Here is a 144,179-nt window from a genome sequence, read left to right as displayed (position 1 = left end):
CCGACGTGAACTGGGTAGTGTTGTCGCTGACCAGACAATCCACAACCCCAAAACGAGCAAACAACTCTAATAAAAAATTTGTCGTCGTTGCTGTAGTCGTTTTTTGCATCTCAGGACCTCTGGCCATTTCGAGTAGCTGTCTACTACTATCAGGTAGTAAAAATCCTCAACTGGTTCCGCGTAGTCAATGTAGATCCTCGACCACTGTTGTTCAGTTTTAGGCCAAGTTTTAGGTGTTATAGGTGGTGCTTTGACAGTCAAAGCACAGCCTTTGCGCGTATTAAGCATGTTGGTAATGTCTTGGTCCATCGATGGCCAGTAAATGAAACTTCTCATCAGGCTTTTCATCCGGTTTATTTCTAGATGCCCCATGTGAAAATCATTGAGAATCCTTTTTGAAGGGTTTAGGGGATGACAACCCTTTCACCGTATAACAGCATTTCGTCGCAAACAGAAAAAAATGTCTTAAACGGTATTATCCAGTGTTAACTTCTGCTTAGTGGTTTGGATGAAATTGTCATTCACGGATTCTGCCTTAATTTCCTGAAGTGTTACCGGCAGTTCACGGATAATATTATTAATCATGGTTTTCAATTAACTATTAATACATAGTGCTGCGATTGTTGAGTCTTTGAGAGGTTCGATTTGCATGTACCAGTTGTTTTGAGGAGAGAAATTGTCTGCATGTGCCAGTTATTTGGAGGAAAGAAATTATAAAATTATAATTTAGTAGAATAGTTCCCCATCTTAATAGTCGGTAGGGCTTTTGGTCGGTTTGTAGATAAAAATATCTTCCGTTCCAGATTTGAACTTTTATCATTGCGTAGCTGTTGCTTGATGTAATGCCATACGTTTTCGATAGGATTGAGGTCTGGAGATTGTGTAGGTCAATCCAAACACGGAATATCATGCCCTTCAAGGAACCTCTTGACATTGCCAGCTGTGTTAATAGGAGCATTATCATGTATGAAGATGTGATTATCATCAAAATTCAGGCCAAAATAGGGTAGAAAATGCTCAGTCAACATATTAATTCGACCTTGCAAGGGACCTATAGGCCCTGGACCATTGGCATTAGTAATGCCTCACACCAAAACTGAACCTCTATCACATCGCAGCGTTGAAATTGTGCACCTAAGGTTAAATTATCCGTCCTTCCTTTGATGAATGTACTTCCTACCATCAGTTCCTAACCTATTGAATTTGCTTTTGTCTCTAAAAACCACTTTCAACCAATATGAAGAGTCATGATCTTCATTGCATTTGACAAAGTCATGACGGCACTTTCTGTTATTTACAGAAATCATTGACTTGCGTCTTGCTACACGACTTCGCAAATTAAATTCCTTCAATCTGTTCTTAACTGTAGAAAAAGAGCACTTTTTAAAAAGATTACACTGTTGTTGGATTTTGGGGTCCGTTTCAAATCTGTTTCTGAGGCTGTGAATCTTGATCGCATTGTCTTCCCTGTAAGAAGTAACTCTAGCGCGACCAGATTTATGAGCATCACGAACTCTGCCAATGTTTCGGTGCTTTTGCTCAGTCATTCGTACCGTTTTCTCGTCACATTTCAATCTGCGGCCGATTTCTCGATTGGATAAACCAGAAAGGTGGAGATCCTGATGATCACTAAGAGAAAGTCGCGTCATATGGACTAAATGCTACGTTGTATAATTTGGAAGAACAACGGTTACGATTATAGATACTTTGCTGACTTTGGAACTCCCTTCTAGGATTTTGCTTTCCCAACTGTACTGACATGCAGAAGTTCAAGTGTAATATGATCAGACATTTTGCTGCTCCTCTCCCTTCATAATATTACTGCAACTTATATCCCTGATAGTAGCCCCCTACTTCAAAGTGGCACTGTGCCTTGTTTGGGGTGAAAATTGAAAAAAAGAAAAAAAAAAAAAGAAATAATAGGTGAATATTTTACATTGGTTTTAAGTTCATTTGTTGCTGCGGAGTTTCTTTTTGCCTTCTCGATTTGAAGTTATTTTTTTAAATTGGCGTGAACACTAGGATATTTCAATTAAAAGTCAAATATGAACAGGTAAAATTATAGAGGAATAAAAAGCGATTCAAATGAGGTAAAGGTTGTTTAAACAGTTACATTCAATTTAGCTTAAATTTCCGGTTTTAAAAAAAATAATAAGTGCGGAAATATATATATATATATATATATATATATATATATATATATATATAACAGAGCATGTATAAAAGGATAAATGTATAGTTACATTCCAAGATCCAAATATTTACTTTAATGCAAAACAGTTTCTCCAGCAAGTTAAAAGTACATTTTTTACAGATCTGTTTCGTTATGCAGAAACAAACGTTTATTATTATGTCAATACCGTTTTTGTTTTTTTTGTGTGTATATATTTCTCAGAAAAATTAGAAATTCTTTGCTTAGATAGAAAAATGACAATAATATGATGCAAGAAGAAAAAAGTTCATAGAAGACTTCATATAGTGTGTTTTGTTCCAGCAGCCATCTTTGCTCATATTGTTGAATCTTCAATGAAACAAAAAAAGATTAGTATACAAAGAGTGAAATATAATTGAGAAAAAAAACAACAACATATTTTACCAAAAACAACACAAATATACACACACAAACACATATATATTCTAGAAAATTCAATTTGAATTCGAATATTTTTTAAACCTGTTTATAATCTTATTTTATTTCTTATTTTTCTTATTTTTATTCTTACTAATTTGCATAATAGTGTTATTATGGCGGGAATCTGTACAGAGAGTGTTTGATGCATGAAAGTCCTATATATTGTTGTTACTGAGTTTTATTTTATAAAATTATGATCTTATAACTTTATCAGTTTTGAAGTAGACATTGAAAAATAGCTATTTTTCTATTTTTCTTAGAATAAAATTAATAGGTTTAATAAACACCAATCAAAATTTCCTACCATCGGTCTAAATCTAAATTTACTTATAAGAACCAAATTAAAGATGGTAATAAATTAAATGTGTTATAGATGTTACCATAAACTTGCTTATAATATTAACTCAGTAATACAGGGTGTTCCAAAAGTCGGGCACATTTCAAGTCCTCATATCTGCTTAATTATGAGTGGAAGTAAGATAAAAGTGGTGCCATTTTAAAGCTAAATGCATTAAGTTTTTTGTAATTTTGCTATTCATTTTTTTTTCATTTCTTTTTAGATCCAGTAATGGCGTTCACTGAACCAGAAAAAGGCGTTTTTTATGTGTTTGCAAGAACTGAATCATAGACATTTGATCAACGTGCATCTCGAAAAAAAAAAAAAAAAAAAAAAGATCCCACACTCGCCGATATTTTTGTGATGATTTGTGAAAGAACTAGACTATGTGCCTCTCATTCCAAGAGACGTGGATGAGCTGAAGACCCGAATAACAGAAGCTGTTGCAACCATTGACAACGCAATGCTTGGACGCGTTTGGCAAGAATTGAACTATCGGTTTGATGTGTGTCGTGTGATTAATGGTGTTCACATTGAACATCTTTGAACATTCCATGAAGAACTGGAGATTACAAGCTTTCTGACTGTCCCAGATGCGTTAGTATATATCCTTAATAGTTCGTGAGATGCTCAATGTCAAAATGTGCCCAAGACTTTTGGAACACCCTGTATAAATGCGGGTGTTATGAGTAAATGAATATGCGTACACTATTGCATATGTCTATGTAAATATTTAATATATAGAAGAATGTATGTTGTGCACTTTTAGCATACGAGGAGAACCGTTTGGAAGACGCTCCCTCCGCCCATAAAATTGCTTGAAGTGCATTTCGGCACGATAGTAGATTTATCTTGATTTTTCGTTTCTAATTTTAGTCTTATTTCTGCCTTAAAGATGTCAAACTCATGACCTATGCTCTATAACATTACTCTCTCGGAAAGCTAATGATTTTTTTTATATATAAAAATTTATAAACTCATAAACAAACAAAAGAAAAACCATTAATTTGTTTATTTTCTCTGTATATAAACGCCAATGTTTTTGCGTTATAGAAATCGTTATATTAACAGTTCAAACATTCAAATACGTTTTAACAATGATGCCATGTTTTCACAGCATCTAAAGACATCATTGAATTTTTTCTTCAGTTTTATTTGGGGTCACTAAGGTCAACTATCGGCTAGATCCACAAAATGACTAAAATATATTATAACGAAAGACAGTAAATTTCATTTTCAAAACAGGCTTTCTTCATTTGTTAAAACAAAAATAAAATTAGTCAAACAATATCTGAGTAAAGAATGTATTAAAAATATTTAAACACTTGAATAAGTTCTATTTGTATTTTAAAGATTCAAAATAATGAAATAAAAACGAATTATTCGTAAAATCTATTTATTTCAGGGAAAACAAACGAATAGTTTGATTGATAAATTGTTCAAATTTTTGACAAGAAGTCTATTTAAGATAAAAAAAATAAAAAATAAACTAATAAGTTGATAAAATAACAGAGAACACCATCTCTGGAACGGATAAAAACACAAAAATATTGAAAATTTTAAATATAACGAAATTATTTGCTGTTCATGAAAATTAAATTTTCTTTAAAACAAAAGCTCCAGCTAAGTTCTTTCTTTTAATATTGTTTGAACTTATACTAGAAAATAATTTTAATTTTTTTTCCAGATAAATATGACATTATCTATAAAATCGGCTTTCATTCGAACGAGGTCTGTGATTGTATCAAGTGGAGACAAAAATCCATCACGGTATTTCAAATTTCAATGATCTGCTCTCTGTTCATATTTTTACTTGCTGAATCAAAAAAATTCTATGTAACTGTTTTGGGGACTCACACATGCACAAAAGATGAACACTTCCGAACTGTATAAATTAACTGAGAGTTACGACTCTCGGGGTGGTCAGTTTCGTCGTGACTGTACTAACTACAACGGTTGCTCTTTGTATATGCTATCGAAACCAGGCCGCCAGAGTCTGTAGCCTTAGTTCTATCACAGATCTAATACCCGCTAATATTAAGTGCATAAGCTTTTTTTGTAGATTCATTTATTTGTTAATAATTTTGCTTGCGATGCATTTGAATGGACAGCACTCTACCTAAATGCTGATCGGGAGTAATTTTTTCTCACCGAATTGATCTCTCTCTCTCTCTCTCTCTCTCTCTCTCTCTCTCTCTCTCTATATATATATATATATATATATATATATATATATATATATATATATATGAATTTCAATAATTTGGAACTTATGGGAGTATTTTAAGAATGTTTACATCAGTTTTTTTTCTCTCGTCCATGCTATATATATATATATATATATATATATATATATATATATATATATATATATATATATATATATATATATATATACTAGCATGGGTACCCCGGCGTTGCCTGGGTTGACATGAAGTTCCGTTTGAAACACGTATGCTATACTAATGATTTTCATCATGGGTAACGTGGATACCTCCACAACAATTTCAAAAATAAAAGAACGGATAAAAACATGTAAATGTAATCGCCCCCCCCCAAAAAAAAAGAAGTATCTGATACCCTCTCCACCAGATATTTCGGCAGAAGGGATCACTGTCCTAAGAAAACTCACGATTTTGTGAAACTAAAAAAATAACGTTTATAAACATTAATGCGTGCATTTAGTTTTTATTTTGGTAAATGTGTAGTTTAGCGGCGTAAATTATTTGCCAACCAAAAAAAAAAATATATAAAAACTATTTATTTTTATATAAAACACATTGTTAGACAGAAAGGCTGGAATAAAACCAGAAAAAAATTTCAATTTTATTATTTTTTTATCATTTATTCGAGGCCGCTATATTGCTTTTAAAATTTGGCCTTTCTAAGGTTTGGCAAATTGGCCTTTTTAAGCTCTTTCATGAACTATGTTTTTGGTCGCCATATGTTTTTTTTTGTAATGAAAGAGCGTAAAAAGGCTAAATTTGGCCTTAAAAGCCAATCTGCCAAACCTAAAAAAGGCCAAATTTTAAACGTGTAAAGCGCGCACATTTAGTCTAATAAAAAAATGATAAAAAAACATAAAAATGATTTTTTTTGTTCTATTTCAGCCTTTGGGTCTAATAATGTTTTATATAAAAATAAATAGTTTTTATAATTTTTTTGTCTGTCAAATAATTTACGCCGCTAAACTACACATTTACCTCTATTTTATAAGGACACTTTTTTTACTGGCTTTTTTTTTTTGTAAATAAAGGAAATTTTATATTTTCTTTTTTTAGGGGGGGGGGCTTTTCATGAATAGCATCTTAGGGGCAAATAACTCTAAAAAAAAGTTTTAAAAAAAGGTCGCTGTTGGAAATATTAATTAAAAAAAAATTAATTAAATATATTATTAATATAATTGTTGTTTAAAATTTATTAAATAACAATTTTAAATAGAATACTTAAAATAATTGTCTCGCTAAAAATATTAACTAAGATACCGCTATTTAGTAAAATCAATTTTTCTTAATGTCATATGCAAATAAGGTGATCTCTTAATTGTATATTTTTCCAAGTATCATACTATATATAGAAATAAATGAAAGATTAAAGTAAGACACGTTTTGTATATATTAATCAAATTGTGAACAAACAGACAGGATTACGAATATATATATACGAATTTCTGAACAACTAAGTTGTTGTGGCGAACCTCAAACCTTGAAATCGACGGGGCTATCAACCTGTATAATATCATCTAATATATTTATATGTAATTAAACTACTTGGGACTGTGATTACATATGGGTAAATACTATGAAGGGTTCATTTAGATAGCTCAGTAGTGCAATACGAAAGCTATAAATATTTTTCTTTAAAGATTAATAGGATAGATACACAAGTATTTACTTGTGTAACGTGTTATCTTCAAAGAATATATATATATATATATATATATATATATATATATATATATATCGTTTTCGCTTTCTCCTTAGTTAATTTTTTATTTTCTGTCAAAAAACGAGCGCAACCGTCTGACCTAATTACTTAAATTAATTAAGGCCACCTTTGATTGTGTCTAGTAGCTGCTGATTAAACCACCTTCCCCCTCTGTGAGAATGGAGAATTTATTATTTTGGAATTAAGAAATGGAAAGATCATGCTATGTCTATGAGTATATGATCCAGTTTATAAGGGTAAAATACAAAATCTGTTGAAAGTGCTTGAGTCCTCCTGGTGATTAGCGGGCGGTAGGAGGGCTGATTATTTAGAGGGAATAATAGAAACTACTTCCTCTAAAGATGGTTTCGATTGTGATGGTGTTGCTCATAGGATGAAATGTAGGATCTTATTATAACGACTAAATGTGTCTAAAATGACGTTCTAAAGTTACATAAGATAGTGACTAATAATAAATTTGTATATGGCATCTGTTGTTGCAAACCTACGTTACTTTGGTCTAGAGTGGAATTTCTGCAATCAAAATATTAGATAGGAGAAAATTCGGCTGGTTAGTTCAGACAGATTCGTCAATATCTCCTCGTTATCGAAAGTTTCGAAAAACAAAAAAGATAAATAAATAAAAACAAAAACAACCTGTCAAACACCAGTTGAACTTGACCGGTGCTTACTCTTTTGTGTTCTCCTATAAAAAATATCCTGACTTAAAAGAAAACTATCTGTTGCTAGTATTTGGTTTTGGAGTAATTATTGACTTTGTTTTCATTTAAAAAGAAATTGTATTTTTGTTTGTTGTTTAGGTGGATTGCCTTGCAGGTAGATTTGCTCGACAAAAGTGCTTATATTCCACGGCGTTAGTGGGGGGGGCATACCTATGTGCGTAAATGGGCAAAATAGTTTGTGTGTGTGTGTGTGTGTGTGTGTGTGTGTGTGTGTGTGTGTGTGTGTGTGTGTTACAATGATAGAAGTCATGTTAGATGTTGAAGTATTCTTGTCGAATACAAGGCCAGATGGCCCAGCGTGTTTTTAGTTCGCAACGTAAGAGAAAAACTTGGGAATTGAAAGCACAGTAGAGGGAGCCTTCCTTTTTTTGCTGTAGGAGCAGCTGTTGTTGTTGCTGCTGCTGCTTGCTTGTTTATTTGTTTTGTTGGGCATCATTCATGATGATGATGATGATGATGATGATGATGATGATGATGACGACTTTGTTGACATTCATTTAATTCTTTCTAGAAAGATTTTGGGCACTTACGATAGGGACCACGTGACAGTTGCCAACGTTCCCAAGTGAAAGTGTTGTTGTTGTCGTTGTTGTTGTTATTATTATTATTATTATTATTATTATTATTATTATTATTATTGTTATCATTAAATTTCAGTTTCATTAACTAAGTATACCAGTTGAAGATACGTCTTCGAAGATAAATCCGACAAAAGCTGCGCCGTTGTGGTCTCTTCTAGCTCTGTTCTATTGAGCTGCGGATGATTCTATTGTGTCTCAGGAGGTCCATCGGTTACAGTCAGATAACGTACTTTCTAACTTCCGGCATGACTGCTACCGGAAGCGGTGACAAGGCAAATCAGTTCCTTCACTTTTATTGTTCTTCAGTATTTCTATTGTGAATCGATTTATAGAAATAAAATATGAGAAAAGGACATTATTGAAAAATATACAATGAAAATTAACAAAATTATACAAAGAAAAGTAACGCAGTTAGTCTTTATTTGCACTTTTAATAACAAAAATAAAAATAAAAGTTTTTATTTTATTTAAAAATTCTATTAGAAATATGTTTATGAAATTATACAGATACGTTTTATTTAAATTTTAAAAATACAAGTTTCTTATTTGGATTTATATAATAAATATATGGTTATGGACGTATTAAAATAAAATTATTGAAATCAAAATAACAAAATTTAAGACTTCATAAAAACATATCCAATGCACAATATTCCCAAAATAGTTTTTAAATTTTTTTTAAAGTGTTTTCAATAATTCCCTTTTTATACAAAAAAAAAAGAACGCAAAAAGTGTTTACAATAATTTAAAAATAAAAATAAAATTTATTTTCATAATTCTTAATTAAAATAAGGTAGAACATCTTTTCGATGATTATTAAATAATAAAAAAGAATGTTCAGACAAACGTAATAAAACAAAGAGTAAATGCACAGAGGAGATAGAGGTGGAAGAAAAAAGAAAAGGAACTGATTTGCCTTGTTACCGTTTCCGGTAGCAGTCACGCCGGAAGTTCGGAACTACGTTAGCAAACTCTAACCGGGCCATCCTCCCGGGATTTACTCTCTCTTTGAAAAAACGGTTAATTTATTGCTAATGGCTTGACGCGTCCCCCATGGGGAATGCTGACGGGGCTGCTCGGACATTTTTGTAAACTAGAGCACGCTTGTCCTAGTGCCCTTACTTTTCAAACTGACACTTGATCTTGTGTTTAAACTCATGGAGAGGAAATAAATAAAATACTATATTTCAGGGAGACATTCGAATCTGTTTTGACCCATTGGAAATAAATAGCTACCTTGTTGAGGAAGCGCCTTGCTTTGACAAGCTCCTAAGACTGAGTTTTACTCTAGATCTGAAACAGATCTAGATCACATCAAATTTGTTACTACGTCACACCTGACGTGATGTTATGCCTGTATAAGAGTCAGATACGTCACAAGATGAAGTACTGTTACCAAATCTCGGGAGGCACATTCAGAGTACTCTTTCTTGCCTTGACATAATACAAAATAGACTTCGAAATATTTTGTGTGTGTGTGTGTGTGTGTGTGTGTGTGTGTGTGGAGGGAGAGGTAATCTCTTCTCTTTCCCATAGCCCTTTCTCACAGAAGAGACGTTGCTAGTCTTTCTCTACTCTATCCTTATTTCCATGGTATGTAGATGCTCGACGGAGCCCCAATCTTGTTTCCTTGATAAAACATCCACAACACAAACTTGTCTAGCTATATCCACTGAAAACTAGTTCCCTTGTACCGCTCATAATGACGGCATATTTTTTTCATTACTTCTTTTTATTGCACCATTAAGTCCCACGCAGTGCTCGTTAAATGTTAAGATTAAATAATTGTATTAAGAAATCATACGATGTCAATCTTGGACAAACAGAAAAGTAAATAAAAACTGATTATTAAAGAACAACTTCTTACAAAAAATAAATACCTGCAACTTTTATAAGTTTTTCATGTTTCTGACCTTTGCAGTCGATTTTGTTAAAACGTCGTGCAAGCTGTTTGTACTGGTCAGTCTCAAGGTCGTTAAAACTCGGTGATGTAACGGGAACCAGTGTGTTAATATGATTATGTCGTATGTTGACATATAGTAGTAGTGTTATGACTGACATAATTTCGTTTTGCCAGTATCTCATTTGTGTCTGTGTTTGTGGAGTTGTTTAAATAGACAACATTGACACGTGTTCGGCTTCCGAGGAGATTCTTTCTCATTGATTGAAGTCCACTGTCAGCAATCAATCAAGATTCAATATTTTGATCAAATTGACTAATTAGTGTTAATTAGTTCGGGCAATTAATACTGAATATTTTATAGAAATCATTTCTCTGTTGGTTGTTTTTGTGGTTATTACTACTATTGTTAGATATTGAACAGGAAACACCAAAAGGGTTGATGATTATTATGATTATTCAAGCCAAAAAGTGTTGTCAGCTAAAATATCTTTTAGAATATTAAAAAAATTTAGAATAAATATTTATTTACATTAATTTCGGAATTCTAACTTAAAAAATGTTATCATAACAAGTTAATTGACAACTTAGAAATAATGACATGTAAAAACATCAGGTGATTATCCTAGTGGCATATACTAATGGCGTCATTTAGAGGAGGATATGGGCTTTTTGAGATACATGGAAATTAGAGAAAACAGTTAGCCAGAGTCGGGAGAAAAAGAGTGAGGGTCGACAGATCGGGATGGCTTTGAGTAGAGGATATCCGAAATGACGATAGTCAGAACATAATCAGTGTGCAACTTTCCAAGAAGGAAAGAAAATGTTCTAGAATAAAAAGTTGCAGGAACCCCCCCCCCCGAGGCTATGTCGTTCTTGAGGAGACTTTTTATTGCAGCTTTCCATCAAGACAAGACCAAAATGGAGCAGATATGTTCCTGATGGGCCACATGTTGAAACGTTAAATAAACGTTATTCGTCTTTTGTTTTGTAAAAGTATATATGTATATTATGCTCCATTATTAACTATATCTAAATGTACATACACACACAACGAACTTTAAATAGACGATCACACATATATACACACGTCATATAGATGATTGCGAATTACAGTTTTACACACACACACACACACACACACACACACACACACACACACACACACACACAGTTATATATATACACTTGCATACTCTCAATACTAGACGATAATAGAAACTCATAAATATATACACGATTTACATCCCCTCATGTTATACATACTCCCGCAACATTACACTATTGCTGCCAAAGGGGTGTTTAAAGATTTAAGAGAAATAGAGATAAATAAAGACCTGTCCAGAGATAGCCTGGAAATTCGATTTCTATCAGCTGGCCAACACGTGAAACAAACGTTAGACGAAATATGATAATAGAAAGAATGGAGGAGAGTGGTTGGGTTAATAGATGCACAACAGTGTGTAACGTGACCGTTACGTCGCAAATGGACAAACAAAACAAAAATAGAAATAAATATCCATATTATAATATTTCTTTTTTTAACACAAGCATTTGCTATTGTTACTTTCTGGCAGTGCTTAAAAGTCTCTCTTCATCGTCTATCTTGTTCAGGTTCCACTTTTCCTCTCCTACCCCAAGCCGGCTGCAGCCAGCCATTAGTCTTTCCTTTACACATCAATTTCCTTCGACGTCGACTTTCTTCATCTCCTTTTTTTCCTTCTTTTTCTCGCGCACACTTCCTAATTTGCATATGGAGTATTTCGACTACTGCTGCTAATCTCTTCACATGCTGGCCATCCTTTGATGTTGCTGCTATTTTTCATTGCGCTTATACGCACTCTGTTACGTTGAGGTAGTAGGGTCAGTTGGTAGAGGAAGACCAAGGAAACATTGGAGAAAGTGATAAGGATAGATTTGAGAGTAAGAGGGATAAATAATTACCTGTGCAGAGATAGTTTAGTTTAGAAGTCAATTTCTAAAACTATTCAACAGATGCCAGCATACAAAACAAACATTACATCGCATATGATTAAGAAAGAACGGATGAGAATGGTTGGGTTGGTAAATGTAGAACTGTTCAGGTAGCATGGTCAGTTGGCAGAAGAAGGAAAAGAAGAAAGAGATGATGATGATGATGATGATGATTTTTTTTCTGGTGAACAGAGATCATGGATCTTAGCCATGAACAGGGGTCTGGTGATACCCTGATGATGCTCTGGGCAAACTTCTTGATTGTACCAATTGAAGTATTAGTCCTAGTACTGAAAATGTTTTCTGAGAAAGGTAAGTACTTTGAATATAATTGTTAAGTTCACTTACCACCCTAAATTAAAAATACCCGAGGATATTGCCCCCTCTGCACTCAGTGACTATGACCCTGTTATAGCGACTGTGATGAACACTGATTCAATGTTTAATATGTTGAAATTTATGAGAAACTTTTAGGTCAGGTATCTTAACGATGGTGAAAACAGTTTGACATTGAGCATCACAGCTGAAGTAGCATGCAGATTTCCATGTATCAGCCTGTAGCCAGTTTGTGTTATCCAGAATGTCGTTTCAGATAATCTCAGTACAACATTGCAACGACTGGTTTTATCAGGACAGGGACTTTTAAGCATGTGTTAACGTGGGAGGAGAAAAAGCATGTATCAACACAGCAGAGTTTTTATTTTTAACTACGTGGTGGACGACAGGAACTTTTAAACAAAATGCAGGGCTCATTTAGGTTACAAAGTTTTATTTTTTGTTTATTTGTGAAACATTTATATATTAACGTCGAGTCCGTGTTTACATATAACTATCATATTACATATAGTTTATTTGGTGCTGTGATGACCAGGTCTTTTGCAAAGAAAAAAGTGTCCAAAATGATTGAAAACAAAATCACCATGGGAGAGAATGCCATCGCAAAGAAAAGAAGAAACAACAAACCAAGCTGAGAAGAACGATAAACTGAAGACGAAGAAGAAGACGAAGAAGAAGAAGAAGAAGAAGAAGAAGAAAAAAAATTGCTTATGTCTATGAGTAATATCTTCATGTTTTCTTTTCTGCTTCACTTGCAAGAAAAGTGCCGACCCTCCCTGTAAAAGGGGTTACGTTGAGACCTTAATTCACCGCCAATATTACCTTTTAATGCTAAACACAAAAGTTCTAGTACGAATTGGTTATGCAATATCAATAGGGGAAATAGTTTCATGCGCATTTGATCATCAAGTAAATTATTCGGTTTTGAATAGGACTTTAGAATTGGATATATTTATATTCTTATAAATTTTTATTTGCACTATTCAAATGACATTGAACTCCCAGCTGAGAATACTAAATATCTCCATTTTTTTTTTAATTTTACAGATTACTAAAGTTTAAAAAAAAAAAAATCAAAGAAACGTCCAATTCTTAGTACGGATTATGCTGAGTAACTTTCTAAGTTTTTAAACATTGTTTGTTGCTTTTAATTTTCAATATTTTGTTACTTGGAATCTCATAAATCTATTACGAAACCCTAAAATATCAATCTTTAAAGTCATCTTTTATTTTAAAACTAATGGCAAGAAAAATTGCTTGGTGGTCAAGTAAGACACTTGATGTTACCTGAACATTATTCTTTAATCCTAAAACTAAAACTATTTATGAGCATAAGACGTAGCAGTTGCACTGTCGCTGTAGTAGAAAGATAAGCATTTAAAGTACTAACAATCCTCAGATACAGAAATACGATCTGAATAACAACAAATTTATTCGTAGACAGTAGAAACGTTGCTGAGAGAATTCGGAAAATAAATCAGATTTCCCGGTGATTAGATTGACAGTTATATGAGAGATGAAGGGGACATGAAAGTTAGTTACAGGGGTTCTAAGGGCTCGGTTTATAAAGGAAGTAGCTTAGTGGAAAGTTCAACAGAAATTAGTAGTAGTTAGTGAATAAATGGAGTGCTCACGTTGGATGGGAGGACTGCCGAAGATAAATGATAAAGTCTAACCCCAGTACTGTTGGTGTTACTGTAATGTGACAAAACAGGACAATACAATAATTTTGCATGATATGTTGATATCCAATTAAGCGGGGGTACGGATAATACATCTAGACTTTTAGTTTAGGTCTCAAATAATCTCGCCACAAGGAGCTGAGCAGCTAAGGGACAAATGTGTCGTAGGACTAATCAAGAGGTTGTGCTAACTAGTTTGGTCAAGAATTTCGAAGAGAAAGTTTTAACCAAAGGAAAACTAATTTAACAGGTAGTGTGAAAATCTATCAAACGAGCACAAGGAAAGAAATATTAATTATATGACTTATATAAGTAAGAAGGATCAAAAGGTGTGGAAGAAAATGGGACAAGAATGCACAAGAAAAGAACATATGAACGAAAAAGTAACAAGAGAGTCTAGAACACAACCAACAGGACAGCATCTGTTAGGAAGACGGTCAGTATAAGCGATAAACAACTGACTTTATTGGTAAGAATACCTTGTTTAAGTTTAGGGGAATTACCGATGCGAAACCACCCAACATTAAAGACTATTCAACGGAACTTGAATTTGGTCTTCTCTTAATTTAACTGTCAAATTCTTTTTTTCATTAACATTCAAAATTAACTTTAATCTTGAACAACCAAGCTGAAACCTTCCGGCTCTGATTCAGTGTAATTTCTTAAGGCACAGAAACTACCTTCTCGCTATTTAAACAGTTAACTGAGTTTTCCCCTTTGAACGAATTAAAACATTGTCTTTATATATTTAGAAAAATACATTGGAATTCGTTTTTTACAAAAAAAAAAAAAAATGATAAATAAATAAAAAAGAATTCTGATGAAGAAAAAATGGTGTAACGAAAAAGTCAAATAAACTATACAAACTATACATGCACGTGGCCAGGACAGAGATTTATAAGCACGTGTTGATGCAGGAGGAGAAAAAGCATGTGTTGATATGGCAGTTTATTTTTAACTATGTAGTAGACGACAGGTACTTTTAAACAAGATGCAGGCCTGATTTATCCCTCTGAACTTTTAACAAGATTTTCGGAAGACCGTATACGATGGAACAAATTATAGATTATAGGTACAAACTAAAAAAATTGTTAATTGGCGCCGAATGGAAACGTTGGAATACAACAATATTGTCGTTGGTTTGGGAAATACGTGTCAAGCAGCTTGGTGTAGAAACGACCGGTAATAAATACATTTTCTTTCAACTGCAAAAAAAACTTATGTAAAAATTCTTTCTTCTGTTTCTTTGCAAAACCCTACATACAAAGTACGGAAGATTATTTGGAATTGTTAGACAGGCTGTATAACATTACAATGAGTATAAGAAGGAGGTTGAAACTCTTCATAAAAATGAAGATGCCTTCGAATATTGAAAAAGGTTTTAGCAATAGTTATTAAGATATCGATTAATGAATATTCTATATGACATAATCATATTGACACACCTGTTCTTGTCAGATCACCGAAATTAAGCAATATTGAACCTGGTAAGTACTAAAATGAGTGGCCACTTCAGAATTCCAGGTCTTGTATATGCTTTCTACTTATTTCGGCATTATTTCCAGTCATCTAGCACTTCTTATCATTGGACCCAAGCATTGCCGATTCAGGTTGGTTGGTTGGTTGGTTGTTTTTGTTTTACGGCATATCAACCCTTTTCGGGTTATTTAATGCCGAATCCAAAGATTTTGAAGAAATTTTTTTTAATAGAATATATTTGTTGTTTTCAAGTCGGTTTCTATTTAACCCATAGTAGGGACCCTAACAGGTACTACCACTCCGGGTCAGAGTGGACCTGGGAGCAATGGTAATTAAAGGGTGGCTCCACACTCCCCAAAGCCCACAAGCTGGGGCCTCACCACTGGATATAGTTTAAGGTCATATCCAGGACCGCCGATTCAGGAGAGGTGTGGTTAGGATTGTGCAACCCTTGCCTCACAATTACATGTGCAGCTACCCTTACAGAGGGTATCCATTGTCTTTCGAAACTGAACAGAGGAATTGAATAGATATTTTGAAAATTTCAGTTTCTGTGATGTATTTTAATGGGGTTATATTAATATTTAATTATATTTCATGAGGTTTATTTAATGGGTATAAATTGGGCAGAAGTTCTCATTTGAAAATTCAAATATTTCAGATTCGAATTGAATTTGATCTATAGTTCAATTTAGCAAGTTCTCGTTAATTTTAACTTTTTTTTTTGGTGGGGGAGGGGTCTTAAGTTTAAGCCTTAAGTTTTAGAGATTTTCTAGCATCAAAGTCAGGTATTTTAAAATCGAAATTGGATTAAGGATTCTAGGCATAAGATTTAGTATTATTATATTTTTATTTTGATAATTGTTAGGAACATAAATGTGAAAAACTGTTCTGTTTGGGACATTAGTTTAATCTGCCTTGAGATGGATATTCTGCAAGTCCATATATAAATATATATATGTAAATAATCACGCAATTCTTGACCACATAGAACGAGTAATCATTTTTTCATATTTCCAAAATCGCTGTTAATTAAAGATAATTATTTGCAGAATAATAAGAGAAGGAGGAAATCTAAGCTATTCATGTTGTTCTGAAATAAATATATTAAGTAAATAACTAAATACCCCACGCCTCCAAAATCAACAGAGAATAGGCCTTTCCTGTAATGATCTGATCCCTGTTTATTTTGTGGTGGGAGTTAAATTCTGTGCAGTTCTAGGATGTCCACCCTTCTCTCTTTCAAAAGGGGGTAGTTTATTGCTAATCGCCTTAGGCGCCCTTATCGAGGAATGCCGACGGGGCTACCCAGGTATTTGTTGTAAGTCAAAGTGCCCCTCCTCCTCTGTGGCGCTGACTTCTCAATCCCACTTTCCGACCCTAGTGTCCAAGTTCTTGCAGTGAGAGAGAACTAAAATTTTTGTAGGAGTCACAAATAAAATAAAAATTGATTTTCTCTTGCGATTCAATGCGATTCGGCCACACACAGACCAATGAGCTGGTAGAACGCATTGATTCCATCCGTTTCCCAATGAACTTCTTTAGCCTATTTGATAATCACGGTCAGCCAGCAGAGAGAACCCGGAAACCAACAAAGACAGACCTCTCTCTCTCTCTCTCTCTCTCTCTCTCTCTCTCTCTCTCTCTCTCTCTGGTCCTCTTCCACTAGACATTCTAGCATAGACTATTTTCGCTGGAGATAACCGCTGGCCGACCTGGGACACTCCAAAGAACTGCTTCAACTTTTAACCATCGAAATAAAACTTTCGTGGTTTTGTTTTAAAATAGGGTTTTCCGTATTATGTGTTCGACAATTAATAAATCATTTTATAAGAGTGAAAACCACGCATTCTCTAAAAATTAGCTGATCAATAACATTTCCTGGTCAGAAGTGGGTGATTATTTTACGTTGTATTTATATAGTAAAGTGAAACCCCAGTTTAAATTCTAAAATATTTTATTAATTTGTTTTCTAATTTTTCAAATTCTTATTTACTTTCCTCCGCACGAAGGCAGAGTTAGAAACAAGGCCGATTTGTAATGTAAATAAAACCCCGCTCTCCAAAAATCGGTACTCTATATTGGGGAAAAATGGCCCCAGTCTAGAAAAATTTCTCCTACACTGATCGAACGAAGACAGAAAAGATGAAGTGCAATGTAAGAACAGAACACTTTGCTTCTAACCAAAAGATCAACACTAAACTATTTACGTAGTTGTTTTTATTAATACATAATACATTATTAATACATTGTGGATGATTACTTCACGTAATATTTATATGGTAACATGAACCCCCATTTTAAGGTCTAAATTGAAGCAATGCTATTGTTCAATCGTCATTGGAAATGCCGTATCGTACGATCAGGAAGAATTCGTTGTAATAAACGTAGAATCACGCAAGGTAAAAAGGAACAAAGAAAGTGGGCGGAGCTTAACAAAGCTTCCATTCAACACTTTTAGATCGTACGATGGCGACGACTTCAGAAGCGCAGAAAAAATGATTCACGTTTTAGTTGGCGAAGTCTTTCTCTCTCTCTCTCTCTCTCTCTCTCTCTCTCTCTCTCTCTCTTTAATGGAAAATTAAAAACCTATACTTGTTGTATTTAGCTGATATTGACCGGGTGGAATGCACATATTGCCCGCCGGTTTTGAGAGAAAAAAAAAAAAAAATTCAAAATAAAATTTGATTATTTTAAAATAAGCATTTAAAAATATTTTGGTCTATTTTCTATTTATTTAACTTTATTTAAATAAATATTCTACTAACAGTGAATATCAAACTAATAATTCTTTCTATTTATCAAAGTTACGTATAGGTAAGAAAACACACACACACACACACACACACACACACACACACACACTGAGATAACGGTATCTTGTTTTAAAGTTCTAGATGTACCTATCCGGCGTTGCCTGGGAATATTTTTACTTTCATTTTTGTCTCGCTAATTGACCACCCCTGCTGTTTTTAATACAGATCGAGGATACGTCATCGCCAATCAGTTCGCCGGTAATTTTGTTGCTATCGGGATAAAGTATGGTTGTATTCAGTTCTAGAAGGTCCAACCTCCAGATGGAGTTATTTTATAGTTAATCAACACGAAGCATCCCTACTGGGGAATGCCGACGGAGCTGCTCAGGTATATTTTATAGGCCATAGTGAGCTTCTCCAAAGTGCGCTGGATTTCCAAAAATTTCACCTGACATTGTGTCTCACCTTCTGCAGATGAAGTAAATAAATTGGAAACCCGGAACCACCAAAGAAAGGTTAAACAAAATAAACAAATGAATAAATAAAATAAAATGCACAAATTGGGAACGATTTTAAAATGAATAAAGTGACAATAAGAGAAAAATAAAATCTAAGCCTGTCATGTAGTTCTGAAAAAAAAAAAAAATAGATGTTAAAAATAAATGAATAATTATCATTTTTATTTAAAAAGAAAATTGCACGTTATTGTTAAAATATTTTGAAAAAAAATCGCGCGCATAGAAAATTAAAACAAAAAAGTTTATAAAAATGCTTAATTTTGATTGAAAATAAAAATTTTAGAAAAATAAATTAAAACTTGTCTCTATTTATCTGCTAAAATAAAGTTGTGTTTTCCTATTAATGAACATTTCTAGATCGATTATTCACGAAAACGAGAAAATGATCTGATGATGTATTCGTGTCTCATGGTAAAAAAACAAAACAAAACAAAACAAAAGAAATAAAAACAAAAACAAACTCATTCCTAAATGTGGCCTGATCTCATTAATATTAATGAGATTCACCCCCTCCTTCCTAGTTAAACTCATCGGTTGCCAGCACCCTCCCTCTCCCCGCTCTTTCTAAATATCTACCGGCTTGTGGAAAAACGCATTTTCTCTACTATTTCTTTACCTAATACAAGACTAAACACACACACACACACACACACACACACACACACACACACACACACACACACACTAGTAAAGTATAAAAATATATTTATTTAGCAATCAAGCTACACAGAGGCGTCCGCGTTTCATCCTTGTAGGGAATCGTCATGTTACCTGCCTTGCCTTGATGATTCCTTACGGAGATGAGACGCGAACGCCTCTGTGTAGCTTAATTGCTATAAATATACTTTCATACCTTACTAAAATTTCAGGTGATATTATGGTGCCCGGAAAACTCGTCCCCGGGAAACTCGTCTCCGGAAAACCCGTACCCGGAAAACTCGTACCCGGAAAACTGATCCCTTTTTGCTAGGTAGGAAAACTGGTCCCTTATTGAATAAATAAGGGACCAATTTTCCTACCTAGCAAAAAGGGGCGAGGTTTCTGGGTACGAGTTTTCCTAAAATCGATATTATACATTAGTTTGATTAGCCATATATATCTTCGGTTAACACTACTAAAACATCGATTGAAGAATCGGTTATGTTCGGTATCTTTAACCTTGCGGACTGAGTGTCAATTGTTTCCCTGATACCGAAAGTATCAATGGATGATCAAAATAATGTATAGTACTAATTGAAAAAGAATGCATATGTGTTCTTGTACAAATAATTGCGCACTCTATTCTACTATGACACTAAATCGCACACAAACGCATGCACACATAAAAGTAAACTTGAAAAAATAGATTTTTTTCAGAGAGAAAGCCAACCTATCTAGATAGACGAAGCTCTACTCGATTAAGAGGAGCAATTTATAAGAAAAGACAGAGAAATACGTTAGAACTTTTTATTACATTATCATGTCCATAAGGTTGAGGGTGATTACAATCTTCTTCAACCTTATATGACATGATAATGTAATAAAGTTCGGAGGTAGCTTTAATCTTTATCTCCCCTTCTTTTCTTTTATATATATATTAGTGGTCTGGCAAGGCCACAGGGGAGACAACCGAAGCAGCCAAACTGAAGCTGGTGTGCCAGGACACTATGTATACAAATGTATGTAAATTTGGGCATATTTTATTGGTTTGAAAATATAGGCTCTTTTTTTCCCAATTGTCATAAAATTGTAACTATATAATCTTCAAAAAGCCTGGGAATTTTCATGTAATTTTGTCCCAGAGAAACAAAAATATGAACATTTCATATATTCAATTTGGCTACTAGTATAGATAGATCCATATATATATTTCTCCAAAACCTCTGGCCTTGATGAAGGGGAAACTAAAACTTGCTGCTACCGTTTCAAATGATCGGAAATAACAGCAAAGGGAGACTTGGTTCCAAATAATTTCTCATGTGTTATATCTTTCTTCTTTTGAAAATACGGTACGATTATGAATATCTCCAGTATCAAATAATCCTTATACACTGTGAAATTTACTTTATGTATAAAAACCAAAAAGGAGGGATATACCATATGAGAAAGTCTCCCCTTGCTGTCATTTCAGATCATTTGAAACCTTGCTCTCATTTCAGATCATTTACTCCTGCAAGTTTAAGTCTTCCCTGTATCAAGGCCAGAGGTTTGGAGAGGAAATAGAGGATATTTTGTAATTCATATGCAAAATTAGGAAAACAAATGACTGATTGAAACATTTTATGGCTGTAAAAAAGTGCCAAAAATAGGATCTGGATGGTAGATGATCCTCTTAATGTGCGACCTTAAAGCCAAATGTCACATAGCCCACTACACAATTCAGGTCATTACCTTTCCAACGAGCCGTCATTTGTTAAATTCTGATCAATAGTCGTTGAGATTTGGAACTTATAAAATTGCCAAAATAGGTGATAAGCCTGATGAATCCTAGCGTGGATGAAACGCGGAATATTCTGTGTAGCTTAATTGCCATATATATTTTATAACTTACTATATATATATATATATATATATATATATATATTAGCAGGGCGCCCAGTCGTAAAATACGCATAAATACGATATTTTCATTAATGCAGATCTTTTATTTATTATTATATTATATTAGACCTAATATATAGAAATGATTTAAAAAGTTTTAAAAAAATGACTCGTGTGCCACCACCGAGAATCGAAACCAAAACATTTAACTTACGATTTATTTTTGCCTCTGCTGTTAATGCAGCAAGGCTAAAAGTTAAAACATTAACCAATAGTTATTACGTTATGCATGCATATTTCTAATGATGGCGTTCGACCTTTACCTGGCAAATTTCATTTTTTTTAATTTTCACACTTTTGTACTGATTTTCCTGGGCTAAAACCCAAATATAAAATTTTGCATGTGTTCAAATACCTTATATATGAAGTTTCATGTTTCTAGACCAAAAACTCTAAGAGTAGTTTGGTAGGTAAAATTTTTTAAACAAAGATATATACGTATACATAAATATATATTGAAAGAGTTTTGTGATTTTTCATTAATATAATTACACGTAATAGTTAACTAAAGATGAGCATCCCATAAGAAAACCGAAAAAATTAATAGGGAATTAATTAAAATGATGTTTAAAAGAATATGCAAATTAGCTAAATCGTTTGCTAGTGAATGCAATTCCACAACCCATATATAATAAGGTTAAAAGAAAATGAAAAACGGCTTCTTGGGCCTTCAGGCCAAGATCTAGTTATTTGTTTTCTTAGTTTTGCATATGAATTACAAAATATCTGATATTTCCTAAAAGTTCTGGCCTTAATGGAGAGGAGACTAAAACTTGCTGCTATGGTTTCAAATGATCTGAAATAACAGCAAGGGAAGACTTGATTCCAAATATTTCTCATATGTTACATCCCCCCTTCTTTGGTTTTCTAGACATAAAGTAAATTTCACAATGTATAAGGATTAATTGATACTATAGATATCCATAATCGTACCCTATTTCCAAAAGAGGGGAGATATAACAAATGAGAAATATTTGGAATCAAGTCTCTCCTTGCTGTTACTTAAAATCATTTGAAACCATAGCAGCAAGTTTTAGTTCTCCATCAAGGCCAGAAGTTTTGGGGGAAATATATATATATATATATATATATATATATATATATATATATATATATATATATATATATATATATATAAATAACTACTTAATTTACTCACATAAAATTAATATACGAAAGTATAAATTTATACATAAACTTTAAGTATTTACTTCAAAAGTGCTCAATATGTAGGTAGAGCTAGTTAGTAATTTGTAAAATATATATGGCAATTAAGCTACACTGAATATTTCGCATTTCATCCACTCTAGGACTCTTCAGGCTTATGCGCATAAGCCTGAAGAGTCCTAGAGTGGATGAAACGCGGAATATTCAGTGTAGCTTAATCGACATATATATTTTATAAATTACTATATATATATATATATATATATATATATATATATATATATATATATATATATATATATATATATAATCGTTTTATAGTTTGGTTTCTTAGATGTAAATTCAATGAAACACGCATGATTATTAAAGAATGCTCAATGGAGGACAGAGAAGGTATATAGTCTGTTTATTATACAAACATTATTGGTTACACATGTGCATACATGCTTCGGTGGAATCCCTATTTAAAGAGACCCACCTCGTCAGACCAAATAAGTTTCCTCCTTTCGTCTGACGAAGTGGAAGTGGGTCTCTTTAAATAGGGACCGAAACATATGCATATATGTAACCTATAATGTTTGTATAGTAATGTGATTGATAATTTAAAATTTAAAAAACAAATTATAATCAAATTAAAAATCAGTTTCACAAGAAGGAACAACAACAAAATCAATTATCTGTACGATCGTTTCGGAAAACCGTGTTTTTATTGTGGTAGACATCAAGTTACGGACAATAATTATTACATATAGTTTTTTAATAAACAAGGTCTCCTCATCAGCAAATTTTAACGGGTTTTTATTAAATCTAAAAGACACCATAAATAAACCTAGCATTAAAAGTAATGCAGATGTATCTTTTAGTTTTTCGCCTTTTGAAATCAGGAACTATGGTTAAAATACTCATATGTGATGTTTGCTATAGCTTTTCACCTTATTGAATATATATATATATATATATATATATATATATATATATATATATATATATATATATATATATATTACTGTCACTGGATTTTTTTATCTTCCACCAGACTATCCATTCATGTGTAATCACCTTTTTCTTTACCATATTCCCTCTGCTTAACTTATTTTGTTTTCAAGTAAGATCTTTGAATTACTTGTTCTTCATTGAGATTTTTTTTTTTTTTAGGCGATGACGTGTGGGTGTTACTACAACTCATTAGCAGAAAAAAATGTTTATAATTTAATTTGGTTTTTAGTTTCCTATAAAAATTTAACATAAAATAATCCCCCTTTTTCGGATCATTCTAAATTTTAGGGCAGTTAACAAAAATGTTTACATCTAATTCTAAGTCATAATGGCACTTAATCGTTTTAAAAAGTAAACCCTTTATAAAAAGACAGAGAATTTATCTCCCATAGCAAAAAAAGAAATGCTAGAATGTCTCGGAACCGAGTTAAATTAATATTGATATTGATTCCCAACTCGAAATTCTGAAAAGATTTTTTTCCTTCGTTCCAATTAGTTTTTCAGGGTGTTTATATGTAATTGCCTGAAAAGGTAGAATCTCGTAAAGGTAGTTTCACATTTTATATGAAAATGCTGCTGCTGCGGCTGATTTGATAATACTAATGATGCTGACTATTTATCATCTAATTTATTTAAAAACTAACAATAATAACTAATTAATATTAGTTAAATTTTAAAATGTGACGTCAATATTACAAAAAATAATCTTAGATTAGAGGATTTTACTACTACGACTACTACTACTTGTTGAGTATTATTTTCTCTTGATAATTATAAATAACAAAGTCATGTGACCAAATAACAAATGATAAATAAACAAATTTTTTTAGATGATAATGAATAATATAAAAGAGAGAAGATTTTTACTTCTGCTTAAATATTTGAAACGAGTTGGCATACATGAAGCCGAAGAGTCGACGAGAGAGATTAACGTACACGAACTACAAAAAATACTACGACTACCGTAAATTACTACTTATACTATATTAAATAGTTGTATCATCACCGGTACTCTTTTCTTTAATACCTCTACGACTATTACTGCTAGTATCACTCTTCCCACTCAACTACTACTATTATTACAACTACTATAGCTACTCATCTGGTGATAACTCTTATTCTTACTACTACTACTACTACTACTACTGCTACTCAATCGCTGCTGCTGTTAATTAGAGAGCATTTAGTTCTTTCAGGAATTCTGTTTTGCGGCAGATTGCGCTTTTTTCGGCTTCTCCGTGTCACCGGTTAAAGACACCGAAATAAAAAGAAGCGAAAAACAGCGAAATAAGTATCCATCTGCCATAAAACAAGGAATATACTAATATATATATTTATGATTCTATATAAAAAAAATCATCAGATATTAGGACGTTAACTTGTACATTTCAGTTTTTAAGTTAAAAAAACACATTTTTTTGTGAAAAAAAAAGGGGGAAAGTCCTTCCTTGATTTTTATGATTTTACACGAACCACACGAGCCAAATATCTGCATCATTTTTCATTTACCGAGGATAGAAAAAGGCGGATTTATCACACGTGAATGATCGACATCACACTCACATAAACGCACACACACACATACACATACACATAAATATATACATATACAACCCACTCGCGTACACACATACAAGCACACACATGAATCTCCCCAAAACGATACTGTAGTCATCATTGACTACTTCTAAAAAAAAAAAAAAGAAAAAAAAAGTAGATATATTTATGCTTTTTTATTTAATTTATTGATATTATGTGTTGTGCTCCCATCTAAGGAAAAAAAAAAATAATAATAATAAAGTAAAAAAAAAAAAAAAATTAAAAAGGAGGTTTCTGGGGTTTTAAGACCCCATCCAAATTAAATTGGGTGCATATAACCCTTTTTTAGTTGACAGAAAAAAAAACCATCTCAGTTTGATCCCAGCTTTAAAAAAAAAGAAGCAATCATGACTTGTTGGAAATTATTACTTACATTTGTGTTGTTTAACTGCTGCCACACTCTTGTAAAAGCAGGTAAGTCAGACCATTTTTTCATTTCATACATACATACATACATACATACATACATACATACATACATATGTATATATATATAATATAGTATGAATATGTATATATAATATATATATATATATATATAAGTACATATCCATTTCATAGTATATATGTATGTGTGTATACCTATTAATATGTAAAAATGTATTAATACGTATACACATGTATGCGATATTTGTATTAGATATTCATTTTTTGTTTCAGTATTTACTTTAACGGTTCTCAATTCATGAGTAGAGCTTTGTGTAATATGAAACTGTACATATGGCAGTAAACCAGACGAATTTCTCTATACTTGTTTTGTTCATGTATACACACACACACACACACACACACACACACACACACACACACACACACACACACACATATATGAAATAATTTCATTGAAATTTTATTGCCATGTTATTTCATTTTATTGACTTAGATTGTTTTATTTTTCATGTAATAATAATTTTTTTTTAAATGTTAACATTTTATTGGTTTAAAATTTAAAAAATATTTTTTTTATTTGTTTTAATTCAATACAATCGTATTTTATGTTTTTTATTTTATTTTATATTTTAGAATTTGAATTCGAAATTTCTGAAATCTTATTTAAATTTTTGTATATAACTAAAACTTATAAAAATAAAACAAAAATAAAATTTCAGAATTTCGATTCTTAAAATAAAAATTGTCTTTTAAATGTCATTTTCAATTATAAGTAAATTTACATCTTTTTTATTTCATCTGTAATTTGTTTTATTTTATACTAATTATAAAAACAATCTTTTATTCATGAAAAAAAAATCATTTCATTCATTTATTTAAAGCATTAAAACCTTGTATTCCTTTTAAAAAATCTATTGAAATTAACAATTAAAAACTAAACCTCAACTTAACAAACCTTTCTTCCTCAGTTATAAATATTTATCATTAACAGCCGATTGCAGTTTCATTATCTATCATTAATCTATTAAAATTTAATTTTGTCTTTGAAATATTTTTGCATGATTTTTTAATCATATAATGTTCCCCAATATTGTATCAATAGCCTGCTGTGATGAAGAAACAGTCGACCCTCCATATGTGTGTATGTATGTATGTATATATATATATATATATATATATATATATATATATATATATATATATATATATATATAAGTGCTGTCTGTGATAGTGAAACTAGATAATAAATTGGAATTCAATAATTAAACTATGAACAGTTTTGTTAAAATTGTTTCAAAACACATTTGTTGCGTATAAAATGTATGTATAATTTGATTTACTATTGAGTGGTGCTTTTTATGTAATGTGCGTAATTGTATAATGTGTGTTTTTTTGTGTGTAAAATGTGCGCTTTTTATGTAAAATGCAAACGCTATCACGCTTTTTGTGTAGTATGTGACGTTCTTCACATTTATGTATGCGTATTATATATATATATATATATACACACACACATATATATATATATATATATATATATATATATATATATATATATATATATATAATTAACGGTTGAATTTTAAGTTTCCATATGTATGTATTATTTCATTTATGTACCACATCCATGCTACAACTCTATTAAGGGTTTCTTCACTAGTTCGGCACAAGCTCACATTAAAGGGTTGTTTTCATAAGGAAGGTAACGGTGACTATTGAGCAATTAATCCCAATGGATTAATAGGATTACATCTCCCTTTTATTAGGCAAAAATCCATTGCTCTTATCTTATAGTATGGCACAAGGCCAAAAATATGTGCTCTCCAATCCACTAAGAGAACTCAATCCATACACGCTAATAAATTAACTGATTTTACCTTAGTATGGCATAAGGTTAATATTGTAGGGAGCACTAATAAAAGGGTCAAAGTTAAATGAACTAATTTATTTGTCAGTCTGGGTTGTCATAATCCATCGTCTAGGTTGTCACATTTTAGGGTAACTGGAATTTTCCCCACATTCAAAACCGATCTTGTGTTTGATTTTGCCTTCGTTGGGGCAGATTGGAGAAATTTCGGATATTTAGTTGTGGAATATCTTTTTGTTTTTTAAGTGACATGAATTTGAAAGATTTCGATCAAATTATGTATTTTATACCAGAATTGTCTATGTTTTCTGCTTGATTTCCCCCAGGGAGGCATTTTCCCAGGCATTATTCCCCTCCCCACCGGGGAATTAATGTTGAGTACATTTTGCAACCATCTTAAAAGAGAGGGAGGACGTGTTAAACGACCTCGTGTCTCATCCGGTCTTCTTGATAAAAGGAAAAGGTTTACCTTTTTATAGATGCGTGATATTCTTAGTAACTGTAAGTTTGTTCAATTAATAAAAAAACCGACCCCTCAATTCCGTCAATATTTTCACAAAATTCTTATTAAAAATTGATATTATTTCGTTGTTATATCGTACTACTAACCAGACGTTAGATAGAAAATGATGGGGGGGGGGGGTCTGAACGAACATATTTGTTTCTTCCCCTTTTTTTTTCGACCCTTTTATGAACCAAGAAAAAACTGGATGCCCCCTCCCTTCTTTTGTGTTCGCCATCGGACCACCAATAATGAAAAAAAAAAAAAAAAAAAAAAAAAACAATACAAAAATAAAAACCCTTTTCCTCGATCTTAAAAAGCGAAATGATGCCACATGCGTGTTGCTGGTGATTTTAATACACGAGATATGAAAACGTTGGACAAGTTTTTGAAATGAAATTTGAAACCTAGATTTTTTTTTAGATAAAAAAACAAATTTTAATGTCATGTTTTATTTATTTTTTAGCAAAAGGGGTCACACGCCCCTTAAAATGATAAAGAACTACTCGATAATTTTTTAAGTGGTAATCGCAAATAGACACGTTAGTCATTCTCTGTATTCACTGACGCATTCGATGTTCTTCCAACCATGACAATATCGTGTAATCCTGCCAGTGTGTGTGTCTGTATGTGTGTGTTTATATATATATATATATATATATATATATATATATATATATATATATATATATATGTGTGTGTGTGTGTGTGTGTGTATATATATGGTAAAACTGGTAATTAGTAAAAACCTGAGTGCTCAATACTATTGCAGAGCAAATATGTGTTTTATTTTTTTATTATTTATTTTTTTTATTACCGTTTTATCTGTTTGGTTACAACCATTTCTGTAAGGTCTGACGAGGCTGTTAGATCGTAAACACGGTCCAACATCCGAAACATATGTAACCAAACAGATAAAACGGTAATAAAAAAATAAAACATATAATGATTAAATTTTTAAATGCATGGTGGATTTGGTGATCATTACTCTCAGTTGAATTACCCCCTCCCACCACCACAAAAATAGAAAAATTAGATTCTCCAGTTTTTTTAGGCGATTACGTGTGAACATCCTGAAAAACTTGTCGGAAAGAAGAAAACAACAAAATGATAATTTAGAATTTTGAGTGGCGAATCAGTTTTGTATATAAATATACCGGAAAATGATCCTTTATTTGCCGACCATTATAACTTTTTAGTGCAACTTGACTTCGCCTAAAAACAGTTGAATCTTATTTTTTATTTTATTAAAATAAAATAAAAAATAAGATTCAATTTTTTTTAGGCGAAGAATCTTAAACTACAATAATATAAAAAGGGATAATATTTTTAATTTTAAGTTTGCGGATTGGTTGTTAATTAAAAATGGTTTCTATTTCCATTTTAATTTAATAAAAAAAATGTAGGCGGAGCTTAAAAAAGGCAGCCTCATTTAAATATTTTTTTAATGTAGAAATAAATGTTTAAATAAAGAAAAAATATAGATCATCAATCGTTGATAAAAATGTTTAGAAAATGATTATGAACAGAAACTGTTTTAATTATTCATTTTCATTTTGTTAAATTATCTTAATTTTTAAACGGATAATGACTCGTATAGCCGGTTTAACCCAAACCCTTAATTTAAACGTTCTACTTTTGAAGGGAGAGTACACCACACCGGTTATAACGATGAACGTAGCTAAACTAGGAAATAAATATTTTTGAGTTTCCTTTTTCTCGCTTAACGTGAAAATTAACAATATATTTTTTTAAGAAAAAGAAAATCATCAATACGCAAAAAAAGAAACAAATAAACAAACAAAAACTAACAGAAAACGATGCGGCCTCTATTCCGAAGCTCGTCAAAATATGATACTGATGCAAAAATACCTCAAATATTTGTTTTTATTTTCTGGATTGTCACATATCGAAACATTACGAAAATTCAACGAGTAGAACAACTGATATTGTGCTTGTGCGTTTAGTAAAAAAACAAAACAAAGGTACTTGTAATCAAGACATTAAAAAATCAAAACATCGAAAAATTGTACGTATTTGTTATGGAACGAAAAAAAATTTTCACTTTAATTCCATCAAGTAATTTCTTTTTTATTTACAGCGAAAAAACAATTTATGATACCGAGCAAAAGGTTCGATTTTTAGGAAGAAAAGCTAGTATCAAAGATGGGGAGGGAGTGTCGGCGCTTTGGAGTTATCTCCCCGTGGCATGTTTAACAAACTCCATAATGGTTGACTTCAAGGCGCTCTCATAAGAACGTGTTTTTCCGCTGTAAAAAAAAAAAAAAAAAAAAAAAATACTCGATTAAATGAACATTTTTTTCGGGGATCTTCAGTCCAAAACGGATATGTACAATATAACCTTTTTTTCGATATTTTCATTTTTGAATGTCTACATTAAACTACAAGTACCAAAACCCTAACCCTAACTCTAACCTTTCGCTGTCGACTAAACATGTTAGACGCCATTACGATGTAATGTAAAATATGCTTTCTGAGTTATGTACCCTGTACCGGCAGTCTTCAGTCTACTGTAAAAACAACTACAAAAAATGTAATTTCCCCAATTTTCGGTTAAAATTACTTTTCAATATAAATAACTTTCTACTCGATGAATTTTTGTAATTTTTGGATTTTCGACAGGACAAGTAATATTGATTTTGCTTAAAAGGGCATATTTAAAAATCCATTTGTCGCCTCTCTTGAAACAAGTACCATATTTTTTTAAAAGGCAAGAATAAAAATAAAATTAAAATATTAAATAAGTTATTTCTTAAATAAAAATGTAAATCAAAATAAAATGTGTTTTTTGTAGATTTTAAATAAATAAAATGATTGGTAACCTTTTACGACGTGCCCCAGCGTATTATAAACACCCCTACCTCCCCAAGTTAAGAACGGCTTTCGGAGTAACCCCCTCCCCCCTCCAACCTCGAAAGCCGTTCTTAACATGGAGAGTTGAGGGGAGTAATTCCAAAAGCCGTTCTTAACATGGGGTGGTTGGGGGGTGTTGATAGTACGACAGGTTGTAAAAAATACCAAATTATTAATTTGTTTATTTAATTTTGTCAAATGCTTTTAAGGCGTGTCAACAATGTGAGAAAAAAAAAAAAAGCCATGAATTGTTTACTCCTACACAGTCGAAAGTGGGGTGATCAGGCCATAATTTATTATTAGATAAGAATAGCCCAGGCCGGCGGTTTGCCTGACTTGTAGGCCTCCTTCAACCGAATACTAGGGAGGGGTATGCTTTCTGTTCGATCCCAGGAGGTTGAGCTTTCAAGCATTACTTCCTTCTTCAAGAGTAGGATTGGTTTATTGCCGGTTACCTTACGCGCCATTACTGGGGAATGCCAATGACTTGTAGGCCTTCGTTCGATTACTAGGGTACGGTTCTGTTCGGTCCTAGGAGGTTATGCCTATTTGGGGAAGGGTAGGTGTATTGCCCGTTATATTAGGCGCCCTTACTAGGTAATAATCCCGGAAACTCTTGAAACCATTTAGTGTTACCCGAGGATGGAGGGGGGGGGGGGGACTAAATTCTCCACATTATTACAACTCATTTTCTTCATTATGTATTGGAGGAATTGAATTCACACGTGTTTTTTTTTTTTTCACATTAATTCATTAAAAATGCATACATAAAAAAATATATGCCGTATTTTTGTTTGGTGTTTTGGTTAAAGTGCAGTATCTGTTCTGACAGTACACTTAATTTTTTCTGTCCTCGGTCAATAAATGAGAATTTTTGTCTCATTCCAGAGGGACCCTTTTTGAAGTTTTGGAAGAGCTGGATTTAAAAATCGACATTCTGTTCTCTTGAATGGGAAAGTTAAGGAAAATATAGCACTTTTATTTGTATGTACTTTTTTTTTTTTTTAACAAGGTGGTCACCATTTATGAAGGCCCGGAAGCCACTCGGGGTAAGGGTTATTGTAAGTATAGTACGTTAGTGTGGATATTTAGAGTGTCTACTTATGGGGGCGGTTCGTCAGGAATTTGTTTACGTTGGACTTGAAGATATCCAAATTGTAGTCAGGAGGGAAGCAAGCAGACGGAACAGAGTTCCGCGGGCATTATCTCATTCTGCACTAGTGCAGTTTAACATCCGTACAATGTAAAAGTTAACAAAACTTCCCTCCTGTTAAGAATTGCTTTCTAAAGTTGCTTATGAATGTACGTTAACTGGAAAAGTGCCGAAAATTCCGTTTTTTGCCTTGTCGCTTGACGTACCCTAGTCCATAAGGGAGCGCCGAAGGAGCAGATATTTTTCCTCCTATTCAAAGTGTCCATTCGGAAATATGGGGAGCTGGATTTTCTCTAGATTTAAAAGCCGTCATTGCATATAACATTGCCCTCGTGAGGAGAGGAGACAACTAGGGATGGACAACCTGACATGACCTCTTGTAATGTGTCCTCAGGCGTTTTGTTGACCTTTTCGCAAGGAGCAAAGTGTAGTATCAGAACAGATACTACATTACTTGCATATTTTTCTATCCTCGTTCATTGAAAGATGAATCTTTCTAGACTGAGGGAAGTTTAATTTTTAGGTACAGTTTAATCAAGACATTAAAAAAGTGAAAATAGCGAGAAAAAATGTTATAGTGTACGTATCCGAAAAAAAAAAAAAAAAGAATTCACTTGATTTGATTAAGTAATTTTTTTTTTTACGGCGAAAACACAATTTGTTATGATATCGAGCAAAAGGTAGTCATGTTTCGATTTAAACTGTGTCGGCGCTTTAAACTGAGTTATCTCCATGTGGCGTGTTCAAAAAATTCAAAAATATCTACCCTTCATTGCGCTCTCATAAAAACGTGTTTTTTCGCTGTAAAAAAAAAAAAAAATCAAATTAATGAACTTTTTTTTCGGAGATCTTCAGTCCAAAACGGATACGTACAATATAACCTTTGGTACTGGTCGCGGTAAGAGTTCCCTGCTGAACACCCTCCAAAAACAATGATGTCTCCCGTTTCTCGCGCAGCCGCAAAGGACATGTTTTAGTTGCCATAGTAACAACACTTTTTATCGACATTGTTTTACTGTTTAAAGACATTACTACACATTTATTAATAATATCTCACTTTTAATCACTTTTATCGACTTTTTAAAACTTTTTTTTTTACTCTTTTTAAATGACAACGTTAATGTTTATGAATATTGAAATAAAACATTACTACACATTTATTAATATCTTTTTTTTTCTTTACTGTTTATGTGTCAATTTTATCGACTTTTTCTTTTCTTATATTGAATATTGAAATAGAAGACATTACTACACATTTATTAATATCTTTTTTTTTTTTTTACTGTTTTACTGTTTGTGTCACTTTTATCGACTTTTTCTTTTATGAAACTTATCTTGAAATTTACTTACCACAAAATGATGATAGAATAATAAATGATGATAGAACAAAATGATGATAGAATAATAAATTTACTTACGTTTAATCAATGTTATTTTCTTTTTTAAATAGCATTTTCTTTTTAAATGACGTTTTTATTGTTTATGAACATTAAACTTTAAGCTTAGAAATACGATTTAAAATATAGCGCGGATCATAAGTGCACTAGCACCCATTTTCTTATTAATAAATGTTTAGTAATTATTTTTCTTTTAATATTCATAAACAGTAAAAACGTCGTCATTTAAAAAGAAAATGCTATTTAAAAAAGAAAATAACATTGATTAAACGTAAGTAAATTTATTATTCTATCATCATTTTGTGGTAAGTAAATTTCAAGAACCGCCGACAAGTTTTGTGGTAAGTAAATTTCAAGAACCGCCGATAAGTTTCATAAAAGAAAAAGTCGATAAAAGTGACACAAACAGTAAAACAGTAAAAAAAAAAAAAAAAAAAGCTATTATTAATAAATGTGTAGTAATGTCTTCTATTTCAATATTCAATATAAGAAAAGAAAAAGTCAATAAAATTGACACATAAACAGTAAAAAAAAAAAGTCGATAAAATTGACACATAAACAGTAAAGAAAAAAAAGATATTGTGTAGTAATGTTTTATTTCAATATTCATAAACATTAACGTTGTCATTTAAAAAGAGTAAAAAAAAAAGTTTTAAAAAGTCGATAAAAGTGATTAAAAGTGAGATATTATTAATAAATGTGTAGTAATGTCTTTAAACAGTAAAACAATGTCGATAAAAAGTGTTGTTACTATGGCAACTAAAACATGTCCTTTGCGGCTGCGCGAGAAACGGGAGACATCATTGTTTTTGGAGGGTGTTCAGCAGGGAACTCTTACCGCGACCAAGTACCTAACCTTTTTTTCGCCATTTTCATTTTTGAATGTCTTGATCAAACTGTACAAGTACCAATTTTTGCTCCAATCAAGAGTTCATCCTTATGGGAAGCTTGGTTTTCCCCACATTAAAAAACTTAAATTGTGTTCATTTTACGCTGGGGCAGGCCATAAAAATATACCCCTGTTTGTTTATAGTGCGCATACAAACATGGAGGCCAGTGAATTTCTGTGCATAATACAGGTCTTTATATCTCGAAAACTACTTGTCACTGCAAAATTTAAATGAGGTTTTCTTATTCAGCATAGTCGAAAACCTTCAAAAGTCACCATTTAAAGAAAAATGTGGAGGTGAACATAATGTAAAAAAATACCCTTTAATCTAGTGCGACATGAGTTTCTAATTTTTCCGAATTTTCCAAAATCACTAAAAATCACGATTGGCGGCCATATTTTTTTAAAAATATAATGTAGGGGAAAAAATGGTTGTCCGCTAGACACGCTTGTACATCGTAAAATTTGGACATTTGAAAAATGATTTTGAAGCTTTTAAATGGCCTGGAAGAATTTAATTTCTGACTTCAAATGAGTATTGTAGTTAATTTGTGGTTTTAGTTTATAAGGAAAACCACCTTTCTAAAGCTCGTATTTTTATCAATGAACCACTGAGATAAGAAGGCGGGGGAGAAGGAATCCATTAAAAATGATCACGCGAGGCGACATTGATTTTGTGAATCAATATTACAATGTCGAAGGAAAGAAAAAAAAAGGAATCGCTTCTTTGCTCTATAGTCTCTATTTACTTCCGCACGAGTCAGGCACAAAGTCGGTTTTTAATATGGCGAAAATTCAGCTCCCCCAAAAGGGTAACTCTGAATTAGGACAAGAGTATTTTTTTAAATGCCTTTGTCTTCTGCACTGACCGAAGACAGAAAGGTAGTATCAAAACATTTTTGGATTATTTATTTCTTAAGGTATAAAAATACAATGTTACAAATTAGGCACAGGGTCATTAAATGTGAGAAGAAAATGAGCATCGTTGGTTCTACTCTTAGCTAGAAAATCATTGCTTTCGTTAAGGCTATGCTACTTAAAATATACCCAAATGTATTGAAAATTTGATCTTAGCCAAATGTCATCATCCGCAGGACTTAAATCGGTGTGTATATTTTTTTAGCTTTAACTCATTTTACCAAACTTAACGTATTTAACAGAGAACTCGCCGCCGTTTGTCTTTTTTGAACACTGTATGATTTTCGAACCGATTAAACGTTTTAAAGTGAGTACAAACCACTAGAAAAATTTACAGATAGGTAGAAGAGTAACTTATCTCGCCTTATTTTGGCCACTTTTTCGTACGGTCTGCGTAATACAAACCCGTATAATTTTGGAGTCTTTGGTATGAATCTAGTGAGGATTGAACTCTGGTCTTCCGGACCATAAGCGAACCGGGCCGGGTCACTATCTGTTTTTTTTTTTTTTTTTTTTTTTTTTGTCTAATTTTTACTAGTAGACATTCCTTTTCGTCATGACTTAGTTGTGTATGTAATCTAACAACGCAGAAATTATTTTAACAAGTTCTGTGCAATTCCTATTAATATTTAATTACAAATCCACAATAGGAATTTTGCATAAAAAGTACAGAATAGAAAAAAATGTAAACGCATAATTTATATCAAAGAATGAAAGTCAATCAGCCAAATTTTAACGTTTTTAACACTTTATAACATTTCACAGTTATTATTATTTTTTTTTTCATGGAAATCGTTTCAGGCAAGGTATGAAACCATTTGATGTAAGGGGATAACAAGAACGAAAGCTGATTATCGCAAAGACATGAGATGCTTATTGGCCTTAGTCTTTAATAGACTAAGGCTATAGGTAGGAGGAAAACAGTCAGCAGGAAGAGAGTTCCACAATCCTGTCGTTATAGGAAAAAGCTGCTGGAATAGGAAGTTTTATTACAATGAGATATCAAAACAATGAATTGATGAAGACCACTAGACCAACAAGTCAAACGAGCTGGAACAAAGGAAGCGAGGAACAGATCAGTCAATTCTAAAGAACACATGCCATGATAATATTTATAGAAAAGACTGAGAAAAGCAACATCACGTCGACTTTCAGTGGTAGCCAATAAATATAAACATGACGACCATACATAATAGAAATGCAATGGGGTCGAAAAGTATGAATAAAAAATTGGGACCAATTAGATATGTAGTAGTTAAACATGGTAAGCATCTGTTTGTTATTGAGAACAACGAAAATGAAAAGTCGAAGCTTAAAAGTTAAGGGTTTGCATCTTTATATGATGTCGGGTCAAAATTTCCCTCTGCTCTCCGCTCGGCTTATTGCGACTATTAGAAATTTTTGTCTTAACCCTCTCTTCTCTTTGAGTGCACACCCACACCGTGTGTGTGTGTGTGTGTGTGTGCGTGTGTGTGGTTTTATTTTTACTTTTGGTCACTTCAAACAAGGCATATATGGTACTGGATCTTAAGGGTTACTGTGATCGGGGCCAGTTTTATAGAGAGACAACCTGAGTGGGGAGTTGAGCAGCAAGATGTTTGTTCACATCTACCTGTTTTATGTTTTATCTATTTTTTTTTCAATCTTATCTTTTTATTTTGCCGGGGATGGGGCATCCTACAATATGCTAGACATTCACCCACTATTTTAGAGAGATCTTTTTAGAATTGTGACTGTTCCGTTGTTTGGGTCTCTCTTGCACTTGTTTCACCGTGTATATTCGCTAGATTGAAATTCTTTTTTTATGATTGTTGGAATAATTAAGATCTTCCTAAGATTCCAGTTTCGTTTCATTTTGGTATTTCGTTTTCTTCTCCCTCTCATTTCTGTTTAGGTCAGCATCATAAGGGACACTGACTTCAACTAAGGTTGCTACTTTCTCCTTGTTCCATATAACTATTTCAGGTTTAACGTTTTCTAGGTGCGTATCTGTAGGGATTGCTAAGTCATAGTTAATACAGCGTATATTTGCAACAGTTCTTTGTGTGTAGGTGTGTCTATTTTTACCGAAAGAGATTTGTTGCGAGGTTATATAAAACATGTTCACGACTTAGCAATAAAGAAAACCATTATACCAGTATGTCTAAACGGCTCACTATAGATTCGAGAACCATTCCCCCTTCCGGGTGGTATTGTAGCCACACGCACTTTATTCATTTTAGGAAATTCATTTCCGTCATTGGGAAAATTCGCCACTTAAAAATGTTTTTTTTAAATAAATAAATAAATAAATAAAAATACGTTACATAAAAAATAAATGACGTCATGCAAACAAGAGAGACGTGTCATTTGATGGACATTTTTTCTTTTTTTGAGTGGCTTCCAAATAAATCTACGTCATCTTTCACTACGTAAATATGCGAATGTTTGTAATTGTATCTATAGATAGATAGATAGATAGATAGATAGATAGATAGATAGAACGGCAAAAAGAAGGGGCGGCGCCGCGGCGGAGATCTACACCCTGTGGGAACTTGAAAAGCCAAACGATAAAAATGCAGTAGATTTATCACTTCATGACTCGTAAACCAAATCTAAACAGCAAATAATTTATACCAAACGCATGAGAATAAAATTTTCTACCTTACTAGCCAAGTTTTAACGTTTATAAGAAATGCGTTTTACTTCATACATTGTCGCAGTTTTTCGTCTATAAAATCTCTTCTCGACACTCGGCCAAGAATTGCAGGCATGTCAATTACGGTTCCGTTCCGGCATAGAAGAATTAGACTCTCAGGCTTTACCTTGTCTATTAAAAAGGCTTAGTTTATTATTAAGCACATGTGGCTTTGTTACTGAGAAATGCAAACGAGACAGCTTAGGCATTTTTGTAGGCCAAAATGCATTTATGTTAGTGCGCTGGTTCTGAAAACCATATCTGACTTTGTACATAACCTCCTGGAAAAGAGGTAAATAACATATTATGGTCTCCATTAAATGTCGACTGGAGATAAAACAAATTTTTATATCATCGTTAAAACTTGATTAATTAGATAGAGAATTTCATTGTAATACGTTTGATATAAATTATGTGTGATTTGTTTTGGAGAGGTACAAGTTATCGAATATTAACTATTCTGGTCTTCATACCAGTCAAAGCCTTTTTTTAGTGTCGACTAAGCTTCAATCTCTGGTTCTTCCTTGTAAAATATTTACAGCAATAACTCGTCTTTCTACGACAAGTAAAAAAAAACTTTCTTTCTTTTTCTTTCGTACTCTTTACACCAAACGGAATTTTCATGAATAGTTTCTTCCCAAGAACTTCACATCTGTGGAACACATTACGATGATTGGATCATTCTACTGCTCCAGAATGTACTTGAATCAAGATGCAATCTTCTATCTAGAAGCCAGATGCGTCCAAAGATTGAATACTGTTACCACATCTGGGAAGGTACCAATTGAAACACTCTTTCTTACACTAACAGATTATAAAATCCACTTCACAATCTAGTGGGATGATCTTTTCTTTTCCTTATGCTATCTTTCTCACGGAAGAGACGTTACTAGTCTTTCTCTTCTCAATCGTTTTCTTCATGCTAGATGTTCAACGAAACTACAATTTCTGGTTCAGCTCTCATCTGCAGAACATAACAGAAAAGCTTGTCTAGCTACAGCCACTGTTAAGAGCTTTCCATTTTTTTCTCTGTGTATCTCAATACAAACGAAACTTCCATAAACATGGCTTCTTTCCAAGAACTCCTCATCTGTAGAATACATTGCCACAGGAATGCTTATCTGTTGATTACAACAGTCATGTTCAAGTTCAATTTCAACGAATATGTGTTGAGCCATCTTAAATAACCAAACCATGGCGTTTTCATCCATTGTTTGCAACCCTCTCATCGTATTGTTCATCACTCTGATTGACGACATTTTCCAATCTCTGGCAACTTCATGTCGACATGTTACGTAAGCAGCAGAAGATACAGTAGCAATTATCCAATCAGCTGTCAAAAGCCGAAAGTGTAAAATCCATTAAATCTAGAAAAAATTAAAACTGAGAATGATTTTCAACATGCTATGTCAACATGAAATTCCCTCCTCTCCCTACGTTACGAATGATTTTCTAAATAGGGGAGCGTTTTCAAATTAATCATTTGGCAGTCTTGTCTTTAGCGGCGGCTTAAGGTAACTTGTCACCAGATGCCGAAACGAAGTTACCGGAAATTGGATCATAAACAGAATGTGTCCAATTCATAATCTCATTAACCCTTATCCAGGAGTGGCTTTTTGATCTTGATAAAGTGGTGATTCCTTAGTATAAAGATATACTTTATTTAAATAAAAATGGAATGAAATATCTTTTTTATCTTCCCTTTCAACTAATATATTTTCTATTAAACTTAAAATAAGTTTTCAATATTTTTTGGTACACATTTTTCATCTCTGACGAATTAAAAAAAATCAAACAAAAAACAACAAAAAACGGGTTGGAAAATGCATTTAAAAAATCTTTTCTTTTTTTTTTTTTTTTGTACAGACGTTTTAATGTGTTTGAATTGTGGGAAAATGTTCGTCTGCATGGTGTCAAATAAAATCCTGGCAGAATGAGAGAGAGGAGGAGATGGGATGAAGGTTGAACTGCTCATGTGCTTCAGTGCACTGCAGCTGGTTTTCTATCACCCCCTCCTATCTATGTCTGGCATAAAAATATCAAAAGTTTTGGGCCACGGTGCCAGTAGTGACGCTATAAGTACCCATGATCCTAACTCTCAGCCTCACCCCTACCCCTGGGAAACTTACTATTTACAAACGAGCCAACGTGTTGATTCTCTTCCTATGCTTTCCACGAGGGCAGTTTGACACCAGATCGGTTTTTATTGTAGGGGAAAATCGGGTTATCAAAAGTTTAACTGTCTAGATTGAAACAAAAGTAAAAGTTACCTCAATCTAGATGGACTTCTTCTCTAACCGAGAATAGTAAAAGGGTGAATTAAAACAGATACTACACGGTGTCCTAGCTAAAAAAAAGTATTAAAAAATCAAGAGAATTATCCAATTTTAATTGAATTTTCAGAATTTGTTCAATGAATTTTGTATTTTAGAATAACTTAAATATTAACTTTAGGACAAGATTAAACCATACAATGCGACACGATTTCAAAACATCTCACTCCAAAAAATTATTACATTCATTTTTTACAAGAAATATGTTTATTTGAATTAATTAAATAGAGATTTTGTTTTATATTATTGTAGAGAATCAATTGTCATCATCCTAGGCATTACCTCTAATGCACTATATGCAAACAAGATTATACAAGGTATTGTTCAGGCAGAAGCAGTTGTCATCATCCCAGGCATTACCGCTAATGCATCATATGCAAACAAGATTATAGAGGGTATTGTTCAGGCAGAAGCAGTTGTCATCATCCCGGGCATTACCTTTAATGCACCATATGCAAACAAGACTATATAGGGTATTTTTCAGGGAGAAGCAATTGTCACCCAGGCATTACATCTAATACACCATATGAAAACAAGATTATATAGGGTATTGTTCAGGAAGAAACAATTGTCATTATCCCAGGCATTACCTCTAATGCACCATATGCAAACAAGACTACATATTGCATTTTTCAGGCAGGAGCAATTGTTATTATCCCAGGCATTACCTCTAATACACCATATGAAAACAAGATTATATAGGGTATTGTTCAGGAAGAAACAATTGTCATTATTCCAGGCATTACCTCTAATACACCATATGGAACAAGACTAAAGAGGATATGGTTTAGGCAGAAGCAATTGTCATCATCCCGGGCATTACCTCTAATTCACCATATGCAAGCAAAACTATGAAGGGTATTGTTCAGGCAGAAGCAATATTCATTATCCCAGGCATTTCCCGTAGGGTTATTCGCTTTTGTTATCCAAATCGTTTTTGACTAATTGTTATAACTACAATTATGAAATGTCCCTTGGGGAAAGCATACTAATTGGCAGAAGCTTTTCAAATTCCAAGTTTTAATTCCTTTTTATAAGACATTCATAGCAAGTATTTGTCTTTTTCATTTGGAAAAATTTACATTGACTGAAATTCTATGCAAGGGCCTCCACTAATCCACTGGTGGAGCACAAAATTGCTTTTCTGGTGATTACAACTTGGTCATCTTCAAATCCAAAGTCAACTGCCCCATAACTATTATCACAGAAAAAAATAACAAAAAAAAAAAAAAAATCATAAAGATAAGGATCCTCTGAAAAAAAAGTAGCCTAGAACTTTAAAATAATTTAATTTAAAAATCTAGCGAGTAAATAGTTTTGGTTGGGACTTGGAACACAAATTCACCTCCCCCACCTACCTTAAGTTTATTTTTTAACATGCCTCCTCTCTATCTTAAAAAAAACAGATTTATTTATTAACAACTAGCCTGGCGTTGCCCGGGTGTTTGGAGGTGTGTGTTGAGCAAAAAAAAGAAAAGTGGTAGTATGCAGGCAGGCTCGAACCTGTACTGCAAAGGAGGAAAAGAACGTGAAAAACAAAAACAAAAAAACGTGACGTCTTTGTTATTGCATCCATCACCAAACCGGAAATGATGTGATTATGGCTAAACGATCGAAAAGAGGGGATGACTTTCGAAAATATTGGCGAAAAAACCGACCCTACCCTGTAGAAAAGTGCCCAGTTGAGGTTGAAGGAATTAATGCTGTTAGCCAATTTTTCGATATTTGTCATCTGAAGGGTCAAGTTTCCAAACGAAACTGATTTTGTGAAAATCCATCGCCTCTGTCGAAAGTTTTAGGCATACATAGATACATACATACATACATACATACATACATACATACATACATACATTTAAACAGACAGGTGAGATTTATATTATAGATGTTAGTTTTTGATTGTTAATATTATGATTATATTAGGTTTTAGGTATCTGTTAACTATTTTACAAAACGCAAGAATCCCATCGGACACAACATGCATATATTACACTCCACCCACCCCAAAAGAAAGAGGTAATGCCTGGTAGGATATGACAACAAAATAGATACTACACTACCACCCCTAAATTAAGCATTGAAAGATAGTTTGTTAGTCTAGTAAATCGAATTGAGTATTTTATTGGTTTTCAGATTATTTTATCTTCTAAGATACTGGTTTCCTTATCTAAAATGCACCAAACATTGATGCTACTGTTTTTATTTCCTTTCCCTTTGCAAAACTCAATCATGTTCTGCAAAGTCAAAAACAAAAACAATTCTCTTTACAAAATAACTAAACCAAACGCCATTATGCAAAGAATTTGAAACATTAAACATTTTCCGAAAAGGTTTGATGTGCCAAAAAATAAAACAACTAAACTGAACTAAATCAAACATCTTCTAAGAATAACACTGATCTCTTAGCTATTTTTTATTTATTTTTTATTTTTTGCTAACGATTCTCTTGATTATTTTGGTCCTGTTCTTACTGACTTTTGAAAACTGATCGCTTTCTTGACCCTGTCATCATCACTCTCAAGACGGTTGCTAGGGTTCCTTCTGATCTTAACCGGTCTAAGGCTTCTAGTATTAGTACAGTACCTGGATAGGTCAATTTCAATCTGTACCTAGTTTTTACCACTTTATAGTCAATAAAAAACAAAAATATTTGTGAAATTTCATGTATTTACATATTATTTTTATTAGCAAAAACAACAAAAAACATTAGAAATGATGTTTTTAAGTAAAAATAAATCACTTTATATAAATATCGAATACTCATTATGTCTGTGTTTTTATGAATTATCAAAAAGAACCACTTAATTTCAAAAATATGTTTACTTAATGATTTTTATGTTCCGATATCATGTTAATTTCGAATTCAGATATTGACGTCATAAAAACTACTGCCTTTGGAAAGTGTACTCTGCTTATTCCTTTTTTGTTGTTTATCTCTATCTGATCGAGCTCCTTGCCCAGACCCATGTGACTCTCTCTGTCTCTGTCTCTCCAGATTTCCCTGTCTTCCATCAGCTGCCTCAGATTTTCAGGATCACAGTTGGCATTATGTGCAATTTGCTGGATGTACATGGGTTTAGGTCGTCCTATGCTTGTGTACTCGTGCCGTGGAGTCCACAGCAATACATTTCTTACTGGCTCTTGCTTGCTCCTGGCAGTGACCGGCAAATTGTAGACATCATTCTCTGATGGTAGTAGATATGGCAGGGCTGCATTGAATAAGCTGTGGTCAGTATTGACTTCAAGGTTAACTGACAAACAGAATTAGCAGTTCTTCAGAGCAGTGATAGAGTCTGTCCTTGTTTACAACCTGGATACTCACCAAAAGATTGGAAAGAAAGCTAGACGGCACGCACACCCGTATGCTACAAACAGTGTTAAATATATTTCGGCAAGATCATCCCACGAATCAGAAACTTTATGGCAACCTACCTCTTTTTTTTTGTTAACGAGCCACACGTTTCTATTTGCATACAAAAAATACCAAAAACACCATAACTTTATTAGTATATAGATTCTCACAGGTATCTGGTACTTGTGACTAGTGTTGGGACAATTAGTCGGAATCGGGAATCAAAAAAATCGGAACTTTTAGGGATATCAAAATCAATATTGGAATCGGAAAAATTTGTACCTAATTTCCGATGCCAAAAACAATTCTTTTAATTGTTTTTTTATTTGATTTTAAAAGCAAAATCTTCCACTGCTGGTATTAATGATAAAATAATAAATATTTTATTATGCTTAAAAAATTAGATTTTAGTTTATTATTAGTTTAAAATGAACATCTATAGATCATCCTTTACAAGTGTATTTTTTATGCTTGATAAAATATCTGCACATCTAACATGTGTTTTTACAATAATTGGAGAAAAATTTAGAGATTTATAAAAAAATCAGAATGGATAATAGTATCAGAATAAGTAATAGTATCGGAATTGGGAAAAATATTGGAATCGTCCCATCTCTACTTGTGACTTTGTGCCAGACTTAAAACTAATGTGAAATCCTGATAAGTGATACTCTTTGCCTCTTAACAATGGTTTAAGTGCAATCTGAACTTGATTGGTGGCTTGATTATTTAGTCTGAGCCATAAAGCGGGAATTCCGCCTGGACAATCAAAATCATAAAATGGTATTTGAAGAATGTGTCTGACTATTTACAATATTGAAGAACTCAACCCTTCTTGAAAACCAAAAAAAAAAAAAACATTTATGAACTGGAAAGATGGAGAAAAGGAGGTGATGAAGAAACAGTTATCCTTAATGGAAACACAATCATACATTTGCATTTAATGGCATCAGTATATTTTAACGTCTCCCCCTCCCTTGTGTGTGTGTGTGAGAGAAGAGGATGAGAGAGAAAGAAAGATTATTTGATTATATTTTTGTAAAGAACTTGGCTTTGTATAAGTGTTTATAAGTAATCTTGATATGTTTTTTATGTGTTATTTTTATTTATTTTTTTTTTTTTTTACACGTGTCATCACTTATCAAGCCCTGAGGCCACTCAAGGATAAGGGTTAATAAGTTCAAGGTAGTCACTGAAACTACAGCAAAGTGATCATTACTGGTGGAAATTAAATAGAATTTGATTATTTGAGAGGGCAGCTCAACAAGAACTTGTTAACATTGGACTTGATAATCATATTGTAGTGAGCTGAAAAGCAGAGTTCCACAGGCTCGCAATTCTAGGAAAGAAACATTCTTCATGGAATTTATGTTTAGATTTAGGCGCAGATAAAGAATGGAGGCAATTTTTGGTAGTGGTTGTAGCTAAACGAGGGTTTGTGGTGAAAGTTTTGCAAGGGCAGGGGTACCATAGATTGAAGCTTAGACGACCACTTGCCATGAAAATAGTGATAGAATAGATGCAGGCTATCACAACATCTCTTCTGTCAGAAAGAGGTTGCATAGAAGAAAAGGGGTATATGGGCATTCTCATCAATTTAAAGGGTAATAAAAGTATTAAAAGTGTGAAAGATTTGTTGATCTTTATTCAATTTCAGCCAATGTTGAGTGTCCCTGCTAATATAGTGCCAAAATTATTGAGATTGTCTATTTTTCTAACAAATTGATTGATTGATTGCCTGCTCTAGTCGGGAACCCACCTCAGTGCACCGGGAAGAAGCTTCACATGCCTCTCCATAGTGATTTAATCCACAATTTCAATGATAAATGATGATAAAAGTATTGTAAGTGTGGAATATTCTTTGATTCTCATTCAATTCTGGGCAGCGTCAGGTTTCACTGTGAGAAATATATAAAGAATATATAAAAATGAATCTTCTAATAAATAAATCTCTTATGACAGACGCATCAGAATGTGATGAAATGGCTATCATTTTAAAGCTCTGTCTTTTGAATGACAAATATCGAAAAATTGGCCAAAAACATTAATTCCCTCCTCCTCAACTGGGCAGTTTTCTACAGGGAGAGGTCGCTTTTTTTGCTGACATTTTTGCAAGTCATCATCTCCATTCGATTGACTAATTTTAATTTCAATGCTTGCGACTTCTGGTTTCACCATGGACGCATATGATACATTTTTTTTACATCTTCTTTTCCTCCTTTGTGTTACGGGTACCATTTTTTTTTTTTTTTTACACCTCTCTCCACCTAGGCTGCCTACTGTTGTTTTGATGTATATTCTTTTTATATATTCCACAAATTTATTAATGCTCTGTTTGTAATATTGAACAGCCACTATTTATTCGTGTAACAGATCGCATATGAGCACGTATGAAAATATCAGCAGTAGCTGAAGGATGGATGGCAAATGATTGGATTAGCAGCAGAGCAGCGTTTGAATGTGCGTGCAAATTGGCAAGTGTGCTCAGGCTTGCATCTGAAGAAAATGAGAAAAAAGGACATCACATGGTCAGGGAGAAACAAAGTCGGCGCCGAAGGAGACGTATAAAATTCAGGGAGAAGAAAAAGTTTGGTCGAAAAAGATGGACATATAAGAAATGACTGTCTATGGCAGGCGTGTAGTGGGGCAGGAGCGAGAGACTTTTAAGGTTGTGTTGAGACGGATGAATAATGGTATAAATGCTTTCGTAAAAAAGAAACAAAAATGCCGACCCGGAATTTTATTTATTTCTTTCCAGTTTTATTTTTATGAATTACTTAAGTAAAGTTAAACGCCATGTAATGTTACATTAGGATTTTCTATCATATTTTTGGATACCATCCTTAATCAATTTTGAATGAATATATATATATATATATATATATATATATATATATATATATATATATATAAAATACAAAACAAGGCTCTATCTGCATCAGTGTGGGTATGACAATCCAATAAAGTTTGATAGTATTTGTGCTATACTGCTGGGGTGCTCTAGATTAGTACTAATGATGTGTGAAATCATGCCTGAGCCTAGTCCTCTGATAAAGGGTTTGTTAGAAGCAATGCTGCTGGCAAAGCAGCAGTTATTGTAAGAATACACTCTCTTCCTACAAACATGGAAATCACCTCTTCTAGGGCCCTCCCTCTCAGTTTAGAAGTACCCTACATCCAGTCGAAAACTTTAAACCGGCTGAGAACAGTAGTGGGGTGATCCAAATGTGCTACCACTGGATGTGGTTACAAAACTAAGCAAGCTATTTGTAAATGTGGAGAGGAGGACCAAATGATGCAACATTGCTTTTTTTCTGTCCTCTACCGCCCAACCGATGTATTTTAAAACATTTTGCAGAATACAACAATGATGCAAAGGACTGTGTAAAAAAGCTGGAACCTGTTGTATGATCATGTGCTTCAAAGACACAGAAAAAAGAAGAGAAATTTACAGAAAGGACATAAGTCATGGCTTGCCAGAGCATTATGATAAAAATCAGTCTGATAGCAATTTTGTGTAAACTTAATTCACTATTAAAATCTCATTCTGTTGTATGTTTGTATCATTTTTTTTTTGTTGCTTTATATGTTATATGATTTATGATATGTTATTTGAAAATGTTTTTATTGTGCACCTACATGAGACGCTGAATGAATTTGTATTTGTTGCCAATGCATTATCTCTACTACAGTATTATATGCATGCAAACACACACCACTGTGTCGATCAATATGTCCATAATTGATCACCTCATTAATTGCAATTTAAAATTTTCACTACACTTTATGTACAGGGTTCATTCCTAAACTAATTAACTGATCATTATGAATTTTGGAATACAGCTGCTAGGCATATGGGGTCCAAATCTGGGCCACATTTAGTTTTTTTGTTATTCGACTTATTCGGTTACTGACTTATTCGGCTACAGACATTCGCCTATAGACATATTTAGTTACAGACATACAGATGTATTCAGCTTCAACGTATTTTGTTACGGACATATTCAGTTAGTGACATATTTTGCTACAGACATATTTGATGATAGACTTATTCAGCTATGGACATATTGGTGTATATAAGTAGTTAATATTGAATATTTTTTTATGCACCTTGAGGAAAAACATTATTTTTGCAATATGGTATTAGTTAAATATAGAGGAGTGGAGTTGATTGCAATAAATCCAATTCCTGACTCCGAATTAATTTCTGCATAAATTTCTAACTCTCAACTCCAACAAATCTGACTCTGATTGACTTTGCTGTATGGTTACCTCAAAACTAATCCAATAACCGTATCCTGTTTTATTTTAAAGATGCTGCTATCATAATTTTTTTCTTTTTGCATCTGTCTTCTTGTTTGTTTGCATGTTGTTGTCGTCATGCGCATTGTTTGCATGTTGCTATGTGCATTGTCTGCATGTTGCTATTAGTGATGGGGCGATTCAGTTATTTTTCCTGATTTCAATACAATTTCAAATTCCAATTCTTTTAAATTTCTAAATATAGAATTTTTTTTAGGGGAGAGTGGATCACCACAAAAACCCATGTAATATATGCATATATTTTTGCAAGCGTAAAAATACATGTGTGGCTTAATCTATGGATTTTAGTTTTATTGGTAGTTTAAAGTCAATAAATATTTATCATTTCATTATTAATACATGGCATGTATAATTAAGTTTTAAACAAAACCAAAAAAATAAAGAAAATAATTGTTTTTAGCATTGGAAAATAGGCAGATATTTTTCCGATTCTGATACCCCAAAAAGTTCCAATTTATTTTTTATTACCGATTTTGATTCTGATTAATTGTCCCAACACTAGTTGCTATGTGCTTTGTTTGCATGCTGTGTGCATATACATACATTTCTACCAACTACCATTATGTGTGCGTAAAAAGAAAGTCATAACTCCAGAGTAACTTCCTTTCTCTTTACATCAGATTAACAACTGAATTTCTGAGGGTCCGTAGTGTGCACACTTTATTTGTGTGTACCTTGGTTGAACCTCTGCCAATAGAACTTGTGTGCAATTGGACATAAGACCAAAATAACATCTCCTTTTAGCCTTTTATACCCCATAGATGACTTTATTCGATTCCAGACTTTAAGGAGTTTTTCTTTACAGGTAAAAAATTTGCAGGCATTTTAATAAATCAAATCAGAATGGGATGGGAATATCCGACAAAATGAATTCTTTTTTTCAAAAATTGGCTAAAAAAATGGGAAACTGTTTTTGATGCACTTTTTTTTTTTTTAATGGAGTTCTTATTTACTTGCCTCCCCACGAGGGCAAAGTTAGACACTGTCGTTTTTTATGTGGGGAAAATCCAGCTCCCCAAAACGGGTCGTTCAGAATTAAGACAAAATAAAATCTGTCTCAGTCAAGTTCTCCTTCAACTGACTGAGAACAGAAAAGATGGAGTACTGTATCAGAACAGATATTTCACTTTGCTCCCTATTGAAATTTAGAATGATGGAATTTGTGGTCATAAAAAAACTTCTGCAAAACCATTTCTTGACTTCATGTTACGACCTGTGAGATGTGGTGTTGACCGATTCCGACTCACCATATATGGCAATGTTCATAGACTTGCCTACTAATCTGAAAAGTTTATCTTATATAAATAGAGATTTTGTTCGTCTGTCCGTCAGTCACAATTTAATTTTAAACAATAAATAGATTGCAGGATTTGTCTCATTTTGAAATATCAGAGATCTTAACTACTTTTAGAAAAAGAAAATATTGCATCAATAGTAAATAATAAATTCTCAATAATTAAAACGATTGCCATGATCTGAAATCTTGACATCTTCAATCTAATGTCCTACTTACTGAGAGAGACTTTTCCTTTATGGTGTGACGTCAGATATTTATAATTTACGTCATGTTTTGAAACAAGTGATAAAATAAATGAATGGATCGAGAGCAATGGAAATTATTTTAATAATCAAAAACAATTTATTTTGCCTTTAGCTATGTATTGGCACTAAAAATGTAATAGTTAATATATATACTAGAATTTGGGCCCTATGGAATTATAATTCTTTTTTTTTTTTTAAATACGAAGTTGGCCGTTTTCAGGAATGCATCCAAAACATTGCCTAATTTTTTGTCATTGTGAAAAAAGAATTTCATTTCAAAGACAAAATCCATATTTTCTCATCTAGTTGCAATTAGTTTCATTTCCAAAAATAATTCTCATATAACAAAAAATTATTTAAAAGTTCAGATTCCCAATAACGTCCGATATTTCTCTTCTTTATAACCTACATTTTATTCAGTAAAATTTAAACTAAAACTGATTCCATATTTTAGCGCGAGTTACTCAATCTCAATTTTGTGTTATTCTTAATTTAAATAATTTGGATTTTGAACTTAACTTTTAAAAAATTTAAATCTCTATTAAAAAAAGAAATCAAATAAATCCACATCAGTTTTTCTATTAATAAATCTTGTTTCTTTTTTAAAATATGAGTTTTTTTTATAATCAATCAAGTTTTATTTTATCATTCAAAATTCTTACCAAACACCAAAAATGGGAAGTCAATTGAACAAAATTTGGATGAATCTTTACAAAAATAACAAAATAATAACAAATCTCATAAAATTTTAAAATAAATTTAGAAAAAGTTTTAAAACTTGTTTGATGCTATTTTTTTTTACTAATAAATTATAAAATCCTAAAGACCACTCAGGAATAAGGGTTACTAAACCATAATATTTAGTTAGAACTAACACGGTGAAAAAAAAAAGTGTTATTGAACTTCTTTGACTGGGGCAATTTCGTTTTGGTTATTCTTTGTTTTGTATTTTTCTCCTCTTACCAATTTTGAGGTAATTTTGTATCCAATATTAATTAACTTATTCTGAACATTCATTTGAGGCAGATATTTTTAATTAGTGCTTCTATATTATACAAACGAAAAATATTAAATTAAAAAAAAAAAAATGGTACCTACATAAATTATGCCGCAAATAGTAACATATCCAAAAATTACAGAAAACAATAAGGTAGAAAAATAATTATTAATGAAAAACTGTTTTCAGTAAAGTTTATATGTGGAATCAAGTGATGTAAGCAATAGAACTTAATTATCTCCCCTGTCAACTTATCTCTTTTTAGTAAGCCTAATATAATAATTTTGCTTCCTTTCACAAATTTCTTTTGTTCATTAATATTTCTACCTTATCAGTTTTTAGTAACTTTGGGATATATTACTTTCTGAGACCTGACAATTATGTAGGTACCACTTGTTTCACTTAAAATTCAATATTTTTTCTATTTCTATAATATAGAAGCATCTTTTAATTCTTTTTCTATTAAACACCCATGCAAGAAATAAATTACTTTTCCAAACATTCATTACGCTCTCCTAACCTCATCAGCCAGAATGGCTTAGGGTTTGAGGTAAAAAAAATTATCTGCTGTAAAATACTAGAATGGCTCATGAATACAGGATCATTTTACATTAAATTTAAATGCAAAGCTCATCCACATTTTAAATTTTAAATGATAAAATACAATAATCACCTAAAGAATGTAGAATCTCATTCTTTTGGAATAAGGGGAATGATTCAGTGGAGAATATTTATCAAACAAAAAAAAAAAATTGGTTTAAAGAGATAATATAGTTTATGAAAAATAAAAGAGATTAATGTAGTTTACTTAAAGCATTGTCTAGGATGGTCCGTTAGCCATATCCGGTCTGCCAAAGTTTTTCATCCAGCCTGCAGAGCTCTTATGGAAAATGTAAAATATCAGGAATGATTTTAAAAACGAAATAAGTGAAAATAGTGTAGTGTTTTTGGTTTTGTTCAGAAAATGAATAACAAATTCTTTTGGAGAACTAGTTTCACTAAAAAGTAAAACTAATGAGTAAAATACATCCAGGTAATTTTTTTGTATTTTGGCCCGCATAGTTCTAAAAATGTTAGCAGTATGGTCTCCATTCAAAAACTTTGCAGACCTCTGGTCTAGGGTGTATATAAAAGAAATTTATAGAAGGCAATACAATGCAGAGGTGCAACATATAGATAGAAACTGAAGCAAATTAAGATATAATGGTGCAATTCACTTTTATTAATACAATATATATGTATTTTAAAAAATATTTTATATTTGCATTGCTTTCTTACGTCAGCTGAGTTAGATGGAAGTTCTGTGTTGTATAATATTTCGGGAAAATTTTTCTTCGTCAGACGTGTTTTCAACTTAGATCCAAACGCAAATAAGAACACAATAAAAGTACAAAATATAAGAAAAAAATACTTTATTAAAATAAAAGTGCATAGTTTATTCCGTTTTATTTTGATCTTATTTTTTTAAGCTTATGAAAATGAGGTAAACACCATAGGTCATAAAACATCATAGGTCATAAAAACAGTAATGAATCAAAGCAAAATTGCTCCAGTTACAAAACAACTAAAAATAATTTGTTCAATAACATTCACATTTAAATTGTTTTTATTTGCATCTAATTCACCATTAAACTTCTTTCTAAAGATTTTTAGACTTAAATATTATATATTTTACTTGGATTTTTTTTTTTAGAAATCGCTCCAGATATGTCATAAAGCTACTTGATGTAAGTAGTTTAAAAAATACTACTTCAAGATCAAAAAATAGCCAACAATAAGTGTTAGATGGATAGATTCCAATCTAAAAAAAGACAGCAAATTTTCCCCTTTTCTCAGAAACATTGCTCATGAAATATGAGGATTAAAGGATGGAATAAAGAAAGTGGGAGTTATGAGGCTGCCAAAAGTAAAATGATGATCCACTTTCTACTCTCTAAAAATTTAAAAGCAAAAAAAGCATTGTAGTTGATTTGTTCTAAACAAATGGAAAACATATTTTTGAAGGCGCCCCTGAATATCAAAGAATAAAAAACTTGACAGATTTTTTGACTTGAAGTGAAAGAATTCTATAGTTTTCATATTTAACAGATGAAACGGACACAAATGAATTAAAAATGTTTTGATTTTTTTTTTTTACGTTGATAAAATCAATTTAAAAAATTTTTTTAATTTAATTTAAATTCAATTAATTAATGTTCTTCAGCTATTTCTTTAGACAACAATGTGTAAAGTCCTTATTTATTTGCCTCCCCATCCGCCAGGGGCAAAGTTAAACACAAGGTCGATTTTTAATGTGGGGAAAATCCAGCTCTTGAAAAAGAGTCATTTTAGATTGAGACATTCTAGACTCTCACCCTCTTGGTTCAGAAGCATGCTGGCGCCAGTGGAAAACATTCAATCGCCTGAGAACAGGAATAGGGCGATGAAAAGTTGCTATAACCATATGGGGCTACAAAACTGAGCCAACCATCTATGAATGTAAAGAAGAGATCCATACGATGCAACACTACCTTGTCTTCTCTCTATTGTCCAACCAGTGCAGCTTGAAAGATTTTGCAGAATATAACAATAATGCAAAGAACTGTGTAAAAATGTGGAGAAAGTGTTGCATGACTTTATACTTCAAAGACATGCAAAGAAGATGTGGTATTGTCAGCATCATCGTTGTTGTCATAATTATCAAAATCATTGTTATCAGCATTTTTCATCATCATCACCATATAATGCAAAAGACTGCATAAAAAAGTTTAAAAGACATGCAAAGAATAGTTAAAAGTTACTGTCATTTATGGGGGGGGGGGAATTTCGACTCTACTTTTATAATTTTAAACTTTTATACTTTTATGGAAATCACTCCAGACAAGGTATAACACCACTTGACTAAAAAATACCACTTCAAGGTAAAAAACAAAACTAGCCAACAGTAAGTGTTAAATGAATAGATTCCGACCCAGAAAACAGCAATTCTTCCCTCTTTGTCAGAAACATCACTCATGGAAAGTGAGGACTAAAGGATAAAATAAGGAAAGAGATGGGAGGCTGCCAAAAGTAAACCTAAGGTTCGCTTTCTACTCTACATAAAATACCATTATCAAGCACATTATGCAAAACTTCCTGGTCTGCCCTCTACTGTCCAATCGCTGCAGTTTGGAAGATCTTGCAAAAATATAAAAAATGCAAAGGACTGCATAAAAAAACAGGAAACTGTTCTATGACATCATGGTTTCAAAGACACAGAGAAGAAAAAAGCAAAAAGGAAATTCATCTTGTAACATATAAATCTAGTATAGAAGAAAGAACTCAAATAGATTATCTGCTGGTTAAGAAAAAGGACAGAAAGCTGTTAAGTGAAAAGAACCTGTGAAGAAATTATAACACAACACAAAACTGGTTCATTACAATTTCATGCTAAAGAAAGCTCGTGAGGTAAAGAGATTTCATCCTCAGGAGAAAAGTGCAGAGGTTGAATGAAGAACATATGAATTGCAAGTGATGGAGTAGTCAGTTACCAGCTCCACTGTCAAATGGTGACAGAATGAGGAAGTTGGGAATTGTAGTATTTAGTGAATAAGGAAATGTATCTGGTGGCAAAAGATGGAAGCAATAATAAAAAAAAAAATCCTGGAAAGAGGTTGAGTTTGAGGTTTCAAGTCTCCACACACAGTTGTCTTTTAAAAATAATATAAATATAAAATCATATTAATCAATAAATATTTTATAGAAATTTAAAAAATAAGATAATTATTAAATGCTATCTGGAGTAAAAGGAGACAAAAAAAAAATGACTTGTTTGAATAGAAAGTAATGGAATACAAAATTAAAATATTTGACGGTTTAAAGTCAAAGAAGTGCAAAATCTCTTTAGCATATTTATTTATAAAAAAATTAAATTTGATATTTCGATTCATAACAAAATCTTAATCTGGAAAATGCAGTTTTTAAATTTTTTTTTTTTACTTACCAAGGCAATGTGTTTATTAATTAAAAGAGATTCTGCACTTGTTTGGCTTTAAACCGTTAAACTTTTGAATTTTGTATTCCATATCAACAGCGCTTACTATAAACGGTGGACTTTCTTAGAAAGTAATGTATTTTTAGATATTTTTTTTTACAGAAGCCAAGGGGTGGGGTGGGGGGAAATGTCAGGATTACTTCGACATTTAATGTATAAGAATATTTAGTGAGTGAGACAAAACATGTTTCCACTCTAAAAGTTTTTTCAGAAATAAGTATTTTCAGAAAGTAACGTACACTAAATAAAATATATTTCCTACCAATAACATAGTGGAAGGGAGAAAAAAATAAAATAGAGTTGTTTGAATCAAATATCGATATTTGGATCTGAATTTGAAAATCCGATCTATATATATATATATATATATATATATATATATATATATATATTATCTATTTTGAGTATTTATTTTGGCAGTGCTCAATGTGTAAGTAGAGCTGGGTGGTAAGTTTCGGAAATATGTATGGCAATTAAGCTACACAAAATTTTCCGCGTTTCATTCTCATGAGGATTCCTCAACAAATCCTGATGAGGATGAAATACAGAAAATTCTGTGTAGCTTAATTGCCATATTTTCTATACTTACTATTTACACACACACACACACACACACACACACACACACACACACGATAATATTTTAAAGTTTATTTTAATAATTTTTTTTAATTCCCCTGCTATTTTTTGATCTCTCTACGATTTTGTAAATGTATTTTCAATAACTGAAATGAGTTTTCTTTCATGCTTACAGAGTAGACATTGTCTAAAATGTGGCCAACAGATATTGTAAACAATAATTTGAAGAAAACCTTTGAAAATGATTGAAATTATTGTACATTTTTAGGTTTTATAATATAAATAACTTTTAATGTCATTTTTTTCTATATGTTATTTTTTCTGGTATCCAAATTTGATAAAATTCAACTGATTTTGAAAAATTCATCCAAGTTTTAAAGACAATTAGCATTTTTTAATTTTAAAGTCAATTAGAATTAGAACATTTTATGAGATGATAATATTTATTCAATAAATACATAAGTCAATATTAGATTTAAATTTCAAAATTCATGAAAACTTTTTCAACTACTATATTTAAAATTAGAATTATATAGATATTTTTTATAATCATAAAATATAAGTATAAATAAGTTTTTATAATCATTAAAAATACATGTAAATAAAAATATGAATAAAAATAATGTTGATAAAGAAACAAAATTTGTTGCTTGTGTAGGATAGTGATATTTTATACCAACGCATTTCATGTGAAAGCATTATTACGTACTTCATGTCAAAATTAGAATAAATTCAAAACATTAGGAAAAATGCTCCAGTAGAAAAATGATTACAAGTAAAAATATAATTTATTTAATCTATCAATTTATAGTTTTATTGTATGTTTTATGTTGAAAAGTTAGCAATATCCAGGGGAGTTAACTGCAATCAATCATTTTTATTAAATAATAACAATCTGCTATTTTTAAACACAAAATGTTGGAATGTAATTATAGATGTTTTTTTTTTAAATACATCTAGCACATCTACTGGAGCATTTTTTGTAATTTTTGTAATTTATACTAATTTCAACATGATGTGTAAGTACGCATTAATGTTTTCATCTGAAAAGCGTTGGTTTCAAACATCATTGTTCTACACAAGCACCAAATATTTTTACTTGTAGATATTATTTCAATTTTATTTTTATTTTCAATTTTATTTCATTTTTTTTTTTTATTAAAAATTTTCAAAAAGTATTCTTGAAAATATTGTAATTTTTGTAATTTTATAACAATTGAATACTCCTACCTGAACCTCTTCCCTAAAACCCATTACCTTATCCCTGCAGTGCACAACTACTGGGGTCGGTTAGTGTGAAGTGATCCTGTGTGTTTTCCTTCAATTTCCATTTGTAGCTTAACCCCTTACATTGAACAACCAGTGTATAGGTCAGAAAATGGTTATCCCCACCCCAGAAAATTGCCATCCCCACCCCAGATAAATTTACAATGATTGTCCACATCTCGTTTCTCCACCCTGTGATGATTATTCTTGGTGTTGTTTTACCCTCTGTAGGAAATCATTGTCCGAATCAGGACTTCGATTGCAAAGACGGCAAATGCATTCCCTTGGCGTGGACATGTGACAACGAACCCGACTGTCACAATGGAACTGATGAAAAAAACTGTGGTAAGTTAGCAGCCAAAAAGATAATAGTAACCAGACTTAGTGACTATTATTATTATTGGTTATTTTAAATTTTCAGGCATTTTTGTAGGCCTGATTGCACTTCCTCTTGTGCACTGGCTTTCATCCTGACCTTCCAGCACAAGGCTGGAAGGTATGGATGAAGTTTTTGTGTTTTTTTTTTTTTGTAATTTAAAATTATACTTTTTATTTAAGCTGATTTTGGATTTTTGTTTGTATTAGTGTTAAAACTATGGCAGCACAAAATGGTCACAATATTTGATGTTTAGCATAAAAGGAAAGATTAATGAAAACCCCAAATGTAAAAATAATATGTGTTTTTGTCCTGCCATAATTTTAATACAGAAACTAAAAACTGATGAAATTAAAATTTGCTAAAATTATAAAAGTATTGGGGGTGGGATGCTTATTTAAAAAATTAAAAAGACATTTTTTTCATGTTCATGCAATTGTAAATAAGCTTAGTTTCGTCACCATATTTCTTTTCTCAGGCGAATTGATTTCATCAGGATCTGATTTAACAGATAAATTATTCAGTATCACGTTACCCAGATATTAATGTTTATCTATTCATACAAATCAATGTGAAAGATTGTCTTGTATTTGCAAGGAACGTCAGTGTTATCTTATGATAAATGAAAATTAATCGTAATTGAAACAATAATTATAAGCACATGACTCTATAAATCCAGGGCCTAATTAATAAAACAACTTTCAGACAAAATTCGACTTTATTCATCAACACAGCTTCTTTCTAGGGTGGTACACTGATTCTAATGCTTTTAACAATTCTGTGCCATTTCTGTAGAACAGTTTATCTTTGACTTAAAAAGACACCCTAGTTTCCGACATCACTTCTTCATTGGAGCCAAATTTCTGAAGCTTCTTTTGAGGTCTGCAAAACGCCATTAGTCACTGGAGGCTAAATTTGAAGAATAGGGCAGGTGTGGAAGCAGTTTGAAATGTAGCCCATGTACTTCTACATGTACTTGTAATCAATTTGTGACATGGTACATTGTTGAATGAACACCTTCCTTTATTTGTGGCCATTTTAGGGGTGATTTCTTTGTTCAAATGTATCAATAATATTATATAATATTTGGTTCTTCTTTTCTCAAGATAATCAATGAATAAAACACCTTGCACATACCAAAATACAGAGGCCAAAACCTTGCTTGCTGATGTTTGCACTGTTGGTTGCTTTGGAAGACGTTTATCTGCTGCTGTCAACTCAGCTAACTATCAGTTTTACTCTGGAGTCAAGTGTTCATGCTCTATCCATATTTCATCCATTGTCACATATCCATGCACGATAACTTTTTGTTGCTTTGAAACAGCTGCAAACAACCCTGTTGTTTTTGATGTAATCCATGTAGTTTAGCCCTAGTTGCAGTCAATTTGTGACATGGTGCATTGGTGAAAGTGCATTTTTTTTCTTCTTCATTTATGGTCATTTTGGGAGTGATCATTAGAAATTATAATATTTGCCATCAGAAGGCCTATTTCACATCATATAACTAAAAATACAGTCTGAATTTGTGAAAAAATTTTTATAAACGTACCATGTCATCTTGTTGTAATGCTTCTCGAACGATTCAATATCATTTTTGTAGAATGGTTAGATCTTTGCAAACCATGCACAATGGTATCGAATTCATTTTGGTAGCATAATTAGTTACTGAATTATGACCGTTCAAAGTTTGTTGAAAAGTAGAAAATTTTCTGTCTTTTGTGTTATTGGTTCAAAAACTGATTTTCACAATGTCTATCCAAAAATACAGGCTTTGAACCAGTGAAACATCTTTGCAGATGTCATCTTGTGTTAAATAAAAATGAATCATAATTGAAGCAATAATTATTAGATCAAATCAGCTTAAAGATTGGGCAAAATCACATTACTTATAAAAAATGTACAACAATGACATGTTTATGCAAGATTCATTTAAACAGCTAACACATTGAATCTTTGTAATATGATTCACAATGTAAGAGTGATCAAGCTATCTAGCTTTATTTATCTTTAGTTGACCTTTGACAACTAAATATTTTCGTTTATTATACAAATAGAAAAGTTACTAGCCAAACCCAGGAGTGATCAAGTTATGGTTTTCTTTTAATAGTAAATCAAAAAATTAATAAGATTTACACCATAAACAAACAAAAAAAAAACATACAGAAATGCAATTTGATAATAGGGCAAAAATTTTATTCACTAAAGTAGGAGTCGGCAACATCTGGCACGCAGGCTAAATCCGGCCCTCAAGTGAATTTTGTTTGATCTGTCACATTACTTAGAGCCTGATAAAAAAAAATTTTTTTTAATATTTATTTTTATTCCTGCAGTAAAATAATTGATATTGTTTAAATATAATCATATTAAATTTAGTAGTTGACAAGTGGTCCTATTTTTTTTAAGATGAGTCTGTTTTTATATACATAGAGACACTCAGTTGAAAAACACTAAAAGTAAAAAAAATAAATTGCTTGTCACTGAAAACAATAATATAACTAGAAGTAACTTGGAAAAAAAGCATCTATTAATGACACAAGAAAAAGAATTGTACATTTTTAAAAGAAAAAAGTTAAAATTTTGTTTACATTCAAATTTTATCAAAATAACCCCTATAATAGAAGGTAGAGCTTTATAAGCATCAAAACAAAGAGTTTATCTTTTTTTATATGAAATGTCGTTGGCTAAGAACATGACAGATGTGTTAGAGAAGTGTCTCCCCCCTTCTTCCTGCATATTCTTGAATGACGAAAGTTGTTAAAAGAAGTGCAGAGTTAAGTAGAATATCCGCATCATTCATCTTGTATTTTCTCACGCATCTTGCAAAGACGAGTCAATGTGAAACATAAAATTTGGCTCATATTTGTGGTGTCAACTCAAGTGAAAGAAAGACACACGTCTTAGATTCCATCCTGGCTGATGACGCATATTTCCAGAAAGCAAAAAGACTTAAAAAGAATAGAAAATCACAATAACTTTTTCAAAATTACTGCATTCGGCATAAAATAATCTAAGAATAGTTAATATATATATAAATACCTCCGTTCAGTCTTGTAAAACCATGGATACCCACTAGAGGGTGTCTACAAGTGAAATTATTGTGGCAAGAGTTGCGCAATCTCTAACCACACCTCTCCTGAGTCAGCACTGTTTTTAATTCCAGTTGTAAGTATAAGTTGAAGATGACTGGAAACAATGCCAAGATAAGTGGAGAACACAGACAACACCTAGCGTTCCCAAATGGTTACCCATCTAGTACTGGCCAGGTTCATTGTTGCTTAACTTTGGTGATCTTGCGAGAACTGGTGTGTCAACGTGATTGTACCGTAAAACAAAATAACCAAACTAAAAACCAAATCATATTTCATGAATAAATACTTGAAGAGATATAATGAACTCTAAAGTATAAAACCTTTTCCCCAAAATACTGAATTCGGCATAAAATAACCCAAAAAGAGTTGATATGCGATAAAAAAAACAAACAAAAAACAAATCCAAGAAAGAAGTTTAAGCATAAAATATATATTAACGAAGGCTGTTTCTGACGAAATTTGAATGTTTATACTTTTAAGTCTCAATATAAAATTCAGTGTATGTTTAGAATTACAATTATTTTAAAATACCAAAAAATCTTTATGATGTACATACTCATCATGGAATGAAAATATCATATTCCAAAAATCACATGGGGTTGGCTAGTAACTTTTCTATTTGGCTAGTAAATGAAAATATTTAGTTGTCAAAGGTCAACTAAAGATAAGTTTGCCTGTAGAGCCCTGTACTGTTGTACCACTTTTCATTTGTTATTGTTGTACCATGTTATTGGTAATATAATGAGGTAATTTGCTACATTTTATAAAGAAAATCATGTAGTCCTGCCCAGACAACTGATGTGGAAACATTTTTTTCATGATGACTGAAAAATCAACACCAGCAAGGGGAATAACCTATATATATATTTTAAGAATATAGAAGAATCGTTTTTCCTACAACAAAAACATAGATTCCCAAGTTAAATAAACAGATTCTGAAGAAGATTGTAAGTTACATCAACCAAAACACGGTGAAAATAACATCCAAGATGATCATTATCAATCCTCATCTTGAAAGTTCCGAAGCATCCAAATATCTTCAATGTACACTCTTCTGTCTTATGATGCTGATCGACTTTCACAATTTGTTTCTTTGCATCTAATTTACTTACATGAAATGTGCATGTCGGAAGTAAGTAATGTATATCTTTCAAAATATTCTAACTTTTAACATCATCTGACATATGCATCAGGCCTGCTTTGTAAACTCTTGAAGTATCTCATCCGCTTGTTAAAGTTTTTGTTCTGTGTTTCTCAGATTTTATGATTGGAGCATCACAGAGAATTTTTTTTAGCGGAGATTATTATTATTATTATTATTATTATTATTATTATTATTATTATTGTTTTTATTATTATTATTGTTTTTATTATTATTGTATTATTGTTATTATTTATTATTTTAATATTGTTTTTATTATTTATTTTCAATATTATTTCATTATTGTAATTATATATTTTTAAATTATTGTTTTTAGTATTTATTACTTTACTAATATTGTATTTTTGTTATTATTTATCAATTTTCTTATTGTTATTTTATTCATTTTAATTGTTATTAATTTATTTATCTACTATTTGTTATTTATTAATTTTCATTATTAATAATTATTCTTATTATTTATTTTTATTATTTTCTCCATTATTAATCATTATTATTCATTATTATTAATTGCTATTTATTATTTTATTCTTGTTTCTTCTTCTTCTTCTTCTTCTTCTTCTTATTATTATTATTATTATTATTATTATTAGTTAATACAACAGTTTGAGTAAATTGTCTCCTCAGATCTTTTAAACAACATTCATCAGATGAATAAATTTTCATGTTGAATCAAGTTGAACAAATCAAGAAAATTGTATCTTGAGTCATCCATCAATTGTTTATGAAAGATTCAGAAAGTTTGTGCACCATGATGATTCCTCGCTCATTGTAGCCAGAAACTTAGAGGCCAGCATTTTTCTCCAGAAAAATTTTGATTGTAATATAAGACCTTCCAACTTATTGCTTAACCTCTACAGACTATGAGAGCATTTTCCATCTCTTTTCATTGTGCCATGCTATATGCACAACCAGCACCAAAATTTGGTGTTGAACAATTGCAGATATTCAACCATACAGCATTTTCTTTATTACATGGTTTTGTCATGATTTGATGTTGTAGATGGCACATCTTGATGTGTGATCCATCAAGTTTCTTAGTTTGAGCAACCTTTATGTATTATTTGGATTCTTCAGACTACTATTCTAATCCTGAGTGTTATTTCCACAACATTCCGGTTGATCTAATCTCCAACCTTCTTCAGGTGTCTCTTGTCGAATTCAAGAATCTTTTTGTCAAACTCAGGAATCTACACAGAATTTTGAACAGCATCTTTGATTTAATCCATGGGGGTAGCATGCTTTCAGCCATGACTGGGTAGAAGTCCTAAGTAATTTGCAATTGTATTTTGGGAATCGCTGACAATGAGGATTAAACTTTCAAAGTCCATAAAAGTGTATCTTTTACAACTGAATTTTACCAAGTACTCTATCCACAGCATCACGTGTCTGGTATGACTGGCAGAACGAGAATGGGAATCTGTACAGAATTTTAAAGAGGTAGTTTGCTTTTGTCCTGTCAACCATGATCAATTAAGTAAGTAATTTGTAATTATATTCTTAGTGTTTCCCATACTGAGGATTGAACTATTAATCTCCAGAAAACTGTCACTTAGAACTGATTGTTGTTTAGCACTTTAGTTTGAAATTTTGTACAGATTCCTGAGTTTCTCAAATTGATTCTTGAGTTTAACAAGACACACCTGAAGGAAGTTGAAAGTTACATCACCAAGATATTGTAAGAATATCATCCAAGATGAGAAGAATTATCCGATAAAAAGAATACAAATTATCTTTCTTTTGAAAATTTTAAAACATAATGAATGTTTGTGTATTCATTCTTTTTGCGGACTGTTATCCTCATCTTTATAATTGTTTTCACCACATCTCAGCCAACTCATCCTCTGGCTTTCTTCAGGTGATTAACCATGACAGATTAGAAATGTTAAATCTTGTAACTTATGCTCAGTAATTACTGCCTTCCATCGTTGTTGTCTCACCACGTTTTGACCAACAAATCCTCTGACCTGTTTGGGTAGTATTGAAACTGCTATCTTCAGACAATGCTCACCTGGAATCATTGAGATTCAAAGCCTCTATCCACTGAGCCACGAGTCCCGAAATACTGGGGATAAGTTACAAGACTCAGTATTCCTATTCCGTCGTGGTTAATCACCTGAAGAAGGCCAGAGGATAAATTGGCTGAAATGTGGTGAAACAACGATAACTATGAAGATGAGGATAACAGTCTGTAAAAAGAATGAATGCATAAATTATGGAGTTTCCTCTCAAAAGATTCCAAAAATAAAACACAAAAAGCAACGAATGTCGCTGACAGGAAATATAAATTGCTTCCAAAATTCTTCTATCAAAAGATTTCAGCATTAAATATTTGAAAGAAGGCACTTTACATTTCGGACCGGCATCCTTCGTGGTGTAAATAGAAAAATTTCTTTATTATCTGATTTCTTTTTTATGAACTTCGTCAGGAATTCATTGAAGTCTCATTTTGCTGTTATTTTCAACAATCACGTATACATTTACACATTATTCTGCTGATAAATGTTAATTAAAAGAAGAAGACAATCTACAAAAATCTTTTATTTGTTGTTTTTATATTTTATATTCATCAACATTTTTAATAAGCATTGCAAATCACTTTGTGTCATTGCACCAGCTGTTTACCATTGTTTCTCACTGATCACAGTTGTTAGTTTTCTCTGGAATTTCATTGCCAATAAAAGTCTTCCCAAGATTCCAGTACACTTTGTGTTTTTTCAGTAGATATCTGAATGGTGCTCTCCATCTTTGTTTTTTTCTGTCTTCCTTAACTCTTCACAACCATTTTGTGCGATGCCAACTGTGATTGGTACAACCGTTTGGGAGAAGCGACTTCTTTTCTGTATTTGAAGTAAGATTACTGTAACATTAATATCCTTTAAACAACTTTCAGATAATTGTTGAAATAGATATTTTTTTTTTACTCTTTTTCATCGTAAACAAAGCATATTGCCGCTTGAAATGTAAGGGCTAACAGGATTGTGAGGGGTTAAGAAGTGAGATGTTTGTTCACATTACATTTATATATATATATATAATTGAATTATCAATGGACAAACATTTTGTCATTTATGACTTATTAGCATAGCTGAACCTAGCGAGATTCAAAACCAGAACTCTTGTAATCAACTTTTTAATCAACTTTTCAACTTTGTTTATTGAACAGATTCAAAACCAGAACTCTTGTAATCAAACTTTGTTTATTGAGAGCAATTTATTCCAATGATTACAAGAGTTCTGGTTTTGGATCTCGCTAGGCTCAGCTATGCTAATGAGTCAGAAATAATGAAACATGTGTCTGTTGATAATTTAATTTTAAATATATATAATAATTTCTGAAAGTATATTTCAGTTAAACCACACAGAATCTTTTGCATTTCATCTCCATAGAGAATTATCAGGCTAGAATGTAGGTACATGAAATGATTTTATATATATATATATATATATATATATATATATATATATATATATATATATATATATATATATTCATGCACTAAGATGAATCCAAGGGAACAGAAACTGGCAGCATATATAAATAAGGAAACTCCAATCTGCACATGCACACAATAACATCAGCATCAGCTGATAACACAGAACATGGTTGTGATGATTCAGGGATAGTGAAAAGTCTAAGGATGAAGAGCCCTATCTAGACTTCCACTGTTAAGCCAGTTAGAATACTGGAATCTTGTGGGAGGCTTATTGTCACTCAAATTCCTGGGAAAAACGTAACCGCTGTTCGTAATAAAAACTCTAAGGTAAATAGCCATTGGGAGACTGGAAAGTAGTTTGCAACAATGATACAAAGAAGCAGAGAGTGTTGGAAATCTGAGGAGACTTTCTGTCACTCAGATTCCGGGGAATATCAATTAGTTTTGATAGCAAGCAATTACTTTTAAGGCCTTGTGTGAAAGCTCTTAGTGAGTAAATAATAACATTTGAAAGAATCATCAATAATATTTTGTAATTAGAGTTATTCGTTTTTGAATTATTTGGATTACTGTTCTCATCTTAGATGTTATTCGCATAACGTTTCAGTCAATGTAACTGTCAACCTTCTTCAGATATGCTTTGTTGAATTTAGGAATCTTTATGGAATTACGAATGAAATTCCATACAGATTCTCGAGTTTGACAATATGCACCTGAAAAAGGTCAAAAGCTACAACGACCATCAACACCCCCCCTCTCCTCTAGCTGTGCCTTAATCTAAACGCAAATTCCATGAACAAAAGCTTCTTTCCTAGAATTTCCCATCTGTGAAACTTTATTCTGCTGGCCTGCTTTCCAGCTGACTACAATATGGTCGTCTTCAAGTCCTGTGTAAACAAGTTCTTGTTGAGCCCCCTTCCCTCTTTAAATAATCCATTTCTGCCTCATTTCCACTACTAATTATGAATACACTGTTGTCTCAATGACTACTGTACACTCATTAACCCTTATGCTCAAGTGGCCTTTGGGCCTTGTATAGGTGGTGACTCCCATGTAAAAAAAAAGGTGCAACTTGATTATAGTGTGTCCTCAAAAAAATGCATTTCCAAGAAAAACATTATTACATACTTATGTGTCATGCCGAAATTAGTATAAATTTAAAAAATTACAAAAAGTGGTCGTGTAGAAAAATAATTAGAAGTGAAAACAGAATTTTTTGAAGTTGCTAAATTAACCCTTTAAAAGATGGAAATCAGGGAGAGATAACTGCATTCCACTGATGACACTTATCTTTCCGGTCAGCCATCTTGCTTCTTCTCAATAATTCTGCACACTTTATTTAAAAATTAGTTCTAGCACATCTTCTACTGGACCATGTTTCATAATTTTTGGAATTTATACTAATTTCGACATGACATGTAAGTACATAATAATGGTTTTCCCTGAAATGCCTTTGTTCGAAATTACATGATTAGGTCGGACGACACACTAAAGTAAAGTTGCACCAAAAAAAAAAAAAAACCTTATTCAAGATGAGAACAGTAGTCTGAATAATCCAAATCATTGTCATCTTAAAAATCTCAAAACAGATTATTCATTCGTCTTATTTTTTATAATTCTTGAAATGTTCTTTTGAATGTTACGGTAAGTACAATGAAGCGGAATTTCTTTAAAGGTTTATGTGCACGTGTAACTTTTGTAGAGCAAAACAGCAGGAATTAAAATACTTAAGATTTCTGAAGAATAAATTGGATCAATGAAAGGAAATAAGCAGAAATATTCAATCTGTAAATAAAAATTTGATTTTAGTAAAACGAAGAAGAAAATTAAAATGTAAATGAACTCAAGTTCTTGGAAGATAGTCCATCAGTAATATGATAAAATGAGACAAAAGTTAATATCCAACTTATATATAGAGAGAGAGACAGATATAATTTACTAGAAACTCATTAACAAACAAAACCAAACTTTTAATTTGTTTATCTTTATGCGATATAGAAATCGATATGTTAACAGAACGTTCAAATAAGTTTCAATTGGGGTCAAATTACTCATAGGCTAGTATTACATTATTAGCACTTAAAATGTAATAATTTAATGAATATTTAGAATTAAAAGAATATATTTTAATTCAATTATTTCTGCTCATTTCAAAAGATAAATAAAAAAAACTTTATTGGAACATTTTTTTGGCCAACACTTTTCATAGTAATCATTAGAAATAAGGGGTAAAATCAATTAAAAATGTGGTCAAAAGACCATAAATAACTAACAAGGTAAGTAAAATAAAAATAATATATATATATATATATATATATTGAGAGAGAGAGAGAGAGAGAGAGAGAGAGAGAGAGAGAGAGAGAGAGAGAGAGAGAGATCAATTTAGTGAACAAAATAAAATAATATACATATATATATATATATATTATTATTTATTCAAAGATAAACATTTACATTTGGTCACTACAAACAGCCATCTGTTTCAGTCAATGAGACTTCATCAGGCGACTATGAACCATCTGACTCTAAAGAAAAAAGCACTATCTAACAACCTTGTTGAGTTCATTAGTTCCTACTTTTGAATATCTCAAGCCTGGATTTGGGAGAGGAGGAAAAGAAACTGATATAAACATTCTTAAAATACTCCCATAAGTTCCAAATTATTGATGTATAGCAACCACCTCAAGAATTGTGAAATGTTTTTCGAGTGTGTTCTGTGCAAGATAGAGAAATCTTCGTCTGTGTACCCTCCAGTGAAGACTTGACACTGTAATAAATGCTCAATAATGACTGACTTATGAGCTTGTAAATGCCTGGATGGTGGCCATTTTTTGTGCCTACATATCGAAGGGGAGATGTGTAAAAAAATTCTAACTTCCAAGAACTATTAAAGCAATAAACTACCATATTATATTGAGTGGAGGAGATACCATCCTTCTGAAAGGAGGAGAAAGCACTTTTCATCGTAAACACCATTTGAACTTTAGTTGCAGAAACAATGCAAAACGACTGTAAAAATTTTGTGTGAAAACTCTGTGCTTTTAACACTAATCCGTTCAGTTATATTTTGGAGTTCAGCATCTAGTTTAGTACTAGAGCAAATCAACAAAGTCCGATGCACTAAGGTTTTGATCAAATTTATTTTTCTTATTTTAAGAGTACGAATCGTAGCTAATGTACTGATCTGTTTTCCTCTATTCACACATGACAAAACTCATATCTGATTTTTTGGCAAGAACATCTAAGAACAGTAATGAGCCATTTATCTTACCCTCTGTACTTAACATCAATGTAGGTTGAAGCAACTTTAAATGTTTTAACAGCTTCCGCACGTGATGAACATATGACAACAATGTCATCTAAATAATGGAAATAGCACACCGGTTTACGTAACCGATCAAACAGCAGTTGCACTTGAAATTCAACAAAAATATTGGCCAATATTGGATGCAAAAGACTTCCCATTGCTACCCCATCAATTTGACAATACATGTTTCCGTTAAAGCTGAATTCAACAGACAGTAGCTAAACCCATGAGCTCAAGAAATATATGGTCAGGAAATGAAGGCTTAGCTGGGGAGCTATAATAAAAACTATTGGCACAGATCCCGATAGATATCGAGATAGAGGCACATTAGTGAACAAACTAGATAACATAGCTAACCAGTATTCAAAAAACCTTTAACCTCATAAACACATTATGAATAAATTTAATAAACCAACAAGAATAAGGAATGTAGAATCCAGAGTATGTCCCCAGAACAGGTGTGAGGATCTCGGTTAACCATCTTCCCAATTCATGCTCGGTGGAACCTATCATTGAAACGATAGGTCTCATAGGAATATTTTCCTTATGGACTTGAGGTAAACCATACATCCTGAGGCGTTGGAAACCCACAGGATGAATTCGATCATAGGTTTCTTGGAAAGTCATCCTCCTTTATAAAGTTTGAGAAAACGAGATTGTAGTTTAGTTTCTGTTTTGTTGTGTCCTATCACTAACATTGTTTAAATGCTAGAATTTTGTAGTCTTGCCATCATTTTTTCGATATAATCACTGTGGTCAAGAATGACAACTCCTGAGCCTATATCTGGTTTTGTAATATAATTATCATTATTGGACTTGAAGGCTTTAATGGTTTTAAAGGTGTTGACTTGCAACACAAAGGATTTCGAGTTAATTGGGCTATTGATGAAACTGAGCAAAATCAACATGACATGCTTTTAGTGATGCTGCATCTTCAGATGAAGAAAGCATGTGTTTCTTAAGTTGTATATACATCATTTCAAATTCAGCAAACACCTTCTTCTTATTAATAAGTGAGGGAGGTATGCCAAAATCAAGGCCTTGTGAAAAGACAACTCAACCAGAAATTGGAAAAATTAGTCCCTATTTTCCAATCCCAAAAATGATTCTTTTAATTATTTTTTTTTTATTTGATTTTGTTTAAAACAAAATCTTCCACTCTGGTATTAACAATGAAAAAATAAATATTTATTTATTTTAAATTACTAGTAAAACTAAAAGCTATAAATCACCCCCACACAAGTGTGTTTTTACATTTAAGGAAATATCTGCACATTTAACATGTGTTTTATGGTAATAAGGAAAAAAATAACAGTTTTATAGTTAAATATTTAGAGATTTATAAAGAATTGGAATTGGTAATTGCATAGGAATCGGTAATTGTATTGGAATCAGGGAAAATATTGGAGTCATCCGATCACTAATTTTGGTGTCTAACAAGAAATATTTAGAAAAATTTTAAGTGTGCCTTTCACTAGTTGACCCGAATCAAACTTTTTCTTAAGAAGAAAACTCAGAAAAAAAAAGAAAAAAAAATACCTCAATGATTAATATATATACTAGTTATAGGACGATTTCAATATTTTTCTTGATTCTGATACAATTACCGATTCCGTACTAAATTCCTGATTCTGATACAATTACTGATTCCGATTTTGATTCTTTATAAATCTCTAAATATTTAACTATAAAATTGTTATTTTTCCCTGATTACTGACAAAACACATGTTAAATGTACGTATATTTCTCAAATGTAAAAATAACGCATTTGGGGAGATGATCTAACGATTTTAGTTTTACTGGTAGTTCAAAATCAATAGATATTTATTATTTTATTATTATTACCAGCAGTAGAAGATATTGTTTTAAACAAAATCAAATAATAAAAAAAGGTAATTAAAAGAATTGTTTTTGGCATCAGAAAATAGGCACATATTTTCCATACCGATTCCGATACCCTAAAAAGTTATGATTTTTCTGATTCCTGATTCTAATTCCGATTAATCATCCCAACACTAATATATATGCACAAATCAAATAAAATGAAATAACTAATATTATAGATGAAAAAAAGAAAAGATTCTCAAATTCTGTAAGAAAATATAATATATAATATAAGATGCTATATGTTGTTGGAAATACCAAAAATAATGCTTGATCCGAGCCAAACTTTCTATTAAGAAGAAAACTTAGAAATAAAAAATACCTCAGTTATTAATATATATATGTACACAAATCGAATAGAATGAAATGACAAACATTTAAAAAAAATTTTATTCCATTTTCACTCCAGACAAGTAGGGGACTACTATCGGGGATATAAGTTGCAGGGATACTATGTAGGGAGTTGAGCAGTAAGATGTCTGTTCACATTACACTTCTACATGTCAGTACAGTTGGGAAAACAGGAACCTGGAAGGGAGTTCCAAAGTCTAGTTCTTGGGAAGAAACTATTGGAGTAGAAGGCCTTTTTACATCTAGGGATCTCCACTGTGCAGGGGTGGGATTTTACTGATTGACGGTTTGTTGGGGGTATTTATGTCGAGGGGGTACAAGGGCTTGTTCATCAGAGAATCCACCATTAAAATACTTGTAGAATAGGCAGAGGGATGCAACATTTCGTCAATGGAACAGAGGTTGAAGCATGGATGACAGTTCAGGACCTACCAGGTTGGTAACTCTCTTTTAAACTCTGTCCAGAAGCGAGAGAACAGTACCAGATACACCAGCTCAAATGTGACAACAATACTCCATACATGGGCGAATGGTTGTCTTGTAGAAGTACAGGATAATTTCAGGCGTAAATCACTTTCTAGCACAGAGAGCCCAACCCTGGCAATGTTCTCATTGTATCTGTTCCAACTCATGTATCCTGTGAATGTTACGCCGGGGAGTTTGAAAGAAGTGCTTTCAGGTAATGTATCTTTAGCCATAGCTATTGGTGACTGAGATTTCTTGTAATTATTGAAGAAAACAAGCTTAGTCTTGACAGCATTGAATGTGACCATCCATTTTTGTCCCCATTCCACTACAGATTATAGATCTTTCTCTAGTGTTTCTGCTATTTCCTTACATATGTGTTTATTTGATATCCCCTCGTACCTGTTATAGAGCGTGGTGTCATCAGCAAATATACCCATCTCATAGACAATTTTATCAAAGAGGTCATTTATCAATATTAAGAATAATAAAGATCCAAGGCTAGACCCCTGAGGTACACCCACATTTTTAGATATACGACCGTCGAGGACAACCTGGATTCTTCTCTTATTTAAGAAGGATTTAATTATGTTAAGTATTTGTCCAGTGATACCGTATGATCTGATTTTCCTGAGAAGACCATCATGCCATACCCTGTCAAAAGCCTTAGATATATCTAGGCCTACTGCTCTACCTTCCCCTGCTTTATAGACGAAAAAGAAATTGTCAAAACCTGTAACCAAAAACAAAAACTTCTGCACTCTTAGCATATGAGAAAAAAAAAAACGTTTGGAAACCACTCCTTTCTCACATAAAACTGCTTGAAGTGCATTCAGCATGCTAGTAGATTTCTTTCTTTTTTTTTTCTTTTCTAATTTTATTATTTCTGCACCAGAAATGTCAAACGCATGACATATGACCTGTGACATGACTCTGTCGGAAAACTAACGATTTTATATATAAAAATTAGAAACTCACAAGCAAACTTTGGATTTGTTTATCTTATATATAAATAAATTTCAATGTTTGTGTGTGTGCTATAAAAATCGATATATTAGCAGGTTGAACAATCAAATACCTTTTAATGAGGATTGCACTTTTCAAGGAGTCTAAAAACATCACTGAAAGTTTTTTCCACCTCGAGTCACTAGCAGCAATTATCAGTTTGGTTGGTAAAATTACTGAAATATATTAGAACGTAAAGAAACACAATTCATTTTTTTAAATATTTTTTTTTGTTTAATAAAATTAAGAAAAAGAGCATCTCAATGATGAATGTATTAAACAAAAAAGGTTTAATCGTTTAAATAATTATTTTTATTGGTATTTTCAAGATTCAAAATAATTCACTAAAAACGCAATTAGTTTTGAGTATTTTAATGCCATTTTACATCATCGTCAACAAGTATTTTTTTTTAAGCAAACATCACCATGCTAACATTTTTTTTGGTGTTCTTCATTATTAGAAGGAAATTCGAAAATCAAAAGATTAAATTTCAAGTAAAACCAATGATATTCACTTTATTGTCATATCACAGTAATGAACATATCCAAAAATTACAAACAAACAATAAGGTAGAAAATTTAATTATTAATAAAAATAATCTTCGAAAACAATTAGTGAAAATTGAATTATTGACATAAGATTTCCAAAAATATTTAACTCTCTTTTTTTTTCAAGCAAAACTCAATTTTTGCGACACCTAGATGCCGAAAAACCTTCTACTTATATAGTTTCTTTGCTCAAACTGCTGGACTTTGGAATTCCGTCTTGGTTCCTTGCTTCCCTGACTGTACAGACATGCAGAAGTTCAAGTGTAATGTGAACAGACATCTTGTTGCACAACTCTCTGCAAATTTTGTCCCAAATCGTAGCCCCCTACACCTAAGTGTCACTGTACCTTGTTTGGGGTGAAAAAGCAATAAAAAAAGATGTGGGCTTAGCTGAGGGAAATCGGTGCAAAAATATGAAAATTAAAAAAAATGGAATTTGCCAGGTGAAGATCGAACAACAGCATTACGAATATGCATACGTAACGTAATAGCTATTGGTTCATGTTTTAATTTTTAGCCCTGCAGCAAACATGTCTTCATAGGTCAGGCATTAACGTCAAAGGAAAAAGTAAATCAGAAGCTAAACGTTTTGGTCTCGATTCTCGGTGGTAATGCACAAGTCATTTATTTTTTGTTATTTTTTCTTTTTTACTTTTTAAATCATTACTATATATTGGGTCTAATATAATATAATAATAAATACGAAATCTGCATTAATCCAAATATCATATTTAGATGTATTTTACAACCAGGCAATGCCGGCATGGTCTGCTAGTATATATATAAAATAGATTCTTAGCCAATACATTAAACACATTTTGATTATGTTTTTGATGATGATGTAGATAGTTGTGTACCATGCCCTCACCCTCCTCAAAAATATTATCTAGGGCTGTCATTAGTTTCATTTCTGGTACTAGAAATGTGTGTGTGAGAGAGAGAGAGAGAGAGAGAGAGAGAGAAGTCGGGGTGAGGAATTAGTCAAAATGTTACTTATCTGTACAGTCTACAAGATTGTTAAGGAGTGCTGATCCTTTTGAGGCACCTACCTACCTACCTACCTATTGCTATAGTTAAGAGCAAACCCCAAGGTGTGGCCTGTGTGTGTATAAATATATGAATGGTTCTCTACATTTTGACGTATTGTGAAAGGGAGAAAGGTAATTCAAGTTAATACTAGCTTCTCTCAATTACGTTAGTAGATTTGGTGTTGCCCGGTGCCCCTTCCTCTCTCTTTTCATATCCTCAATAAGTTTACTTTTTGGGCCTCCCTCCCGTATGCAAATTTAGCAAAAGAAAGAAAAATAATCAACAGCTGACTAATTGTTTCACTTAGTTTCACTGTTGTTTTTCGGACAACTATCAGAGGAATGTAAGGAAACTCGTGCAAGTGTATAATTCAACCTAATTAAAAAACAAAAAATACAGAGAAATCTTTATGATGTACGTATCCGTCACGGAACAAAATTCTCATATTCCCAAACTCATATAAACTGATTAAATAGTTTTTTTTTAACTAAGAAAATAAAATTTTATTAGGAAGCAAGAAGATTGTGTTTTGATCCACCATATTTAAGAAATAGTTACCTCTCCTGTAACAACCTCTTCAGAAATAAGAGATCAAAATCAATCTTGTAATCGCTACGATTAATTGCTAAAAATCGTTAAAAATATGATTTTCTATATAAAATAAAACTACTTGATCAATTTACATGATTTTTGGAATATGATTTTCATTCCGTGATGAGTACATACGTCACTTTCTGTATTTTTAATTAGGTTTAATTCTAGATTTGCATCAGAAAAGTTTTACGTTAGAATTTAATTATCTACCGACCTGTATACTTTTAACGTGCCAAAACTGAATTCTGCAGACAATGTACCGATATAATAATAAGGGGTTTCAATAATGTCTACCATAAAAGACCTTGCACCAACTTTGGTAATGGCTTGTTCGCTCCAACCCTCAACACATGCGCCAGGGGACACAAACTAAAGATCTAGATCCAACATCATCCTGGCTCTCATGGCCAGCAGAGTTACTCTTGTTCGGAACGGGCTAAGTTCTCACTTGCCCCCTCAGTAAATGCCTTCAAGTTACGCCTGGCTGCAGAATTGAAGCACCACCAAGACCTATATGACTATGAATTTTCTTACAGAGCCAGTGGCCGTACCCTCAAATATTTTTTATGCACATTAACTAGTAATACTTGACTCTCTTTGACAGAAAAGGATCAAAATCTTGACATATGGTCTTAATACCCTAGTTGAGTAACCAATGATCTATATATAAAATTAATAAGATGAAAATATTTGAATTTTCACATAGGAGGTTGTGCCCATGCTCCAAAAGAAACTAAAATTTGGAGAATATCAATTGATGTCATATGTATTGTTAAAATTTGACAAAAATCAGAGGTATTTGAATTATCACAAATGCTTCACTACCTACGCCTAACGGCTGTGTTTGCAAATTCATAATGATCGGTTAATTAGTTTAGGAGTGAATTCTGTACATCTAAATATATGAACATAAATAAACCTTTGATTAAATAAAGCTAACCGCTATTTGCAATCTGATTGGGACACGGGTAATTCACTGCCCGCTCTTATACAGCACATGGTATTCTTAAGTGGTCACTCATCTGGTACTGACCAGGCTCAACTTTTACCTTAACTTCGAAGATATAACAAAATTATGCTGTAATTATATTTAGTAGTAAACAAAGCGTTTAAGTTCAATTTTACAATAGAGGCGCCGATGGTAAATCTAGTTTTTATTTCGAACAGTTAAATTAATATTAAATTATATTTTTAGTCCTGAAATAAAGTGGTAATCGTTTTTCTTTTTTTTTTTTTTTTTTTTTTTTGTGTGTGTGTGTGTGTGTGTGTGTGTGTGTGTGTGTGTGTGTTTAAGTTTTATAGTTCTTGGTACGACAGAGGCAGCATTCAAAGTCGCGATTTTTTTTTGTGTTTATGAAACAACACTTGATTGCAATTAAAGTAGATAGTTTTAAAGGTTTTCCAGTGATAAAAACCGGAACCGTACCCCCACCCCCTTTTTTTGCTTCTCTATGTAATTTAAAATGTAAATATTTTAAAAAAGAAAAATAATTATCTATTCAAAGAAAAAAGAAAAAGAATTAGTTAGGGTCTTTTTATTTCATTTTTATCTCCCCCCCCCTTTTACTATGAATTAAAATAAAAATTTCTTTTACCAAATTATTATCTAAAAATATATATTCCTAGAAAGTTAAAATTTATTATAATGATATCGTTTGGTCAATAATTAAAACAAATTGTGTTTTAAAGTAATATTTTTAGCTTATAAATTTATTTGAAGTGAAAAGCTTTGAAAAGCTAAATCTTTTTTTAGTACATGAGGGTATACTAAGAATTTTAAAGCCAGTTAAACCAGTTGGTAAAATTTGGCAGTTATGACGGAAGCCAACCGCTTCAATATACCTCGTTTTAAATACGTAGTTCAGTAGAAAGAGACGTTTATAACGCCATCTTTTAAAAGTGAATGATTTTAAACATAATTATAGGCGAGTCGGTCGATTTAGATAAAGTTGGGCCAGAAGATTCGAAAGAATGTGGGAAGAAAAGGGGTCCATTTTGCCCCCGTCATTTGCGGATGGCGTGTTTAAAATTCGGTCACTGCAGACGATTTTTGATTGGCCGAAAATATGAGCTGAGTAAATCAACCAATCAGATGCGCCGACTTATTTGTCATCCGTGAACTACAACTGCTGCTTTTTTCTTGCTTATGTCTGTTGTTGTTGTTATTGGCTTTCCTTTTCTCGGCATTCTTTAGATTGCTTCATTATCATCATCATCATCGTCATCATCTTCATAAGCATTCTGTTGCTAAGACTGCACCAAAAACCGGCTTTAACAAATTTATATTTTTATTCTTATTATTATTTAGGGAATGACAAGGCAACAATTCAATATTGAAATATCTCTACAAAATCCTCCCCGGTCATTTTTAACATGAAGTTATTATAATATAACATGAAGTTATTATTTCTCGTATATGCGCGTGCCTTGTCTCCCCTACGTGACTTACATATTTTCTTTTAAAATTTGCTATTAATCGGATATTTATCGTAATAAAAAAACCAAAAAACATTAATGAAATAAAATAAAACAAATGTTTTAAAATCCTATTTTTTTAAATTTCAAAATAAAATCCACCAGAATATATTTAGGTTCCTTCGTAGAAAGTCAGCCATATGAAATTTTGTGCATACTGCATAGACCGCTTTTTTTTTTTTTTTTTTTTTTTTTTTAATTTTGATCAGTTCATATGCGTGTCACGTTGGAACAGTGGTAACGTCACCAGCTTTGAATGCTACAGTTTTGCTTTCGGTTTCGATTCTAGCTGATGATACCCAATTTTTTTTTTTTTTTTTTACTTTGAAATCACAACTCTATAATAATATATACGAAATCTGAACAAATTAAAATATCGTATTTAAGCGTGTTTTACGACCGGGCAATCTATCTATCTATCTCTATCTATAAAAGTGAACGTGTCTGTGTGTGTACATTTTCCAACGCAATAACTCTGTCAATTTTCAGTCTACAGACTCGAAATTTGATATACAGGGTAGTCAGATTTGGGAAAATCTTTGTAATCGGTTTTCGCCCAGAAATTCGACTGATAAGGGGTCAAAGTTCAACGATTTGACCTTTGAGAACTCTACCAAACTCCTCCGCCAATTTTGGGTCTAAACACTTGGAATTTTATATATAGGTTCCTTGGACATGGATCTAACTTAATAACTTGATTTGAGCTCAAAACAATAAACGTTAAGGGGTCATAATAGGGATCAAAGTTAAAAAAAAATTGACCTCTGCGGTCTCTACCAAATTACTCAGACAATTTCTGGTCTAAACATTTGAAATTTTCCATAAAGTGTATTCAGAGATAGGGCAAGCTTTTTAATCGATTTGGGTCGAAAATTTTTAGTTACCAATATATAAATATATGTATGTATGTATGCATGTCTGCCTAAAACTTTCAACAGAGGCGACGGATTTTACCAAGATTAGTATCATTTTGAAGTTCGACCTTTCAGACGACAAATATCGAAAAATTGGCTAAAAACATTAACATCTTCACCTTCAACTGGGCACTTTTTTACACGGGGGGGGGGTCGCTTTTTTTGCTGATATTTTTGAAAGTCATCCCCTCCTTTCGGTTGTCTAGCCTTAATTTAAACATAAGTCACTTTCAGTTTGGCAATGGTCGTAACAACAAAGATGTCAAGTTTTCCCCCCATTCTTTTTCTCCTTTGAGGTTTGAGCCTGCCTTCCTACTACCACTTTTTTTTTTTTTTTTTTGCTCAACATGCACATCCAAACACTCGGGCAACGCCGGGCTGAAATGCTAGTATATGTATAAAAGTGAACGTGTCTGTGTGTGTACATTTTCCTACGCAGTAACTCTGTCAATTTTCAGTCTACAGACTCGAAATTTGATATACAGGGTAGTGAGATTTGGGAAAATCTTTGTAATCCGTTTTCGGACAGAAATTTTGCTGTTAAGTGGTCAAAGTTCAACGATTTGACCTTTGAGAACTCTACCAAACTCCTCTGCCAATTTTGGGTCTAAACACTTGAAATTTTAGATATAGGTTCCTTGGACATGGATCTAACTTAATAATTTGATTTGAGCCAAAAACAATAAATGTTAAGGAGTCATGCTAGGGATCGAACTTAAAAAATTTTACTTTTTTTATTTATTTTTTTTTATTTTGCTCAACATACCCCTCCAAATACCCGGGCAACGCTGGGCTGAAATGCTAGTAAATAAAACAATTTCAGCGCGTTAACAGCATATAGGTCGACAGATAATTAAATTCTACTGTGTTTGGTATAAATTATTTGTCTTTCTTTTTATTCTTTTCTCGACTCCTAACTATTCTGCAACTTCATAATGTTAGCTTTTAATTTCTCATGACAAGTGAAGGAATTGCTAGCCTTATTATCAGTTGCATTTATTTTAGTAGCACCAAATGACACTGCATAGCGTAACGTAAGTAGGTACTTAGGTAGTTATAATGATATCACTACGCCTACTATTGTTTAATTAGTAATCTGTATAAATAAAACAATAGATGTATGTGCATATCTGTCCGTTTGTCTGTCTGTAAATATTTAACCGATAAACTCTTAAATTATTGGCCACGTAGCACTAAAATTAACAGGAAATAATGATCATACACCAAGGATGGTTTATAATAAGTAAAATCTTTGTTTGGATGCATGAATAATGATATATCGGCAAGTTGAAATGCAAAATGTTCATATCGACTTGACGACATATTTTATTTCTTTCTTCTCATGCCCATATTCAATTCATTTCTTCAAGTCATTTAATATTAAACCTTTCCCACCTATCTCTCAATAGCTACATCGGTAGGAGACACGGCTGGAGAGCTAAATGTTTTGGTTCGATTCTCAGTGATAGCACCCAAGTCATTTTATTTTTAACTTTTGAAACCACTACAATGTATTAGGTGAAATATAATATTCAATAGAGAATTGTCTCTCTAATAATAAATCTGCATGAATTAAAATATATTTAAGCGTATATTACGACACGGCGCAGTCTAGTGCCCCCCCCCCCCCCCCCGCTTCTGCTAGTTTAAAAAAAAACCCAAACATTTCGCCTTCTAAAAGAAAGCATAGATTCTTTTATATAACAGCGAATCTGAAAAATTCATGTTTTCTTTAGTAATATTGAAGATTTCAGCTTCAAGATGGTTGCCATTGAGAAATAATTATTTGAATAAAATTAGTTATGAATTAAAAGATAGGAGTAACCAGATTTGGTACATATTATTATTATTATTATTATTATTATTATTGGTTATCTTGAACTTTATTGCTTTAAGATTATATTATTACAGTTATTATTTGGCTATTAAATTGTTAGTTGAACCTGCAAAATTGATATAAAACTAAATTTGTTAAGATAATGTTGTTTTAATGGCAGGTATCACAAAGTTGAAAACTTCAAGATAAACATAATACGTGATTTTTGCCTTTCAACGTTAGCTCAAGCAAATCTAGATTCTTTTCTGAAAGTTTAAAGGCTTCAAAATTACTTTTGAACAAGAAAGAAAACATATGCGATTTTAATCCATTGTTGTTGACATTTTGAATTACAAATTCAAAGCATTTTAAAAGATAAAAAATGTATGATTTTAAAGCCTTTTCACCATCGTTGGGTTTGAATTAGATTTTAAGATAAAAAGGTTAAGTATTAGGGTTAGTTTCTGATCCAAAACGAAGGAATACAGTTGTGTAATCAGTCAAAAACTATTTTGGTTTGTCAACTCATTTGTGACTTATTTGCATTGAAACATTTTTAATGTTTTATAGAAGATATAAGCATGTTAAATTGCTGTAAATATATGTTCTGAGTAAAGTAACCGTGTACACCAAGTATGTGAATGTATAAACATTTGAATTCAGATATTTTTTAAACAGTCTTCATTAAAAAAAATTTTTTTTTAATTTTTAAATTAGTAAATTAGCGGCATATTGGCATATTACTGATATGGTTGGTTTACCGACTAGCTTTACAGATCAGCCATATTGGAAGTATGCCAGTATGTCCGCTAATGTACTAATTTAAGAAAGTTTTTTTTTCACAAATTACATACCTAATGTTAAGTTGATTTTAACACCAATACGTTCAGCAAAAAAAAAAATTTTTTTTTAGCTACGTCTTTCCGATAAAATTATCATGCTTGAAAATGTCATGCTTACTGGAATTAACCATGATTTTCATGTGTATTTTATACAGTTAATATTTTAGTTTAAATTGTGTGAATCTATCGTGGCTACTACAATTACGTTGAATCACTTGTGCGTTTGTATGAAACGATATTGCAAGGTTACTCAAGTCAATAAAGATTTAGTTTCAGAGGAGATTATTAATTTGGATTCAATAGTATTAATGAAACTATTTCTCATGCACACATACATGCCATATAATATATATGCAGATGCACACATACTGATGAATGGGCGAAAACATACACATTATACCATATTTTTTAGAGTTTTGATGAGGATTGATAAGTTTAATTATTTGGGCGATTCTTACAAATACTATTCTCATTGGGGATGTTATTCTCACAACTATAACTGTAACATAGTCTAGGAACCAACACATTATAGCCTCAGTCACAAAGCAAAAGAACAGAAAGAAAAGGACTTCAACTCGCTTTTTTGTGTTATACAATAACATTTATTTCATTATTCTCTCGTTACCACTGTGACGTCGTTCACATAATTGTTTTCTCGAACGTAACTCACACCTCTAACATAATCTCAAATGTGCTCCACTGATATCTTTTTCTGTTTTATAGTCTCTTTTTACTTTACCGGTGACGTCATTTAGCATGCATTTGTATATGCATATTTGCGCTATGTTACATAACCTCCGACCTTCTTCAGAAATGTTATATCAAACTCTGGAATTTGTAAGTCAAACTCAAAGATCTGTCCAAAATTTCAAACAGGACCATGCAGCACAATGGGTAAAAGTGCTTTGTAATAATCAGTTCTAAATGACAGTCTTCTGGAGGTTGAAGATTCAATCCGCATTGCGGGCAATACTAAAAATATAGTTACAAATGACTTAAGACTTCTATCTGATCATGGCTGAGAGAACGAGAGCAAGCTACACATAGATTAAATAAAAGGGTGCCTTTTGAAATTCCGTACTGATTGTCAGGTTTGACATAACAATTCCTGAGTTCGACAAGATGTAACTGAAAAAGGCTAGAGGCTTCATTGGCTGAAATGTAAGAAAAACATTTAAGATGAGAGTGGTAGTCTGGATGCTACATTTGCTCACAGTTGATAAAAAACAACAGTGTTGTCTGCAACAGTTTCAAAGCAACAAAAAGTTATATGTGACAATGGATGAAATATGGATCGAGCGCTTGACTTCAGAGTAAAATTGGTAGTTAGCTGTGTTGATGGCAGCAGGTAAACACCGTCCAAAGCAATAAATGGTGTAAACAGCAGCAAGCAGGGTTTTGGCCTTTGTATTTTGGTATGTGCAAGGTGTTTTATTCATTGATTATCTTGAGAAAAGAAGAACCAAATATTATATAACATTATTGATGCATTTGAAGGAAAAAGTCGCCCCCCAAAATGGCCACAAATATAGAAGAAAGGTGTTCATTCATTAATACACCATGTCACAAATTGATTGTAACTACAGTAGAAGTACATGAATTACACTTCAAATTGCTTCCGTACTCACCATATTCTCCAAATTTAGCCTCCAGTGACTAATGGCTTTTTGTAAACTTCAAAACAAGCTTCAGAGATTTTGCTCCAATGAAGAAGTGATATTGAAAATTTAGGTGTATTTTGAGATCAAAGACACAGTGTTCTACAAAAATGGCATTGAATTGTTAGTTACCCTAGAACAAAGCTGTGTTGATGAATAAAGTCAAATCTTGTCTGAAAGTTGTTTTATTAATTAAGCCCTGGATTTATTGAATGGTGGATTAATAATTATTGTTTCAATTACTATTAATTTTCACTTATCATAAGATGACATGGTACATTTATGAGAACTTTGTTTTAAAGTCTGCATTTTAAGTTGTACTCTGTGAAATTTGGTTTCTAGACACAAGACGGCAAATTTTATAATTTCCAACCATTTTTGAAAGGTCATAATTTTATGGTTAATCGTGCTACCAAAATAAATTTGATGTCATTGTTTTGCAAAGATATATGTATCCACACTAAAAGTTTTTAGATTTAATGAAAATAAAATTTTAGTTTGGGATATTTGAAGACATTGTCGAAGCCAAAAACATTAATTTTTTATATCTTTACTTTTATTCAAACATTTTGTTGTGTAAGTAATGAAACAAAAATGTGATGAAAAACAACTATATAACAATAAATGTTACCAAAGGCAAGATAAGTTACTTTTACTAGCTACCTGGATAATATTTTTGTGTTTTAACTTATTTTGAATCTCTTATTTACTTTGAAACACAAGTAGTGCTGTGTATTAAGGTTATGACAAGAAACAAATATCCAACATGGGATCATCATTTGGGGAGTCTCAATAATCGCCCCAAAATCGAAAATTAAACACAAGACAGATAGAAATCCACCTAATAAATATCCATGTGATATTTATTTGGTGGGTTTCAAAATAAGTTACAACACAAAAAAACTTTTGCAAACATGTAGAAAAGTAACTTATTTGTCTATTCTGCAAAATGCCCATACATTGTTTTGTCTATTTTGCAAAATGTTCATACATTGTATTCAGAATGCAAACAAAATAATGCACTCTCCTCATTCGATGTTCCTACAAACTCATTCGAATAAAATCCATAAACAGTAAAACATTGTATTTTATTTGAAAATTTAAAATTATAAAAAATAGAAAAGTCAATGTAAAAATTGTAGTATGACTTTCAGGGCTTGGTGGTGTTTATCTTAAGTAGTTGTTAGTCTACTGTCCGATAATAAACCTACTTCAATATTAAATTGATTAAACCTCCACACTTTTTACTTATCACAGTTTTTAAACATTATTATCAGTTTAATTGATTTGCTAAAGATGTTCAGTAAAGCAAAAATCCTAATCGATTAATACACAAATATTTAACATTACACTTTATGTATCTATGGCTATGTGTCAGCCATCAAATAGTGATGCCAGTTCTACTTGCTATTTTTTCCATCTTTATATGCAACTAGTGCCCGACGTTGCCCGAGTGTTTGGAGCAAAAAAAAAAGTGTTAGTAGGCAGGCAGGCTAGAACCCACGACGCGAAGGCGGAAAAAAAGGTGAAAGAAAAGCTGACATCTTACTGCTACATGAGAGGAAGTGAAAAGTGTTCAAATTTAGAGATGTTGATCAAAAAGTTGATTTGCTAAGCGAATGAGTTCATGCAGGTGCAGGCATGGACGTCTGACTGCGGCAGTGTCCAAATGAATAGCAATTGTCTGATATGAAAAGTTTACCCAACATTTATCAAAGCTAATTGCCTTTCTGGAATCCTGGCAGGAAAGCCAGGCGATCTACTTTGCTTCGATTAGTTTCGGTTTATTTATACAAAAAAGACGAACAAACATAAGAAAGGATAGAATAGATGATCAAACTAAATGTAGAGACGACGTCCGTTCGCAAATCATAGATATTATAATCTAGGAAGTATAAGGAAACTTCTAAATGAATGTAACCTCGTCGAGAAACCCGGTGAAAAAAGCCTTTCGTGGACATACAAAAATGCTCGCAACCGTTTTGCCTTTTATTTATATAGACTAGTAGGGGTACCCAGCGTTGCCCGGGTGTTTGGAGGTGTGTCTGTGTGTGTTCTTAAATCAAAAAAAAAGTTTGGTAGGTAATTAGGATCGAACCCGAAGCCCTGAGGCGAAGTTGAAAAAAAACATGAAACGTTAATCGCTCGGCCAGCAAGAAAGAGTAAGTATAAAACGTTTGAATTTATTTCAGTAGAATTGACAGGTGCCCGCTAAATGTGGTCAAATAGAAGATTTACGACGACATAGACAATGGCTATTCAGCAGTTAACATTTTCTTTGGGACAGTTTTAAAAGAGGTGAAAACCCAACTTTGGGGAGGAAAAGCAGCTCCCCCGTTTATTAGGGGAGTGTTGTCCAAATGAAAGCAATTATCTGATATGATGGTGAAAAGCCAACATTAACCAAACATTTACATCGCTTTCTGGCAACCACCCGGCCAATTCGAATCCAGTTTTGCTTTTTTTATACCGAATAGCGAAAGAAACACGCAGTGATCTAAAAAATAGGTTCACTCATTATGATCAGCTTAATAGAGTTTTAACTTCTCTTTCACAGTTCTAAGAGGTACACCCTCCCAGGCTTTGCCTTCTCTCTTTGAGAAGGATGTGGTTTAATGCTAATCGCCTGAGGCACCCATACCGAGGAATGCCGACAGGGCTGTCTGTTCACATTACACTTGAATTTTTGCATGTCAGTACGTTCAAAAAGCAGGGCCTGGGAGGAAATTCCAAAGTGCAGCAGTCTGAGAGAAAAAAGCTATTTATGGCATTTAGGAATCTCTACAGTATAGGGATGGGATTTTGCTGCTTGTCGGGTTTGTCGAGGGTATTGTCATCATTGGGGTTACTAGTGCTCGGAGTTCGTCAGAACATTGCCATTGAAATATTTCAGCGATGGGACAGAGGTTGGAGTTTAGTTGATAGTTCATAACCTATTAGGTTGGCGACTCTTTTTTGAACCCTGTCTAGGAGCAAGAAACTAATGGCAGATTCACTAGCTCAGATGTGGCAACAATACTCTATATATGAGCGTAACGGAATGAGTGATGCACAGACAGACAAAGACTTGAGGTAACATTCAATTACGCTTATTACTACATTCTTTGGATGTATCTTGCTAGCATCCTTCCAGTGGAGAAACTGATGAAAAAATTTGTTTCTCTCATGAAATCGTGACGTCAACATAACCTTATATTGTTTGATTATGTTTTGTCTACAGTTTGAACTGTTGTTTCTGCTTTGTCACCCATTTTTCGATCAACCCTGAGAACGGTTTTGTTTTATAGGTGTGGATTTTCCTGATATGCACTAAAAGTGTCTCGCATCAAAATTCACAACTTAACTTAATCGCTCAGGGCTTTACGTTGTGAGTGAAATGACTGCGTTCGGGAGAGATTTTTTTAAGTGGCGACTAGAAATAATAAAACGCTTATTTTTTGGCGATTATGTTTTTTTGTTCACTGACAATCTTGCAAAGCTCATTTCTGAGTGAAAAATGTATTTTTTTAACCATTATTCCGTTTAATTAAACGAGGAAAGTCAAATTATTTAAACAATAAAAGTTTAAAAGAACAATATCTTTTTTTTTTAATAAAGGCTGCTTAAAAAATCATCTGAAGAAATTCAAATGTTGGGTTTGTATTACTGTACACATAGATTCGAAAAAGTTGTCAAAAAACTAATATATAACAAATAAATGTTATCAAAGGCAAGATAAGTTACTTTTCTACCAAACTGGATATATTTTTCGTGTTTTTATTCAATATAACATGTTTATTCAGCTCGAAAAGCATACAGTGTTTACCGATGTATTGGAAAATTCAAGATGGCGCCTGACTCTCTCTTTAACACGGTAAGTTTGGAAAAAAGTGTTATAAATAAAAAAAACTAGACAAAATACTGTTAAAAACTCGCTCAATATATGTTACCGTGACATAGGTTGACATATATTCGGTGGATTTTTAACAGTATTTTGTCTAGTTTTTTTTTTTTTTTTATTTATAACACCGTTTCCCGAACTTACCGTGTTAAAGAGAGTCAGGCGCCATCTTGAATTTTCCAATACATCGGTAAACACTGTATGTTTTTCGAGCTGAATAAACATGTTACATTGAATAAAAACACAAAAAATATATCCAGTTTGGTAGAAAAGTAACTTATCTTGCCTTTGATATCATTTATTTGTTATATATTAGTTTTTTGACAACTTTTTCGAATCTATGTGTACAGTAATACAAACCCCAAATGTTTATACTTTCAAGTTTCAACATAAAATTTGGTGTATATCTAGAATTACACTTATTTTAAAAAATGCAGAAAAACCTTTATGATGTACATACTCATGACAGAACGAAGATGTCATATTCCAAAAACCATGTGAGTTTGGCTAGTAAATGAAAATATTTAGTTATAAAAGGTTAAATAAAGATAAATTTATCCGTAGAGCCCTGTCGTTACCTACTGGCGTAGAGTCCCTATTATGTAATGCTAGTGTTTAGTATGGTAAGTTGTCATCAAAGGAAGCAGAGATCTTTAAACTTGTATTTTTGTGCTCTGTCATTTTTTTTTTTTTTCATGTTTGTGCACACACAAAAAACGTTCTACTAAGTCAAACATTACACAATATCTTATATAGAGAAGCGGCATTTCTGGGTGAAAATATTGTTATCAGAAAACTTCTTTGAGTCATGTGACATCATATCCGTTTCTTATACATTCCCGCAGTTTAAGTAATTTTCAACCTGAGTTCCGTGAGTTAACATCTGCTAACCCTTTAGCAATTTCCATTTTCTGTTAGTCTCAACTGACTAAATTATATACTGGTGGATCTACCTGTTCAATACCTAACATAATATCCTACCTAGAGAATTAGTTGGAATTTCTGTCTTAGAATCTTGTTATCAGAAAAAAAATCAAAACAAATTGTTCTTAAATTTTGTAAACTGAAGAATTGAAAATTTGTTTTTCTCTTTTCTCTCATAGCTACACGGACGTGCGGTGAGACAGAATTTCTTTGCAAAAATGGTCACTGTATCCCTCGGCGGTGGGAATGTGATGGAGAAGATGACTGTCATGATCATTCAGATGAGGATCCTAAAATGTGCTGTAAGTATTATTTTTTCTTTTTAAAAGAAAAACTGACTTTGAAAAAAATTGCTGACTTCCAACTCTGACTTTCTATCTCAAGGATTATTTAGTCAAGTGAAACAAAAAACAAAAGTCAGTTCCAGTCTTTAAAACCTCTATTAGTGACTGGTAACATCTGCTAAAAAATTCACATCTTAACCATTTCTTATACGTGTATGTATAACGGTTATATAGTTTTAATTTCCTCTTGATGAATAAACACAGCATGTTTATGATATGTTTATTTATGCAAACATTATTAGCCACATATGTGCAGATATATTTCTGTAATGATCACCACAGAAACATGTATGCACATATGTAGCTCATAATGTTTGTATGAATAAACATATATATATATATATATAATTATATTTTTACTATAATAATTAAATACCTACAGACACTAGTGTTTCATCCTTTCGGGATTCTTCAGTGCAGGGTGTCACGATTACTACCAGTCGAACGATTCGAACCCCGCGACAAGAGACATCTCTGGCTCGATTAGCGGAGGCCGTATCCATTCGGCTACCATTAATCATGTGAAATAGCGTTGAATTTTAAACATTTTAATTTAAATGTTCATTACATCAGACAGACAGTGATCAAATCGTTATACAATGATCTACGCATAAGAGCTAAATTGACCGACTTTTTAATTCAACAGAAAGTGCTCAACGATAAGAAACGTATTTCTTAAAGGGGCTGTCATAATTATTTTTTTACTATAATAATTAAATACCTACAGACACTAGTGTTTCATCCTTTCGGGATTCTTCAGTGCAGGGTGTCACGATTACTACCAGTCGAACGATTCGAACCCCGCGACACGAGACATCTCTGGCTCGATTAGCGGAGGCCGTATCCATTCGGCTACCATTAATCATGTGAAATAGCGTTGAATTTTAAACATTTTAATTTAAATGTTCATTATATATATATATATGATGTTTGAAGGTGTCTATGTATATATATGTAGCCAAAATGAAAGTATTATTCAAAATTGAATCTGGTTGTTTATTTTCTTAATAACTTCAACTATAGGTCAATTTCCCCTTAAACCTAAGTTTTTCAAAAGAATTCTTTTATTATCAGAATGGTAAGACATCTTGTGAAAAGGATGCTTCGAAGGTTTAAAAAAATTTTTTTTAAAGATTGCAATATGTTCAGAAGGAATTTTCAAGAGTTTATATATATATATATATATATATATATATATTTATTTCAAGAGTTTATATATATATATATATATATATTTCAAGAGTTTATATATATATATATATATATATATATATATATATATAGGGTAGAATGATAAAATTATCACCCTAAAGAAAATAATGCTACAGCTTTATTTCGAAAACTTTTATAGAAAAACTCAATTCAGGTAACAATTAAGTAATAGAGCTGACATCTTTTCAATGTAGCTGCCTTCAGCCTCAATCACGCCTCAATACAGGCCCGGAACTGGCAGCATGCTTTTTCCACAAGTGCTGGTGAGAGCTCGGTGAATATTCAGCGATCAGTCTGGTTTTGGTGTTGTGGGAGGTCATGTTGGTGATGTTCTCGACATATGACCAAACAAAGTAGTCCAGTGGGTTCAGATCAGAGAAAGAGGGGCAGTGAGAGAAGAAAACAAAGTCATAGCACTCCTTCTGAAGCAAAGCCTGGGTCTCTTTGGACTTGTGGGCTGCCGCGGAGTTCTGTTGCTACATCCAGGGTCTGCCAGCTTCACCTGATTGCACCAGGGAATCACCGCACTCTGCTGCAGATCCAGGTACACATTGGTGTTGATTTTCAAATCAACTTCGAAGATGTGAGGTAGCATAATGTTGCCCTCACTTAAAACCACACCAAAGACCATAACTATGGGTTAGCATCTGGAGGGGTTAGTTTTGCGTCAACATTTTTGCAAGTCATACCCCCGCTAATCTATTATATAAAAGGGAAAATGTGTGTTTGTATGTCTGTGTGTGTTTGTATGTCTGCCAAAAACTTTTTTTACAGACACATCGGACCATGACAAAATATGTACTGTTAGAAAGATCAATCTCTTGGATGAAAAATATCTAAAAATTGGCCAAAAAGATTAATTCTGTTGGTCAACTGGGTCATTTTTTGCAAGGAGAGGTCACTTTTTGTGTCGAAATTTTTGAAAGTCATACGCACAACAATCGCAATGTATGTTTAAAAAATGTTATTTCGACCCATCATGACGTCATAAGTCATTGTGGCCGTGACAGCTAGTGTGTTAGTTTTTTTTCACCTACCTTTTCTCTTTCACATTACCGGTTCAAGCCTGCCAACTGTGGCTATTTTTTTTTTTTTTTTTTTTTTTTTTTTTTTTTTGCATTCACACGGGCACTTGCTGCTATTTTGATTGAAACAAATGTTTTTTTTTTCCTGTGTATTGCTCAATAGCCTTAGTATATCATTTCTCTCCACCCAGGCAACTCTGAGTAGCACTGCTAGTCTATTATATAAAGGAAAGTTGTGTGTGTGTGTGTGTGTGTGTGTGTGCATTTGTATGTCTGTTAAAAACTTTTATTATCTGCATCTGACTGGGTTGAAAACAGTACCATCTGAAAGAACAATGCCTCGAATGCATCTGAAAATTGGAAAAGATGGTCAATTATTTCGTATAGAAATAGAATTTTAAATGAAGCGGGAGTCAGTTAAAATCGTTCCTTTCTAAATGATTTTAACAACTGCGCATGCAAGGGTTGTTTTGTAATTTCAGCAGCTAATTATATTAAAACAAAAGACAAATTCTTTACCTCGATTTTTTTTTATCAGAGGTTTAAATCAACTGAGGGTTAAATTTTTATTTAAAAGAAACAAAAATTCCAATCCAATTACGATTCTTTAATTAAAACAAAGAAAACCTTCTTTCATTTACATTTTTTAACATTTGTTTTTCCCTTTGTGTTTAAACAGAGTTAAAAGATTTTAAAAATATTTCTTGTTTTGTACTTTGTATTATTTTTTTTACATCTTTTATCAGTGGTTAATTAAATTAAAGCAAAACATTTTTTTTTACACTGTAACTGATTCATATTTTTTTTAATAATAAGTCATGAGTAATGATTTTTAAAACATAAAAACGTTTATTTTGGTTAAAAAGAAACTTATTTCCAGTATGGACTGTAAAGTAGCACAGTCATTGCAACAGACTGGAAAGTCACGTGAATGTATTAAACAAAAACTTTGCTTAAAATGCTTATTTTGCTATGCTATAACATCATAAGCACTCATGGTCATGTGGGCAAAAACGTTTGGCCGTAAGTTATTGCCTTCTTCTCCTTTTTTGCATTTCACGTTTGAGCCCAGCTACCACAGTTCTTTTTTTTTTTTTTTTTTTTTTTTTTTTTTTTTGTCGCTTGGCTACTCCCTGCTATTTTAATTGAAGAAAAGTTGTTTTGATTTGTATTGGTGGGTGGGGAGTTTTGTTTCTAATATTTAAATATAATTAACTTGTAAAATATGTAACTTTACATTTGTTTCAATATCATTTTCTCCCCTCTTTCTCTCTCTCTCTCTCTCTCTCTCTCTCTCTCCCTCCCCCTCTCTCTCTCACTAATGTGTGTGTGTGTATATATATATATATATATATATATATATATATATATATATATATATATATATCCATTTATATATATATATATCCATTTATGCCTTCCTGTCGTGTGACCATCTGCCTGACCATTTCTGTCACCTGGTCTTAACTGTTAATCCTTTGTAATATTTAATCCAGGAGGATTAGATTAACTGTTCTTGCCCATGTAATCTTAATCTGTCCTTAGAAACCTAACTGATGATGATGCTGCCTACTCTGACATTCCCTGCCTCCAAAAGACCCAGCAGGAGAGGGCTGATCTCTCTGTCAGCAGCTGAACGGAGGTGGGGAGGGAGTGTAGGAGGAAGGGTGAAATTACTTCTATGTTTAAAAAATAACAAACATGTAAATTGGTTGCATTATTTAAATACTTCCAACTACTGTTCTCATCTTGAGTGTTATTTTCACGTTTTGGTCGATGTAACCTCCAACCTTCTTCAGATGTATTTTGTTGAATTCATGAATCTTACTGTTGAACCCAAGAATCTGCACAAAATTTTGAATGGAACTCTTTATTTAATCCCTGGGGGTAGTATGCCATCAGCTAGTACTAACTAGGAGTATTATTACATTATCAAGTCAATAAGGGTTACAGAAAGAGGAATAAGAGAGAGACCTTTTCGTAACCCTTATTGATAGGGTTATGTAATAAAGTTCCAAGGTAATTTTATTCTTTATCTTACTAACTTATTCTATTGTTTGCTCCTCTTACCCGAGTAGAGTTTTTTTATCCAGAAAATTTATTTTACAGCTTAATTTTTGTTACTTATCTGCCGATATGTGTTTCATCATTTACAATTCATCAATGTAGCTGAACTTGCTCTTCCTCATAAATCATTGAATTTGTTCAAAAGTATCACAAGCAAATGATACAAATAAACAACATCCATATATACATATATAGTCAGATTTGTGTATTGAGTAATAGAAGTTGTTGATATGAAAATCAGAATTGTGTTGAAAGGCCCAAAAATTTCAAAATAACACCACACATGGACAACACGCAAATTCTTTACTGTTTTTTCTTCAATTTAACATAATGGCTAGGGGGAAAACAAAAAAAAAGAAAGAAAAAATGTATAAAATTCTGAGGATGGGGTCTATCTCCAAAATATTAATTTTAAACAAATAAATATTTGGTTATTTTTATAATATTGTATTGTAATTTGTCTCCCTTTCTTGGGTTGAGTATATTGAGGAAAAAAATAACAAACTGTTGCTAGCTTACAAAGCAATGCTCTTTGTGTAAACAAATGTATCTTAGGTGTTTGGACAATGTGTAAACATTGTAATTTCTCATACCTATCTTAACAGCGGCCAAATAACGGAACAATGAGAAGCATAAATTATTGCCTAGGTGGTCGAATTTCAATCCTGGCTTGAGGTAGTTGCTAGTCTAGCCGCAGTGATAAACTGTGATACAGTGAAACAGTACTGTATGTGCATGACTATATATATACAATTGGATTGGGTTGATTTTTTTTTTGACAGGTTGAGGATACTGGTTTTTCAGTTCCTGGCTGCTGTTTCCGACTGATAGTACAGGAGCCCTTTGGTAGCGCTTAGAGCGGCTGCTCCATCAAGAGTTGTACAATATCGGGATGGTTGTAGTGCCATGTCACGCATGGAAAGGGACCCTGCACCCATCTCCAGTGTGTTTTCCCAAGGCCACAATCCTGTAGATGAGGAATCGGCTGATGGTCTACCTGTGTTGCATGTTTGGTATTCTGCACAACCACTTTGTCCAGCCCCTCCAACCCTAACTGAAACTTTAAAATAAAATAAAATGACAGTTCAATCAAAAATTACAATTAAACCAGGCTTAAACTCAAACAAAACCAATTTGCCTCCTCCCTTGAGGCTTGCATTTACAAATATCCGTGGGCTTAGAACTAATTTAAATGATTTTGAATCATTTTTCCTAACAAACACCCTGGATATCTTCGCACAAAGTGAAACTGACCTACACTCCTTCATCCCCTCTAACCACTTTAACATGCTTGGTTATCTCCCACTTTGCCGTAAGGACACAAACAGACATATGCACGGACTTGGAGTCTATATTCGAAACACCCTCCCCTTGACTAGAGAAACAAAACTAGAATCAAATGACTAGGCGTTAATGTGCTTTATACTTAACATGCAATATAACATTAGCTACTTATATTTTCTCTACTGCTCTCCCTTGATCCAGCACTGTACACTAATCAACCAAGTCTCTGATAGCATAGATACAGCACTCTCTCTCGATACTAGCACACAAATACATGTATTTGGTGACTTCAATGTCCACTACAGTAATTGGCTTGGCTTCTCTACTTACACAGACGTAACTGGTAGCATAACACATAACTTCTCTATATCTCATTCCCTATCACAAACGGTTACATTTCCCAGTTCAGCAAGATTAACATGCTTCATTTCTAGATCCATTTCTGACCACAGTTCCTGATGATTGTATAACAAATGCCCATAGCCCACTCAGGAATGCTGATCACGCTGTGATAATGGTAGAAATCGCCCTTAAGTCTCGTCCCAAAACTGAAAAGCCGTGGCTCAAAATGACAAGTTATTATAAGAAGGCTGACTGGGAAGCCATCGTGGATCTCACCAGAGATACTCCATGAGGAAATATCTTTTCTCTTCCCGCTGAACAATGCGCAAATGAAACCACTGAATGGTTCAAAACGACAATTGAAACATGTGTTCGTATGCAGAAATTCTATAGCAAACCCCACTCTCCCCAATGGTTGACTTCTACTTGTGCAGGTGCCATTGCACAAAGGCAGCATTCATACTGCAGATTTAACCGATAGAAGTCCAATACAAACAGACAAAAGTATACAGAAGCTAGAAGCAATTGTAAGAAAGAAATAACGACAGCTAAGAGAGAATATACTGAAACCACCAGAAAATGCATCAAAGCATAGAAAGAGGAACCCGTGATTTCTGGAAAATCTAGAACAGTGTAGTAAATAATGGGACATCAACGATTCTCTCACTTTCCAACAATCATGAGGTTGCTTGCACGGCAACCGAGAAGGCGAACTGCTTGCCAGTCGGTTTGCCTCAAACTCCACATTGGACCCAGCAAACCAAGCCCTCCTTGACTTTTCTTTGCGGACTGACGCCACACTGGATGATCTGAAAATTACCGCTTCTAGGTGCACGATATTATAAAAAACCTAGACATCTCAAAAGCATGTGGACCTGATCTCATCCCGGCTGTGCTATTAAAAAAATGCTCTGCTGAGGTTGCTTCAGTCCTCTCCAAACTATACAATAAATGCCTTAATAAATCTTGCTTTCCTGACTGCTCGAAAACTGCTTCTGTGGTACCAGTTTACAAGAATTTTTTGCGAAAGAACTGACCCATTAAATTATTATCCCATTAGCCTCCTCCCACTTTTTGCTAAAATATTTAAGTCTATAACTAGCCAAGCTCTAGTTCATCACCTTACAGCTGCTAAACTTCTGACTAACCAACTATGGTTTTAGGCAAGCTTGTTTTACAGCAGATATCCTAACTGTAATCTCTTAACCTATTTACCATACACTGGACAAAGCAGGGGAGGATAGAGAAGTAGGCCTAGATATATCTAAGGCCTTTGAAAGAATATGGCACGATGGTCTTCTCAGGAAAATCAGATCATACGGTATCACTGGACAAATACTTAACATAATTAAATCCTTCTTAAATAAGAGAAGAATCCAGGTTGTCCTTGACGGTCGTACATCTAAATATGATATAAATGCAGGTGTACCTCAGGGGTCTATCCTTGAACCTTTATTATTCTTAATATTGATAAATGACCTCACTGATAAAATTGTCTCTGTGATGGGTATATTTGCTGATGACACCACACTCTATAACAGGCACAAGAGGAAAACAATTGAACACATATCTAAGGAAATGGCAGAAACACTAGAGGAAGACCTTCAATCTGTAGTGGAATGGGGACAAAAATGGATGGTCACATTCAATGCTGCCAAGACTAAGCTTGTCTCCTTAAATAATTACAAGAAACCTTCCCAACCACTAATAGCTATGGCTAAAGATACATTACCTGAAAGTACTTCTTTGAAACTCCTTGGCTTAACGTTCACAGGGAACAAGAGTTGGAGCAGATACATTGAGAGCATTGTCAGGGCTGCCATTCGCCTATGTACAAAGTATTGTTGTCACATTTGGATTGGTGCACCTGCTACCAGTCTCTTGCTCCTGGACAGGGTTCAAAAGAGAGTTGCCAACCTGATAGGTCCTGTACTAACATCCAAGCTTAAACTACTGTCCCATCAATGAAATGTTGCATCCCTCTTCCTGTTTTACAAGTATTTTAATGGTAGATTCTCTGACAAACTACAAGCACTTGTACCCCTTCAACGTAATTATTCCCAACAAACTTGACAAGCAACCAAGCCCATCCCCACACAGTAGAAATCTCTAGATGTAAGAAGGCCCTCAACTATAATAATTTCTTTCTCAGAACTGCTAGACTCGGGGACTTCCTCCCGGACTCCTGTTTTCCCAACTGTACTGACGTGCAGAAGTTCAAGTGTAATATGAATAGAGATCTTTCTGCTCGACTCTCTACATAGTATCCCTGCAACTTATGTTCCCGATAGTAGCCCCTTACATCAAAGTGGCATTGTGCCTTGTTTGGAGTGAAAATTGACTTAAAAAAAAAAAAAAAAAAAAGGAGTGGGGACCAGTTTAGCATATAATATATTTAACTAAAATGATTAGCCACTCTCTTAGTCTAACATTTTTTTAACATTTCTTGTCTTGAATTTTCAGTTGTAGAGTTAAGTGAATCATTTTTTCTTTCTTCCCCTTCTATTGTTTCTTTGATTCTGGGAAACCACTTGTGGGGGCTTAGCCCTTCCCCCTCTCTCTCTCTTTCTTGCCCTACTGGCTTACATGATAATATTATTAAGATACTACTTTTAGGTATTGGGATTGTCTAGGGACAGAGGGACATGGATTTCAGGGCAATATAGGTCAGCTCAGCCCCCAAACTTGATTTTTCTTTTTTTGCTTCTTTTCTTTTATACACTCTTTAACCTCATTTGTACATTGGGATTGGGAAAGAAGAAGAATTTAGAGCAAAGAGCAAAGCTGCCTGGAAATTCCTAGAGACCCCCCCTCTTCCCCTCCAAAACCCCTGACTGGCTCTTCAACTAAGAGTTTCCCAGCAAACACTATGAATAGAACTTTTAACAACACACACACACACACACACACACACACACACACACACACACACACACACACTCTCTCTCTCTCTCTCTCTCTCTCTCTCTCTCTCTCTCTCTCTCTCTCTCTCTCTCTCAGGCACACACATACAAAGACACATAAACAAAGTACAATAATTTTGTTTGTGCTCCTTTGCATTTTTTGAACAATGAACTCCTGTGTCTGTTTCCCATAATATGAGTAGGAACCCCCAATTTTTGTCACAGAATTGGTGACATCATTATTTTCTGCATACTTTACAAAGCTTTTATGATATTGTTTATTTTGTGTTATTTTAACTTCCAAAAAAATCAAGTTATACTTATAGGAGTTTGTTTTACAGTCATATAGTTTATTTAAAGATTAAATTATTGAATTGTAAAAAAATATTTATTTTTTATCTTGAGAAATAAATGAACAATATCTGTTGTTTTTTGTTTGTTTGTATACAAAAAAAAAATTTTATGTTACGTTTTACAAATCTACGGACGGATCAAAAGCATAAAATATAAATAATGATGAGAAGCATTTAGCTTCAAAATACCATGACCTAAAGAGGTTTCATCCCTTATTACTCTTTCTGTAACTTTTGTTGACTTTATAATGCAATAAAGTTCCTATGTAACTTTATGCTCTATCTGGTTGACTTTATATATATATATATATATATATATATATATATATATATATTTAAAAAATTATATATATATATATATATATATCATTTTTTAAATATATATATATATATATATATATATATATAATTAAATGTTGTTTGTTTTGGTTTTAGCGATATGTTTTGAATTATTTACGAAAGTGCATTTTTACCTGAATTCCAGCTGGGAATAATTTTCCCTTTAACCAATTTGGTACCTCTACATGGGGAGCGGTATATATATTATTTTTAAAATGTAATTATCCACTTACACGTGTTTTGTCGTCTACGACTCATCAGAGAAAAGCAGTAATCAAATAAATAAGTGTGAAAGTTGAGCTAATTTCTGGAATGAACAGTAATCAAAATCATTGAAATATTAATGCTTTTATTTATCTATAAATAAATATTTTGTTTCATGCTTACAACACAGTTATGAACCAAATGTTTATTATTCACCAAGATCCAAGTAATGAAAGAAACAATAGATTATGCAAGATAAAAATTTGACATCTTGTAACATCGTACAAATATAAAATTGTACACATTAATTAAATCGAAGGAAAACTAATACAGCTATTATTATTATGTTACACAATTGTAATAAACAGTACTCTAAATATACTCTAAATAAATATAGCAATGTAGGTGTGTATATATATGAGTGTGTTCTCGCTCACAAGCACACACACACACATACTCATACGTCTGTACTTTTGATTTTTTTTATCTTTATTTATTATTTATTTCTTTTTCAGCCACACGTGTTTGTAAAGATGACCAATTCTCTTGTGGAGATGGACAGTGCATCCAATCAACATGGGTTTGTGATGACCAGAATGATTGTGACAATGGGGTTGATGAGCAAAATTGTGGTATGTTTGAAAATTATTTTGTATACACACACACACACATGAAGCCAAAAAGATATATTTATATTTTTTCTTTCATAATATTTTGTACATATATATATATATATATATATATATATATATATATATATATATATATATATATATATACTAGCAAAAGTACCCGTCGCTGACTGGGTTCAAAAATAGCCTACAGAAAATGGACTCTGATTTATGAAAGTATGATAAGTTATGAAAAGGAAGGGTTGTAAAAAATAGCTTCGAATTTGGGGGTATCAAAACCAAAGCAAAATATTATGAAAGTAAAAATAAAATAGATAAACCCCATAATTTATTATACCATACCGGTTCATACTAAAACACTTATCCCAATATTCTGTGGATCTATATTAAAAAACCTTGTTAAACTTTGTGACATATTTCCATTCTATGGAGGTGAGGTGCGAACGAACACCCCCATAATTTTATTATACCATATTTCTTCAAACTGAAACATAATTATCAAAGTATACTTACGCAGATAGATATGAAAAGTCTTTATTAAAGTTTGTGCCTATTTCCATTCTATGGAGGCCAGGCACGAACGCAGACCCCACAATTTTATTATACCATCCCTATTTAAGTTAAAACATATTAATCAAAGTATTCTTATGTACATCTATATCAGAAACACTTGTAAACGCTTTTTTTTTTTAATTTTTAAATTTCTATTTCCGTACTTAGTGGACAAGGCGCGAACGCAGACCCCACAATTTTAATGAACCACCATTCTGCCAGATCAAACATACCCATTCCTGTGTCTCGGTACATCTTCTATCATTATATGTAATCAGTTTTTTAAAATAGTCAACCATAAAGGAGCCTATTCGTGACCACACACACACACACACACACACACATTCAGCTTTATATATATATATATATATATATATATATATATATATATATATATATATATATATGCATATAAATAACACTAAGAATTGTTTTAAATTAGAAACTGAAAAAAAAATTTAGAAAAATAAAACTTAATACTATAATGAAAAACTATATATAATAATAATAATGACCATAAAGATTATTCGAAATAGATATAATAATAACTTGATATTAGTAATAATAACGTGTATGAATGAAAAATATTAAAAAATAATAATAATAATAATAATAATAAATAATTAAATAAAAGTAAGAATATACTAATAAATAAATAGTAAATATTTAAAAATAATACTAGAATTATTAATTCTGTGTTGAGAAGTGTTTTTGATTGTAAGGCCTACAATATTATTTCCTTGGGTCAATTGGACATTGTTGAAAATCTTTTCCAATGATAAAACAATGCATTTTCCATTTTTCATATTTGTTTTTTACAATTTCAGATAAGAAACAATGCAGCCAAGATGAGTTTCGGTGTGATGATGGACGGTGTATCAACGTAAAATGGGAATGCGACGAGGAATCGGACTGCTTTGATGGATCAGATGAGAAAAACTGTGGTACGTATTTGCTATAGAAATAGTTGCTTGATTTCACACACTTTATGGATTTTGAGTTTCGTTCTTTTGAAGATGGTGTACAATTTTAAATAATTGCATTTAAAAAAGTGACATCCATTTTATTGATTCAAAGAATATTTCTCTCACAATTATTTTCATAGTAAAATGCAGAGAATATTTATTATCTTAAAAAGAATTAAATTGCAATAATTAAAAATTATTATTATGAAAAAAGAAAAGTTTTTTCTTAGAAGCGTTGATCCTGACAAACATTTATTCTTTCCAAAAGAATGTTATAAAAAATAAATTATAGAGATTATTTTAGAAATAACCGTGGAATTTAGATAAGGGTCTCATATCAGAATAATTCTATGAAACAATTTTTTTTAAATATGTTATTAATAAAAATGACGTTCAATACATTTAAACTTTGATTTACAGTTAAAATTATATACACTAAAAGCAAATAACAAACAAGAGCAAGAACTACTAATAAAAATGGGGAAATGTTAAAAAAATGTAACAAACAAGCATTAACTATTAAAAAAAAAAAAAAGAAAAAAATTGAGAAAAATCATCTGAATGCAAATTATAATTAATGAGACTCATCCTGAAGCTAACATGCAAGCATCAAGCAGTTTCATTGGGTAGTTAAGGGAAGTAACTGCTTAGTCTTTATTATTTTTCTTGATCAAAACAGGATTTTGGAAAGCAGAATTATGTCTTTTGCATTCAGGGGAGTTGAGATGGAAAAATTATTGGTCTATTGAATAATTGTATTTTTTTGAGTTATACAGAATCATTTTCATCCAATTTATTTCTTCATATTTGTATCTTGCTACTCACTTTATTTCAATTGGCAACAAGGGTTTTAAAAAATTATACCATTTTTCATGAATATTGAAAAAATAAAACTATTACTTGGAAGACAACAGAGGAAGGATGACAATTTCTCAAGACTTATTAGAAAATATTATTTTTTTAATTGATAAAAAATGAGAAGGCAAATCATAATTGATAGAAAGACTCATCTTCAAACTAGCATCAAGTATCGGATGTCTTAGTGGCTTGAGAGGCCGATAGGAGACTCATGAATAGTGGTGATGGCGAGGCATTGTTTAAGTCAAGTCAGTTTACATTGGTTCATTGTGTGGCATGTTATTAACAGTTTCAGGCTGCGTAGGAAATTGCATGTGGTGGGGTTTATTGCTCCACTCGTCTCCATGGCGATTGGTTGGAACACAAATCTGTCGAGACGGCTGGAGTATTTTGATTGTTTGCTGTTCTCTGCTGCTACTGCTGCATGTCCAAGATTTGTTGTCAGATCTGTTAGTAGCAAGAGCATACAAGTGAACATATATAAGTAGTTTGCTGTTTGCAAAGGAAATCGCTGTCAGGTCATCCGATGGCTGTTTGTCATCCTCTCTGTCAATGCTAACTATTTTAAGGATCAATGAGAAGCCAACAATATATAGAGCCCATCGGATGATGTCAACTGATTAATAATGTTTTTTAATTGATGCATTTAATTATTTTTTTAATTGATGCATTTAATTATCTTTTAATTGATGCATTTGTCTTTTTAATTGATGCATTTAATTATCTTTTTTAATTGATGCATTTATCTTTTTAATTGATGCATTCAATAACATTCTTTAATTGATGCATTTAATAACATTTTTTAATTGATGCATTTAATAATCTTTTTTAATTGATGCATTTAATTATCTTTTTTAATTGATGCATTTAATAATCTTTTGCAGCACCACATACATGTCCAGCAAGTGACTTCCAATGTGATAATCGAACGTGCGTAAACCGATCTTGGGTGTGTGATGGTGATGTGGACTGTCTCGATCACTCTGATGAGATGAACTGTACCATGACAGGAAATAACGGCTGCACGAGCACCGATTTTGTTTGTAACAATGGCAGGTGTATTACGAAATCATGGAAATGTGATGGCGATTCAGACTGTGCTGATCTCAGTGATGAAGAAGACTGTAAGTTGATATATTTCATAGATTCTGTATGTGTGTGTGTGTGTTTATATATATATATATATATATATATATATATATATATATATATATATATATATATGTGTGTGTACTCGCTGACAGCCTCGCGTTGCCCGGTTATACAATACGCTTAAACATATTTTAATTTATGCAGATTGCGTATCAATTATTATAGAATGAATTCTCTATTGATTATTATATATTACGAGGAATAATTTGCCCAGTGGACTAATTCGCAAAAAAAAAAAATTAAAAAATGATAACGATAATGTTGTTCATCATATTCTGTCTGTGTTTGTTTACAATATCACGTTAGCTGATATTTATGCTTGATGATGAATGCCCTGGAAAAGTCACTTCTGATTAATGTTTAGTTTTAAAATATGCAAACGAAGGAATGACTTGCGGCAGTTGTAAATAGTACCTCTTCTTTGATAATAAATTTAACTCCTTAATAAGAAAAATAAAAATAAAATAGTGAGGTATATCCGGGCTTGAACAGGAGATCATTCAATTTGTGGAATACTCTACCACTAAGCTATATATATCTTCATATCTATCTGTTTTTTTTTAAGGCAAAACAATTTGCTAAAATTTTATTATCTCTCTTGCCAGTGTAACGAAAAATATTCCTCTGTAAAAATTATACTTTTTTATTTATAAAGGAGAAAATCTATTTTTAATATTGGATTTTTTCAATACTTATCGGATAACTTTCTGTACAAAACATTTCTAAGAACACTGCCAGACATATAAATTGACTTTGTGTGAAATTTGCAAAAGATAGGCTCAGCCGTTTTGGAACCTATGAGATTATTAAGAGTGCTCAGTAAAAGAAGAACAAGATATATTTTTATTAATATAAACAAATCATGACACTGGACATGTTAATGTTTCAGACAAATGGTCAGTTAAAACCAGAAGAAGCCAGTCCTCAAAACGTTTCAAAATATTTTACTAATTGGTGAATCCTTGGTGTTTCTATATTATAATAACAAAAAATATTAAATTTCAAGTAAAACAAATGGTCATGTTGCAAATGGTAACACATCCAAAAATAATAAGGTAGAAAAATAATTATTCATGAAAAAAAGACACTTGGTTTCAAAATCTCCTAATTTGAATTGGGAGAGTTAACAGGGGAGGTAATTAAGTTTTCAATTTCTTGAATTCAATCAGTTTGTTTTTTAAATAATTAAAAATTCAAACAGTTAAAAAAGTGATTTTTAAAAAAATTCACAAATTATGTATATGTGTTATGTTAATTTTTGTTTTCTGAATAAATTCTGTCTGATTTTAACTGAGTTACTCCTCTTTTTGCTAATGTCACATGAACCAATAATTATTTTTCTACCTCATTGTAATTGTTGGATATGTTACTATTTGCGACCTGACAATTACCATTTGTTTCACTTGAAGTTTAATATTTTTTCGTTATTATAATAAAGAAGCACTGAATTCCTTACATGTGTTTCATTGTATTAATGGGAGATATGGTCCACTATGCCATCAAACAACTCATCAGAGACAAATAGATACAAATTGCACCAAACATAAAACAAGCAATGTAGTAAATCCAAATTAAGGAAGACAGAAAAAAAAGGCTTGAAAAAACTTCTTAAAAGGTGATAGCCATAGGAAATAGATTGGCAAAGAAATGGCCAGTCATTTATTTTGATGACATTTTCTTATTTTTGCTTTCCAGGTGTTCACAGTTGTGATGAGGAGCATTTCTTGTGTGAAGAGTCCAAGCAATGCATTCATAAATTTCTGAAGTGTGACGGAGCTAACGACTGCCCACATGGATCAGATGAAAAAGACTGTCGTAAGTTCCAACTTCATTTCTGTTATTTTTTTTAGCTTTCAAATAATGGCGACACTGTATACATGAACTGTTTGTTTATGTGTTGCTAGCAGGGTTAGTTGGCATTGCCTGAGTCAAAAGTGTAACCTATTTCTATTAAAGTTTATATGTCTTTACCACTCTCCTTAATCCAGCCTATTATACACACACATACACACACACCACTCTCTTTTATATAATATACTAGCGAGGGGAGGGGCTGGCGTTGTCTGCTTGTTAAAGAAAAAAAAGGGATTTGAGTGTCATCAGCCAGAAGTGAAACCAAAAGCAAAATTCTGTAAGCAGAAAAAAAAAAAAAAAAATATTGGGTGCGAACTCATTAAAGTTAACTTCGTAAGCAAACGCATTATTGATTGGACCACAACGACACAGTTGCAAATTTCTCTTTTTAAAATGAAAGAACAAAATGACCGTTTGTGCATGAGCAGTTTACAAACAACATTGAAAGCAAGGTTCTTACCTGACCTCCCCTTCAAACAAAATAACATTTCTACAGAATATAATTGATGATTTTTTTGTAATTTTTTGATATTAATGTTTCTGAGAGATTACTCTTTCTAACTGTACCACGTTCGATGTTATTGACAAAAGTTTTTAGTGGACACACAAACACACACACACACACATACACACATGCAGATATTTGCCCTTTATTTAATAGAAAAAGAAGATTCCTCTATGAATATTTCTGTGTTTTCTTTCCAAATAAGTACATAATAACACTGAAAACCAATCTCCTCCCACCTCCCCGACGAAATTTGGCCCAGTTGACTATCAGAGCATAATATTTTTTTTTAAATTTTAGCGATTACCCAATGCAATGCTGATTAAGAATATACCAGCTTTGTGGGTTGTTTGTTTTGTAGTTTTTAACTTTTAGCTGAACATGCAAACACACAATTGCACTTTATATGATAAATTATTATGCAAATCAATTTTTTATAATTTCCTATTTTCTTTTTATAATAGCAAATGAAGTAACTTGCACTGACGATATGTTTGATTGTAATGGGGACAAAAAGAAATGCATTCCGCAGAAATTAATATGCAACTATAATAACGATTGTGGTCAATGGCAAGATGAGTCACAGGATCTTTGCAATGGTGAGTGTTTCAGAATTTAAGTAACTTCCTAAAAAATAGCAAAAGTTATTCAAATTATCAATTTTTTAGGTTTATATAATAACCAGCATAGCTACCTTGCATTGCCCGGGGCTATAAAAATAGAAGAGGTTCAGGAGTGGGTGCAACATTTTTATATGTACGGCATAATCACATTGACACGTCGGTTCTCATTAGATCACCGAAATTAAGCCATGTTGAGTGGTGAGTACCAGATGGGTGACCAATTTTGGAAGTCCAAGCGCTGTACGTAGGAGGACATCAACACCTCCCAGCAAGAGTTAGAAAAACCTAACTTCATCATCTCCCCTAACAGGGATATACATTCGATTTGGGACCGCTTGTGACCTCCTCCTTTGAAGGAAGCTGGTTAAACCCGCATAGAGTTAGTACCATTTCAATTTCAACATCTTTATATTAAAACTTTTACGTTGAAAGTTAGAAAGTATGTCAGCTGACTATAACCATTATTTTCATTTTGTCTTCATACATGTGTAATTTTCGCACGTTTCTTTTGTTTCATTTTTAATAGAAAAATTCCCATGCAAAGACAACAATGGCGGCTGTGAACATCAATGTATCAATCTTCATCATACACATCGTTGCGATTGCTTTGTAGGGTACAAGTTGATTGGTAATTCCAGCTGTGAAGGTTTGTATTAATATTACAAGGGATTTGCTGTGTCTATGTTATAAAAACAAAAAAAAAATATTGAATTTTAAATGAAACAAATGATACCTATGTAATATATATATAGTATAGTGATTTCACTTCCTTTCACAAATTTCTTTTTTCATTAATAATTATTTTTCTATGTTATTGTTTTTTGTAATTTGGATATGTTACTATTTTAGACTTGACAATCATGTAGGTACCATTTGTTTCACTTGAAATTCAATTTTTTCATTTGTATAATAAAGAAGCACCAGGGAGTCTTTTATGATCATCTGAATCAGGGGTTTCCAAAGTTTTTAAACTGGGGAAGAGGTATATTGATGATTTTTACACAGACCAAAAAAAAAAAAAAAAAAGGTCTGGACGTATATTATACGGTTTTGCTGATTAGCTTTAATCTTAGTGAAATTGGTTCTCCAAAACCTCATTCATTTAATCATTTTTTGAACAGAAATAAAAATCACACATTTCCTTTTAAAAAACTTCTTAAATATATTTATGTTTTCCATAAGAGCTCCATGGGCAATATTAAAGACTTTGGTGGGCCAGATCTGGCCCACAGACCCTAGTTTGGAAATCCCTGGTTTGAATGTTATGCTAATTGAGAGTATGAATTGTTTTATTTAATCTAATACAACCTGCACTATTGGCCAAACTGTAGCCTCTGTCTCATCGCCCTGATGTGACATCCCTGTGCTGGTTTTAGAAATACTTTAATGGAATGGGCTCTGATGAACTCATAGCATTTGTGTCTCTTTGACATACATACTCCCAATTAACCCAACAAGCAGCAAAATCCCATCTCTTCATTGTTTAGATCTGTAGGTGCCGAAAAACTTCATCTCTGATAGTTTCTTCCTTCAGACTGCTAGACTTTGGAATTCCCTCTGTATTTCCTGTTTCCCCAACCGTATTAACCTGCAGAAGGTTAAATGTATTGTGAACAGACATCTTGCTGCTCAACTCCTCATAGTTCCCTGTTAGACACGATCCCAAATAATAACCCTTTACGTTCCAAGTGGCAATATTCCTTGTTTGGGGTGAAAAAGGGTTTTAAAAAATCTTGCCTCCAGTAGAAGACCCAAAATGTTTGATCTTTGGACCTATTATAGGGATGGCCTTGATTTAATATTCATAAAATATTGTTACATTAGATTAAGGTGCTTGTTTATATTGGTGATCTTTTAAGCAAACAAATTTCAGATGAAAATATTATTACATATTTACATGTCATGCCAAAATTAGTATGAATTCCAAAAATTATGAAAAATAATCTAGTAGAAAAATAATTACAAGTAAAAATGGAAATTTTCCACTCTAGTGATTTGTTGAGTTTTAATGTATGTTTTAATTGTGGAGAATTCACAAAATTCAAAGGAATCGATAATTTTTGCTAAATCATCCATGCCACTATTTTTATCCAGAAATCTGGGACCATATTTGTGGTTAATATTTTATTTAAAATACCTCTATCATATCATCTACTGGATCATTTTTTATAATTTTTATAATTTATACTAATTTCAGCATAAGACGTAAATACAGTAAAACCCCGGGATATGGCATTAATCCATGCCAGGGTTGGAATCGTAAGGTGAAATCACGTATGGTGGGGTCTAAACAAAATTTTATACAGTACATATTAAAAATTAGTAGTATATAATACACATGTATATAATCAAATAACATTATAAATAACACCATAAGGCAGGGCAAATACCATAACCAGGGGCTTGAAAAACATTATTCCACATTATAACCTGAAAAAAACGTATCCCAGGGCCACCGTATCCTGGGGTCCTACTGCACATAATAATGTTTTCACCTGAAATGCATTGGTTCAAAAGAGCACCAAAATTAAATATTTACAGTTGCTTTAAAGAAAATAATGTCATGGTGAGGCTTATACAAGATGGTTGCCCAAGAGTGTTCATTTAGAAAAAGTAAAATCGTTGATTCTTATTGAGACAATATTGACATAATCAAAAGTAAAAAAAAAATACTGAAAAATCTATGGTGTATATATACTCGTCATGAAACAAAGATGTCATATTCAAAAAATCATGAAAATTTATCAAGTAAATCATATTTTTATGATTTTTAGCAATTTTAATAGTAAATTGTATCCATTATCAGGCTGATTTTAATCTTAAAAGCTCAAACTTCCACTTATTTATAAAACATGGCCAATCAAAAATAGTGTCTCGCTTTGTAATAAAATTTGATTTTCTTAGTTAAAAAAAACTACTTGATCAATTTATATGATTTTTAGAATATGATATCTTCATTTTGTGGTGGTTATGTATATCATAAAGATTTGTTTGTATTTTTCTGCATTTTTGTTTTTTAAATGAAGTTAAATTTTAAATAAAAATGAAATCTTTTTTTTAAAATTTCTTTCTTTAATAATTTTGTGTTGAACTTTGTTTTTGTGTTGCTCTTTTTCCTCAGATATTGATGAATGTCAGATTTTTGGCAAATGTTCCCAACTCTGTGAAAACACAAAAGGGTCATACAAGTGCAGTTGCATCGATGGCTATGAACTCCATGGAAGGAATTCTTGCAAGACTATTGGTAATTAGTTCATCTTTCAAGTAATGTTGGAACGATTAATTGGAATTGGAAAAACCGAAAGTTCTTGTGGTATCAGAATTAATAAAATCTGTGCATATTTTCTGATTCCAAAAACAATTCTTTTAATTGTGTTTTTTATTAGATTTTGTTAAAAAAAAAGTCTTCAACTTTTGGAAGTAATGATAAAATGATGAGCATCTGCACATTTAACATATGATTTTATGGTAATTGAGAAAACTAATAACTCTTTAGTTAAATATTAAGAAATTTATAAAGAATTAGAATCGGTAATTGTATTGGAATCAGGAATTTAATATGTAATCAGTAGTTGCACTAAAATTGGTAAAAGTATTGAAATCGTCCCATTACTACTTTTAAACTTTTTCTCACAAAAAAGAAAAATAAATAGATTATTTTGAAACTGTTGGTAGATCTTTTTCTTTGATAAAATAATGAAAAAAAAAACTTTTCTAACTAAACAGAACTTCCATGAGCAAAGTTTCTTTCCCAAAACCACTTTTCTTTGGAATGCAATACCATGGGTCTTCTTCCCAGCTGACTACAAAATGGTTGTTTTTAAGTCTAATATTAACAAACTTTTGTTGAATCGTCCTCTTTAAATGTTTAAATTCTTCCCAGTTTTAACCATTGTTACCAGTCATCTTACTATTTATAAATTCATTAATCTTTATCCTCAAGTGGCCTTTAGGTTTTAATAAGAGGTGACTCGTTAGCACATAAGAAAAAACAGTACGTTTATATGCACAAATAGCATTCAAAAAAGACATTTTAAATACATTTTTTATTGCAATATTCTTCGTTTAATTTATATTTATTGTTTTATGAAAGAAAAATTTATTAAACAAAAATAAGTATCGTTTTTTTATATTCTAATATATTTAACCTATTTTATCAATGATATTTGCTTCCAGAACAGTAGCAAAAACTCGTAATGTAGTGAGTGACCAACCGAAGATATTGTTTAGAAGAAATAACTTAACTTGTAGACATGTATATAATCAAGTTTATTGGCTGTTTTAACTTGTGGAGTAATCCATTCCGTTTTCCAGATAATGTTTGGTCATGAGAGAATCCATACTGTTTCAGGGCTTACCTCTTGGTGGCTTTTTCACATATTTTTTTATTGTATGAAGGAAAGAAATATTTTGTTTGTTTTGTTATAAACAGAAGATATGTGATTTAACTTAAATATACAAACAAAAAACAAACCTAAAACATTTAATTTTTGTATCAATTGTTTTACTCGTTTTGTTTTCCTGTTTTTGTAGGACCACGCCCATGGTTGATTCTATCTAACAAGGCTGATATCCGTCGACTTAATCTTGGAAATCATAATTATGAACTTGTTTATGGGGACAGTGATAGCGCTATTGCTGTGGATTTTGATTATTTGGAAGGAACGGTTTATTGGACTGACGTCAGCAGCGAGAAGATCATGAAGTATGTTACCTTATATGGCAGTCATCATTATTCGCATCTAAAATAAACGAGAATAGCAACATTTTTTTTCAAAATTTAAAACTTTCTTTTTGTCTTTATGTCCGAATAACAATTTAATTCATTTTATATGGCAAAAAATAAAAGAATCGTACTTTAATTGCCATAAAAGGAAAAAAGGTTGTGGAAATTTACACAGAAGAGGATACAGTAGTCCATGACCTGTCCGAATTCATCTTGAATTGTTGCACTGTTGAAGCATTCATTACTTCAGTTGGAAGTGCAGAGATCCTGATCAAGAAAGCGTCCCTCCTTGGGTTTATTGGTAGTGAAATAGTTTCTTGACTGCTTCTATAGTGAATGAACGAAATTCAAAAATCAAAATATTAAATTTCAAGTAAAGCAAATGATACCAACGTTATTCTCAGGGTGCAAATAGCTAACAGATCAAAAAATTACGAAAAATGGTTAGGTAGAAAAATAATTATAAATGGAAGAGTTTTCAACAATATTGGAAAAGAAAAGTGTCTGACATTTTGAATTGTGTCATGTGACGTAAGCGAAAGGGAAGTATCTCAGTTCTTACCGAATTTGTCAAATTGTCTCTGTTTTAGTTATCAAAATTGCCCGAAATGATTATATTTTACAAGTTTCTTATTTCATTAATAATTATTTTTCTATCTTTTTGTTTTCCATAATTTTATGGATGTTTGCATCATGACAATTATGTAGGTACCATTTGATTTACTTGGAATTCAATATTTCGAATTTCGTCGGTTCTAAAGCACTGTTTCTTGTAATGTTCACATAGACCTCTTTCTGAGGTTCGAGTGAAAAGTAGGTCTGGAGATATATCATAATGACCATTGAAAAAATTGTAGGCTTAAATGAGATCACTATCTAATCGTTGGCACTCAAGCCACATCCATTTTCTCCGCATGCTGTCCTTTTTTTCTTTCTTGTCACACAAGCCCACGCGCACTTTCTAATTTACATATGTGCGTTTTCAACTACTGCTGCTAATATCTTCACAAGCTAAGTATCCTACAGCTTTTGCTGATATTTTCCCACACACTCATACACACTCTCTTACAAGGCTCTTGGTCTGTTAGCCATTACCTGGTAGAAGTCTTAGGCAATTCACAATTATATGACACCTTCAATGTCAGAATTATTTTACTTTATCATCATCAGATTAATCACCAATTGCCAGATTTGGTAATCGAGCTCTCATTTTTTGAATGTGTGTTAAAGGTGATAATGTACATACGACCACAAAATACTGTAGCATATTATTATGTAGATGTTTTTTTTTCTTTCTTTCAGAATTCCATTTGAAGGTGGAAACACAATGAATAACGCAGAGGTGATCATTGACAGCGGCCTGAAACGTCCGGATGGCCTGGCAGTGGACTGGATCCACCATAACATCTACTGGACAGACACAGGGGCTGGAAGAATTGCTGTTGCCAATAAAACTGGCCACTATGTCAAAACTCTTATCGATAGTGGATTAGGAGAACCCAGAGACATTGCTGTGGATCCCAAAAGAGGGTAGGTTTTTCACATTTTCAATTTTTATACATCATAAAAAAATTAACTCTTTCTCTTGGTCAACATCAACATCATCATTGGTTTAACATCTATTTTATGAAAGGAGTTGTGTTTGAAGGCTATATCAATGCGGTTCATAGGAAGCACCGTGGACACAAGTTAGCATATAAAAGAATAATGACAATATTAGAACAAATTTTCAATTATATTACGTTTATTTATCAACTTAATGGTTTATACAAGATGGTAGGTGCTAATGTTCCTAATTTTTTAGAGTAGTATCTTACATAGAGAGCTTCCTACAAACTGCATTGATATAGCCTTCAAACACAACTCCTTTCACCCTACACACAATGCTTCAAGCAAACTACATCCTTCTCGTCCATTTTATATGTTAGTATGTATTGGATGGTTTTTAAAAATTGACTTCTAAACTAATTTATCTCCATTTTTTTATTATCCATCTTTCTCTCAAGTCCATTCTTATCACTTCCTCCCATGTTTTTCTTGTCCTCCTGTGGCATGACCCTACTACCTCAGCTGTTCTACATCCACTAACCAAAGAATTCTAATCCATTCTTCCAACATGACTATATCACCGAAATCGTCTGTTCTACACACATCTCCCTTGTACTGTCCAAATTTCATCTTTTTCTGAAGTTATCAGGTCTGTCTATCTTTTAAGACTCACATTATGCATCCATCATTCTCATGTGATTTCTCATGCAACACATGTCCTCACCCATTGCTTACAAGATTTTAATTCTATGTATTATTACACTGCTACACATGCCTGATAGACTCTTTTCTTGGTAGATGCTGGTAACAATGGTTGGTAGATGCTGGTAACAATGGCTGGTAATAATGGCTAAAGTTCCCTGAATTCTATTCTTTCCTAACTCTTGTTATCCCACCAGCACCTCACTGTGTTCCAATGATGACGGCAATCTTTTGTTTAATGAGATAATGGCGTTCTGCATCTAGTCTGATGCACTGCAGTGTCTGCAGTGGCTATAAAGTCGAAACTAGAATTGCGTCTCCAGATGCAGGCCTGGCAGGTGATAAGGAGACCTAGGTTTGCCCAGTTACCAAGGTAACCCTCTCAGCATTGTAGACAAAGTCCAACGGAAAGACAAGCCAGTACAGTTGTAGTCAGCATAAATAAGATAATAAAACTTCTGAATAACCTCAATAGCTTGTCATTCAAATATACTTTTTTCTCATCTGAGTTTGTATTCGTCTCTATTGTCTTACACGTGTTTCACACAAACTAGTTATCATCTCTCAACCAGTTTTTGATATCATGAGAGCAATCAACAGGTGATGAAATTTAAATAGAACTCACCAAGGAGTCACTGCAACTGACAAATGATATCTATATACCATGGACGAATGGGCGAATCAGGGAATTCAGATTTTAAGCTTAACCTGACAAATTGTTTTTTTGTGTTTGGTGGAAGGTGATTCTATTGTTCTTATTACAAATTTGCTGTCAGTAAATAAGTACCATTTTGACGTCATAAAAATTTCAACGCAAAACAAAATATCTGAACAATCTTAATATCCTTGCCATTCAAATATATTTTCTCCACATCTGAGTTCTCATCCATATCCATTGTCTTACACTTGTTTCACACAAATTTGTCATCATCTCAACCTACCTGTAAATTCCACTGCACTTCTTGTGTACGCGTTGTTCACAATTACCACAAATAATTTACTTAACCGTTATCCTAACCCTAGTATTTTACAGTCACAGGTACATTAATTAATGTGTTTCCCATTAATGACCAACAAATTTCCATTTCTCTTATTTTTGTTTGTCCTATTTCAATTTCTAGATGGTTTTACTGGACTGATTGGGGCCATACTTCCGTTATCGAAATGTGTGGGATGAATGGCTTGTACAGACGCGTCATTGTTGTTGACCTTCTGTGGCCGAATGGTATCACAATAGGTAAGTCTTTCTTTCATTTCTTTCCGTTCATGACTTTTGTTTTTCAAAAACTGAGCCAGTTACACTGTTTTCTTTGTAAGATAGAAAAAGTCTACAATAAGTTTCCAGATTTTTTTTGTACAGGCATTTAAAAATGTTGTGGACTCTTGAAAATTCAGTATGTTATTGCTACACATCTTATGAAATGACTGACCAATTTTTATGATTTTAGGTTCAAATAAACAGTTACAGTAGGAATTGGAATACACCCTACTAAAGTCTGATAAATTTCAAAGATGCAATCTGAATGTGAGGACACTTCAGGAGAACAATATACAATAAAATTCTGTTTTAAACTTTGAAAAATGCCACAGAAACATATGGAATGCTTCAGACTGCTTTTGGACCATCTTACATGAATCGAGCATAAGTTTTTGAGAGGTGTAAGATCAGTGTGCATACAGACTCTGCAGTGTTAGAAGCAGATCCCCAGAATTTTCTATCATTTTGGGTTGATATTACCTGTTATTAGTAATAGTATTTTAATAAATACCATGGTTATTACAGTAGGAATTGGAATACACCCTACTGATGAATTTCAAAAATGCAATCTGAATGTGAGGACACTTCAGGAGAACGATATGCAATAAAATTCTGTTTTAAACTTGGAAAAATGCCACAGAAACATATGGAATGCTTCAGACTGCTTTTGGACCATCTTACATGAATCGAGCATAAGTTTTTGAGAGGTGTAAGATCAGTGTGCATACAGACTCTGCAGTGTTAGAAGCAGATCCCCAGAATTTTCTATCATTTTGGGTTGATATTACCTGTTATTAGTAATAGTATTTTAATAAATACCATGGTTGTTAAGCAGCCGGAACTAGTATCCAAGTTAGTATCTGGTTTGGACATGAAGCTTGTCACCATGATTGAGAGCTAATTTGTGAGGTAATCCTTCTTACTTCCCTGCCTGGGTTGTGCAAACATATTAGCAAAGAGCTGAGGACCTGGATTGCAACTATGAAGAAGGACCTGGCTGAACTCTCAGGTGATTGGCTTTTAATGGTGAAATTGCGATTTGTTAGCCATCTTTTTCAACTTTGCTCAGGACTGTTGTGCATATTTTGGATATAATGCAGACTAGAGATAAACTGTAAACTTAACTTGACCAGGATGGATACCATTGCAACAGCGACAACAATCGGAACGTCTCCCAAATTTATAATTTTATTTACTGATTCTTTATTTGATGACAGTTAAGCAGGTAAAACTGTTGCATTTCTTTGATGAACAAAACTTCTTTTCTTTTTCAGATTATGTCGCTGAACGTCTTTACTGGATTGATGCAAAATCGAATAAGATCGAAAGCTCAAATTTGAACGGTGGGCAAAGAATCACCATTTTGCACAGCACCAACCAAATCCTGTTCCCATATGCAATCACCGTCTTTGAGGTAAGCAAATACTTGGTTCACTGGCAATCAGTCACAAAATCAGGGAAAAATTAGCAAAATGTCAATAGGCTGATCCCACTGGATAGATAGATTGTCTTCTAAACTAGTTTTAACACTTTCATGATTTATTAAGTTAATATTAAGTTTTATTGAGTCAAGTTATTCGGGTATACAAGTTTATTAAATTATTATTAACTTATTCTGATATACAAGATGATTGGGAGTAAAGTTAGGATAAATAAAAAGAAATATTTTATTAATTTGCAAAGTGAAAACTATTTGTTATTACCTGTCTTAAGATGATCTGTTATTTTATTTTTTAGTTCTATATGGAAATAACTATGACAAAGATTAAATATTGAATATTGAGCTTAATTTTTGCTTTTGGAATTGATTCTCATGATCTGAACTTTATAAAAGTATTTTTTTTATATATTATTAGATGCACACAGGCACACACACACACATCCATACTGGTTGGTTGCATTCGACTGGTCAGAGGAAAGAATCAATTTATAATCATAACTTTTGTTTATTTTTTACTTTGCCAAATGTCTATAGTTTCTTCTTTTACTATTTTAAAGATGATCAAATATCAATAAAAAAAACTGAGACAATATTCCAAAACAAAATAAAATGCTTAAGAAAGATGAGAAGAACGTCCAGTCAAAAGCCTGAAAACCTCACTCTAACCTTTACAATCAGAGAAAAGACCCCCCCCCCCCCAAAAAAAAAATCTAAGATCATGAATTTTTAATTTCAAACTCAAAAATGGACCAAATTTCAATAAATTTTAGAATGCCTATTTACAAAATGTTGTTAGGTCGACAAATCATTAGCTTGAAAGGTTACTGAACATACCATATTTTTTTTATCCATGTAACCATTTTGTAAATAATTTTACCCCAGAGGGATATTAATTTATAACAGATAGTATGAATTCTTCTAAAATAAGTTTAAAATTGAAGATATTTAAATTTTTTTCTGCATTTTATAATTTTCTAATTAAATCATTGTTATATAATTCATAATTATTTATTTGTTTATACATACATACATACATATATATATATATATATATATATATATATATATATATATATATATATATATTCCAAAAATGTATATGTTTATTTTTTTCTAGGATACACTTTATTGGACGGATAGAAACACTGAATCTATTGGCTCAGTGAACAAGTTCACCGGAAAAGATTACCATCAATTTGGGCTGGAATTACGAGAACCAATGGGCATTAACGTTTTCCACAACACCCGACAACCTTTCTGTAAGTCCAGTTTCAGGTTTTGAAAAGTTTTTATTAATTTTTGTGTACTATTGTAAAGAAATTTGCCCTTCATTGCTTAGAGTCCTATATCATTCAAAACTGCAGTGATCATAATGTTTGAATTTCTAATTTGCCTGATATAAAATAATTTCTTTTGGTTGAGTGTATTTTTCAATGTTTCAAGGGAAATAACTCTTATTAATTATAAATAACAAAAAATATTGAATTTAAAGTAAAACAGATGGTACCTACGTAATTGCCATGTTGCAAATAGTAACATATCCAAAAATTATGGAAAACGATAAGGTAGAAGAAAATATTAATGGACAACAGTTTTCAATAAATTTTAGATGGTGTATAAAAGTTGTCCGATATTTTGAATTACGTTAATCAAATGACGTAAGCAACAGAACTTCATTATCTCTCCTGTCAACTTGTTTCTTTTTTTAGTAAGCGTAACAGTGATTTCACAAATTTCTTTTTTCATTAATAATTATTTTTATACTTTATCGTTTTCCATAATTTTTCGATATGTTACTATTATATACCTGATAATTACTTAGATGCCATTTGTTTCACTTGAAATTATATATTTTTTCGTTATAATATAGAAGCACCATCATTTTTATTTATAGTCAAGTTAGACAACTCTTATATTTTTAAATTTAAAATGTGTAAATATATAAAAATAAAATGACTAAACTGTATCCTGGGCAACGTTGGTATGTACAGCTGGCTAATAATAATTTGGAGTTAAGTTGTTTTAATATGAAGTTCACATGTTTTAATTTCAAGTTCAAGTGTTTTAATTTGAGAGTAAAATATAGTATATCAGTATGACACAACATTGGTGTTTGAAACGTTGTTACATTTATCTTGATTTTCACCTCTGTGTCTTTTGTTCCATGTTTTTACAGCTAAAAGTCATTGTGGGGACAATAATGGTGGATGTGATCACCTTTGTTTACCGGACCCACATAACAAGACGGGGATACATTCAGACACAACATATATGTGTGTTTGTGCGGATGGATACACCAGTCAGAATAACGGCCGCAACTGTATTCTAGGTACTGTTCCAGGTATGTACAGTTCTCTTCTTATTTTTTTTTGTTTGCTTTGCCAATGTTTAATGTTTCAAAAAACAGCATCCATATTTTTAATATTTTTTCTCTTGGTTTTGAATGTCTTGCATCTGATCACTATGTCAGTGTGTGTGTTTATATGTAAGTTTGTATGTGTGTGTTAATATATATATATATATATATATATATATATATATATATATATATATATATGAGATTTTAGGTTTCTTCTGTGGAAAGGTGGAAAGCAACTATTTATTAAGTCACCTGACAAGGATTTCTAGTTTTAACCAACCAATTGTCCAAAGCTTTTGCTTCAGTTGTTTTTTGAAAATTATGCAAATTATTTCAATTTGAATTATTCTGGTTAAAATTTTCAAAAATAATTATATATTGAGCTTTTACATTGTATGATTTGTATAGTTTGACATCTGAAATTTGAACCATATGTAAACATAGAAACACAATTTAATAAGATAAAGGTTTCATTTTTTCTTTACGATAGGACTATGTTTATGATACAGACTATCACACACACCATTAGCTTAAAATGAATTGTCCATCATTGAAAATAATAACCTAACTTAAAGTAGCCTGCTAAAAAGAAAAAAAAACTGTTAATGGCACAATCGAAAAAATTATATATGTATAAAGAGAGAATACTACTTTTTGCTTACATTTAAATTTTATTAAAATAATCACAAAATAAACGAGATATTGTAAATTGAAGGGAATTCTATATTTGTATGTACATAGGTATTTTTACTCAACGTCTCAAAGTAACTCTCAAAAAATAAGATTAGAAAAACTTCTAATTTGGCTGTCACGTTTCTCATTTTACTAAAAATTTCATATATATATAATTTGGGAGTAAACAGTTACATATGGTCGCTACAAATAGCCATCTGTTTCAAAGAATCTTCATCAGGCAACCTGGAACCTCTCGACGCCAAAAAGAAAAATGGGATAGATAAGAGAGAAATTTAAAACAAAAAATAGAGCTCTTCAAAAAAGTATAAAAAGTTCATAAAGAGTTTATAAAAAATTGCGAGCTCTCTAAAAAAGAGGATAGAAAAAAAAAAAACGGGATAAAAGAAAGGGGAAAGATTGCATTAGGACCTATTGGAGAGTATTCAAAACATTTCACAACAGAATGTAAGTTTAAAATAAAAATGGGTCATAATTTTACTGGGGCTGTGAGTTGTATAAGAGGGTGATGTTGAGGGGGTTCTACTTATATTGAACGTGTCAGGGTAAGAAAAGGCCAGTGTGTGATTTTACTATGAGTGTTACGTGTCGTTATGCGTTTAAGTTAGGGATGGGGGGATTGACTAATGCAGACATACTCATACTGAGGCACACATCCATATACATACATACGTACTAAATATACAAATACATACATACATGTGCGAAAGCAACACAGACATACACATGTAAATATATAAATAAAAGAACATACGCACACGCAAGAATACAGCTATATGTATAGATACACAGATAATCACAGGTATACAAATATACAAATACGTACAAATATAAAGATATACACACACATATACAAATATACACACCATGATACCACATTTACTATAGAAATTTTCTGTTAAACCAATGATATAATCTGGCTGAAATTTTCTATGGACCTTTGTTATAGTAAGGTGTAGCAAACTAAGTATTATGGTATTCATTTGATGTATAGTTAGGGATTAATATTTAATACAAAAATTGGAATAAATTTGATGTTAAACCATCAGTTTGGCATAAAGCATTCATTCTTAATTAATGGGTTATTACTTTTGCCTGTATATAATGGGCAAAAGTCTAGTTCCGCTATATTTACTTAATACTATAATGCTCGTGTTGTATAATTGATTGGATATGATAACTAATTATTATTTGATTGAATTAAGTTGGTAGAGCAATACAACATTAGTTGGGATGTAAATAAGATGCCTTGTAGAAAGGGTCAGTAGGGTTCAGCTGGTTAACATTTTGGGGCAATCTACCCAGCATGGGAACTAAGCTTTTTATAAAACTAGGCTGTTTTGTGATAGTTATTAATAATCTTATAAATTGTATTTATGGTTAACTTTCAACAAGATACTTCAACAATTAATATTTAGCACATTGGGCTGATTTTTCTTTTAAGCTTGTATGAAAGCCTAAAAACAAAAAAACTTCATATAAATACATTCGTATTGAATGCTATTCTCAAATATTTTGTTTTTTAATTCAAAGCTTGTTTTGATGGTGTTTTGTTTTTTGCAAGTTTTTCTGAATTTGAATGACAGCCATTTGCAATGACACATCTTCAACACTGCTATCACCACTGCTGCTATTATTTTCACCTTCTCTGCTTGTATACTAATAAGACTACTCGTTTCCATAAAACATCCTTTAACCCTTTATGACCTGAATTATGATGTAGATGATTAAAAAGTATTTATTGTTAATTTTAGTTAGTTTAAATAGTAATGATACTATGATTATCTTCAAAATGGAAAAATTATAAAGTTCAATAGTTAAACTATCACTGAGAATTTTTGCATTTCATAAACTTTGATTATTATTCATAGTGCTTGAAAAAAGTGTGTTTATTACAACAAACAAAATCCTCCACTCTCTGAGACAGATGGCAACATATTGAATGTAAGCAATGAACAGTTGCAATCTGGAGGTATCTGGCGTCTATTTAGATATGTAACTAATACGTACAAGGCGTGTTTGAATCAATTCCCATTTTATTTATGGCGTTATATTCATTTATTTACGACTGAACGAATTAGTTCAACCAGGTCATAAATGGTTAAAAATCTTAATTTTTACAAACCAGAATATTTAGTTTGGTGCTTATTTAGAATTAAGTCTATTAAAAAAAATACACAAAAATCTTTTTTAAAAAAAATTTATGATATACATACCCGTCACAGAACGAAGATGTCATATTCCAAAACTTATGGAAATTGATCAAGTATTTTTTTTTTTTGACTATGAAAATCAAATTTTATAACAAAGCAAGACATTATGTTTTGATCTGCCATGTTTTATAAATAAGTGGGAGACAACTCAATAAGAACTATTAAGATCAAAATCAGCTTTGTAATGAGTACAATTTACTATTAAAATTGCTAAAAATCATAAAAAATGATTTTCTATAGAAAAAAACTACTTCATCAATTTTTGTGATTTTTTAAATATGACATCTTTTTTCCTTAGTGGGTATGTAAATGATAAAGATCTTTCTACAATTTAATTTTTGGAAATAGGTTTAATTCTAAATAAGTACCTGATGTTTCTTAGTTCTTGGGTGTGAATCATACAGGGCACTTACCATTATAACTGTATCATAAATAAATAGAATTAATATGATAGAGACATAATTAATAAGGAAAGCATAGAGAGAGAAAAGCCGAAATGTGTGCCTAAATTAATATAAGCATATGAATAAACAAATGAGGAAGAGAAAAGGCGGGTACTGCCAATCTACTGTTCCCCTTCCCTTTACTCCCTAGCTTTTCTATTCTTTAAAAATCAAAATAATTCGCAATTTTTTTTCTATATGCCTGAATCACAGTTGATTTAAAAGCCCAAGGGAGCTGTATTTCAGACAAGATCACAACTGAAACATGTATACACATATGTAGCCAATAATGTTTATATATGAGCAAACAGTTAATAAAATATGTTAAAAAACACTTTGAAATGAGTTAAAAACATATTTAATCTGAAAAGGAAACACTAGATAAATGGATAGTCCTTAATCCGCTGAGTTTCAAAGAAATACTTTCCTTCTCATCAGAGGGTAGGAATTAGCAAAATGCGGGATCGGATTTTGCATGCAGAAGTATTTGATGAAACAACAAGTAAGTCAAAGATCTTACTTGAAAACAAAAAAAGTGGAGCAGAGAGAATATGGTGAAGAAAAAGGTGATTACACATAAATTTATTTTATATATATATATATATATATATATATATATATATATATATATTCTTGAGAACAGTGGTTCCAAGAATCAAAATAATACGAATAACCAATCCTCATTTCAAAAATTTAGAAACATATCTATTTATATATTTTAAAAAATTTTTATTTTAAGTAAATTTAGCCATTTCTTTTTTCTTCATTTGAGGACTGATAAAGCAACCATTTATTAAGTTGCCTGACGAGAACTTCAGGTTTTAGCCGATCATTTGTCTGAAACATGTCTAGTGTCACGAAAATATATCTTGCTTTTCTTTTATTGAGCACTCTTAATAACCCCGTTAAATTCATTAGTTATCAGTCTTGAATACTTTTAACCTGATATATATATATATATATATATATATATATATATATATAATTTGATTTAAATACTGTATATTACTCTGTTAATAATGGAAGGATTTTATTTGTCTGGTCATCCTTAATTTAGGGGAAAAAATCCTGATTTTTTTTTTTTTTTTTGTTGCTGTTTTTGGATGTTGATCACTGAGAAATTGTGGTTCAGCATCCAATGGAGCAGATAAATCATTCATTCAATAAAATCAAATGCAGAAAATATTTTGTTTCTGTCTGGCTTTAACATTTTTCATTTAATTTCAAATCTAACATTTTCTCCACTTGTCTTGCTTTTCTGATTACAGACATCAGAGATGTTTACTGCATGTTAAACATTCACCGACAAAAATAGAATTTCTTTTCATGTTATTCTATTATGTTGATTTCTTTAAATTTTTAAAATACATAGCCACTTAAAAATCAAATCCTTTAGGCTTATATAAAATTCAGACTCGGATATTGATATTGTAAAAACTACTGCCTTAGTAAAGTGTACTTTGCCTATTCCTTTTCTATCAACCAATCATGTTTGTATTTTAGCGTGTGAACAGACTGCAAAAGCCCATAACTTTAATAGTATATAGATTGAATAATTTTTGATGGATTTAAAAACAAAAATGAATTCATATTTTTTTACAAAGAACGGTCTTCTAGTGCGGGTGTGGGTGAATGTATGCACCAATAGCACAGCCACTGTTTGCTTACACAGCATTCTATTAACAATAAAGCTTGTAAGATCTTTTTATCAGATTATATTTTTATTATGTATGAATATCTTTTTGGATAGAATTTTAGAACAAAACATATGTATATTAACGTTGGGACAATTCCAATACAATTATTGATTCTGTTTTAAATTCCTGATTCCTATATAATTACCGATTCTGAAATATTTAGGTATAGAGTTGTTTTTCTTTAGATTACCATAAAAATCCAAGTGATTTGTGAGCGTAAACATACACTTGTGTTGGTGATTTATACTTTTTAATTTTGTTTGTAGCTTAAAACCAATACACATTTACCATTTTATCTTTAGTAGCAGTAATTGAAAATTAAGTTTAAAAAAAAAAACAAATAAACAATTACAAGAATCGTTTTTGACATCAGAATGTAGGCACAATTTTCTCCGGTTCCGATACCTTAAAAAGTTCTGATTTTCTCAATTCTCAATTCCGATTAATCATCCCAACACTAATATTAATATATAAAAACAAAACATATCTATATTAATATATAAAAACAAAACATGTATTGCAGTGTTCCTATATATATATTAATATACATACATATGTTTTGTTTTTGCATTATTTTTTTGTTTTTTTATATAAGGGGAATTCTGGACCACTGCCTAATGTTTTTAATTGGAATTTAACAACAAACGATATAACAACATACGAAGAGTCTGGTTGATTGTGTATTTATTGTCTATCATTAAGTTTCATTCATGTCGTATGCTTCATCTTTATGAAGATATGTCAGTGTTGTCACACATGTGTGTGTGTGTGTCTTATATCTGTATGGCCAAATGTCAAATGAATGATATTACCTTTTTTTTATATACAAAATTATTTTTCAAACCATTTTTTGGTGCTTTTTAAGATAGAGTCGCCAAATCGATTTTTGGAATATGTTGTTTTAATATAGTAATATATCCAAAAATTATGAAAATTCATTAAAGCAACTGCTATTGTGTTTTTAATAAAAAGAAAAAAAAAAGTCTGTCGCTATAGACAACAAATATTGCAGCCATGAACAAGTAATCTAAAATGTTCGTTTCGGAATTATTCCCCCCGTGTTTAGACTCCTACTGTCTACTTTGTAACATCTAAGAAAAATGCAATTTTTTGTAAAAATTATTTTTAACTATAAATAACTTTCTACTCAATTTTTATAATTTTTGGATATAATACTATTTTTGGCGTGACAATTAAGTATGTAATATTGTTTTTGCTGAAAATGACATATTTCAAAAATTCAGTCTGTTGACTCTATCTTAACAAGCACCCATTTTTTTTTTTCATCGATGTACTTAGATTGAATCTTTTTATGTGTACTATACTTTGCTTGTGAATTTGAAAAATTAAAATCTAAAAAAAATCTCTAGGATCGAATATTTTATTAAAAGTCTTGGCACTTCTATATTATAATAACGAAAAAATATTGAATTTCAAGTGAAACAAATGGTACCTATATAATTGTCAGGTCTCAAACAGTAACATATCCAAAATTATGAAAAACTATAAGAGCGAAAAATGATTAATGAAAAAAGAAATTTGTGAAATCACTGTATAACTATTGCTAAGAAAAAGATAAGTTGACAGGGAAGATAAATTCTGTTGCTTACGTCACGTGACGAACATAATTCAAAATTTCAGACAAATTTTATTCCTCCATCTAAATTTATCGGAAACTGTTTTTCATGAATAATTAATTTTTTACCTTATTGTTTTCATAATTGTTGGATATTTTACTATTTGCGACATGACAATTACGTACGTATCCTTTGTCTTACTTGAAATTCAACCTTTTTCATTATTATAATATAGAAGCACCAAAGTTTTTATAAAATATTCTGTCCTATATTTAAATTTAATATAAAAAAATTATTAATTTTTAATCATATAAAAAATGAAAATGAATTTGCTATGGAATTTTTTTTTATTAGGTAAATATAAAATCTTGGCGAATGAGATGTTAAAAACTTAGGAGTATTTTGATGTTGGTAGTGACATGGTTTTTGCTTACAGATAGACACTAAATCGTCAATATTTGAATGAATTAAATTGCAAAAAATAAAAAATATCTATTTAAAATTCTAACAGCGTTTATACTCATCGAACAAATGAGGTAATTTTCAAATCAAAATTCATATCCAGCCAATAAACATATATTTGAGCTACAAATGTATTGATCCATTTTCACAGCGTGGTGCAGGTGCTAACATGATTGCAAGAATTAGGAATGGATGGAGTAAGTTCAGGGACATTTCTAACCAGTAGAATGTTATCACTGTTGATGAAGAGTTTATCAGGCATGTGTATGCAGTGTGATGATGTATGGAAGTAAGACTTGGCCAGTGAAGGTTGGAGACATGCGTTGCATGGAGAAAAATTATATGAGAATGATACAATAAATGTGTTATGTGTGTGTCATGACCAGGCTTAGGTGTTTGATCTCAGAGAATGATTAAATCTGGACAGTGTAGGGAAATGTGTGCAGTACAGGAGACTTTGATAGTATGGCTCTGTTGCTCGTGTTAGTTGATGTAGTAGAGTTGATGTAACGTGATCAGTTTGCAGGAGAAGGCCAAGGAGAACATGAGTGAAAGTGATGAGGATGGATTGAAAGAAAAAGGATAAATACCTGGACAGGGATGGGTTAATTTGGAAGCCAATTTTTAAAAGTTGTCCAACATGTGCCAGTATGTAAAGATGATGATGACGATGATTGACTAACACTGAAGCATTCTAAATTAATGCGTTGTTACAATGAAAAGTGATTAACAGAAAAATCATTAAAAATAGATGTTTAAATTCAACATCAATGCTGATAAGAAAGAAATATTGGCTCTTTTTTGTTATTGTAGTGAAATTCAGAAATTGAAATATTGGATTTTAAGTGAAACCAATGGTATCTACTGAATTGTCATGTCACAGTAAGGAACATATCCAAAAATTATGAAAATCGATAAGGTAGAAAATGAATTATAAATAAAAAATAGTTTTCAAAAATAAATGGCAAAAACTGAGTTTTTCAAGAAAAGAAACTGGAGAGTAACAAAAGGGAGGTAAATATTTTCTGAAAACTAAAAATGCTTAGCCAATTAAGCAAAACTCAATTTTCCCTCATTGTCTTTGAAAACTGTTTTCATTAATAATTAATTTTCTACCTTATCGTTTTTCATGATTTTTGGATATTTTCATTACTGCGACATGACAATTTAGTAGATACTATTGGTTTCACTTGAAATTTAATATTTCAATTTTCGATTTTCACTACAATAACGAAGTAAAACCAAAATATTTTTGTTTAATAAAGCAAAAAGGAAATGTTCACACATTTTTAATTAAAAAGATTGCAATCATTTTTTTTCTTTTCCTAGTTTTTTTATTTTGCTGTCAAATCCATAGAGTTCTTTCCCTATTTCGTTCTGCCATAATTTAGTACCTTCAAAGAATTCAAAATAAATGAATAATAAATTTACTTTAAACAAAAAGAAATATAGATTGAAAATTTTTAATTTAATTTTTTTTTTTTTAAATAATATTCTCAGCTTTTGTTTCCTCTTTGATATTTTTGTCTTTTCTTTGAAACAATGACTTGATCACATTTTTAAAGTAAATCTATTGAACTTAATATTCCAACCTGTTTCACATTTCATTTGAAACAAAGCCCTAGATTTCAGGGCATCTATTTCAAATGATGTGCAATCTCTTTTGGTGAAATCTTTAAAATAAAATTTTGACCTTTTATTTATTAAAATAATGTCTTGAAATTTTTTGTCATGTATTTAGAATGTAACCCTCCATTTTTATATTAATTCAATTGAAATTAAGCCCTATTTGAAATAATGCCCTGAAGTTTTTAGCCATGTATTTAGAATAAAACCCTACACATTTTTGGTAATTCAATTGAAATAAAGCGCTAGATTTCATGGCATCTATTTCAAATGATGCTCTATACTTTTAGGTGAAATATTTAAAAAAAAATTCTGACCTTCTATTTATTTGAAATAATGTCCTGAAGTTTTTCACGTTATACTTGTAATAAAAACCCTACCCTTTGGTAATTCAGTTAAAATAAAGCCCTATTTCAAATAATGCCCTGAAGTTTTTCCATGTATTTCTAATAAACATTACCATTTTTTTCATTATTCAGTTAAAATAAAGTCATATTTCAAATAATGTCCTGAAGTTTTTCATGATGAACTTGTAATAAAATCCCACTTTGGTAATTCATATTTCAAATAATGTCCAAATAATGTTGGCAATTGAGTCGAAATAAAACCCTATTTCGAATAATGTCCTGACATTCTATTTATTTGAAATAATGTCCTGAAATCTTTCACAATGTATTTAGAATAAAACCCTACCTTTTTTTATAATTCAGTTGAAATAAAGTTCTATTTTAAATAATATCCTGAATTTTTTTTTGCCATGTATTTATAATAAACCCTACTTTTTCTTCATGATTCAGTTAAAATAAAGCCATATTTCAAATAATGTCTTCAAGTTTTTCACCATGTATTTAGAATAAAACCCTACCCTTTTTTGATAATTGAGTTGGAATAAAGCCCTATTTAAAATATGGTCCTGAAAATTTCCACCATGTATTTAAAATAAAACCCAACCTTTTTTTTTTTTTGGTAATTGAATTAAAATTAAGCCCTATTTCAAATAATGTCCTGAAATTTTTTTCCATGTATTTAGAATAAACCCTGCCCTATTTTTGGTAATTGAGTTAAAATAAAGTTCTATTTCAAATGATGTCCACACTTTCTTGCGCCATCCATTTACCACAATACCATGATGCTTTCCTCATTCATCTTAAATAATTCCCTCAACAGTTTGGTGATTCATTTAAAATGATACGCTGATCTTTTTAGCCATTTTTCCTATTTAGTATCACCTGACCAAATATTTTGATGCTTTGCAGATATGGCCGTTTCCAGTTCGACTGTGGTACCTCAGTCGGCTACTACTACTTCTACTGCTCCTACTACTACTACTTCTACTACTACTACTACTACTACTACCAGTACTACTAGTAGTACTACTACACAAAGCCCTACTACTACCACTATCATCACTTCTACTACCCTCCCTCCTACTACTACTACTATTCTTCGTGATAGTACAGACAATGAATCGTCCTCTGTCCCAGTGGCTCCTAACGTTACTAACACTCATTCGTATGGTGAGAATTTATTCTTTGCATGATTTTGCCCTGTTGTCCTTGTGGCTGTTGTTACGTCATTTGTTACCGTTGTTGTTCTTGCCTATGTGACCACCAACTTCACTGTTGTTCTTCTTCTTATGTTGTTCCTTTCTAAAACAAAAAAAGAAAGCATAAAACGTAGTGAATTGTTTATCATCGTCCCATTTGTTTCCTTGTAGAAATTAGTCTTATATTTAAAAAAAGATAAAAGGTTTTTATCTTTATTGAGATGCATGTGAAATGTGGCATTTCAAAATAAAATAACAGGAAAACATACGGATATATTTATCAGTGAAAAAATACTAGTGTACACCAAAAAGCACAGAAAATAAACGAGTAGACTTTAATAAACAGATAAAATGAATTTACTATTCGTGGTCCACAAACTCCAAACGACACTTGCGTCAAACTAGCACATCGTAGAAGATTATCTCCCTTCTTCTAATATGCCGTCTTGTGATTCGGAGTTGATTGACTTCAAGTAGTAAATTAATTTTATTTTTTACTAGCAAGCCATCTGGCGTTGCCCAGTCGTAAGATACACTTGCAAATGATATTTTAATTCATGCAGATTACATAATTATTATTATAGAGACAATTTTCTATCAATTATTGTATTGAACCTAATATATAGTAGTGAGATGAAAACTAAAAAAAGTGTATATACGACTTTGGTGCCATCAGCTATAATCGAAACCAAAATATAGAACTCTTCACCTTCAGCCTTTGAGCCATGCCCATACCCATATGTGTGTGTGTGTATATATAGATTACAGGTGAACTCATAAGTTCACCTGTAATCCCTTTTTAAAAAATGGAATCATCCAATTGGCAAAGACAAGATTCAAGCAAGCAAGCAAGCAAACCTAGATGGTCCACAAAGTTTTATAATTATTAAGATTAATATTCTATCTGATAAGTTTCCATATTCTCTTGTCATTAAAGCCAAGAGAATCTAGGCCATGTTTCAAATGACTTTTTCCCTGTTGACTGAGGTATGACTTTGATCCTGTGCAGTTCTTGGAGGCCCACTCTCTCAGACTTTGCCTGTCTCTCTTTGAGAAAGGGTTAATTTGTTGCTAATTGCCTGAGACGCCCATACTAGGGAATGACAACAGGGCTGCCTGGGTGTTGTTTTGCAGGCCAGAGCACTCCTCATCTCGGACACTGACTTTTCAAATCTCACTTTCCGACCTTTGAGTCACAGGGTTCTACATTGCGAGTGAAACAGTCGCATTTGCAAATGATTTTTCAAAGTGGCGACTAGAAATAATGAAACGCTTATCTTTTGGTGATAGTATTTCTTTCACCGACAATCTTCCAAAGCTCACTACTGAATGAAAAATATCTTTTCAACTTTTTATATAGAATGAACAAAGTTAAATTATTTAAACAATAAAAGTTTAATAGAAACAATATATTCTTTTTTTTTTTTTTTAAACGAAGGCTGTTTTAAAATTATCTGAAGAAATTAGAATGTTTATACCTTCAAGTATCAACATAAAATTTGTTGTATATTTAGAATTACACTTAAAAAAAAACACAGAAAAATGTTTATGATGAACATACTCGTCACAGAACTAAGATGTCATATTCTAAAAATCATGTCAGTTTGGCTAGTAACTTCTCTATTTGGCTAGTAGACGAAAATATCTAGTTGTCCAAGGTCAACTAAAGATAAGTTTGTCTGTAGAGCTCTGAGTCATATCATCTTGCCATGGGAGGGAGATAAATAATCTAATATTTTAAACTGATAAGTAAGTTTATCCACAAATTTTTCTGTTATTCCGTTTTGAACTGCCTTATTTCGCATGTACCGCCATATAAATAAGTGGTTATAGTCAGCTAACGTACTTCCTAACTTTGGGTATAGCGCTACTGGAAGCAATGATAAGGCAAATCAGTTCCTTTGCTTTTTTCTCTCACGCCTATATCTATCCTGTGCATGTAATCTTTTTTATTACGTTTTTTTTATATCCTTATACTTTTATAAACATATAAATTTAAATAAATAAACTTTCATTTTTTAAATTCAAAAAAATATTATTTTTATAATTTCATAAAAATTTGTTTCTTATAAAATTTCAAATAAAATCAAACCTTTTATTTTCTTTTAATTATTTTATTATAAAGGCTAATTGTGTTTTAATATGCATAATTTTGGTAATTTTTATTGTATATTTTTCAATAATGTCCTTTCCTTATATTTAATTTCAATAAATTGCTTCATAAAAGTGAAGAAACTGATTTGCCTTGTCACCATGTTTGGTAGCGCTACGCTTGAAGTTTGGAAATACGTTAGCTGGTTATAACAAAATAAGCACCAAAAACAATTTTTTGAAATGATTAAAATTCTTACGCATGGGTTTCACCTTTAATTTTGTCCACCATTTAAAAAAAAAAGAAGTAATTTTCATGCAAGATTAAAAATAACAGTTTTTAATTATAGCGTAGCATTAGAATTAGTTTTAGTCAAAATGATTTGTGGTGTTTTTAAGCGTTGTTAATTTGTGTTAAATAGTAGTAGATGAGCTGTTCTGCAGGTTTGTTTTTAATAATGTTTTCCTTATTCAAGAAATTTGTCTTTTTTAATTTTGTCATTTCTCAATCACCAATGCGTAGTTAAAACAAAATCGTTTTGATTATTAAAATAATTTCCAACGCTATTGATAATGTTTTACCCATTCATTTATTTTTTAATTATTGCTTTTATGTTTGAATCCATGTTTACAAACATGACGTTAATCTTTATTGAAATGCATGCAAAATATGTCAGTTTAAAATAAAATAACAGGAAAACTTATGGATATACTTATCAACGAAAAATATTAATGTACACTAATTATTAGTGATTGAACGATTTCAATATTTTCCTTGATTCCAATAAAATTACCAATTCTATATTAAATTCCCAATTCCAATACAATTACTGATTCCGATTCTTCATAAATCTCTAAATATTTAACTATAGAGTTGTTATTTTTATAGATCTAGATAAAAACATCTAAAAACAACTGTTAAATGTGCATATATTTTCTCAAGTGTAAAAACACACTTGTGGGGAATGATCTATAGATTTTAGCATTACTGGTTGTTTAAAATCAATAAATATTCATTATTTTATCATTACTATGAGCAGTGGAAGATTTTGTTTTAAACAAAATCAAATAAATAAGGCAATTAAAGGAATCATTTTTGGCATAAAAACATATGCACAAATGTTTCCAATTCCGGTACCGATTCTGATACCCCCAAAAGTTCTGATTCCGATTAATTGTACCAAAACTACTAATTATTGAGTAGAATTTTAATAAAAAATAAAATTAATTTACTATTTGTAGTCCACAAACCACAAACCACACGTGTGTCAAGCCAGTACGTTGTGGAAGATTATCTCTCTGAAGCACCCTACAGTTTTGTTTGGAGTAAGCTTTTATAGTAAATTAATTTTATTTTTTTATTAAAATTCTACTCGATAATTTTCCATAATCCAAATTTGTCTGTTGTGAATTATTTACTTTTTCTTTTTTTAAAAGAAAATCGATTCCAGCAAGACATGAAGTCACTTGATATAAGGAGCTAAACTAACTTTCTGCTCTCCATATTGCAATATTCTCCATTTCTAAAATAAAGATCTCTGATATTTTGAAATGAGACAAATTTCACAGTGTGTTTATTATGTTTTAAAAAAATTTGACTGACAGACAGATAGACTAAATGTCTTTTTGTATAAGATTAATTTACTTTCTTTTTTTTTTTTTATTAAATTCAAACATTCATCTCTTTGAACTTTTTTTGTTCTAGCTTCTAGAGTTTCAAAGAATGCACTTTTCATCAGAGGAAAGATATTAGCAAAATAATTATTATAGCAAAGCGATGAATTTGCTAGCAAAATTATCTGAAAACTAATCACATACGCATAAAAGTTAGTGGAAAGAGTTTATGAAATGCAGAAAAGAAATGAAAAATGAAGAACCTTAATATTTCTTTTTGAGTATCTTGTCGAACAATAAATTCTTCTAAATTATAATTTACAGTCTTTACAAGTAATACTGGTAAATAAGTATATCGGTACTTACTAAGGCTGTAAGCAATGTAGTAAACCGGAATGGTGAAAGAGAAGATAAGCAAAAACAATCAAAGACAATATTTGTAGTATTTATCTTCACAATTGTTTTTATTTTCATCAATAAATCTTTCACATACAATATCAATTTATCTTCTTTTTTTTCATTAACTATTATACCAAGATGTAGGGGAGTGTGTCACTCTTTTTCCAAGATTACTTTACTTATCCTTGATCCTCATATTATAGTAAGCTCATTTAGCAAGTGGTCATCAAATGCCAATTTCTAAGTCTTTGGAATAACTTGACCAAGAATTGAACCCTGATCTCCTGGCCTATTTGGCATAATTGCAAGAGTGCTCACTTTTGTTGGGGGTGGGGGTGGGCGGTTGATACTGTTTATTCTCAGACTCATATTATGTAAGGAATTAAGAAGTAGCTGTGGCAAAAACATCGAACATCAAATTTCACTGATATTTAAAAATTTGGAGACTTCCTGCATGTTTTATTTTTATTAACCTGTTTTTAATAACCATTTTTTTCTATTGATATGTTCGTTCACATTTGCAAATACTAACAACTTGTGTTCAATTCAATTGTTTTTGTTATTCTTTCTAATCCATTGTTTCAGCTTGACAACTAACTCACTAAATTGATATGCTTTGCTCTAAAGAAAATTTGGTACTGTTAGCACAAATTATTTTAAAGGAAATACGGTTGGAAATTAGTAACAATTTATTTTATTTTTCTGAATTTTTTAGATCAGGATTGATAATTTGTATAATTCAAATAATACAAGTTACTTTTAGTTTACCTACTCGTTTGTGACACATTTGCGATAAAAAGTGTAATATTCAATATAAAATATAAACCTTTTTTTCCCATAAATATTGATGATGTGTAAAGTATTTTTAAAATATTTACAAGTATTTTAATGTTAGGTGTTTCCGCAAACTACAAGACCTTGTACTCTCTTGACGTAAATACCCCCCCCCCCAAAAAAAAACCGGCAAGCAGTAAAACCCCATCCCTACAAAGTAGAGATCTCCAGATGCCAGAAAGCCTTCTACTCTAAACGATCTTCCCTCAGACTGCTAGACTTTCGAATTCCTTTCTGGGCTGTACTGACATGCAGAAGTTCAAGTGTAATGTAAACAGACATCTTGCTGCTCAACTCCCTACATAGTATCCCTGCAAATTATATACCGGATAGTAACCTTCTACATCAAAGTGGTATTGTGTCTTGTTTGAGGTGAAAATGTAAAAAAATAAGAAAAAAAGAAGTAATTAATGGCAGCTGTCTTCTGTTTTCAGGATGTAAGGTACCAGACCAAATCAAAAATGAGGGTTGAACAGTGCTTCTATTGAAACCATTAAATTAAAAGTGGGTCTGGTACTTTATTTCCTGAATCATCATCATCATATTGTATAAATCCAAAGATTTTATTGTTGGCATTGGTTTACCCAATATTTTTCAAAATTTTTTCTAGAGAAACATCAGGTATTTAGTGAAAATTGCCAACATCCTAAGTGAAAGTGATTTTTTTGTGGAACAAACTCGATTCTAACTTGCAACACTCAGATCACCAGTCTGTGTTGCTACCCACTTGACTACCATCATCTCCTTTCATAAAAAAAACAAAAAAACAAGATAACCTTCTACTGATTGCTCATAACCAATATTTATGGCAAATAAACATGCTTATATAGAGCTTTACTTTGCGAGTGGAACAGTCGTATATGCAAGTGATTTTTTCTAAATGATGACTAGAAATAATTAAAAGCTTATCTTTTGGCTGTTGTGTTTTTTCCAAAGTTCATTACTGAGTGAAAATATTTATTTTAATAAAATGAGCAAAGTCAAATTATTTAAAAAATAAAAGGGGTAATAGAACAATATAATCTTTTTTAATGAAGGTTGTTTAAAAAATATCTGAAGAAGTTTGAATGTTTATACCTTATCATCAAATTCTATGTATATTTAGAATTAGATTTAATCAAAAAATGAATTCAGAAAAATCTCTAAGATCTATGTACTCGTTATGGAATCATGTGGGTTCGGTTAATAACTTTTTTATTTGGCTAGTAACAAAAATATTTAGTTATCAAAAGTCAATTGAAAATAAATTTATTCATAAAGCCCTGTTATATTTTATACTAAATTGTTCTTTACTCAAATTGTAAACCAAAATACACTTATATTCCTTTAAAATAATTCATGCCGCCAAACGTAACATTGATAGAAAATTCATCTTTTTTCAGTGATGTTATGTTTTTATTGTAGACAGACAAATTATCAATAAAAGATTTTTAAAATAGTTGGAAGAATTTGTGATAATGAAGTGTTTCCTGGAAAAGATTTTCCATCTACTGAAAAAAAAAAAAAAATCGTCCAGTCATTGCACAGGCATTTTAAAAAGGGAGATAATTCAAGAAAGATCATAGAAAATGTCAAATATTTTTTATTAGTTGTTTTAGTATTTATATTATAAAAAAATAATGCAGGAGATAGAATTTTTAAACTAAGTATGGATAACTATGTTCTCTAAATCTATACTTTGATCTCTATATTAATAAAATAATATTTTTTTTCCCTTGAAACTTCTAACATTATAGCAAGAAAAGAAAACTCTTCCTATGCACACTTTAGATACTCGTCACTTACAGTTTACTACAATATTGTTCGCTCTCCTAGCCATCAATAAATTTTGTCCTCATTTAATAATTATCATATTTTCTTCTAGTGATAAATAAAGAAATTTAAAAAAACGGATTAGCTGGAGTCACCATTTTTTAATTTAGTCTTATTTTTTATTGATAAAGAGATAAAGTGGAGGAGTTCTGTCTTCTTTTTTTTTTATTTGTTTTAATAACCATTAAAGTAGCGAATAGGAATTTTATTTGTTTTAATAACCATTAAAGTAGCGAATAGGAATTTTATTTGTTTTAATAACCATTAAAGTAGCGAATAGGAATTACGAACTGATAATGCACAAAGGCTGCTAGTATCCAATGAAAGCTTTCACAAGTTTCTTATTGTACACATGTGAATTCCTTTTATATGATCAAAAAAAAAAAAGAGTTCCTTCTTGTGATTTTTTTCAGTTGTACAAGGGCAACATCAACAAGTCTAGTTGATTTACTGAATGAAATATGAACAGCAACGACAACTTTTACCTTTTTCCACACCTGCATTTGGAATGTTGTACAAGTTTATGATAAACAACTTTAATCACCACTAAATCTCTATATTAAAATAAATGTTTTATTATATTGTTGAAGGGGAGAAACATGAAAATACTCATTGCCAGGACATACATCAAAACAAAGATGTGTTTAGTTATAATGATTAGAATGTTGAGGGAGTTGTGGACAAGAAACTCAGTGTTGACCTGGAATACATTAAAACAAATAAGTTAGCCCTTTGTCACTGCCAATATCTAAGCTACCCACCACAGTCACACACACACACATGCACACGCACACACACACACTTTTTGACCCCTATTCTCACATACCTTAAGTACTTATATATTCTTTGCCTGTAACACAACATCACTCAGTTGAGACGATCACTTTTTATTGTTTGTTTTTATGCTTTATCAGTTTATACATTGCTTTTTGTTTCTTGGAAAATATTTGATGATGGGATCCTCATTTAAATATGAAATATAAAATATGTTAACTCATAATAATAATGATAATAATAATGATAATAATAATAATAATAATAATAATAATAATATGCTATCAGCCTCAGTTGGTGCTACACAAAATAGCTGTGAAGGTTAAGTAAAATGGAAAGAACAAAGAGGAAGAACAACTAAGCAGACCTCCACTAGAAGAGTGCAAAGAGTGTTAGAACCTTGGGGAGGGTTATTGCCACCCAAATCTCAGAGTAGACCAATGATCGTTACCAGTGAGAAATCAGTGGTAAGCGGCTATTGTGATAACCCAGTGTCATTTTCAATAGTTATCGAAAGAGGTGGGCCGTACTAGAAATATTGGGAGATTTCTGATCAGTCAAACTCCAGGGAACACCCCCAGTTGTTATCAGTGAGTAATCACTGATGATGACTTGTGTGAGAACTTCTAGCAAGTACAAATAATAATAATAATAATAATGTGTTAAATTTGCGCATTCATTCTTTTTGCAGACTGTAAATCTTATTTTCATAGTTATTGTTTTTGCCATGTTTCGGCCAATTCATCCTCTGGTTTTTTCTTCAGGTGATTCACCACAATGAGATAGGAATGCTAAGTCTTGTAACTTATGTAATTACTGCCTTCCATAGTTGTTGTTTCAGCACCTTTTGACCAACTAATCCTCTGACCTGGTTCAACAGGATTGAAACCGCTATCTTCAGACAATACTCATCTGGAACCACTTGATGCCTATCCACTGCGCTATGGGTTCCGAAGTTACAAAACTCATCATTCCTATTCTGTCACGATTAATTACCTGAAGAAGGCCAGAGGATGAGTTGACTGAAACGTGGTGAAGACAATAACTATGAAGATAACAATCCGCAAAAAAAAAAACGAATGTACAAATTATGAAACCTCATCTGAAATGATTCCAAAAATTAAAAAAATATATGAAAAAAATGTTGTATTTGTTTTAAGAATTTTAAATACGTCTGAATTGATCAAAACATTTTTAAAAATAACACTCAAGATGAGAAGAGTAGTCCAAATAATATCACTACTCATTTAAAAAATTCAGAAACAAAATTGAATGTGGTAAAATATAATGCCTCTTAGAATATCAAGTCCGTAGGCAGTTGAGAGTGGGTTTAAAAATGCATAAATGGTTTCCAAAGACCCATTAAAATCAAATCGCAGATCCCAGGACTCAGTAAATTAAAAAGTTATCCACATCACGGAAGATGTTCAGTGTTGTATGAATATTATTTATTATTTTCAGTCAGGTGGACCATGTGAAACCTCCAATTTGCTTACTACATTAACCTGTATAATTTATTGTCAATAATATTTCTTTTGAAACAGTTGATGTTCCAACTACCACAACGACGACAACGACGATGATGACAACACAAAACCAAACAAACGAAGATGATTCAAGTGTGACACACATGGTTGGGTCGAATCAGACGACAACTCCCATAGTGATGCAGAAGGAAGAAGAGAACATTGGTAAAATTGCTGGCATTGTTACCGGTGTTCTACTTGTAGTCCTCACAATCCTATCGATAGTAAGTTTGGTTTTGTTTTTTTTTGTTTTGTTTTGTTTTGTTTATTGACTTACTAGCTGAGTCACTCTATATTATTTCAATTTTGTCAAATTTTAATATTTACAAAAATGTCAAATTAATTGAATTTTGATATTTACAAAAAAATTCTAATTTTGTCAAATTCATCAAATTTTAATATTTAAAAAAATGTCAGATTTGTTGAATTTTAATATTTCTAAAAAATATCAAATTTTGTCAAATTCGTCACATTTAAATGTTTACAAAAATATTGAATTTTCAATTTTGCCAAATTTACAAAAATGTCCAATTTATCAAATTTTGTTTGGAGTGATGACAAGCATGGTTAAATACTGCTTACTTCGTTGCCTGGATATCAGTACAAGTGTATTGATGAACAACTAAGAATTTAACCAACAATGGGATGACTTGGCTGAGTTTTCAAATCCACAAGTGATCAGTCTTTGACGGTTGTCTTATGATGAGTTAATCATCTCTTGTCATCTTATTCAGGACTGCTATGGTTCTGGATATGTTCCAGGTATATCCTGAACCATATCCAGAGCTATCTCCATCCGACAAGAGTGAATATCATTGAAACAAAAACAATGTATGACTTTACCGATGAGGATGCTTATTGCTTATGATAGCGATGACGAAGCAGACAAAAACATCATTAGAATGAAATAAAATGGCCGACAGATAGTCATTCAATACATTTTATGAAAATGGTGATGTGTGTCCATTGCTTATGAAGATGACCGCATTCATGCAATGATTCTTCTGTAGGTTCAGAAATGTCTTGTTAAACCTATTGGAGCTCTGAAGTATTTCCTGCATCTGTGGAATGATTATGTAGCAGAGGTGCTGATTACTCTGTCTTCTAATGTCACGTTTCCTCTTACATTCTTCATTGTGTGCAGATTCAGTAATTGTTGCCATTTGTAAGTTGCGGCATGCCAGAAATATCTGTTTTGGGTTAGGGGTTAGGGAGACCTTCAGATTGTCCTTGAACCATTTCTGCTGTCCTCCTGTTAGAGGAGCTTTTTAGGTATTAGGGTCCTTAAATCAGGTATACGGCATATATGACCTGCTGAACAAATCTGGCACTGCTGGAAGGGTTCACCAGGCTAAAATCTCTGTGTCTGTTATCTTGCCTTGCCACTTGATTTTCAACAATCTACGGAGGTAGGTTGTATGGAAATGGTTTGTTTTTTAATGAAAATAACAAGAGATTTGCAGATCATACATAAACAAACTATACAAAATTAGCCAAACCATCAAGGGTAATAGTTACAAGACTCTGATTATAAATCTACCCTCTGTCATTGTAGCCAATATGCCTTTTTTGAATGAAAGAAAGTAAAAAAAAGAAAAAAAAACGGAAACTTATCAGCTGAAAAGTGAGATGTTTTGCATATTGTGAGTGCCCATGTACCAAATGAAAAAAAAAAGGCTTCTACGATTCTCATATTCAAGACTGTAGATTTTTTTAGTTGGAGCTGATTTGCATATATGAATAGCCAATTTGCATGTGTGGAGACCAACTATCTTTAAACTAAGTACAGATTAAAAGTAGGAATCAGGTATATTAGGAAGATTAGAGAAAAGAAATTGTTGATACTGGAAAGTGTTTTGTTTTTATTTTATTACTCTTTTTCACCCCAAGCAAGACATGTTGTCATTTTGAAATAAGGGGCTACTATTTAGGATTGTATCTAATAAAGAACTGTAGGGAGTTTAGCAGTGAAATGTCTGTTCACATTACATTTAAACTTCTGCAGGTTAATATAGTTGGCGAAGCAAGAAACATGGAGGAAATTCCAAAGCCTAGCAGTCCTAGGGAAGAAACTAGAAGGCTTTCCTGCATCAGGAGCCTCAATAGTGAAGGGGTGGGATTTTGCAGCTTGTCGGGTTAGTTGGGGGATATGTACAATGAAGAGGCACAAGTGCTATGAGTTCATCAATGTACATTCCATTAAATGTTATTTCAGTGTTTGAGATACAAGAATTCTGCTTGAAGTTTGAATTCTGATTAAGCCCATTTTTTCTTTTTTTTTCTTTTCTTAAAAGTCAGATTACAAAAAAATTTGATTCTCGTTGAAATTAAACGTGTACATTCTGCACATTTTTCAGATTGGTTATTTTGGATACAAATCTCTACGCAAACGAAGGACAAAGCACATGAACTTTGACAACCCCGTTTACCGAAAGACAACCCAGGACCGAATCATGTTGGAGAGGAATCCATCTGTAAGTAGTTTTCTTTCTCATAATTTTTTTCATTTTATTCATATAAATATGTATTTATATAAATATACATTCATATAAATATATATTTATATGAATGTATATTTATATGAATACATATTTATACGAATGTATATTTATACAAATGTATATTTATACGAATGTATATTTATATGAATGTATATTTATATAAATATACACTGCTGATCAAAAATTAAAGACCTCTTAAAAATCTTTTAAAAAAAACTTTTTTTAAGGATAGATTTTAAACTCTTCCGACTTAAGGTTACCAAATCTACAATCTAAAAGGTTATGGAAACAAAAAGCTACATTCCAAAGATTTATTTTTAAAATTTACATTTTTATTAAATTAGGCTTTTTACACATGATCAAAATTATAAGACCAGAGACAAAAATTCTATTAAATTGTACAAAAAGTGTATGAAAAGTGTATGAAAACATTCAACAATCAAACTTAATGATGAGTTCTACCTCCACTGCTTTTGATGATTTCAAAAATTCTTTGGGGTATGCTAGAAATAAGGGTTTCCATTAAGGTGCGGAGGATCCTGCTCCAGTTTTTGAAGATGCCTTCACAAAATTCATTTTTTTTTTTTTTAATATTGTTTACCATTTTGATAAACCTCTCTTGTCATCCATCCCCAAACATTTTCAATTGGGTTCAAGTCCGATGAGCATGCAGGATGTCCCAAGAGATGGACTCAATTTTCTTGTAGAAAGCTCAAGGTCCATCTTGCAGTGTGGATTGCAGCATTATCCTGTTGGAATAACCATCCATCCCACACAAACAATGACCCACCATCATCGAAGATGCTTTTTGTAGCATGCTAACATAACCAGCTGCTGTGTGACGACCCTGCACCACCTGGAGTGCCATCTTCCTTCTGTAAGAAAAGGCACCCCATACCACTATGATGTGAGGGAAAAAATTTCAAGGGGCATGTTTTTGTCATGCCAGTATCGCTGGAAGCCATCAGGATCATCTAAATTGAATTTGTTCTCATCAGAAAACAGCACTTTCTTTCACTTCTCAACGTTCCAGGTTTGGTATTCATGACCAATTGTTTAGACCATTTATTTACCATGCCTTTTTGTTGTCAGTGTCGTCTGATGACTATTGGACTGCAATCAGTATCTGTAACCGGCTTAATTTGACTATAAGAAAGTCCTCTGCCATTCATAACAATCCGTCTGAATTTCTTGCTCAATGCAAGAGAAATTTTTTTGGGGGGTGGGGGCAGTGTTCTTTAGAAAGTTGCAAATAACAGTTTTACTGCGATTTACCTTAGCTGCTATCGCTCGCTGTGACAAACCTTGTTTATGGAATCCTAGAATTCGAGAGCGCTCAACTTCGGTTAGTTTTCTTGTTTTAGGCATAGTAACACCTTTTCTTGTTTTAGGCATAGTAACACCTTTACACAGTGATTGCTATTCTCTAACTGACCAAAAAAATTAGAATTACCATAAGTCTTACAATTTATACCCTTGGTCTTGTAATTTTGATCATGTGTAGAAAGCTTAATTTAATAAAAATACAAATTTTAAATAAAATTTTTGGAATGTAGCCTTTTGTTTCCATAATCTTTTAGATTGTAGTATTAGTAACCTTAAGTCGGAAGAGTTTAAAATCTATCCTTAAAAAAAGGTTTTCTTTTTAAAGATTTTTAAGTGGTATTAAATATTGATCAGCAGTGTATATTTTCTTTCTCATAATTTATGACTATTCCATGTATAGACAATGCCTCCGTTGAGGTTCGAGAGACAATGTATAAATCCATGTAAGGTTAGCTGCATGTGTAAAATAATAATAAAAGAAAGAATTTTAAATCATGATTGACTTTTTGTGGTAACTGGAATGAAAATTTAGAGTATATATATATATATATATATATATATATATTTGCATTTATGATTAGCTTTAATGTAAGTGCCAGCAAATGCATAGCTTCACTATCATATTTATTTCCTTAATATCTTTCCTCTGATGAGATGAACGCATTTCTTTGAAACTTCACAGATTAAGGAAATTTCAATATATCTTATTTGAATATCCTGTCGAAGAATAAATTCATGTAAAATATAATTTACAGTATTAAATTTGTATTCTTTTGTGTGTGTGTGTGTGTGTGTGTGTGTGTGTGTGTGTGTGTGTGTGTGTGTGTGTGTGTGTGTGTGTGTGTGTGTGTGTGTGTGTGAAATTGAGTCTGTATCTGTGTCTGTGGGTGTACATTTCCCTATCAAACTACGCTGTCAATTTTCAGTCTACAGACTCAAGATTTGACATAAGGTATATTGAGATTTGGAGAAATCTTTTTAATCGGTTTTCGGCCAGAAATTTGGTTCTCAGGGGGTCAAAGTTCAACAATTTGACCTTTGAAAACTCTACCAAATTCCTCCACCAATTTTGTGTCTAAACACTTGATGTAGGTTTCTTGGGCATAGGTCAAACTTTTTACTGTAAATGTAAAGGGATCAAAATTTGTGTTAAAGTTTAAAAAAAATTACCTCTGCGGTCTCTACCAAATTACTTAGCCAATTATTCCTCTAAACATTTGAAATTTTACATAAAGTGTATTCAGACATAGGGCAAGCTTTTTAATCGGTTTTTGGCCAAAAATTTGGCTGCCAGGGGTCAAAGTTCAAAAGATTTGACCTTTACAATTGCTAGCAAATTATTCAGCCAATTTTGGGTCTAAACATCTGAAATTTTACATAAAGGGTATTCAGACATGCAGCAAGCTTTTTAATCAGTTTTGGGGCAAAAATTTGGCTGCCAAGAGGTGAAAGTTGAAAAAGTTGACCTTTGCAGACTCTACGAAACTCCTGCCAATTTTGGGTCTAAATGTATACATACACACACATATATGTAAATACATACATACATACATACATAACTATGTACATTATTTAATATATATATATATATTTTTTTCAGACCTTGCAGCCGTTGAATGCATAACTGGCTCCTCTCTCTCTCCGTTGTGTAAGCTTTCTGTGCTTTGACCACTTTTACTTGTCTGCTACTTGCGTTTCCGTGGCTAACTCCGTCAACATTGTCGTCCTTGCCTGTTCTGCACAATCGGTGACAGTCTCAGATTCTTCCATCCACTTTCCCCGTCGTCGCCGTCATCTCTCTTCGTGCTGAAGAGTAGAACTGCGTGTTGCATCTGTGTTGTGTCAGGACAGACAAGCCGACAGAGGCCCGTGCATTATGGGAATGTGAAGCACCAGGTACGGCCAAGGCAAGGAGACCATTCCATGTGTTTAGCAGGAGACATCCAGCTGCTGCTGCTAGATATCAACAACAACAACAACACCAAACAAAACGTTCAAACAAAAATATTGTGCATTTCATGTCATCAGCTCAAGAGAAAAAAAAAACAACAAAATAACAAAAAAAAAACATTTAAAAAAATATTTTTTTAGCTTCCATTTAAAAAAAAAAAGAAAAAAGAAAAAAATGGCAGCATTATTTAAGATGTTCATGTTTTTGTACATTTTAACAATTCCCACTTCTCTCTCTTTCTCTTTTTAATTTATTCATTTTCCTAGTCACAGTATTTGATTAGCCCCGGAAGCAGAGAGTAAAAAACTTGACAGAAGATTTATATGAACAATGAAATTTAAAAAAGACAAAAAACATTATTCATGAAAACATAGAAATTATGGGATATGCAAATTCCATAGATTATGAAACATCACTTGTTTGAGCTGCGGATTTATCCAAAAGCCAAGTTGAAATCCATATTGTGTGCATATTTTTTTTTTTTTGTGTTTAGAGCGTGAGGAAATCTCCCATCAAATTAAAATCAAAAAAAAAAATAATAATAATAGAAGAAGGATTATCCTGCTGAAGAATTTACAAGACAAAACAAAGACAGATTTATAGAAGGATCCACAACGTGATCCATTTGTTTGCTCTCCATTCACGTTCCATGCCATTGCGGCAAAAAAAAATAAAAAGGACTAATATGAAATGAAGAAGGAAAAAACTGCAGACTTGGATTTTGATATATGTTAATATTGCAGTAAATAAAAAAGAACAAACGAACTCCCCACAACATTACCTATATATATATATATGTATATATATATATATATATATATATATATATATATATATATATATATATATATATATATATTCGGCTCCCTTTTTAGTTACATATTTGTGTAATATTTGCTTCAAGCATTAAAATTACAGCAACCATTTCTAAAAACAAACCCTAACCCCTACATGAAACACACACCCTTTCACCACATGTTTTCTGTACAAATTCTTCTTTTCTTCCAGACTTTATTTTACTGAGAGCAAAGGGAGGTGGTTACTTACAAATAAGCCTGATACATGTTTTTTTTTCCTTGTGGCTTCTCTCGTCTGACTCTCTCCTGACTATTAGTTTTGATGTCAGCTTTATTGCCAAAATTGTTACTCTTCTCCTCTGCTGAGAATAATGTCGACCTTTGCCCAAATTAATTTTGTCGTTGAATTCCTTTCCCGATTCTTCTCGCCTTTTTCTTGCTCAAAATCGTATCTATACATTCTTTAATTCACTTGTGTGGCTAATGTTGCTTGGTCGATAATTGTATTTTTTGAACAACTGTCTTCATCTTGGATGTTATTCTCACAGTGTTTTCATTGATGTAATCTGTCATTCTTCACGTGCACCATCTTGAACGCGGGAATCCTTCTGTTGAACAAAACCTTCTATTTAATCCATAGTTGATAACTTGCTCTCGTTCCATCAATCATGACTGAGCCCGTACTGAGGATTGAACCTTCAACTTTCAGAAGACTCTCACTTAGAACCAGTTATCCCTTAGCACTTTTATCTGTTGTGTCATGAGTCTTTGAAGAAGGTCGTAAGTTACATCGACTGAAACCTTGTGAGAAAAACATTCATGGTGAGAACAGTAATCCAAAGATTCAAATAATCCAAATTATCAATCCTCATCTAAAAAATTCTGAAATATGAGAGGCATTGTATTGCTACTTAAATCGTCAATGCAAGTAATTAGCTCCGAATGAACCTGAGTACTTTTCAAAAAAGTAACAAATCTCATTGTGTTTTATTTGAATATTTCAAATGATTCATTTTTGTTGAGATCCCTAAGCAACACCTTTCTGTTTGCGGCATATCTTTTGTGATTGCAACTTATCCCGTGTTATCATTGTCAGTGATGGGAGCCTGAGATGATTTAAGAGTTTCATTTTCTTGCAACATCCAACACCTTCAGACGAGCAACAACAGCTAATATGAATCAAATACAAGCTTGTTACCCGGTGGCAAGGTACACAAATGAACAACATCTCATCCAATCAGATGAAGGCAAAAGTGACCCCATCCCTCTTTTTCTTGGCCATTTTACACTGTATTCTCAAAGCTCTCAACTTTGCAGACCGAATTTCCCTGTCTTGCTTTAACATAATGAAAATCTTTCGGGCACAAAATACTTTTTGTTGTAATAATTTGTAATCATCATCATTAAATTTCTGCTATTTACCTACACCGAATTCGATATACCAATTAAGGTGAACGGAGAGCTAGGGTAATGAGAACACTCTGCTCCTGCCTATGCTCCTCCAACTGTTTACCAATAAATGATCTTCTGTCATTAAGTCTAGCAAAATCTTATTAAGAAATTTGTCCTGACCCAAACTGGTAGAAAGCTGTGTTAAGGCTATACACAAATAAAATGCAGGTTATGTGGATGAGATGAACGGATGGTTTATTCATAACAAAACTCCATTCATAGAATCCATAGAAGTAAATAATACTTATGAAGGATACATGTGCATCATATTTGTTGTGACTGCTTTCACCTGTGTGTTGTGAAAGCTTCAATTGTGGAAGGTTCCGCAGTATTTTTTATGATCCTTAAAGGATTGATTTTAAATGCTTATTGTTTTGTATGTGTACATTAAGCTATTTATTGATCATTAAACACTTATTGTTTTAAACTGTATAATTTAAAATCCCTTCATTCTCCTCATCCAATGTATTGGACCTATTCAGTCCTCTTGTTCAACATATTGGACCCATTTTCCAACATATTGGACATCATTCAATCCCTTTATCCAACATATTGGACCCAATCAGTTCCCTCATCCAATGCATTGGACCTATTCAATCCCTTTATCCAACATATTAGACCCCATTCAGTACCCTTGTCTAATGTTATTGGATCTATTCAGTCCTCTTGTCCAACATCATAGACCTCACTTAGTCCCCTTGTTCAATGCATTGGACTCATTTAATCCCATTGTCCAATATATTGAACACATTCAGTCCCGTTATCCAATTCATTGAACCCATTTAGTTCCCTTGTCCAACATATTGGACCCATTTTAAAATGCTGAAAAATAGTCAATTTGACACGGTACAAGTATAGGAGTCATGCTTTCCTCTTTATTTGATGTGCGTTTCAAATGTTTTTCACAACAGAAATGTTGGTTGATTGGTAGATGACCTTGAGGAAAATGAATAAAACTTTTCAATGAAAATAATCATAAGTTTTAATCTGTGAATGAAGGGCTTAAGCTGTTAAATTATTTTTTATAAATATATATTTAACAGTATATTTAAAAATTAAATTTTAATAAAGCCTTTACAAAATACAATTGAGCCACTGAGAGTTGGCTAGACAAATAAATATGGCTGAAGACGTGATATTACATGATAACCCCTCCCCTCCTAGTCTTTAGGAAGCTTGACATTGTTCTTCAGAAAAAGAAGTGTTGTAGAATAATATTCTGAAATAGTTCTTCAACCATCTTAGCACATAATCTTAACCTTAACCTAACCGGACATTGATTGAGAACAAAAAAGAGTTACAAGTGCTGAAAGTGGGTAGAGTGTAACATTCCTCTACCTATAGTTATTCTAACAATTGCAAGTACTCTACTAAGAGCTTTGTAGTAGAAACTATGAAATCAGCAAGTTCTATTCAAACACCTACGGATCTATTATGGTTCCATTGAGGTTTTTTGATAATTTAGACAACTATTCTCATTTTGGACGTTATTCTCACAATATTTCAGCCAATGTAACCTCCAACCTTCTTCAGATGCACGTTGTTGAACTATCTTGCTTTCT

The 144,179-nt window shown here is 32.0% G+C and overlaps 1 protein-coding gene across 4 annotated transcripts; it reads left to right on the top strand.

The window, feature by feature from the left end:
• Positions 1–24,793: 24,793 nt before the first annotated feature.
• Positions 24,794–141,125, top strand: LOC145259067 (low-density lipoprotein receptor-related protein 8-like). Of its 4 annotated transcripts, XM_080116693.1 has the most exons (20): positions 25,407–25,621; positions 56,510–56,623; positions 86,215–86,337; positions 96,624–96,740; positions 98,120–98,236; positions 100,000–100,239; positions 101,963–102,082; positions 103,091–103,225; positions 103,776–103,895; positions 106,371–106,493; positions 107,783–107,954; positions 109,278–109,505; positions 111,347–111,462; positions 112,758–112,897; positions 114,042–114,183; positions 115,101–115,265; positions 125,251–125,511; positions 134,609–134,814; positions 136,948–137,064; positions 140,018–141,125. In XM_080116693.1, exons 1-20 carry the CDS (start codon positions 25,555–25,557, stop codon positions 140,039–140,041), a joined length of 2,847 nt encoding a protein of 948 aa, XP_079972819.1. In that variant the 5' UTR covers positions 25,407–25,554; the 3' UTR covers positions 140,042–141,125. The 4 variants fall into 4 exon arrangements, with proteins under 4 accessions (XP_079972821.1, XP_079972819.1, XP_079972820.1 ...); XM_080116695.1 differs by lacking the exon at positions 125,251–125,511 and having other exon boundaries at positions 24,794–25,621; XM_080116694.1 differs by lacking the exon at positions 56,510–56,623.
• The last annotated feature ends 3,054 nt before the right edge of the window (positions 141,126–144,179 follow it).

The sequence above is a fragment of the Euprymna scolopes genome, chromosome 34 (genome assembly GCF_053919585.1).
Source record: "Euprymna scolopes isolate OS-2025 chromosome 34, ASM5391958v1, whole genome shotgun sequence".
Taxonomy (NCBI): Eukaryota; Metazoa; Mollusca; class Cephalopoda; order Sepiida; family Sepiolidae; genus Euprymna; species Euprymna scolopes.
The sequence above is the reverse complement of the archived record's forward strand: the minus strand, read 5'-3'. Positions and strand labels throughout refer to the sequence as shown.

Bases quoted from the DNA above. Each gene is read 5' to 3' on its own strand.
- LOC145259067 (XM_080116693.1), top strand. From the start codon at position 25,555: ATGACTTGTTGGAAATTATTACTTACATTTGTGTTGTTTAACTGCTGC. The intron at 56,624-86,214 runs GTAAGTTAGCAG...TTTCTCTCATAG, and splicing joins AACTGATGAAAAAAACTGTG to CTACACGGACGTGCGGTGAG. The intron at 134,815-136,947 runs GTAAGTTTGGTT...CACATTTTTCAG, and splicing joins TCCTCACAATCCTATCGATA to ATTGGTTATTTTGGATACAA.